Below are 120,302 nucleotides of genomic sequence, written 5' to 3' on the forward strand. Positions count from 1 at the left end.
TATTAGCTGGTGACGTTAAGGGAAGTAGCCCAAGTGTTGTATGGAGCAGTGAGGGATTAGCCATGTGTGTTGCATTAAACGTGGAAGGGATGAACTCAGACAGAAGCATTCAGGCAAAATGGCAATACTGGGGCTATTTCTCACCTAAAGAATGGGGAGCTCTTTCTTGTTGTAATTCCTTGGCCTCCAATAAAGCTGCAGAAAGACTGTTCGACTGTTCGCAGCAAGTCATCGAGTCATGCTGGCAACCAAAGAGTTCATCCTCTACTGGGGAGGGTTGTGTGTTTCAGTGGTGCAGGTTTCCTTCCTTTATGGGCACTTTGAAGCATGCACCTTTCCCTAGTCTGTCACTGCGCTTGACTATCTCCAGACAGCACAGCCTGTGTTGCATTCACAAACATCAGTGGTTACTATTGAGATGCTCAGAGTGCAATAGATGCCAGACACAACCTGAAGCACAGCACCTGCGTGAGCCAACACCTGCGCGCAGGCTCGGGCAGCCCTGTGTCTGCAGGCAGCTCGGGCACTGCGGAGAAGCTGTGAGACTCCAACGCTCCTCACCACCACGGCAGTGACTGCAGGCTGCCAACAGCACCGTGCTGAGCCTGCTCTGCCAGGCTGGCTCACCTCTGGGCAGACCCACAGGACAGCAGCCCCACGGCTGCGGGGCAGCAGGTGCTGCCAGGGCCTGGGCAGGCACTGAGAAAGCCCACGGCGTCTGGCAGAGCCTTTAGGGCGCTGTGGGCACACAGAGGGTCGGCTGAGGGGGCTGGCAGGGGTCGGGGTGCGTGAGGAGCCCACCACGGGGTGCTGGCAGGGCCCTCGGAGCTGCGAGGCACTGCAGCCATGCAGGGAGCCCTTCAAAGCAGCGGGAGTGCGGCGCTGCCGAGGAGGCGCGGCCGGAGGGGTGCCCCGAGGGCCGGCCGCAAACCCCAGCCCCGCCACCCCGCACTGCTCCGCTCCCGCCGCTGCCCGTAACCCGGCGGCGGAAGCGCCGGCCGGCTGCAGCCACCCAATGGGCTGGTGCTGCGCGGCGGCGGGGCCCGTCACTTCCTGGCCCTGCAGCCGGCGGCAGCGAGGCGAGAGCCGGGGGCGGCGGGGCCCGCAGCCTGCCCGGCGCTCGCCACCAACATGCCCTTTGACTTCAGGAGGTGAGTGCGGCGGGGCCAACCGCCCACCCCCGCCGCGGGGCCCGGCCCGGCCTCGCCTCTCCCGCCCCTCGGCGGGGCCGCCGCTCCCTGCCTGGCCTCCCCCAGCCCCGTCACCCCCGGCCGGGGTAGAGGCAGCGCGGGCGGCGGTGGGCCAGGCCCTTGGCCGGCTGCGGGCGAAGCGATACCCAGGGGAGGAGGGAAGGAGGGAGGGATGGGAGAAGTAGGTCTGGGCAGGGAAGGGATGTGGGAAGCTGGGAGGCTCTGCCCAGCGAGCGGCTGTTGCTCTGTAAGGTGTTGTGCAAAGCGAGGTGTGAAGAGTTTCGAGCTCCTCTGGGCAGGGCGGGTGGAGCAGCGGGGCCTGGGGGTGACCGCCGTGGGTGTTGCACAGGCCCTGGCCACGGGTGTCGGGGTGAAGGCGCTGGGCCCTTTCTCCTCCCGCCGGTCCCTGAGCTCCCACAGCAGGTTTAGGAGGTTGCTCCACACGGTGAGGCAAAGCCACCCACTGCAGCGCTGATGGTGGGAAACGTTGTCACCCCTGCCTTTGGTTTTGGCACTTTGAGTAGGTGTGAGCTGTGGAATTTGGCCTTGCTTTGGGGCTCCTGCATCCCGTGGGCCACAGCGGTCAATTTCACGTACCAAAGCAGAAGTGGAAAAGACCCCTTTGACTCACCTGGAGGTGAAATGGCAACTGTGGACTTGTTTTCTTTTTAAGCCAGTCCTGAACCAAAGACTTCTAACTTTACAAATTCATAGATGCCATGGGGAAGCTGCACGGATTAGTTTTCTCATGTAGGTTTTTTTAGAGCATTAACATTACAATAAAGAAGATACAAGTTCTTGGGAATTGGGAGATACAACTGTTGCTTGATGCTTCCCATGCAGGACCATCATGAACCATACATTTGCACCCCTTTGAGATGATGGGGGGAAATAGTGATAATGCAGGTTTTTAGCTCACCCAGTCAAAAGTCATGTATTGTATTTTTGCTGTAATTCTAAATCGGGCCTCTCATTTATACAGGCTAACAGGATCTTGTATGTGATCCATGGGGCACTATTGAACATGGAGGCAGTTGCTTCTGAATGAAAACTTGCTGAAGCTGGAAACAGCATCTGCTGGATCATGTGGGATCCAGGGCCCAGAGCCTCGTTTCTGCTTTTGTGTAAAATTTGATAGAAAATTTCTTCTCGGCTTTGGAGACATTCTGCACACCCCATTGCTGTCTGTTTTCAGACTTGTATAGTACATGAATAAGGGATCCTGGGTTGTGGCTGTCACTCTGTAATGGCAGATAAAGAAAATGTTATCTCAGATGTCCTTGAAAATGTGATTTTTTGCTGGGTCTCAGAATGTACATGTGGAAACACTGGCTCACCAAGAATAATCTTCTTAAGAGACAGCATTAGTGCTTCGCTTTGGAATGGAGCAAAGACATAAGGGTTGAGTTGCAGAGTTTGTGTTAATGAGTTACAAAAACATAGAGGCATCAGTTCAGATCTGCATTTTAAAGATTCACAGTTGCAAATAACTTCTTTGTCATTCAGATGGGAGGATTAGAAATAGACACTTCAAAGCAGCTCCTCGGATAATGTAAGCTTCCTGAAGTTCAGCTTTTCTACAGATGATTTTTGAAAAGACTGTCCTTGATAACAAGAAATTTGCATTTAAAGATACAGAGAAACTATTGTCACGTGCAAAAAACCACTTTCCTGTTTTAGAAACATGAACAGAGTTCAGGACCAAAATTTTTGCAAAGGTTAGGGGCTGTCTTTTAGTTGTGGTTTTCATTCATTGTGCAGTCAGTGGAACAAAATCCTCTGAAGTTGGAAAATGTTACTGTTGTAGGTAAAGTATGATGTATACACTTAAAAACATACAGTTAATTCCTGACGACTATAGAACACATAGTACAGTGCTATTGGAGAAATAAGTTTACCACCTGTAGTAAGTTTGTGAATGTTTTCCATCATGTCAAATGAAAGGTTTTTCTTTCAGAGACTTCAACTGGATGTTCTCTTCGATAGGTACGTTTTGGCACATTTGTCTTTACCACACACTTTAAAGTGGGCATTAATGTCTATAACTAGAGGGTGGGATTGTTAAGAAACTTTCAAAACTGCCCCTACATACCTTATAGAGTCCAAACTTCAGAGGTTCAGAGTGGAGAGGCGTTGTGTTCTTCTGGAAGCCACAGGTTTCACAGGGCTGTGTTGCTAGTGCATCTGAAGAAATCACTGTCCTTAACTGCTGTGCTAGAGCATTTGGGAAAGTAAGTTCTTTTCCTGTTGAATCCCTCACTTAGAGCTTTTATTTTTAGTATTTTAGAGTGGCAGGACATTGACATCTAACATCAGTTGTAAAGAGGTGGAACTCTGGGACTCAAGCTCTGTTTCCACACAGAATAGCTCTCAGAGGAACAGATTGCTACAGTCTCAAATGGAGAAGAAAGACACAAATGATAAGTAATGAAAACAGCTCATGATCAAAAGAGTCCCTGTTCTTCATAGAAACAGAATGGTTTGGGTTGGAAGGAACCTTAAAGATTATCTGTTTCCAACCTGCCTGCCATGGGCAGGGACACCTCCACTAGGCCAGGTTGCTTAAAGCCCATCCAGCCTGGCATTCTTGACCAACTTAAAGGAAGCATCTCTGTCTATGTGACTAAATCTCTTTCCTGTCTTCTAGACCTAGGGGTTCATATTTGGCCAGAGTGAAGAACCCAAAGTGATTGAACATATTTCTTGGAGGTTGTTTCCATAGGTCAGTCTGAGGCATACTGGTTTGTATCAGATATGGAATTAGCTCATTGCACTTTTTTGTACTATACCTTGGTTTGTTTTCTCGTCTGGAGGACTTCTGTTTTCTTGGCTTTTCAGTGGTTCCCTTTGTTAATATAAAATGCATTTAATTCATAAATAAAGTAATATTTTTTACAGTAGTTTCAGGTGAATAGTAATGATTCTGTCCTAAGTATTGTTATGATTGTAATAATACTTAGTACTTACCTAACGATTTTAATTTTTCGAAGCATTTCATGCGCACTAATCTCTTCAGTCCTGCTGTGATGTTGGTAAAGAACCAAGTTTTCAGCTTCCAGATTGGAGCCTTCAGTACAGGTCTGTTCAGTGCATGTCACGAGGCACCAGCCCTCCTACAGAACTACTAAATCAGTTTGTATTTCCGGAAGGCCTGGTTCTTTCTCATTTTTAAAAACCTACTTGGCTGCAAGAGAGAGACAGATTTTTCCATTGCCTCTCCCCCAGGTTTCTTAGAATGTGTGTCAGCAAAGCAGCTTCATGTTTATTGAATAGGTGGTTTTAAGTTATATCACTGGAGCTGAAAGGGTACTTCCCTCCGCAGCTTTTAAGACCCAGTATCACCTGCATTCTTGCAGCACCTGTGGATGGTTAAAATCATAACTAGATTAAAGTGTAAGCCTGGGTCATCTGAATGGTGATTGTGGGTCTGGAGGTTTCTTGCATGTTGTGTGATCCAGTTAGCAGGGGGGCTTAGCTTCAGCAGCAGGTGCCAGTGCTGGGCTTCAGACTGCTCTGCTGTTGAGAATTACAGAAATAAAAATGAAGTGAGTCCCATGCACTGGATGTGGACGTGGTCTAGAGTGTTATTTCTGCAACTTCTTTTGCATCTCTAGGCTTTTCTTGGCATCTGCCTGCTTGCACGAAAGAGGTACTGATGATAGGTTTGTAGCAGATACTGAAACTTCTGAACTATTTTGGTAGCATTAACTGATTAGACTGAGAAAAGCTAAAATAGGCTGCTCTGAAATCACGTTTTGTTCTAATTGTGGGCAGTTCTCAGTTGTGCCCTGGCCACATTTTTGTCATAGAGTGGCAAATATCTGTGAATCCTTATTTTTATTTTAACTGAGAAATTCAGAATTTATTTCCCATAATTAATCACTATGATGTTTTCCTCAGGGTTTTGGTTGGTTGGGTTTGGTTTTTTGTTGCTTTTTTTCCACAGCTTGGTAACCTGAATAAAATACCAATATATTACACCTGGATTTTGGAGGGAAAGGGAAAGGGGCCAAGCTTAGATGGGATTTAGGTACAAATGCTGGTTTAGAGTGGAAATTCTTTGTGGCAAAGGCTTATTCTATCTGCACAATACAACAGGGCCCTGTAGTCAGCTATTCCTTGGCACATCTGTGATAAATACTTATTTTAATGTGGATACTCTGATTCAAAACAACATTTTTGTTGTTTTGGGACATAAGCAGGTCTTTGCTTCAGTTCTGGTATGCCTTTTTTGAATCAAATTGTCTAGTCTTTACCAAAGCTGATATGCTTCCAACCTTAACTGCTTTTAGGAGAGGTAGTACGTTTGGCTGCAATTTAGACCCGAGAGTTGTGACAGCTAATAGTCAAACTGATGCTCAGTACACCTGACCTGGCACAGTTGTGAAACCAGTGATACAGACTACTTCAGCAACATCAGGGAGGTCTGTTTGTCTGTCTTTGATTCCTGACCAGATTAGTGAGGGCAAACCTGCAGATTGTAGGTGATTTGGAGGCTAAGGAGAAAAATTTTTCCAAACTAAGCAACCCCTTGGACAATTTATCATTCAGTTGGAGCTTAAGGAAAATAGCTTTATTGTATTGTATGGCTTAAGAGGAAACAAAGCTGTCTTTGGTAATCCTACCATTTTTCTTTTGACAGGTTCGTGAGGATTGTGACTTAAAATCTTTCTGTAACTCCTGAAATCTCACTTAAAACTTGTAAGGGATTTGTTTGGCCTGTGTTTGTACATCTGCCGATTGTTAACCAGAAATGGTGACTACGTGGTGTTTTGGCACTGCCTAATAAATATCAAATGTTAGTGGAAATGTACATATTTGCTCAGGAGTTTCTCATGGGATCGTGGTGCTCTGTACTCCATTCACCTGAGGCTGTCTCCCAGCTTGTTTAAGTAGCTGCATTAACCCACACTAGTTCATTTGGCAAAATTACTTGCTGAACTTACTTTAACAAATGAGCTTGCTGTACCTCTCTTACAGAAGGCACACGGTGGTGATAGCAGCAGATAGGAGTGTTCTTGGCTGAAGCAGTGTGGGATGCACAAGAGAGAAGAATAAACAGCTCGGGCCAGATGATACGGCTTCTGATTAGATGAGTTGTGCCTACTGGCTTGTGTGTAGCCATGGCACATCAGAAAAGGTTTGTGAGTCTCCTGTGCTAAGCTGGGCATGATTCTATGCTCTCTTCCACAGCCATAGATGTTGCCACTTGTAAAACAATTTTGTTCAAAATCTTCAATTCTGTATGTGATTGAGCTGGAAGCCATCACTTCCTAAGGTAATGTCTACATTCATAACTAGTGGCTGTAACACTGTTCTGTATTGGTTAGATAGTTGCTTCTCTATGCTTTGTAGGGACCTGCACTTCTGTAGCTACCTGAAGCAATAGCTGATCCCTTATGCCTGGTAACTCTGCGAGGTTATTTTCATCTTGAACTGTAGCCACGTCTGGCAAGCATATTCCACTTCACATTGTGCAATGTCGCTGGTAAACAAGCCTTCCAAGTGGTATTGCTGCCACCTTACGTAATTACCAAAGTTGATTTTGGTGCCAGGCAGTACCATGACTAACTTTGTTTCAACAATAGCCCTTTGAGGGTACCTGAGAAATTATTCTGCAGTCACAGCAGTCAGATGGGCGAGCAGAGTTGTACAGAGTCTACTGATGTTTATGCCACAGACATGTGATTATACATAGCGTGTATGTGTGTAAATATTTCTCCCTAAATCTCCCTAATCCCTTGTTTCTTTTAAGATAATATTGGAGTAGAAAAGTTTTCTTCAGTAAGTACAGAGGTATTAAGGTCTGTCTCTGTAGGAAAGTTTTGTATTGTTCTTTCTGAACTTTAACTGGCCTCCTTTGTTCTCCCATTGATGACACAGATGCTTGCTTCATGCCATCATAGTTCATTGCTGTGAAAATGACTGAATCACACTGTAAACAGAGTTGAAGCAATGCCACCAGCATGGACTGAGAAGCTATGGACATTGAGCTTGTATTTTGAAGTGTGCATGTGTATTTTTAAGGCTTGTAATTCAGATGGTGGAGGTGTTGAGAAAAGAACAGTCTTACAGTGAAATTAAAAATAGTGGAGTCATCTGTTTTTTTTGCCTTCTATCCAAATACAAGCCCTGAAGTGTCGTCTAGGTATTTCTGTATGGAGCCAGCTGTCCCAAAAATGGAAAACTTGTCCAAAAAATTAACCACAATCTTGCTACGACCTACAAAGTCTTTCTTATAGTGAAATGTTTGAGTATTTTAGTAGTAATCACGGCAGACATGCAAGTAAAGACTGCAGTTAGTCGAATAGTGCAATTTGCTGCATTTGAATTGTGCGTGTTTGGATGTTTATTTTTCTGTTTGTTTTTTTAAGGATGTTTCCAAATGAAATGTATTTCATTTAATCCACAGAAGCCAGAAAGAGTGGTATTTAATAGAACCTTCAAAATGCTATGGTAATATGGTCAGACATATATTGCTGCTGACAGAATTTCAGGCAGTCATGACTGCTTAGTAGTTATTTAACAGTCATATCCAAAGGCAGATCACTTGGCCTCCTAATTGCTGTCCATCTCTGTAGACAGCTGTGTGCTGTGATAAAGCAAGGTTGGAAAGCTTAGTAAAACACCAGTGGAGCCAATAATGTATATATGATGTTGTGTTTTCTGATAAAGGTGGAGTCTTGGAGCCCTTCTTGGGTTCCACATCACTCTAAATCAAATGTAACCCTACTGAACTGAAATCTGAATCTGGCTGCTGCATTATAGCACATTATATCTGGACTAAAACCCACCGGCAAATCTATCTCCAGCTACAAGTTGCAGGTGTATCTTGGGTGTGTATATCACATTTTTCTAGTGAACATCAATACGGATGTTTCATGGACGCTGAGTTAAAACCAGGAACCGTACTTGGAAGCCAGGTTATGCACGAGTTGTACTTGTAGGTAATAGTTATATGCAACTGAAAAATAGGAATGAGTTATAGAAGCACATACAGAAATTCTCATCTGCTTAGGCTGGAATTTAAATAGGAGAATCTGAGCTGGTCACTACAGGTTTATTGATATTCTTAAGTTAGATACTGAAAAAGTACAATACTGCTGGATGCTCTGGGAAAGGATATGGGGTTTTGCCCCTAAATCTTGTATGTTAAGAATGGCTTTTGTTGTATAGAAATTGCTTTGGAGAAAGCAAGACTTGCTGTTGTGTGTGTATACAGCCACAAATGCCACTGTCTACTTTCTCAAGTCATGGTTCTGCTGTCTTAACTCTTGTCAGCTTCAGGCAAGTAACAATCCTGTTCTGAGCCTCAGTTAGTGATTTGTTTCAAGGGGACTGTACTTTGCTCATTCTCTTCTGTGAGCAGTGGCTGAACAGTTTTCTCTTGGAGTGATTTTCTTGGCCTAGTCCAGCATAAGATGATGAGCCTTGCAGACATAGAATCATAGAATGGTTTGGGTTGGAAAGGACCTTAAGATCATCCAGTTCCAAACCCCCTGCCATGGGCAGGGACACCTCACACTAAACCATCTCACCCAAGGCTCTGTCCAACCTGGCCTTGAACACCGCCAGGGATGGAGCATTCACAACTTCCCCGGGCAGCCCATCCCAGTGCCTCACCACCCTTACAGTAAAGAACTTCCTCCTTATATCTAATCTATACTTCCCCTGTTTAAGTTTTAACTCGTTACCCCTTGTCCTATGGCTACAGTCGCTAATGAAGTATCCCTCCCCAGCATCCTTATAGGCCCCCTTCAGATACTGGAAGGCTGCTATGAGGTCTCCACATAGACAGGATTTTCTCTTACTGATCTGGAGAAATCTCTCTGTCAGGCAGTGGGGTATGGATAGCCTGTGTGCTTTTGAGGGAAGCCTTATGAAGATGGAGCTATTTTCTTCACACAACCCCATACTTTTTTTCCCCAGATATTATATTTGTTCATGCTCTTTTGTACAAATCTCTGATTTTTGTGCCGTCCTAGTGCAGCCAGGACTTAAACCTTTCAGAAAGCAGCTTCCCTGAAATTTACACAGTTCTGATGCTAAACTAATCTTGCCAGATCTTGTTTCAAGGTGTTCAGCAGTACCAGGCGGCAAGAGTCTTAATGTTTTGTGAGTCTTCACAGCTATGAGAAAGACTATGGTACAACTCTTTTTTTTCCATAGCTGTGTCCTGGTTATGCTCAGAGTTGAGTGTAGGTAATTTCTTGGAAATCACAGACCAACTTCTGTGTTTTGTTCAGCGTCTGCTAGAGATCAGGACTTCGTGGGGAGGGCTGAGGAGCTGGCCACTGAGGCCGGCAGCACTTGCAGTACTGGGAACCAGCAGCTGTGCACTGTGAGGTGGAGCTGGAGGAACATGGCAGGAGGCAGAGAAACCCTGCGCTGTCAGGTCTTGAACTGGAAAGGGAGAGATGTTCAGGACTGGAAGCTCACAGAGGATGGAATGGGTGAGGGATGGCGCTGGAGGAAGTGTCTGGGCAATGCAGTGGTGGAAGGTGTTGGGGAGCTACAAGAGCAAGAAGCGGGGGATGAAGGCTTCAGGACAGGAAGGATTACAGTATGCTTATGACTTTCAAGTATCTGAACTATTCACTTAGTTGGGGGATCAGCCATTTCATCCTCTTCCCCATTCTTTCTACCTCTATCTTCTCTTTCTGATTTCCAGAATAGAGTACTACCACTCAGCAGTAGTCACTCTTGCTTACAGTGGAGGGCTGGATACCTTTAAATACCAGTCCTCCTGTTTGAACATTTTTTCTTCATGACACTTTTCTCCTGTTTTGATGAAGCAGAGTGTAGTTTGCTCACTTAATTAAAAATACAGTTCTCTTCCATCCTTCATTTTGACACCTGCTTTACTACCTAAATGGAAATAAAATGCTTGCTGGCAAGACTCTGCCTTTGAGTATTTGAGATTATAAATACTCTCCTCCTCCTAATTATTTCTGAAATATGTTTGAGGCTAACATTTTGTTTTGAAAAGTACAGTGATGTACTGCTTCCTCTCTTCCATCCTTCAGTGCCACCTAAAATAGTTTGCATTTCTGGTGTATTTTCAGCATTAGCAATTGCTGTGTGTTCCTGGGTGATAGAGAGCAAGCTTCTTACTCACTGAAGGGATAAGAGCACAAAATTTAGAACATGGTTGACAAAAGGGTGTTATGCAGGACAGCACAGTGGTGCTGGGGAGGCTGGCAGAAGGGAGAAAACAGGAGAAATAGCTCCTTGGAAAGAAACCAATTTAAATGGGAGCAGAACTTGTTCATTTTTGTGCGCTCTTTCTGCAAGTGTTGTGGGGATTCATAGTCCTAGAAATAAAGGGTTTGTTGCTTATTGGGTGGGGGTTTTTCCCCCCTATACAAATCCTGTACCTGTAACTAGCAGAAGAGATGACATAATACTGCAGAGGCCGATGATTCCAATGTTCTCTCAGCCCCTTTCCCTAAATGTCCAGTTGCCCAAAGGCTGGATTATATAATTAATGACAGTCCTCCTGGCTAACCTTGTTTTCTTGTTCTCAGTACTCCTCCTTGTTTCAGAAACTTCCTCTGTTAGTTTCATTATGTTCTTGGAACTGGAATTAAGAGGGAGGAGCTGGCTGGCAAGGAAACCTATTCCTACATTTCACTCCTGGGCTTACAAGTGTGGAGAGTCAGCAGGTCACAAAAAAATACTATTTGGTGGATCATGCTTTGAAAAGTGGTGTGATGTTGTGAGTGAGGATTCGGTCATACAGAGCATGGAAATTGCAGTCTTCACCTGCTTGCAGTGCAGATAGTTTAAAATTGGATTAGCCCCTCCACCTCTTTGCCCAGTCCTCGTGTATGAGAGCTGGCTCAAAGTAGTTAAACAGTTTCCAATGGAGTTTTGAAGCCTTAAGAGTTTGTTCATTAGAGCTCAACTTCTGCAGTATGTGTGTTAATATCGTATTGTGTGTAAACGAGGACTAGCTGATTACTTAATGGTGTTTGCATATTATCTGCTGTTACGCAGGTGTTAATCTTATAAAATGTGTTAATAACTGCTTGGTATTTACAAGTATCGGCTTATTAGTCCTGCTTTGAATCTGTATTTGCATCTTGAACTCGCATTCAGGGTCAGGTCTGGTATTTGTGTATTCAATGTCTACTTTCTGTGTAAACTGAGGTTTAACAGGCTCACTTATTTTACATTTCACATGCTGCAAAGTTTGTGTCCCAGTTCACAAAACCATTCCTGATCAAGATTGTAAACATGCACTCTAGGCACAGCCCTGGTACTGAACCAAGACTTAGCTCTCACAGTGCGCATTCAGTTTGTTTTCATAAGCCCATCTTCCTGCAGCTTTCCTTGTACAGACCTTCAAAACAAGTTGGAACTTTGACCAGTAATGCCTCGTCTATTTCCAGAGTTTTTCATCTGTAGATTTCAACATGCTCATGAAAGGTGGGCACATGTTACCGGGTGCCACTCCGCAAAATGAAGCTGAAGAATAAAGATTTAATTGGAGCAGAAATTACACAGTGAGTCAGTGCTAGGAACTGAACACAATTCAGGTCTCTTGGCTCCCACTGCTGCATCCCATCGGCAGGATTGCAGCATGGCTGTTCAGAAGCTGTCTTGAGTTGCTCTCTGCACATTATGTTCTTATCTGCCAGCAGACAGGAAACATAGAAATGTCATTTAAACAAAGAATTAACAAAATTACGAAATGAAGCACTCGGAGTCAGTAGTTCATATTTTCTTTCCCTGCTGCTGACTTCCTGCCATTGTTTTCCCACTGTAAACTCGGGTGAGAGATTTCACCTACTTCGTTGGAAGAAGAGTTATCACTTTTTATCTGTACTGGATTGTGTAGGAGCTAAGTGTTCTTGCAGAGTTGTCGGAGCATTGTCTTTGGATGAGAAGAAAAGCAGCATGATCTAAAGAAAGGATTTAAGAATGAAATCTTGAACTAATATTTCTTCATAAAAATACAAGAATTAATGCTTTCTGTATATGTGTAGAGGAAGGCACTAGAATAAGGCACCTCTGCTTCCTTTGGACTGCTTTAGAGTGAATTTATTGCTGTATAGATGTTCTTCTTTCTTTGATAGATCTGTGGAAAATTCTGGATTCTTGTCCAGCACATGTACAGCAAGGACCATAAGAAGTTGAAAATGCACAGGGAGTTGGAAGTCACTACTTTTTTAGAATAAAGACAGGTTTTACTTAAAAAGACATGCTGATCTTGATGTTTCCTCAATTAAAAACAAAACAAAATCATCTAACATAGTTAGTTCTGACATAACTTCTACTCTGTAAATCTTGTGATTTCCTTTTAATGCTCTTTCCAGTATTTCACTTCATATTAGTGTTATGGAGTATGGACAGGCAGGTGGGGAGTGCCTTCCCAGTTACTGGCTGTTTCAGTGGATGCTGTTAGCCAGCTCTTCTGCTGAGTTGCTTCATGAAATCTCTAAAACATGTTGGTGAATACTGACCCTGCAGTACCTTCAGCTGTTGGGGAGGCAGACATTCTCTTACGTACTTTGTACTTAAGATTCTTAAGCTTCGCTTAGGTGATGCGCATCTCTGCTTCAGCAGTCAGAAGATGACAAAGATAAAAATGCTCCTTGACACAAAGTAGCATGCCTTTAGTGGGAAGGTTTCTCTAGAAATACCACTCTGTACCGATGGGTGTTTCTCTTTTGCCATTAGGCTTCAGCCTGAATGATCTTGCTCTGACAACAGTCTCTCCATAGCTTCCTTTTGATTCTGTGAATTCTCATAGAAGATACATGAATCCCAGAGGAGGGCCATGAAGATTGTCAGAGGGGTGGAGCACTTCTACAAAGACAAGCTAAGAGAGTTGGACTTCTTCAGCCTGGAGAAGAGAAGGCTTTAGGGAGAACTTAAAGCAGCTTCCAGTGCCTAAAGGGGCTGACAAGAAAGCTGGAGAGGGGCTTTTGACAAAGGCAGGTGGTGACAGGACAAGCGGGAATGGCTTTAAACTGAAAGAGGGTGGGTTTAGATGAGCTTTTAGGTAGAAGTTCTTCCCTGTGGGGGTGCTGAGGTGCTGGCACAGGCTGCCCAGAGAAGCTGTGGCTGCTCCATCCCTGGCAGTGTTCAAGGCCAGGCTGGACAGGGCTTGGAGCAACCTGCTCTAGTGGAAGGGGTCCCTGCCCATGACAGGGGCTTGGAGCTGGATGAGATTTAAGCTCCTTTCCAACCCAGACCATTCTATGATGTCCAGTGCTCTGTTTTGTTTTCCCTCCTTTCTGCCTCCGAGCTACACTGATTTTGGGGGGTAGAAGGAAGTTTCTGAGCAGACATGGTGATTAAATTCTGCTTTGTAACACCAGCTTCTTCTGAAGTTTTGCTTGAGGGAGAAAATGGAGTCTATTTGTGCACAGTCACCTTTGAATGTCAGTTGGACTTAATCCAATTTACATTTATCATGACAGTTTCTTCCTGCTTCCTATGCCCTCTGTGTAAATGATAAAGCATTTTATGCAAAGTGAATTGCTGTATTCTCAACTAAAAGTGGTATCTCTGCTAAGAGCCTTAATAGCAGCAGGTACCGAATGAGTCATAGTCCATAACCTCCTCTGCTGTCTCTAGGGATGCTTCTTCTAGAGGTGGTAGCAGCAGTGATACAAGGAAAGGAAGTTGTGTGGTAGCCCATACTGGTTGAAAACTCTTCAGAGCCAGTGTTCCAGCTCATTTCATGTGCACTTAAACCTGTTTCCTGAAGTGGGGTTGACGTTGCTCATTCTCCTCTCACCACTTCACCCCCACTTGGTTTCCTGAACTTCTAATGCACCTCTTCTGTCCTGAAAAGACAGACTTAAAAATAGATTCAGTTATACAAATCTTGTGGGCTGGCTGCGTGTCTCTGCATCAGGTCTGTAGCTCTTGTGTAGAACCAAATAATGGTGATTGAACCAACCATCTCTGGTCTCTGAGCCATCTGTCTGTAATATAGCAATATAATAGAAGTGTTCAAGGAGGCAGATGGGAAATGGCAAGAGGAAGAAGTGTGTTGAGTGACAAATCCTAAGGCTATGCCCATGTCTCCAGGGAAAATTAATCCTCAAAGTTAAGGATGTTTCGTCTCTTCCATGGCAGCTGAATAGACATTGTTAGTTGCATGGATTCACTGATATCTGCATGAAGTAATTAGAGAGTCTGGTGTAATTCAGAGGCATGTGGCCTAAAAATGAATTTATTTAGTATGTCTAAATGGCAGATGCTCTGAAAGAAGAGACACTAGATGTTTTCTAACCTGTTATCAGACAGAGCTTCCTCAAGATTACTTTTATCGAAGATGAAATGGTTGCTGGCACAGGCTTGATTGTCCAAAGTTGTGTTTGGCAGCTGCCTTGCTTTTTGTGTACCTTCCACAGTGCATGTAGTTTTCATCAAAAGTAGTCTGAGATTGTTGTTTCGAATGAAATAGGTTCCTAGAAATACACTGCGTAGCAGTTTTCCTATCCATCTGAAAAAGAAACCCAACTATAATTGAGTGCTTTATCTTCACAAAAAGCACCTTTTTTCTTTTTTTAATTGAAGAACAAGTTTCATAAAACTTAGTGTGTCTGCTCTGCCTACCTCTGTGTCATTACGTTCCTTGAAATAGCAAGTATACTGTGTAACGGTAGAAATTCTCTGTCACTTGTAACTGCATTTACTGGTGAGTACATAATGAATGGACTTCGTAAAGAACGGGCAAGTTCTTTGTTACGTTAGTCAGGAATCGGCGTGTATGTGGAGAAATACTGACATCATGCCTGCTTGTTTCTTGATATTTGAAGCCTGCAGCCATACTCTGATTCATTTTGGTTTGCAAGAAGGACTTGACACATGGGAAAAACCAGCAGCAATATTGCACCTGAATGTATCTCCACTTTGCAGGAGCTATGCTACTTGCTGCTAAGATGGGTAAGGGTATAACCAGCACATGAGCAGAAGCAGAAGTGGAAGCAGATTTTGAAAACTGCTTTAATCAGCTTGTTACTCCCCTGTGCAGTGGCAAGGAAACACTTCTTGCATGAAATAGTCCTTAAAAGGCCAGCCTAACCTTGTTTCACTTCATCGAATAGCCTGCAAATTCAGTGTTAGCTGGCATGCCAGGTTTGAGAGCTTGCTTTCTTGCTCTACAGAAGGGTCAGTGGTTTTAGTGCGATCATGTCTCTGAGAAGGTTCTGAAAAGACGGACTTACTCCTGCTTTCTGGTTTACACAGCTATCTTGGGAGTGAGTTAAGCTGTACTGCAGATACGTAGGTATTGTGTGAGGAAATCTCAACAGAAGTCTGAGTGGTACAGCCCGTATCAATGCCCTACAGCCTCCCACTTAAGTGCCAACTGCTACTGAACACAGGGTTTATTATTTCTTTGCTCCTTTGTAATGTGATTTAAACCTGAGCCCTTGACCAAGGGCTTTTGTTGATCCAGGAAGCCATCTCAGCTTTGGAAGATGTATTATTCTTCATTTCTTCTGGCAACCAATCTGTCCCTCTGTGTATGTGTCACAGAAGCCTTGCCTTTCTCTTTCTCAACCTGCAGCCCCTCTGTTTCTCAGAGCAGTCATGTTTCTTACTAAGAAGTAATCAGGGATGGAGTATTTGCATACCCTGAAAGCCTTTTGGGACTGTTTAGGCTGGGAGGATTCACCCACCAGTCAGCATTTTCTTGGATATCTCAGTTGTCCCCTGTATCTTGGAAACCCTGGGGACACCTCCCCCACATCTTTTTTCTTCTCTTTGAAATACATTATGCTATCTGACAGATTGTGATGGAGCTGTTGCTCCCAACTCATAATCAATGAACACTTGTCCAGTACTAGGTCTCCAGAATGCAGTGTGTTGGAATGCAAGCACTGGCTCCAAAGTACTTCTAATTTCTTATTGCCGTAACAACACCAACTTTATAATGTTTTCAATATCAACTTTTTGTGTCTGTACTTGATAATTCCCCATTTGTTTACTTTAAACAAATCTGCTGTAAAATTGTTAGTTGTTTGGTTAACTTAATAGTGAAGTTATGTTTCTGCTGTTAAACATGCTATTCTTGCATTCACCTCAAGCAAAGTTATTTGGTAATGAAGCAAATCAGCAGCACCAGGCCGGCTCTTTTTCAAAGAGATCTCAAAGCTACTCATGTGTAATAAACTTAAGGTTGTTGTTCCTTGACTTGTTATTGAGAGTGAGTAATGTCACCGGGAATTAGTGACCTCGACTTCAAATGTGGTGTCTGCTGAAAAATAGAGGGTACTTCTAAAAGCTGGTTAATCTGGGAGGTGGAGAATAAGCGTTGTTTCAACACCCACGTTCTTCTGTATGAATCACAGCCATGGACCCTTGCTGCTAAGACGAGATGACATGATGTATTTACGCCACCACTGACCTGCTAAAGGTGGAATGTCAGCCATATTATCGGGGTTTTTATTTTATTTTTAATCTTTGACATCTGAAATGTAATTTCTTGTAATGAATGGGTCCTCTGAATACCTTCCCCTTTCAGTATGTGCTGCAAAAGTACCTACGATAGAGCCACTGTGCTTCAAAAAGACTAATGTTTAAGTATTCAGTTGTTCTGAGGAGAAATGTAATCTGCCTGAAGAACAAAAATGTTCTTCCCCTGTCTGTGAGTATTAAAGCTAAATTTCTGAATCATCTGAGGAGCGGAAATGGATGAAAATTAATCTTTTCGCTGCTGATTTATGGTGCCTGAATTTTGTTCTGTGACCAGGTGCCACATGTGAATGTGTTGTACTTTTGCTTGGCCGCTTGATTAACTGGAGTCCAAAATATAGTCCAAGAGCTGCAAAACAATCTTTCTCTTGCCCCTTAGCTAAATCAGTAAAAATAGACCTTGCAGAAGGAAACATGAAAACATCCCACTGCTGCTTGCTCCAGAGTTGTGTTTCAGTGCTCCACAGACAGACCTAAAGCATCTGCTGTCTCTTTGCAGTGACTCCACACAGTGAGTCAGTAGTATAGGGAGGTTTATAAGCTGTGTTCTGAATATCTGCCTAGGTAACAAGGCCAGTGCATTGCTCCTCTGTTTATGCCAGGTAGGGGTGGGCATGCTTGAGGGTTGCAAAAATGCTGTAAACTGAAGAATTAGTGTTCTTCCTTTTCTGATGTGAGCTCCAGGTTTGAGAGTAACCCTTTGCTACAAGACATTCAGATTTAACCAACATCTGGTTGGTTCTACTTGTAATTATTGATATATTTTTATTGCCTCAAGTTCTTTGCTTCTTGCTCATGAAAAAGTTAACAGCATCTTACAGAAGTATTACTACAGTATTTTGCTAAAGCTCTTTTCAGTCTCCAGAGATGTCAGAGAGGATCTTTCTGTTTGGAGGGGCTGTAATCCTCAGTGAAATAATGTATTTCTTACTTCCTTTCCTGAAATGTTTCAGATCCAGGCTTGAAGCTGTTCAGGTGTATAAAGCACACCTTGGCAGTTAGCTCTGCCCATAGCAGCTCCTGCTGAGGGGATGAGCTCACCCCCATTCATAGGGCAGGCATTTGAAGTATCTACTCTAAAAAAAACCAGTGTTTGGGTAGTCATCATCTTCCTCCCTGTCCCTGGCTTGTACTGTCAATCTGACAGATTTGAAAGGGAAGTCAGGAATCACCCCAGGGCTGATGATGTCAGTTTGCTTCGTTCTATAGGGTTTGACCTACCATTGCTTCTGCATATCCTCCAGCCTTGGACATCATCATTTGTGGCTGTCCCACTCAGATGAGCGCCACTGCATCTGACTCGGGCTTGTTAAACACTTTGTTGCTTTCTGTGGCTCTAGGCAATCCTGAAAAGTGAAGGTGCAGAGCATATACTTCTGTCTGAAGAAAAAGACTTTGAATAGCCATAGCCCATTTTAGTCTAGATACAGCTTTTGAAGTCCTTCTAATGTTTACCGGCGCTTTAAATCTGCCATCCTTTTGTTTGGCTCCATCGAGGTGCACCCATCTGCAATGTTACCTCACCACCCACTTGTGCAACTGCAATAAGATGAGACCAAACATGTAATTTCAGTATTTCTGAGGGGACTGTTGCACACCCGTCCAACAGACAGAGTTCTGCCTCAGACTTGGCTTGATCATGTAAAGGTTTGTGAACTCTCTGTTTGAACCTATTTAGGAATGATGCTTGTGCTGCTCTTTTTTGCAATGCTTTACCAGTTTGTCGACATTCCAGTCTAGAAGGTGAGAAAGGATTTTAAGTCCTTTCAACATTGGACTGAGAAAAAGGTATTGTAGTATTCCCTGGTGTTAGTTATGAATGTTGGTTCCTGCAAAACTCTGGTATTGCCAAACTGCTTTCTTTTTTGTTTTGTTTGTAATCATGCTTTCCATTGAAAGAAAAAACAATAGATAGACTAGATGGGTCAGGAAATTCCTTTGTTATGCTGATGACAGCCTAGTTCTATCTTTAGCCTTGTATTCTGGTATTGAAAGGTCCAGCCTTCCCTTTGAGGATACGTATGACCTGGAGGAAGAACTTTCCTAGCAGAGAGTTTGTTTCCACTGTGCAGCTGTGTCAGTTAACTCAAAGATGTTACTTTGCCTTACAAGTCTTGTCCTTCTGAACAAAGGAAGAAAGTTGCCAAAAGCTATATATAAATAACATGCTAGCTCTCCTGTGGAAACTGTTCGTGTACATGCTTCGTAAGTGTAAAGTAATACATCCCAGTGTGAAAGCAGGGCAGACTGCTGCACAGCACTGCAGGTTAAGAGAGTTCATGTACCAGTTACTCCGAGGCAATGAATATGCTGTAAATCTACACCCTGGTTTCTCCTGGTCATTTAGGCTATGAGTACAAGACTATGGAAGTGGATATTCACCATGTAGTACAGTGTGTCTCGCTGCATTATGAGCTGGCTTGTGTAACCTTTCTGAACATCCAGTCTTCCTCCAGCATTTGTAATATCTTCCACTGCTTTGAATGTGCTAGTATCAGAAATTCGTAATGCAGCCTTTGCAGTGTACAGAGAACAAGGTTTCTCTCTGTTCCCAGGGTACAAATACTCTTCCAAGTGACCAGTGCCTTGGGAACCTGGAGGGTTATTGGAATTTTTACTGCAGGTGCTTGCAGGAACATTTGACCTGAGGGCAAGTAAAACCTGTTTTCCTTTACCATGCATGCGACTCCTTGGCCTCCTCCCTCATACATTACACATCTCTGTGGTGTCTTAATCCTCATTCTTTTCTCTTCCCAGGACGGTTTAAGTGATCCCCTGAAATTGCTTTGAGCTATGTGAGAGAGGCAAGAAGCCAGTGGCAAAAAGAGGCATGTTTGTCTTGTAGAGCTTTAAAAGTTGGTTAGGTTTTTAACCCTTAAGTCTGATAGGAGCTGTGGCATTCACAAATCTGTCATTTCTTGGGGCTTATGGTCTCCTGGTACAGTAACAAGTTCACAGATTTGTTTGAGAAGTTTGATGAGGCCTTCTTTGGGGTACCATCTTCTACTTATTGCTGGGATTTTTGTTTCTCTGGTGTCTCACAAACATACTTTTTTTTTTTTTTTCTCACAAACTTCATTGAATCCTGTTCATTTTGTATCTTCTTCTATCTCAGAGTTTAATTCAGAGTTAACAAGACAGCTCTCTTCTCTGGCCATGCCAGCGTATCCATAATTCTTGTCAAAGTTCAATGTCTTGCTGTCCCTTCAGGTATCCAGCTCTGCATTCATCCATAAGATTCCAACTAGGTTTTCCTCCTTCCTCCCTACCGTCCATAGAATCATAGAATCATAGAATAGTTACGGTCGGAAAGGACCTCAAGATCATCTAGTTCCAACCCCCCTGCCATGGGCAGGGACACTTCACACTAAACCATCTCACCCAAGGCTTCATCCAACCTGGCCTTGAACACCGCCAGGGATGGAGCACTCACAACCTCCCTGGGCAACCCATTCCAGTGTCTCACCACCCTGACAGGAAAGAATTCCCTCCTTATATCCAATCTAAACTTCCCCTGTTTAAGTTTTAACCCATTACCCCTTGTCCTGTCACTACAGTCCCTGACAAAGAGTCCCTCCCCAGCATCCCTATAGGCCCCCTTCAGGTACTGGAAGGCTGCTATTAGGTCCCCACGCAGCCTTCTCTTCTCCAGGCTGAACAGCCCCAACTTCCTCAGCCTATCTTCATACGGGAGGTGCTCCAGTCCCCTGATCATCCTCGTGGGCTCCTCTGGACTTGTTCCAGCAGTTCCATGTCCTTTTTATGTTGAGGACACCAGAACTGCACACAATGCTCCAGATGAGGTCTCACAAGAGCAGAGTAGAGGGGCAGGATGACCTCCTTTGACCTGCTGGTCACGCTCCTTTTGATGCAGCCCAGGATACGGTTGGCTTTCTGGGCTGCGAGCGCACACTGAAGCCGGCTCATGTTCATTTTCTCATCGACCAGCACCCCCAAGTCCTTCTCTGCAGGGCTGCTCTGAATCTCTTCTTTGCCCAATCTGTAGCTGTGCCTGGGATTGCTCCGACCCAGGTGTAGGACCTTGCACTTGTCGTGGTTGATCCAGTCTGCTTTCATTGCCTCTTTCATGTACGTTGTCCACTCTCAATTCTGTGCTATTCTGTAGTGTCTGTCCTTATCTAAAGATGTGTTAATTCTACAGAACAAAGCCATTAAAGCTTTATTCAGTTCTCCTGGCTTTTTCTGTACTCTTGTTGTATGTGCCTCTATGCTGTAAACTGATGGCTGCGACACTGGTTGGTGTTCTTTGCCTAGCAGGCTGTGTACTCTCACTGTGCTCGTACATTAAGTGATCCTTAAGGTCTGTTAAGGACCTCACATGACAGCTGTTCAGTGTGCTGTACTGTGCTTTCTTGAAGGTTTGAACTTATAGGTGTAGACCCAGCAGTTCACAGAACTCCAGGCAAATCAGATCCAGAGACTTGCTTAAAGCCCTTTTTAGATGTGTGTCATGGCAGTGGAAAAGAGAGGGAATGTAATGTTGTGGTAGAAGAGATGGGAAGCAGAGTAGCACAGAGATGGTGAACTGCTTTTTAAGCACTTAAAGCCAGGAAACAGATGTGGCTGGGAGCCATTGGTTGCTTTCTGCAGTGTCTTTGCCTAATCCTAGCTTACACCATGTAAAACTTGATTTGAGGGTTTGGTTGTCACTTATGTGATTAAGCTGGCAGTCTGAGAGGAGAGAACTCTGCCATGACATCAACTTTCCACTGAGTTACTAAAAAAGCTATTTTTTTTTTCAATCCTGTGATGGGTCATCATTTTAATACTAGTAAATATTTCTCATTGTAAGAACAAACTTCCTTTTATAGTATCCACATGCTGCTGTTTTTACTGAATCCAGCACAGAGCTATTTCCTATTTCTGATTGTTCACCTCACACTCAGCAGCCCTTGCGTGTTCACATGCTCACGCTCTGTCTCCCTCTTTTGCTTTCTCTCTTGGCTTTTTTAGCCTTGTTGATCTCTTATTGTGACTTTGGCAAGACAACACCAGCTTTCAGCGTTTAACAGGCTGTGAGCAGGAGCCATCAGCTACTTCTGGTAGTTCTGCCTGTGACACCATGATGTCAGCAGCTACTCTGGGTTGCTTTACCATCTGCTGCTGCTATTGCTTTGGTGTATGTGGAAGGAATGTAAACAGCACTTTCCAGATGTTCTCAGGGCAGCTGGAAAACCATAAATGGACTGTTTGGTTCAGGAATATTACTAATCTGTTTCGGAGATGGCAGTGAATAGAGTCATAAAAACTTATAGCTCCATGCGTAGCCTGTGCAGCATGCTTTGTCATGTGTACTGCAGTGGGTTGCTGGAACGGTTAAGTGATTGCATAGCTTGTTCAGGACTTGAGCTGGGCAGATGAGCTATCTTTATATCTGCTCTCCTTCCCTCTCTTATCCTTCCTTCCGCCAGCTTCAACTCCTGAATGAATCACAGTGACAATGTCCTCCAAATCTCATGCAGGGCAAATGCTGTTTTGTTCCCCCAGAGTGTCTCCAAGTTTCAAGTGATCTCAACAAATGAAGAGTGAAAAAAGAGGATCTAGTTTTTAAACTCTCAGTGTAATATTTGGTGTAGTAGGAAGAACTGCTGAATAAACATGGGGGTGTTTCATCTTGCTGCAGTATAGAATACAGATTTGGAAGCTGGTGTCTCTCATGTATCTCCAGAGCTGGAAAAAGCATCAAATCTCACCCACTTGTGGTATATCAAAAAAAAGTCTATTTTGGGGGAGAACCAGTCACTTCCTTCTTTAGGGTGTGTGTGTGTGTTTTTAATGCATTAATTAATTTTTATTGAGTGGTGGAAAAACTGATGTCAGAGCTGCATTGCGGCTGGAGGCGCACGAACACAAGGTTGTAGGAAATAATACAGCTAACATAAGGGCAGTGAAAGTTTAACCATGGAGGGTTTAAAATAGCAAAGCTGAGCCATATGGATATTAAAAGATATGACTGAATCAAAACAACGGTCTAATATTAAGCTGGATTTTGGTGGGGGAGTAGCAGACTTCTTGGGTTAATGTCTCTTGTGTATCTGGTGTCCAAGGGTAGGTTTCCTGTCTCAACACCCTGATCGCTGACTTTGGTATTGTCAGGTTTTGGCTATTGTGGGATGCAAACTACAAGGGGCAATACAGGTTATGTCTAACTTTCTTTTTGCCAGGCCTCTTCAGTCAGGAGTCTGCAGAGTATCCTTTTCCTTTTACGGCGGTCTATAAACTTGTCCAGCATGACTTCTTCCCTGGCACCTCTCACGGTTCAGATTGCACAGATCCATGACAGCAAAGCGGAGGGAGGTGGAGAGAAGTGCTTTGGAAATTGGAGCCAAAAAGGAGCACAGTTACATAATTGTACAAAAGAAAAAGGGTTTTTGTTTTGCTTTTCCTTGTCATATCCTCCTGCAAACTGAAAAAAATGTTGGAAACCTGGATGGAAAAAGTTCAGCATCATTCATCCCTGTGGGGACATGAAATGCATTGAAATGTTCCACCTGTTTTATGGCTGTTGCTTTTCCTCTTTCAGGTTTGACATCTACAGGAAGGTGCCAAAAGACCTTACACAGCCAACCTACACAGGGGCTATTAGTAAGTAATACTTCTTTTTGATGTCCTTGTATACCCCAGTCTAATATTAAAGATCATTTGGCTTCTCTGTCTCCGGGGGATTTTTTTTTAAAGGGATATTAAACACAGGAAAGCATATCCTTTGTTGCTGAGACAACTCGTTTTGCCCAGTCTGTCAGGTTGTACTAAACTCTGGAGTGCTTTGCTTGGATTTGGAATCTCAACAACAAAAAGTAGTTGTCATGAAAGGGAGGTCCTGAAAGCAAGCACTGAAATACCCACTCTGCTAGCTACTGCAGTAGGCAGAGAGCTTCTTGCTAGTGTCTTCCCATGAACAGAAACTGTGAGTCTGCAGCAAACACTGATCAGGTTGATGACTGTAGGGCTTTTTTACCCCTCCTGATAGGCATCCGCTCAGTTAGCGTGGAAAACAACTGGTAGCAGTTTCATTCACAATTAGTGTACCCAGGCGTTTGCTTGTTGAAGAGACTGGAGGAACCCAGCTACTGCAAATGAGGAATCCAGGTTCCGGATCAGTAAGGAGCAGGGTGGGTGGCAATATGCAGTGGCTGGCAGTGAAGATGATTTGGGAAACACATCTTTCTCTCACAGCGTACTCAGAAAATTCATCTGATGTTGTAGGTGGACTAATGAGCAGAGATCTTATTTTGTTGTTATTTGTCATGCTTCTAAAGAAGAAAATTTGCTTGGTCAAAAACCACTGACAGCAATCCACTCTCACTCCCATGTATCAATACGTAGACTTTGACTGATACAAATCTCTTGCCTTGGGCCCCTTTTCCTTCCTTCCTCCTCCTGAGGGAGGCTGTAGGCTGAGTAATGCAATTTCACACAATTATATGCAGTGAGCGCACTGTGCAGAGTGGTAAACATTGATCAGGTTGGTCCTGCCAGGCCTGTAATCAGATGCCTAATGCAGCTTCCTGTTCCATTGAACAGTGATTTCCTTTGATCGTGGAGCTGTGCTTCATTCATCCACTCCTGTAGATGGGTCAGTAGCCTTGTATGTCATTGCTGACGTGAGTGATGTCATATCCCTTGGTGAGAGCAGGCATCAGATTGAACTGACTCAGTACCAGTGAATCAATGGACACAAAGGAAAGCTCTTTGTGAGCTGAAGAAATATCTTGCTCCTTACTGTGAGAATGGTCAGAGACTGGAACAGGTTCACCAGGGTGTTGTGGAGTCTCCATCCTTGAAGATACTCAAAAACAACTAGATCTGGCCCTGAGCAGCCTGCTGTCACTGACCCTGCTTTGAGCAGGGGAGTTGGACGGGGTGATCTCAGAAGTCCCTGCCAGCCTCAACTATTCTGCGCTTATGTGAAGATAGCACATTACTCTAAATATTTACTTTCAGAGAGTCCTTGTCCTCTTTGTTCTGCAGACTGCTGAATTACTTGGATGTTGACTCCCTTTTAGGTTTGCTGAAACTGCAAACAAAGAGCTTGAATAAAACTGTTTGCTAATTTAGAGGTGTATGAGATTTCATGTTTTGAAAGAACACTTTGAACTTGTCGGTGATTCTGCCTTCTCTTCTGTTTTGGAAACTCTGGAGTTCCCACACTGTAACTGAGAGAATTTGTCTTGTTATGAATCACCTGCAAAAGAGTATGTTTTAGAAACAAAAAAACCATCAAAGGCCATCCAGTGTTAGGCTTTCTGATCTGCAGTAAACAGCTCAAGTGATAAGTCTGTTGTGGGAAGGCTTGAAGGCTGTGACTCTTACTTAAAATTAATAGCTGACTTATTTCTCTCTATTGTTATTTGCAGCTTCTCAGGCTTTGATATTCTTCTCTAACTGGTTCTCCTTCTTTTTGTCAGAGTGTTTTTAGACAGCCTGATACAAGCTTTTGAACCACACAGGCAGCCACAAGCTGTAGTGGCTTTGCATGTGAGGATCTTGTATGCAGCTTTCCTAATAGCCTTTCTGTCTGACCAAGCCTGTGACTTGTAATTTGAAAGCCAGTGATCTTGCATGTTGTAGGAGGCTATGAATGAGACCAGCCCATTGCCATGCCAGTTTGAAGCCTGGGAAGGTTACATGATTTAGTGATAAATGCTTTAGGGAAGCCAGCTTGTAATAACACTGGGGGCTTGAGGGTAGGGGAAGATTCTGCCTCTCAAAAACCTTTTAGTCTAGTAAACATGTGAATCAACTGTAGCTGCAACTCAATTTTGGCTTTCTTCAAGTCCTTCAAGTTTTACAGAGCAGATATAAAATAGCCCATAGTAGCCAAACATTAATTTAGGCTCTTCCCACATGATTTCTGCTGAAACGTCAGTATCACTTCTGGGGCTGAAGGCTTTCTGGAATAGGAGTGGATTTACTGCAGGATTCCTAGTTGCTTTTGGATTGTAAAAAGGCCTTTTCTTAATAAAAAAAAAAAAAGGTTTGAGGTTTATTAGGGAAGACGGCGTAGATCACATTACAGAAGAGATGGAAAATACCAGCTCTGCTTCCGACCACCGGGGCTCAAGTGGCCAATTCTTCTAGGAAAGAGGCAGCTCAGGGAGATGAAGTGTTAGGGTATTTTGGTGGAGAAGAGCAGGCAATCTCAAACACAAGCAAAGAAGAAGCCAACTGGGGGGTTGTTGGGGCTTTCTGTTATGAATGGTTTTGTAATTTCAGAAGTTGCAGTGAATGCACTATAGAAGGTATTTCAGATATGCGTAGCAACCCTTCCAGTTGGTCAAAATCTGTAGGAACGAAGGAGCCAAGAACAGTCCACTGCAGTTTACTGGGGTGCGGTTTGTATAGAACAACATATCCACTGCTGTGGGCTTCTCTGGAAAGAAGTGAAGAAGTTGCTCATTCCTTTTCCTCAATAAAAATCTCTTCTTTCAGGCAGCATTGCAAGTCCTGTGCCGTTCAGCCAGTCGTGCCATTGTTGTCCATTTTCCACCAGATGCTTGTGTTGTGTTTGCAGCCCTTCCCACCACTGTGTACTGTGTTTGTGATGCCAGCACACGGCCATTCTGACAGACCTGACCAATGTGGTGACAACTTGGCCATGTTTGGGTATGTAGGCAGAGCAGCAGCACATGCCCTGCCTGGCTGACAGTTGGCATCTGGCTGGACAGGAGCAGTCTGACTTCTTGAGAGAGGGGCCTGCAACTAGGGCAGCTGCTGTAGCAATCCTGCTATTCAACAGTCAGCGTGGATGCATAGTTTGCATGCACATGTTGTATGCACACATGGTAACGTTATCCAGAAATACTCTGTGCTGTTTAGAGGCTGGAGTTTTAAATACACATCAGGAAATATCAAAGTTATGATTCACATGGCATCTGTAACAAGACCCGTTCCTTGCACTTCATAGCAGTTTGCTCCATTGAATAATAAATACTAATAATTTTATGCCTTAATATAGACATAAATCCACATTCTCAGTCTGTATGATGTGTTAAACTGCGTTTCTTTCATTTTTTGTGGGGTGGGGAGGAAGAGTCAGGACTACATAGATGGGGTATGTATCAGAAGGGTTATGTATGAAAAGGTTAGGTTGTCGAAGCTAGTGTAGGAAAAAAAATTGGCGGTTTCCCATCTTTCTGGGATTACTGATTAGCCAACAGCAATGTGTTTCAGTGCGTCTAACACAAGCAACCTTTGATATATTGATTATGTTATCATATTAGAGTTTTAAGAGAACTGTCTTAGATGGTCCTTTGAGCTCTGTGGGAACATCACAGTGCTTTTGCAGTTAAGCTAAGTTTTATGCATGAATTGTTTTATTCTGTCTGATCCTAGCCTTTAATCTGCTTTTCCAAATATAATGCAGTTGTCAAATGTCGGTGGCAGGAACTGCACATTTGCATGGAAGCAAGTAAAGGCCTTCACTATGAAATAAGTAGCTGAAGCACTGCGTGCATAAATTCTTATGTTGGGAACATCGTATACGCCTGCAGCTCCATGCTAAGGAGTTATGCTCGTATTCTACAGCTGAAAAAATGCTGGCTCTAGAGACAGTTCAGTGCATAAGACTTTCACATGAGTCTCACACCAGAGATACCCCCCTGCCCTGAAAATGTGTGTGTACAAGAATACACGAGTGACCACACTACCTAGGTCAGTGCAGATGTCTGTGCAGCCCAGTGTCCCCTTGCCAGGAGTGGCCACCAGCCGATGCCTGAGAAAGAGCATGAGGACAGGTCAAACACTTCACCAGGCTTTGGGCAGTTGGCAGTTCTGAACTTCCTGAGCTGGGGATGGTTCTTTTGTGTTTAGTAGGCCTCAAGGGATTTATTCTTCAGGGCATGTATGATTCCCTCTTGAAATGTTACAGACTCTCAGAATTTAGTTGGGAGTTGTGTAAAGGAAAAACCTCCTCTTGTTTTCAACCTCCCCCTTCCCTCCTATTCCCATACTTGAAGAGGCAGTGAATGGTTGTTCCCCATTCATCTCCTTGGGGCTGCTCATGATTTTATATACCCATCTCATCTCCACCCTCAGTAATCTCCTTTTAAAGGCTGAAAGCTGACTATGAAGTTTAAAGACTGGCAAAGCATTGAGGAGCTTTGAAAGTCAATCCCTGTCGAGCTTTCCAGGGCATTCTTGCAGGATTTTTTTAGATGTAGGTTAGTGGAATTTTACTGGACTGTATTTGGCAAGTATTGTCACAAGCCTTCACTGCGAGAGCTGAATTGGAAAGTGAACTTGAGGGAGCAAATACATTGTATAATGGAAACAGAGAAGATAATGATATAAATGGCAGAGTTAAAAACTCAGAAGAAAGAAAGCTGCAGGAGAGAATTTACAGTTAGTAGTGCCAGGCTTGCATAGATGTGCTGGAGAGCAGAGAGGTGTAGCTGATGGAAAGCCTTTACAGGATGACAACAAGCAGAGAGGAATATGGGAAGCAATTAAAGAAGAAAAGGTTGTCTCTGTTGCAAACGCTCTCCCCTGCACACTGCCAAAGATCAGAGATCTTGTGTCTGTGCTTTTGGGTGATTAACAGTAAGAAACACTGGATAAACTAGTCTTGTGCCTAGGTTACTTTTTTTGCGCTCTTACATAGGTATAGATGTTCTCATAAGACTTTGCTGCTGTGCTTTAAGACCTTTCTCCTCCCCCATTCTGTGGTGCACTGTAGTGGTGGCTTAGCTGTGTTACAACAGTGTTGTTCTCTTGACAGCCAAGTTTCCACTTGGAACCACTTGTGTAACCATCTGAGGTTTCTCTTTAGAAATGAATATCCCCTCTTGCTTGCCATTTTCCTACTGGTCTTTGTGCATTTTCTTTCTTTCTTCATCCTAGCTAATGGATTTTTTTGACATCTCTTTTAATCCCTTGCACTTTTCACAGGGTCAGTAAATTAATCTACTGTTGAAATTACTGTGATGAGGAAGGGGAAGCAACGCATTTCTCTTTCCTCAAAACTATACACTGACTAATCTGAAGAGTGAGGCACAAGGCATTAGGTCGCTCCAGTCTGTCTCGGTATTTGCCTTAAGTACCTCCTCTTTCCTTCCCTTACCTCTCACATTCCCTACCAAAGGAGTTTGTACAGACGTTAATTGTGTGATAAAATTGCTCCCTAGCCAGTTGTTGCTTGAGCTTCCTAGAGAAATGGATGTTCAGAATGCATAGGTCATGTGGAATAAAGTTGAGGAACAGCGTTTTTCTTGCGTATTTCTCAATCCTAATTAGTGGCTATAGTAAAGTGGTCATTTCCAAAGAGTGCTTGGTCATTGCAACTCTGCTGGGATTGAGGAGTGAGCCAGATAGTACCTTGTCACAGCCCTGGCATAGCATGCCATTTCCTGGTTTACTCTTTCATATACTGATTCATGGTGAACTTGGTAATTTTATTTATAACAGATACACAATGCAGGCCTGTCTCCTTGAGCTGGCACATCCCTGACTGGATGACTTCAGTCATCCCTGCTCAAGAGGATTTACAGCCGTGCCTCCTTCCAGCCCCTTCTGAGTGGGCCAGTGAGCTTGTCACTGCTGTGTGAATGTCCCTGTAAAATGTTCTGAATAGTTTCCTGGTGAAGAGTAACCAGGAATATAACAGTTACTTTGGGTTCTAGGTTGGCATTCTTAGGAAAGACATGGGACTTCTTGTCCAGGTACATTGCAGTTCCTTCACTGGGAATTTTCCTTCTTTGAAGAGTCAATATATCAGCAAATTGAAAAATGGATCACACGTTAGCTAGAGTAGTCCATTATAACCATGTCTCTGCTGTGCCAGCTCTGTCTAGTGGATACTGCAGGCTGAGATGACTTACACGCAGACTTAGAACTTGACAAAGAAGCACAGTGTCTCCTAATTCACAAACCACTGTATGCTTTTGAAGGAAGGAGATGTTGATTCTTTTTCCTTTAAGGAGGTTTTAGTAGTAATAACATTACATTTGGAGTAGGGGCTCCAAAGAGGTTGTTCTGTCAAGGAGGAGGGAATGCTAGCAGACCAACATTGTGTGCTGGTGATGGAGGATGCAGGAGCCATGTGTTGGGGTGGCATATCCATGGGGGGAATAATACACCTGTGTGAAAACAGTTTTTGTCTGTGATAGAGATATGAGACTAACGTTTTCCTTGCTTTGCCTCTTTTCCAGTCTCTGTCTGCTGCTGTCTCTTTATACTCTTTCTCTTCCTGTCTGAGCTCACCGGATTCATAGCCACTGAAATGTAAGTAAAAGTCATGTTTTCCTTTGTTTGAGTGTATATGCATATATGATTCTTTACAGTTTTACTCAGATACTTGGAAAAATGCCTGTAATTACACTAGGTCAGTTAGTTATCTAATGGGATTTAAATTCCTTTTGGTCAAGCCTGAATTTTCATTCATTCATTCAAGTTTTTAATTTACTAAGGTATGCTAGGAAAATTTGGTTCTGAAATACTTCTGATGGAGAAAACTGCTTGATCCCTTACCAGCTGCATGCTGGATTTCTCTGCTGAGCACAATAGATATTTTTCATGTGACCACAGATTACATCAAATTCTTCTGATCCTTTTCAGTTCTCTGGTGATCAGGTGTAAGGCAGCGTGAATGCTAAGATGATCAGTGCCGCTCCGTTGTAGTTTCCCTCTTCTTTCTTAGGCTGTTGATGTCTTGTTCTCATCTGAGATTCAGTTCCTCTCTCCTCCTGAATAGGCACTCTACTCTGTACTTGTTTGATTCAAAGTGATTCTCAAAAATTAGTGTGATTTTCATTGGTGTTACCATATGTTTAAATGTGTGGTGCCTACTGGCTGAATTCATGTGGTCTGGCCTCTGAGACAATATAGGCCCATTGCAGATATGGTGGGATCTCTGATGTTTTCTTTTCCCCTTGCTTCCCTGGGGATAAAATGGGCATCACATTCTGCCTGTCTTTACTGGATATTTTTGGAGAGGCTTTTGGAAAAATTAATTGTATAAAATATGATTTATTATTAATGTTGATAGTACCTTTATTTGATTTCAGAGCTGAATCTCTCATACATGCAGATAGCTTAATTCACATGTGATTTTACCATATTCCTTTTCCCTGTTGAGCCTTACCTGGAAACTTAGTTAACAGGTTTTGTGCCTGAAGACAGGTTGTTCCAGGTAACCTCTTTGGGACCTTTCTTTGAGCGAAATGGAAATAATTTCCACTTTAAAAAAGTGCTCACAGAACAAGTATTTTAGTTAATCACATTTCTTTTCTCCAGTTCTCGTACTTCTTTTGCCTTGAAGTAAACTTTTCTTAGTAACTATTAACAGAGGTACCTTTGGTACCACAGGTACCAGAGTTCTAGGAAGCATTCTCCATCATCCTGCTGATGTGGCAGTGAGCTCACTAGACTGTGATGCACAGTTCCTGGATAGTTGGGAAGGGTGGAACTTCTGTCAGACTTACGTGATGGTCCAGATAGCAACAGATGTCACTGCTGAGCAAAAAGCTCTGAAACACGTTGGGTTCACATGCTGTATGTAGATTGACCATGCTTTACGTGGCTTCTGATAACTACAGGTGGCTTTTGCATTGTTTTTGTGCAGCTCAGACTTGGGTCAAGAATATTATTTCAAGAATAACTTTAACTTTGAGTAATGTTTAACCTTAAGACAGTAGCGTAATCCAGCTTTAGCTAATTTTTACACCCATTGCACGTTTACTTCAGAGATGGTATCTTAGGTTTCTTACTCACCCACTGTTTCTTTGATTTAGTTCCATGCATCTGCTTGTAAAATGCTAGGGTCACCTTATCAACCCACTTCTCTCAGGAGCTGAGTTGTCTTGGTTGTCTTGTTTTAAAAAATAGAGTAAAGCTACACAGATGACTTCAAGTAAAAGAGTACTTTTTCTTGCTCTCATCCAGGATCTCATTCTCTCATCTGGTTTTCTTTTTAATTAATGCTTTACCAGAGGAATTAGTAATATTTACCTAATTAGTTGACTGCACATGCCTTTATGTAGTGGTAGTTTCCTCACTAGAGATTTCTTTTCGAGCAGCAAAAACTGTATGATTCTCTGAGGCCTCTTCATGGTCTTTTCTTAACAAGATGATGCATTTTCCGCAAGGATGTTAGAGCTGCTATAAGTTCCTGCATGCTCAGCTGACAGGTTTCTCATTAAAACATCAGAGAGATGGTAACCGCTTTTCCCAGCAGGAACTGAGCTTGTAAGCAATAAAGCAGTAAAATTTTAGAGAGGATGTCATGGGAGACACTGAGACAAATGAATGCAGGAAACTGATTAGTCATGGACCATCCAACACAATAGCTTGCAGAATATGAAAACCTTGTTCTAATGAATTATAGGTCGTCAAAATCTCTCCTGCTGGAAACAGGTCACCCACAGAATTTGTGAAGTGGCTCCCCCAGTAACAGCGGAAATAGTTCAGAAAGTCACATAAGACAATGCTTGCTTCCCGGTTCGGCAACTTCTCAAGTAGAAGTAAACTTTTCTTTTTCCATTTCTTACTCATTGCTTTCTCTTCTGGGAAGCACAGTACCTTAAAGGTGTTCAAAGATGTTGGGAACTTCTTGTATTTCCCCCTCAAGTGTGTCTAACTGGCAGTGCATTGCGAGGTAGTTTAGTCTCATCGGTCGGAATAAGGGTGCAGAAGTGTGGAGCTGTATGTGGTCGGGAACAGTATGAGAACTTTGTGCCACCATTTAAACTGGGTGGTAGCAAATAACAGGGGACATACTATCTCACAAAGGTAAAGCCTTGTTTGCCCATGAATCAAATACTCTTGAAGATACGGAATATTCCTTACATGCACACTTTTCAATTCCCATGAACTTTTATTGCACGCTTAGAGTTTCTTTTGTATTAAAAGTCTTCTACAACAGATACCTCTCCCACCTTGAAGTTTCCTAGGGTCAGCCAGGATTTGAATGATTTAATGGAGTGTGCACATGTAAGAGGAGAGCTTTCCTTCTTTGCCAGTGCCAGTTGTACTATGAGACTGCAGCAGTTTTTTCTCCTCTTTTGCCTTATTTCCCTTAAAGCAGTCATGCGCTTGACAAAGCTGGATTGCGTGGGAATAGCTGTGCATTTTTGATGGCAAGGTGAAATCGAGAGCAGTTGGCCTGGTGCCTTACATCAGAGACGTACGAGGTTTGCTGATGTGGACTCATGCTTACCTCATAGCCCTATTATGCTGAGTAATTGTGCGTGATGTGTGTGTATCGACAGCCTGCTTCAGGGCAAGTCAGCAGCAACCTCAACAGCAGTGGTACCCACAGGATTAACTGCCTAACTCTCACCAGTGGGAGGTTTCTTTGGTATCTGCATCTGAAGTGAAACGGTGGTGTGGTGGTTTGAACTCTTGTTGCAACATGAGAAAATAAAGTCTGCTCCACACCATGCTAACCCTAATACTTGCTGTTGGACTTTCTTCTACATTCATATGACTGTAGCAACTTAAATTCCTGGTATTACTAGAAATCTCGGTTTGGTCACTCTTGCCCAACTTCAAAGCTGTTTTTCCTTGACCAGCCCATTGTCTTAGCATTTATAGTTGCAACTGCTAAAGGCTTGTCTGGGTGGCAGAAAGCCAAGAAATTACACCCTCATCTCGAGGATAACAGTCGTAACACTAAACCCAAACAGATTACCTATGTGGGGAAGACAGTGAGCATCACAGCAGCTATGTCATGACTCGTGTGGGCATTTCTAATGAGCACTAAGATTGCGTCTGTGTGAGGGAGTTTATTTCATTTAGGAAGTCGAACTAAGACACTGCGCATTAGAGCAGACATGGGAAGCTCATGTGGCTCTGTAAATGCACATCCTATTTTGCTGCTGACTAGCTTCCTGTGTAGACAAGCCCTGAGCAGGGTAGAAAACTTCTAGTTTCTCATCTTATGTATGTATTGCATGACCCTAACAGGCAGTTCTCTGAGCAGCCATGAAGGAAATCAAAGGTTGGTTCTTAGGTGGGGCTACATCCTTTTCAGTACAATGAAGAGCTGGTGAGGGAAGAAGTTCTTTCTTTCTTTGCTCTGCTGCAACCCATTGTTGCCATTAAGGGGATGATGAGTTGAACTCTGGAAACAAAGGGTCTTGATTATTTTTTCCCACATCTCTGTCCAGACTGAGAGTGAAGGCTTAGTCTGGAACAAGAGCCTAGATTAATCTCCTCTATTCTGTAAAAGACAAATAAAGAAAAGGAGGTCTGTGCTCCAAATCTGAACCCTTGCAAAAATGGCAGTATCAAACACAGTTGTCGCACTGAGCAAATGACTTGAGTGGCTGAAGAATTTACGCTAAAGTGTTAAATGTGTCTGGTATTTCCTGGGCAGGATAGGTAGTAGGTTAAGAGTTGAGAGCAGATTAAGGACTAGAAATTGCTGGGCATACCTCAGCAGCCTTCCTCAATCATTGTGCTGTTATGTTGCAAATCAAGAATGAAGAAATGGCCTATCTCTTTTTCTAATTAACTCAGATCAGTGCTAGAAGTTAATAGCTGGCAAGATGATAATCTTGCTGTTTTATCACTGTAATTAGGTCATGAATTATGTTCTGTAGGATCAATAAGAGTTTTCCAAGTATTCCATCATTAAGGAGGAAAGATGTAATTAACTAATCTAATCTGTTGTGCATTGGCAGCCAGGGGAAGGGGTAGGAGGGTATAAATGTGATAGTCGTGGTATGAATGTAGCTCCTCAACAGTAATTAATCTACCACAGCACATTGTAGAAAGCAACAGACTGTTCCTGGCAATGTTTTCTCTTTCTTTCTTTCTTTACTTATTTTAATGTAGTAACAGGCAAGGAACAGTCTGAAGTGACATGTTTGCCATTTGGAAGGCTGTGCCCCCTGCAAGGCAGTTAATTACTTTAGCAGAGTATCTGTAATAAAAATACTGCCTTTGCATAAAAGCATCAGTCATGAGCAATGTCCAGATCATTCATTCATTTAAGGTGGCTGGATCGCTCACTGGGGATACCTGTTTGCTTTCATCTCTATGAAAAACACCTTGGTCAGTGTATAGGCATCACACAGCCCAGCTCCTATGCTGAAGCCAAATCATGTGCAGCACAACTTGACTGTTCATGCAGGCTGCCAGGTACCCCTAATATAAGAGAAAGCAAAACACCAGGAGCTTCTGCGACCAGCATTGCTTGTTTGCACTGGATTCATTTGCATGCCTGAGACTGATCCTGCAGTGAAACAGAATTGTTATCATACCTACCTGCAAAGGCTTTTTTGGTCTTTTGCTCTCCAAGGTACATGGAAAGTGTTTTGTGGCTGTTGGCCCATGAAAATTTCACCTAACAACCTGCATAATCAAGCTGTGTCAGCAGCAGAGTGTGATCCTGGTGCAACAAGAGTTTCTTCTGCTGGAAATAATAACCGTGGAGCAGAAGGGGGGAACACAATACTACAACTCATGTTTTCTGACACCAAACTGGAGGTACAACTCCAACTCCACTGGTTCATCCAGTGGAGGCAGATGAAATGCTGGAGCAAACTAGACCAGCATAGGGAATACAGCCTAATAGTCAGAGGGGAACGGGAGCTGTAATCCTGCTCTTGCTATGGACTGACCTTGAGACACACACTTTTCTGTAGAAGGATGTAATACTTAGCTGCCTACTTCTCAGGGGTGCTAAGAAGCTTAATTAATGTTTGCGTAGTAACATGGAGCTTACCTAATAAACGGTGATATACGTTTGTGAAGTGTTGTTATGCCGTTTGGCCTCATGTACTTGTGTGGGTTAGCAGGAAGCGGAAGGTCGTATCATGATGTCATTTGCAATTTCTGACTCAAATCTACATTGACGTCTTTCGAACTCTTCTTCTCTTCCTGCCTCCTGAAGAACTGTGATTCCTTCCTTTGTAGGACAGTGTGTTTGCTGTGCTTCCCCGCTGAGCCAAGACCTAATCTGGGACAAAGACCTCAATGAAGAACTGATTGAGATTCAGGTCATAGAAGGAAGATTACAAATGGCAGAGCAATAGACACATACACAATTTATTACACAGTAGAGAATTGCTGACCTGCTTGTTGTTTCTTCCCACAAACTGATAAGAAGATGGATTGTTTGTCATGTGTTGGATCTTCTCTGATCCGGCTCACTGAGAAGGTGGTAGTGCTAAAATCTCAGCTTTGGATAGTTGTGTTTCTGGAAGGTGGGTGATGAGAGCCGAAATGGAAAATGGAGCAGGGGCAGCTCACCTGAGAAGGTATTTTGAGAAGCTTTGGGCTCCCTGAAGAAAGAACAGTTCTTTTCCCTTGTAGTCTTAGGATCATGGAGACCAGAGAGTGTCTCCTGGGAGTTGGAGGACAAAGTGAAATGCAGCTTGCTGGAGTAAGTGGCTGTATTTTCTGTATGGCTGATGACTGGGGAGGAGGCTGACTGGTTCTTTGCTGTGAAAGAGGGAGAAGAAAAGCAGGATAAAGCTTGAAGCAGAGAATAGGACAAGGAGGACAGAGGACAAGGAAGATGTATTTAGAGAGCACCCAGGCAGCGTGTGAAGCTCTGAAAGGTCGTTGCAGAGTGTCTGCTCTTATATTCAGAGGGCCGCAGGCTCTTCAGCTGTTGAAGTGCTGAAGTGTCTAATGTCAGGGGCAGGGGCTGCCGGGTGGGAATATTACTGGGGAAGTTTTGTTTCTGGGGAAACAAAGCTGTTGTGTACTCAATTGGAGTCCTAAAGCATGGGGAATAGGTCTGACTTTCTTTGGATAAAATCTTACAGGAATGATGAGCCCTCTTGCGCTGTTTCCCCCTTTCATTCTTTCTTGCATGCCATTTGCATGATCTGCAATCTCAGCCAAAGAGTCCCTCCAACTTTTTCTGTGTAATGCTGCAAGTTTGTAAGCAAATGGGATAAGCAACTGTGAAGCCCAGCAGCACTGCTCAGGAATGTGAAGTATTTCAAAGTGGCTCTTTCTAGAAGTGAAGCAGATTCTTTCTCTGTGGATCACAGTTCCTGCTGCATGAAGAAACTTTCCTCCCTTTCTTGAAACAGTGGTGGGAGCCCCAGCAGGCAGAGGTCGACTTCTTACCCTCACTGTACTTTCACAGCTCTGCCCCTCACCCCTGCTTTATTGTGCCGCTTTTATTCGAGTAGTCCTTAACAGTAACCAGTAAAATGCCAACTCCTACATGCTTAGGCCCTTGGAGGAGGTACCTGACATCTTTGGTTCACAATACAACCCTGTACGCTGCCTCTCTTAAACACCCATAGAAGCAGCTGCGTTTACAGTGTCCTTCTGCCTGACCTCAGGTTTTATTTCCTTTGTGACCATCCCAGTTCACTCTTAAGCACTGTTACTCCTGCGACACTTCATGTTCCAGGAGGGACAGCTATAAGTTAGAGCCAACTTTGTTTCTTCTGCTGGAGATGTTATCCCTTCAGGAAGAGTTCCTACAGGTGGTAAATAGTGCTTTTTCCCAACATCCCAGGATTGTGTGAATAAATAGGAGGAAGATTGTGTACAATTTGGCTTCTTGGCCCTGGGCAGGACGGTAACAAGGGATGTGTGAGTGCCAGTTCTCTGCCAGCTCCATCCAGACTGAGGTGGCAGTGGATCAGGAGGAGATCCTGGAAGGATTAGCCTTGGCCCTGGGAGTCTGCTTTACCTGTGAGGTTTCCAGAATGTATTTTGGGAGTAAAATTTCCAGCTGGTTGAAAATTATGACATTTCTTCTGAGGTTTGTTTGCCCCAGCAAGTGCAGTCTGTGGTGTGTTATCATTGTGCTTTTGGTTCCCCATACTGAAAGGAAACCTCAGTAGCAGAGCTGGTGAGCACTTTGGAGCCCCTGATAAGAAACCTGGGTGGGTTTGTTAGCTTGGACTCTCTGCAAGAGCTGGTGGTGCCAGGAGGAGGCAGTGGCTGGAGCTGGGAGGGAGAAGCAGGGTTCAGCAGGCAGGGTGCTCCATGAAAGGCAGCACTGCAGGTCCAAGGGAGGGAAGGAAGGACAGACTGTCATGAGCTGTCAGATGTCCAAGGAGCGATAGGGTTGTGAAATTGGGAACACGAATAGGAGAAGGGCAGGGGGCTACTAGGTAAAGAGGAGGAGGAGGAAGAGGAAGGAGCCATGAGCCTTGCCCAAGGGACAGGTTAGGAACCGTTGGTCCAGTGACTGGAGTGCAGGACAGGAAACCGGTTTCCTTTATCTTCCACTAATGGGCTGTGTGACGTGGACAGACTGGCCTATTTCTCTTTGCCTCAGTGATCCAGTCTGCAAGCGAGTGACCTCACTGCTTGCCTTCCTGTGTGAGGGCTGCCATAGGCTCCCTTCAGTGCTCAGTTCATCCTTTGACTTCTACCAGCAACCACTTCTCACTCGCTTATCGCTGAACAGCGTATGTGCCTTTGCTTACAGACCATGCCTGACTGCAGGTTTTCTGACAGGTTCCAAGTTGGGAATGAGCAAATACAAATATTGACCTTCCTAGAGCTTCCCTCCAAATAGCTGGGATGTTCAACTGCTGAACCTGCCGTGTTTCTGTGCCAGCCCTGGCATGAATGCTCCTTTCTGGCAGTAATGTGGAGTTGCCCTCAGCACTGGCTGGGCATGGCCCACATCTCAGACAGCAGAGAGCTGGGGTGAAGCCAGGTGCTGTTATGAAACAGGTTGGCTGGAAGCTGGGATCTTGATGGGAGGACTTGGGGAGCACAGGAAGGTGCACTGGTTTGGGGGATTAATGCCTATCCTGGCTGGAGCTACTCCTCACAACCCTATTTGGATATATGACTTAATCCCGATTGCTACCCAATCTGCCAGTAATAAACACGTAGAGGATTTAATGCATTCCACCCAAGAGAAGACGGCTCAGCCAAGAAGCTTCTAACTAGGTCACTGATGAGCAATCTTTCCCCTCCCTCTGTGTCATTTTTATTAATCACTTGAAAAATACGTTGAGTAATGATTGCAAGCAACTTGTCAAGCCAATTAAAAACAGAGAAAGGTAGGGCTGTGAAGCTGAAGACAAATGCTGTGCTGGTTTTAAATGAGTGTCTGTAAACCCTACTGACCTGTGAGTAATTACCTCCAAAAGAATTGGCAGCTGTGTGTTTCTCAGTGTGAAGGTTTGTTTCTTCTCAATTCACAGGGCAAACAGTTCATTATGGTCCAGAGATGGATCACCAGAGCAAAATCACTTTGAATCTGTCTTGTAGCTGCCTTTAGTCAGGTTTGTCTAATAGCATGTCTAATAGACTCTTTGGCAAGGGCTTGTCAAAGGCTTTCATGCACTTTGAGCATTAAATAAGTATAATACAGAGTACTTACAGGTACTTTATTTCATGTAGCTTGCATGAACATAAATTCCCATAGCTTTGTAGTGTGTCTGATTGGAAGATAAAGTATCAAATCTTCATATTTGATGAGGCTGAACAGTGTTGGGCTTTGAGGGAGAAAGAGCTGCTGGGTAATATTGCCATCTTCTTGGTTCAGAGCGGCGAGTTCCCCTGCAGTGGATTCTCTAGGGCTGTTCAAGGAATTCGGCTGTGCTTGCGTTGGGCTTTTTTTGTTTACTTTTTACATGTCAGATGGATTGAATGTGCCAACAATAAATATTTGTATTCCTTTTACTCTGTATCTGTATTCTGTCTTCCGTGAAGAATGTGCCAGCACTGCGGGTGCCATGAAACAACATTACTCTTTGAGAGGCTTGAATAGTGTGTTAGATCCTGCTGTCCAGGATGTTTCTTCCCATCTGTTCCTGGCTCTGATCTTCTTCTCAATTTTAGTTGTTGCTTTTGGTTACCAGTCGTAGATTGAAATGAGATATTAAGGAGAGAGATTTAAGCCATACTGCCTTCTCTTGCCACTGGGTTGTCAACTGGGTGGCAATAACAAAAGGCAGTTAGTTACACAAAGAAGCTTTCCTGTGGGATAGCTGAGAGGGGCCTTTCTCTAAAACTGTGTATGAAACAAAACAAAAAGCATGTGCTTCCTTGCCTCCTAAAAGGAGTAACAGCGCAGGTATGTGGAGGGCTCGCACGCTAGCCTGCCACTACTTCAACATCAGCTTCTCGTTTTGTATCACCTTTGGAAACTCAGGCTAGAGAAGGGGGCAAGAAGCACAAATCGTCTTGTTTAAAGCTTCCTGCACTTGCCAAGCCAGAAGTAAAACTAAGCAGTGGTTGCCTCCATGCAGTTGTGCAGGGCTTTTCCTGCTCTCTGTCTGGTGACTTGCAGCCATTACATAGTGAAACCCCCTCTTCAAGTACCCTTTTTTTCCCTTCCCATGCAAGTTGTTGGTTGTTTTTTTTTTCCCCGTGAAAAGTAGCTCCATGCCTGAACCCACCCATGTTTTCTGTCCTCCAGAGTTAATGAGCTCTATGTGGATGACCCAGACAAAGACAGTGGAGGTAAAATAGAAGTGAATCTAAACATCAGTTTGCCAAACCTGCATTGTGAATGTGAGTACCCCTTTTCACTTATTGGTTTTTCTTTGTATTTTAAACAGCACTTTAAACAGACCCAGCCTGGTACAGTAGCCCTTCTCCTGTAACAGGGTGGATGGAGATCAAGTAGCTGCAGCCTTTTCCAATATCCCATCACTTTCTGTTCCAAGCCAGGACACCTGTTTCCTTGGACCCTGTGCTCGCTTTGCAGCCTGTGTTAGTGGCTGACCTCCCTTGCTGGCTTCTTTCTAAAGATCATTTCCTTTTTTCATAGTGACCTTTTGGTGTCTGGGAGCAAGAAACCTCCCAGGTTTCATTTGTGACTCTGAATACTCCAGCTTGGCTTTTCACAAATCACCTGCCTTGTCTACCTGAAGTTTTTCCATCTGTGTAATTGAGATTGCAGTCAGCTGGCAGGACATGGTATTTGTGTCAAATCGGCAGTCTGAAAAGTATGGTTACAAAGCTCTTTCTGAAGAGCTGGTATGATTATTAGCATTTGACAAATGACATTACTAGCGCAGTTTAGTCAGATGTCTGGAAAAACTATGTGGATTTTTTTCCCAGTGAAAGCAGTGCATGCTTTTCCTGTGCACCCTTCCTGTTACTTCTTTTGTTTTGATTTTTTTATTGTCTCTTCCCACCCATGCAGTAGTTGGACTAGACATCCAAGATGAAATGGGAAGGCACGAAGTGGGTCATATTGACAACTCAATGAAGATACCTCTCAATAACGGAGATGGCTGCAGGTTTGAGGGCCATTTCAGCATCAACAAGGTGAGTAGGAATGACAGCTGAGTGTATGCTGGCTAAGGATATGCTAGCAAGATCCATTTGTAAAATGCTCATGAAAATCTCTGTGCCAATGTCTCTGCTGCAGAGCTGATGTTCATGTCCCTAATCACTGGTAAGGTTATGTCTCTCAATGCTGCAGAACAAGGTGGGAAGAGGAGGCTGCATATAGAAGGAGGCTGACCTATGGAAATGTGTTAGATCCGGCTTTTACTTTGTTCTCCAAACCTGTTAATTGAGATAGCATTGTTTAACACAAGAGAGCAGCTCTATGTTGTAGCCTGTGTTGTCTCTTTCAGTGCAGCAGCCTCATGTTTACGGGATGTATGAACTCCCTACAAATGCCAAATGGCTTTTGTGTTTATTCCTTACGACTTGTGCACCTCCAAAATCTGACTCACTGTGCAGAGGTCTTTGGCAATGGCTCTAAGTGCTCTTTTATTCCAAGAGCCACAGAATGACAGGAATGTTCCTTACTAGAGGGTGCCAACATAACAGAAGCAGCTCCATGCTGAGATGTTTGGAATACATGCATGCGGCCTCTGCGCATGCTTTGTTGGGGTGCTCCACTTCTGTCTCAAAGAATGAAAATGCAGGCCTGGAGGAGGCTCCTCTCTGGGATGGGTGTGTTCAGGATTGAATAATCTTGCTATGTAATGCTGGAGATGACTAGCTGGGGTGGGAGAGGCAGTGGTGGGGCCCGCTGATGTCCTAAGAAGGGCACACCCTTTATTCACGCCACTTCATGTACCACAGGCTACAAAATCCTACTTCCTTCTTTTCCTCCCGGGTCATGTTAAATCGCATCTAAAAATAACAAGCAGAAGCTCCTACTGATTCTGTGGCATGGAAAGGATTAGGGACTTAAAAAGAGGACGTTTCTTTCCTCGGCTCTAAGCCACCAAGATTACTGGCAGCTGATAGTCCACAAAACTGGGAAAGGGCTTCTTGAAAGGTAGTTCTTGTTCTATTAATTCCCAAAGCATAGAGCTGGAATACTTAGGGTTTTGTCTGCTACATGTGGTGTGTTCTGCTCACCAAAGCAACTCAAAAGGGGGCTGCTGTATGAGGCAGTGAGAAGCTCCTTTCACTGCTTAATCTGTGATAGGCCACTAATTGTGTTGTCTCCTGTAGTGGTTGGGACTGCTGTCAGAGAGGAACTGGCCCAGGACTTCAGCCTCTGAAAGCCTCAACCTCTCATGTATGACCTGCAGTCCTTGTCAGAAATTGTATAAGCTTCTGTATGAGCTGGTATCTGGAGTGGGATGTGGCCAGGCTTTGAAACATGACCGGGGATTGCTCTTGGGTGTTGTTCTCAAACCTAAAGAGGGAGAAGATGGTAACACTGTGGTGGTTGTGTGTACTGCTTACTGCAGAGTCTGCCACCCTGTTTACCGAGCTTGTGTATGACACAACTTGTGTCCACACCTGAAAGTGTTCCCAGGAGAACACTGCTGTTCCTCAAGTCATTTAAATTAGCTTTCCTGAAAGCACATGGAACCGGCATGTGGCCTCCCATGGCCCTGCTGGTGAGGTGTCCCCGCAGAGAGCACAATGGATACCAGTTGTATAACTGTCCTCCCACTCTTGTCTTAGGCCATGTCAAATTGCTTCTCAGTGTTGCTTGATTTCCCAACCTCTTCTTGATAGGAAAAAATTCTTGCACCTTCCGTAACAGTGACCGAGCTGAATCTGCTGAAACACTTCACAGAGGCTAGTGACCTGAAAAGTGTGTGCATCCTAGAGTGATCCCATCAGAATGACACCAGGGCTCATTTTCTGTCTTGGAACTGAGTCCTTAGGTGAAATCTGTGGTTTTTTTGAAACTTCGTATTTCCCTCCATTAAAAAAATTAAAACCAGAACATTCTGTGCTTGGAAGGGCTATTGCCAGGGTTAGAAGCTGAAGATCTGGCTTAGTTTGTATGGAAAACCCTATTGGTTTTAGTGGGGTTTTTCTCTCTTATATAAAACTCATTCTTAATGTACAGTCTTCTCAAATGTAAGGTTGCTCATGACCAGTACTACAGTAGGAATAGATCCACAGCTTGCTTGGGTTGTGTTGCAGCAGTGGGCCCATTTACAAATGCTAGATGTGGGAGTAAAACATTAAGCAACTGTTTGTTCCCTGTCAGAGAAATGAATTTTATTTTAATAGGGATGAAAGACATAGCCTTAAGTGTTAGGAATCCCTAAAGCTGGCAGTGATCCACTCATCACCTCCTAGTCAGCAGCAGTGTGAGGGTGCCAGACTCTTGGGCTGTGGGGTGTAACCGATCTCCACTGTGTATGCAGTATGGTGGTGGTGGTGAAGTGCAGGAAGGTAATTCAGAGCCTTTCTCTGACATGCCAGAGGTTGTCCACTGCTAAGTAGATATATCCTGCCAGTCTGGATGCATCCCGGCATTTCTGCTTCATATCACAGAGTCTAGCAATGCCTTGAGGGATAAAATGTGAAATCCTGTCTTCCTTGTCTTGACTAATTTTAGGTCCCTGGTAACTTTCACGTGTCAACGCACAGTGCCACTGCACAGCCTCAGAATCCTGACATGACTCATGTCATCCATAAACTCTCATTTGGGGACAAGTTACAGGTGAGTTCTCTTCCCTGAAAATTCCCTGGCTCTAGGGGAATGAATGCAATGAGAGTGACTTTAATATTAGACAGTTTGATTTTATGGAAGGGCCATGTACAATGTGGAGAGGACATGAGATAGGACTGCCTGGGCAAGTAAGCCCATCCCTTGCATGCATAAAACATCCACTCAGTCCAGAAGAGTTTGCAAACTGTTACATGGCACTTCAGGAGGGAGCAGTGTTCAGTCACAGAATAACTGCCGGTTTTATCTGAAACTGAAAGTGCTTTTGGAAAACTGTGTCATAATCTTCCTGAAAGGAGTAGAAATGAGGATTCTTGTCTTTGCAAAATGCTATGCAGTACTGTTTTCAGTATTAATACAGTAATCAAATCTTGACTGCCTTTCAGAGGTGCAGTGAATGTACTAAGGGAAGATGTGTGCTTGCTACTGTCTTTACCATGGCACTAGTCAAATACCTTTTAATTCACTTCACTGTACTTGTATAGCAGACACCTATTAGTCAAATTGGTTCTGTGAAACACAAGTTAGACTTAGAACTGCCAGTTCCCTGCCGGGAAGAAGGTGGATGTGTGCACTTGCCCAGTGGATGGAGTTTCACCAGGTGTTGCAAGTTATGTAATAATTCCTGATTTCTCAATGAGAACAGATTACAGCACTTCTCTAGCCTACTTCCAAGGAGTTAGCATCATAGGTGGGAGTTATATATGTGCACACCCAGTTTGCGACTCACCCTAAACACTGCTTACCCACAGTCTCTCTGTAATCTTTCCTCAGCACAGACGTCTCATTAGTCTGCTTCTTGTACACCCACTTCCAAAACCCTTTTTCATGCTAACAAGTCTAAGCGTTGCTTTGTAGTCTTCTGATTCTGCTCCCGGCTTCTTTTAGGAAATATCTTGTGTGGGAACGCTGGAATATTAGCATATAAATAAGCTTGGCTTAATGTCTGTAAAGCACACTGAGATTATGAAGAATATTAGGTAAGTGCTAATAGGGAGTTCTGCAGTTTGCGTGGGAAATCAGCACTCTAAGGTAGCGTTCCCACTGTTTTATCATGGAGTCTTTGAGTAAGTGCGAATCAGCATGAATGAGATGAGAAGTCTTGGACAGTTGGGGGCAAAGGAGTGAACGTCTTCAGTTCTGGGGGTGAGAAACCTGTCTAGCAAACATGCAGTTGGCTTCTGATTTGGACAAGTTTTGATTAGTATTTTCAAGTTCAAAATAGCTACTCATCATCTCCATACACAAGGAATGGAGCATATAGGTGCTGCTGATCCTGTAGGCAAACATGAGTTCAGCAGCACAAATTAAAAGAAGGATATGTTCACTAAACAGGTGCTACCAAGTCTCAGCAGAGAGCCAGTGAGTATGGAGAGCTTTAAATCTATCTAGATACACCTTTGAATATCTCCACCTGCTTTGATGTAATATATGCTCCTATTTCTTAAAGAGGGTGGGGAGCTTCTCATTCGCTTGTGTCATGTGCTGGGAGTTAGTTCTTTGTAGGTTGTTACTAACCAGTAACATGCCAGTATGATCCACTAAGGTACACACTGTGTTCTCTAGAAAAACCAGTGTGAAACAGAGATTCATATCTCATCTGGCATGGAATGAGCTTCAATTCTTCAACATTAATTCATGCGCAGAGTGGCAGACTTTTTGTACGTTTTCCCTCATGTAGGTGAGACCATCATTCAAACCAGTGAAGTAGTTCTTGCATGTCAGGTAACCCAGTAAAGAGATAAGGAAAGTAGGAGGTTATATGTTTTTAATGATAGAATTCTCTTGAGCGCTAGATTGTGGTGTTGAATAATCCTAGCTCTAACCTTGTGAGAGGTCTTGTCTCCCCTTGATAGTTGCAAGGCTGTAAGTTATTTTAGCCTGCTGTTGGTCTGTGCCTGAGTTATATATCCAGTTGCATGTCATCACATGCGTTTGTAGAGGTTAAAGTCTAAGGTGTTCAAGGCCCTAGAAAGGATCTTTTTGAGGTCCACATTGCAGAAGAATACAAGTGTTGGCACTGTTAAACCATTCTCTGGCCTCCTGTGCCACTACTTCAAGCACTAGATTTGGCCCTGCTAGTGCAGGACAAGTCCTGAGAATGTCTGGCTAAACAGGCTTGCTTAAGCTGTCTGTTGCAAAGCAATTTTGTTACTGTGGCCAAAAGCTTACTCCTTGTTGAAGCCCTTCCAGGTACTTAACAAGGTACAAACAAGCATGTTCCCCCAAGGAGCACACCTGTGCACTTTGTAGAGCAGAGATTAATTACGGACAGCAAGTATTGTAATGGGAGTCCAGAATGTTCCACAAGGAAAATCATGGTAAAACCTCAGACTGGGAATTACAAATGCCATCCGTGTTGCAAAGGCAAGAGAGGCAGAGGCACCAAAGGACCTGCTTTTACAGAAAACAGGCAGTTGTGGAGATGCCTGGTGGCTTTGTCTCTGTAACTCGCAGCTTTGCAAACTCCCTGTGTAGAGAGAAGCAGAGCAGCCAACTTACATATATAAATAGAAGTGTAGATGCTGGGGAGGCCAAGACAAAACAAAAGTCCAAATATACTGGTACATCCCAGGATAGATACAGTTGGTCGCTGAGTATCCACTCAATATTTACTGTTAGGGTGTTTGAAGCAGACCTTAAAGTCTCTGGCCCAGATACGCTATAAGAGGCTTATTTCTCAGCTGTAGCCCAGTCCAGGGGCCCTTCTTTCTTTGTATGCTTTTAAAATTAGTAAAGAATGTGTACAGTCTGCATGTGTAGTCTGGAGATGGTTACTCTTGTGTAGAGTATTTGAAACGCCAGCACATTGAAAGGTGCTGCAGAAGGTTCAGCTGCGGCTTTTGCTCTGTGCTTGTTACCAGCACCTTGCTGGTGATCTTCGTCCCTATAGAATTTTCTTTCTCAGGAGAGAAACAGGTTCAGTCGTAGCTTCCTCCAAATCATCATCCACTCTGAAGCATTCAGAATAGGGAAACAGCCGTTAGGATGAGATGAATACATCCACATGCTATCAGTTGTTGAGAAGGTCTTGGAAGGAGATTGCATTGCCCTGTTAGTGAGATAAAACTTTGTCATGCTCATGACCGAATACTTCTCCCAAGCTCTTCTTCCCAGTTGTCTGGCTTAAGATCAGGAATTTCTAGGTTGTGGAATTATTTCTTCTTTCTGCATAGCTTACTGTACATAATGTGAATGACACAACCTCTGATCTAGAGCTGTTCCTGTGGGGTTTCCCTATAGCGAGTTCACAAGCTGATTATGCTGGTAGTGGACATCAGACTCCCAGATCATAGTGTGTGGAAGGCACGGGATGGAAATCCTGTTATTCTGGGCAAACAGATACTCGCATGCCTGGGACCAGCTGCAGGAAAAGCTGAATGGATGGCAGTGTTGGCATGAGTCCTTCCCATCTCTATGGGCGTAGTGTGTGTGGTGGGAAAGCTGGGCTTATGCGTTAAAGTTGTACAAGCCCAACTGCTCTGACACGGGCTACCTTTACAGGAGACTCTTGAGTTTTAACCTGCATATGACTCCCATTTATTTCCCTTTAAGCCTGATAAATTAATTTCACAGTTAACTGTGTAAAGCTCTTGGGAAATATCTCACTATGAAATTTCACAACTGGCCTCTTCCAACTGCAATTCCTTTAGCTTTGGAGTGGTTTTGGAATTTCATCTTGTAAGACATTGTGAAATCAACTTTTTAACTTGGAACCAACCTCTGTGGTGATGGTCACTGAAAGATATTTCAGGTCATCTTTTACTGGGTTGAGGCTTTGTTTTCGGGAAGGTTGAATCAGGCTGATCTCCTTGTTACAGGGTAGCATAGGGAAGCAAAGATCAAGAGTACCAAGTCAGAGCATAATTTTTTCAGATGCCTTTTTGCTTTCCAGGTCCATAACGTTCATGGAGCATTCAATGCCTTGGAGGGAGCAGACAAACTCAGCTCAAATCGTATGTATTTTTGGTGATTACAGGTCTTAGCCACTCTTTGCAGGAGGGAAAACAGGGCCATTTGTGCAACCCTGGTGTATCCAGAAGTCTTTAATTTGCCTCTTTAACCGAAATGATCCAGACATTGCTGACTGTCATTTCTCCAGTAATGTAGAGAAGGCTTAGCCCAAAAAGTCCTATGCAGCCCTTCTGCAACCTGGACATCGTCTCCAGCTCTGCTATGACTGACTCAGAACTGCTGAGGGCTTTACCCATATCCTGCTGCTATAGCTTCCCTTTCCTCCTGACACCACCACCATAACTTTTCCTTGTTCTTGTGTTGCAAGTTAGATCTTACCTTGAGTTCTACTTTGTGGCTGGAAGGTTAGACATTTCCATTGCCTTTCTTTATGACCAGCAACACGAAAAGCAATTTCTAGAGCATGCTACCATTCAGCGCAGTTTTATTGCTTCTGGTGTTCAGGCTCCCACAAGGATATCAGTCCTGTCCACTTTTTGGAACAAAATTTCTATGGCTGTTCCTGATGCTAAACAACTCTGTTGTAGTTTGGGTTTATTTGGGTTTTGTTTGTTTCTTTTTTTCTCCAGGAGCCAAATGTCATTGTGTTACACTTGGCTAAAGGATCCTGCCCAGAAATCAGTGAGAGTTCTGTTTTAGAACTGTTTCAGCAGACATGAAAAATAGTGCAAGCCACTTAAATCATGGGGAAAATCAGCTGTAGTAAAAAGAAGAGCAGGAAAGAAAGATGGGGACATAAGAAATGGGACTACACACGTTGTGGTGCCTCAGCTTTTTCTGTCAAAAGAAGCTGAGTGAGCTGCAGTTCTAACCTTAGCTGGTTCTTGATTTAACCAGGACAGCTTTTAGTGGTGCTGGTAATACTTACCATTTGTAGTTCCAAGCAGTTAGGAAGGTTTAAGTGACCCAAACTCATCTCCATGGTTTGTGCTACTGCAGAAGTCTTGGAGTGGTGAGCAGGTTCTGGTGTCATCCAGCTACCTTACAAAGTTTTGTACAAAGTACGTAAAAGTAGTATGCGAAGTTGTCATTTGGTCTCAGAACCTGAGATGAGGAGGAAGGACGTACCTTTTCTGTGACTTACTTGTTGATTTTGCTCATTTACTTTGAAATGTTGTGTGTGATTCCTTTCTCTGAATTCTAATGTATATTTTCGTCTCCTTTCCTTCCCTGACCACAGCTCTTGCGTCTCATGATTATATATTGAAGATAGTCCCGACGGTGTACGAAGACATGAGCGGCAAGCAGCGATACTCTTACCAATATACTGTAGCAAATAAGGTAAAGAAGCAGGTAGTTCTCAGAGAAGCTCCTTATTGCGGCCCAGTGGGTGCATGGAGGATCTTCAGTCATCATTCCTCCTCCCTCTTGCTCCTCTGTTCTGCAGCCGGGTACATTTGTTTGTAGGTGAGGAGTAGCCTCTGCTGGGAGAAGGAGGAACTGAAGCTCTTCAAGCTTTGTCTTGCTCCTGGTGCCGCATTTAACAGGGTTGGATTGTGAGGGCTTGTCAAAGCAAGTGGTGGCATTGTTTTAATCCTAGAGAAATGCAGTCTTACTCCTGACTTTCTCATATGTCAGTTTAACTGATGGACGTTTCTATAAATTATGTGGAAGGTTTGTACATGCTGCAGGAACTCTTGTGATCTGTGTCAAGATTCATCTGGGTGGAAACTGCACTGGAACTGAACACACAAAGCAGCGCTTACAAGTGGTTCTGTTAATAAAACTGTTAATTGTGGTGCACATAAGTCAGCAGAGTCATCAGGTTTTTATAGATGTTGATTCCAGATATTAAGCTGTTGAACCTGCACAGTGCCCACTTTTAGTGGGTTATAATAGTTCTTATAACTTTATAATTCTTAATTTACATTAAATGTGGAGATATTTTTATTTTAATAATACAATGTACTGAACTTTTAAAAAGAGCCCGTGTTTACTTTTTAATGAAAAAAGTGTATTTCAGTTTAGCCCCTGACTGGCAAATAGTTTTAAATGAAAGTCCAGAATGGGTTTATAATACCTGATTACTGCTAGTTTGCAGTAACTGGGAATCAAGCATGCACTCTCATTGACTATTTGTTAGATTAACGTTCCTGTCTAGTGACTTTTGGGCTTGTACAGTGTGTCCCAATGATTTGGATGTCTCCCTGTATTCAGATTGCAATGTATTTGTTCTGCTTAATGTCACAACTGTTGTTCTGATAAGACTCTTGCGACGCAAGTTCTGATAGTAATTCGGAAAACAGACAGCAGGAGCTTTTGACACTTCCATGAGCACGGTTGCAAATGGGGGCATTTGGCCAAGACTGACTCATTAGGGCAGGATTGCTGGTGGGGAAAAGGGGAGAGGAAGGAAAAAATGAGGTCAGTTCTGTCAGAACTGAAGGGCAGAAAAACAGTGCTGCATCTGCATTTTCTTCTCATTAAAAACAAGAATTCTCTTATCAGTGCTTTAGCCCTTGTCTCCCACCCTGATCTGTGGGAAAGAGAAATTGGAAGCTATTGGAATAGTCTGGCATAGATTGACTAGTATGAAGAGATTGATATAGTCTTAAGCGTGGACTGTCTGTCTCCTCTCCCCTTTTCCATCCTAGACCCTTGTTTCCTCACTTCCCCAGATAGCCACTGTCCCAAGATATGCTGCAGAGCTTCTGCAGTAACAGCCCTGAAAACATCATGACTAGGGACTTCAGTCACGTTCTGCTTCTCTTGTTATCCATTGAGAAAAACTAGAGGGAAATTTGGGAATTGTGAGATTAATGACGGAGAGAGATGCCGTTTCGCTAGTTCCCTTTGAGCTCACAGAGCATAAAATTATCCTTTTTTTTCTATCATGCTTATGGGTGTCCTATTGCTTGTCCTTTCTTCATCTTTCTGAAGTATTTGAAGTCACCCTTGCCTCTGTATGAAGGAGAATTAAAACAGAAGAGGTGATTAGAGTTGGCAGGCATGTCATAGGGCTAAAGAAGAGAAGAGCAGCTGGGTAAAGAGGCAGTGTATATCATGCCAGTGCTGATGGCTCTCACTGGTTGACAAGTCCCCATCCTGCTTTGCTTTGATTTTTCTTCAGTCTGTCAAGATAAATGTCCTGTTCCTTGAAAGCTGATATCTATTTCCACTGAGAGCACAGGCAAAATATTAGCTCGAAAAGATGTGACTTGTGATGCTATGTTGGTGTTAGTATCCGTTCTACATTGGCAGTATGCAGTATATCCTGTTGAGATGTTGTCCTCTGTCTGATTGATTGCTGTTACTGAAGAAATGGATTAAAAGAGAACATCACTGGCAATTTGAAGATGTCTCTTCCACACCAGCTTGGAATATTTTTTGAACCTTTGCCAATATTTTTGTGTATACAGTTTCATTTTGGCTTTCAGCACGGTTTAAACATGGCACTGTGTGATTTATACTGAGTGGGCAAAGCGTTCACATTGTTGGTCCCGAGGCAAAAGGTTCCTTTCAGACAGGAGCTGCTGCTTGCTATTTTGTGCATGGACAAGAAGGGATTTTCAGGTTCTTGCAAACTAAATTCTGTTTTTGGATGAATATCCCAGATTTACATACTGACAGTATAAAACTTCACTTGCAACCGCTTAGAGACTGCTTGTATTTAAATAGAACAGATCTAAGCTAGAGAAATCAATGACAGCCTTTATGTTTACTTCTGTAACTTTGAATAAAGGTGAGAGTAAGCACCATCACTCTCCGTTCGCAGCTATATCATTAACAGACTATAAAGACCTTATTTTCCTATTTCATAAGGGTGGGGGCAGTCATAGGAATTAACTGTTTGCTTCTTTCAGTCTGATCATTAATACTGAAGAGTGAAGTAAAGGCCAGATCCACAGAAGCAGTTTTATTGCAGACACTCCAAGAGGAATGAGATTGCTCACGTTTTCTGCTATTTTCTCCCCACTTTCTTTTCTAGGAGTACGTAGCCTACAGTCACACTGGCCGCATTATCCCAGCTATCTGGTTTCGTTATGATTTGAGCCCCATCACAGTGAAATACACAGAGAGACGACAGCCTTTGTACAGGTTTATCACATCGGTAAGTTACTCTAAACCTCCAATTCTCCTGTCTCCTGCCTGCCTTTCATTTCTCTTCCGAGTCTTTGTTGTCCAGAAGAATCAAGTTTCTACTTCAGAGCATTGTGACATAATTGAAATAAAGCAGTACATCACCCAATTGTACTGAAGTGTAAGTGAAGTAACTGGTAAGCCCTGTGCTCTGACAACTTAATTTGATAGCTAGGCACAAGAAGAAAGAAAATTATCCTATTCCAGAAGTGCCAGACTCTGTCTAGGCAGGATAGTTACTATTGCAGCGTGTCAGAAACTTGGAAGCAAAGCTAATATGATATGCAGTAAAGCATCCTGCAATAAGCTGTCTCTCTCAAGATCTAGCTTGAAGAGAATGCAGAGCAGTTGCTTTAATCAGTGCTGCTGCTTGGCTTAATATGGGTGTGCTGGTTCCAGGTGTTTACTCCTGGGTAGAAGAGGAGAAGAGCCGCATTATCGAATTCCAAAGGTGTTTTCCTGATCTGTCCAGCTAACATCCTGCAGTACTGATCTCAGCATCTATAACAAAGCTGTACTGTCCAAACTGCTACTTAGGCAAAGAGCTATTTAAGGCTCTTCCAGAACTTTCAAAAATGTGTCCTCATGGAGGTGGCTTGAAATTTAAGCAGCAGCCAGTGAGGTGGAATGTGCAGTAGATGATAAATTGGCTGGAATGAAGACCTTGGATTTTGGTTTTTAAACTGTTTGAATATTTTAATTGGAAGTAACATAAACAGTTGTGGCTGTGTTGCCCTTAAAGATTTTGATTTTTGCAGCTTCTGATAAACAGCAAGTTCACTTCACTTTAGAAACACATGTGATCTCTAGGATACACAAATACCAAGGGAAAGGGACTTGAAGCAAATCTAAATGTCACGGTTTAAGACCTTCTCTTCTTAGCATGTCTGTTTGGTTTCAAAACATAATCCTAAAAAAGGTCAAACATCAGCGTTTTATGACTTGGCATCTCGTACTGCTTCTACTGCTTTCCCTTCTACTGCTTTCATAAGCTTCTTACGCATTTTGTTGGGGGTGAGGGTTTGGAGGTGTTTCTAACAGGAAACTGTTTGGGAAGGATTGATAGATGTTATTATTAATGGTCATGTCTGTTGCTAGCATTGATTTACTGCTGATAAGCCATTGTGTGCATATAAATGGCATCTTTGTTGAATTCGATACTGTGCTTCAGCGTTTACGTAAGGAGCCCACAGGGGAGTCACTGCTTGCCACCATGACCTTTCGGATTTGAGATGGCCCCAAGTAGACTTTTGTCACATCCTGTCTGAGAAGTTAGCCAGGGACATGCTGGGTGCTAAACCGCTTAAGGAGAGTTTTACAGTTGATTTTGTCTGCTTTGTTTGGTCTTTTAAATGGTTATAGTCTCAGCAGCTCACTTGGGGACATTCCAATGGAACATCTTTCCAATGGAGATGTGTGGATGACACTGATAGCTGCAGTAGCTGTTATGCAGCACATTAGACAAGTGTGCCAGACCGTTGTCAGATGTGGCTGACTTAGAGGCAAATCCTTGTTACAGATGCTACATCATGACTATCGGCCTGGGACTATCTGGCCCTGGTACAGATGCTCCTGCTCTCGTTTAGACTAGGGATGTTTTACAGTAGGGCAGCCTTGGCTGTGTATGTGCTACACTTTAAAGCTATACAGTGCTTAAGGTGGCATTGAGAATGATGGTGGAGGGGAGCAGTGCTGTAGAGGATCAAAATACCTTTTGTCTTAGGTTTCCTTGCCCTGTTTTGATGACGTGATCTGTTCCATTGTCCTTTCCACTGCTTTTGCTCTTTCCTGTATCTCCAGCATGGCCTTTTGCATCACAGTTACTCTGGAGACCAGTTAGTAATGATCAGTACTGGGCTGAGGTCCAGGCAGATTGCACTGGGGCATCTGGAGTCATTGCCAAATGGGGCTGGCTATGGAAAGCATCAGCTTTTGTCTGAGCAGCAGCTGCTTTGTTTAAAAACCACAAGAGTGGCTCTGAGGTGGGGGGGCATCACCAGCAACTCCTTTTGGTGAGCAGATTGTTTATTGGGGCACCCGTGAGGCTTTCAGTACACTTAAATGTGCCCTGGTGGTAGGGGAAGATCCTGTTTGAAAGAGACTTTCAGGGGGAAACAGCATCAGTGTTGGAGGGAAGGATACACTGTGGAGGGATAATCCCATGTGGAGAGATCAGATGAGAGCCAGGTGTTGGCTTTTCAGCAGAGAGCCAAAGGAGTCTCATTCTGCTGCTGGGAAGGTTGTCTGATGGTCTTTGTTAGTAACAAATTTGCCCCCAGAAAACTTCAGCACCACTAAGAGCAGAATTATAGCACCACAGCAGTGTTCCCAGGCCATCTGTGTTCCCAACAGACTCATTTGAACTCAGGCCTGCTCCTTGGGGTTTTGTGCTGTGAAGACGTACCCTAATTTTCTGTACCATGTGAGAGGTGGTTCCCATACAGGACGAAAGGCATTTAGCACAGATTATACTTTACATGTCACACTTCAAAAAAATCAGTACTAAGTAAGGTTTTGTATTGCCTGTGGGTCAGTGCTGCCACTGTGCTGTAACTTTGCCATGGATCCTGGGGTTAACCACAGGCACTTGGTATAGTGTTAAACACAGTAGTTTTTGCCTGTGGAACTGTACTGCTTAAAATCAAGGTATCTCCCCAGAAAGAGAAGCCATTCATGGCCTCGTGGTTGAGGTTATGGAGCAAGGGGAAAAGTTTCACTACTGAAAATTTATGAGTTCTGTAAGTGGCCAAGCTGAAAGAAGGTTTTATCATGAGGTCAGTGCAGGGCTGGGAGGGGAGGGTGGGCAGAAAATAAGCCAAAGTTCTGCTAAAGCATTCAAAAAGAAGAAAGAAGAGAATTTTTTTCCTGATCTGAGAGGACTCTTCATCAACCATTCCCCAGTGGTTGCAGGGACAGTTACTTCAGCCCTGGGACCTGTTACTGATGGGTATCATAGACTCACTCCTGTGAGGTTTTTAAAACCAAGGCAGTGTTATTGCACAAGATGAGCTGCAGGTCAGCCAGAAATCTCTGGGTGGGCTTCTTCAGCTTCCCTTGCTAGGAGCTACCTAGGGATTCTACTGGTCCCCTCTGTCCTTAAAAGTAATGTTCAGATTTTAAGACATCCCAGAGGTCCACAGTCATGTGTTTGACATCCACCTTTCTGTTGTCTTGCTTGCAGCCTTGCCTTCTACATACCCAATAATGTTTTGCTTCAGCTGCATCCCATCCATCCACTATCCTATAATCATACTCTGTTCAAAACCCTCAAGTGTATCCTGCACTGCATGGCCTCTCACTGCTGTAATTATTACACTTCTGGATTTCTTTTCCTTTCTCCTTTAATGGCCAGGCCTGAGTCAAACAGTAACCTCATGAAGCCAAACGCAGATTATTCCCAGCATAAAACTCCATTAAATATAAATCAGTGCATGATGCCGAACTTCCTTCCACACTGCTAAAGAGCAACGCTCCATATGTATTAGACCTGTGATAAGGAAACAAGGTGGTGCAGCTTCTGTGCTGACCTAGAGACCAACGCTGGTGCTGCTTTATTTTCTGTTTCAATAAAACAAGAGGGCTGTGTGCGTGCTGGGAGGCAGGCTCCAAGTGAGTGCCAGGTGTGTGTGACTCATAAACACTCAGCAGTACTGAGCTGTGCAGAGGAATATATGTTATTTTTCTATTCCCCACCCCCCTGCTGCACTGAAATCACATTTTCCTACCATATGATGCAAAATCTTAGTGTTGGATGGTTTTTCTGTTGTTTGCGGTGTAACATCTCCCGTCAGCTGAGCTGCTGTGGACTGAAATAACCCAACTCCATTGCGGTCATTCTCCCAGAAAAGTCACCCTGCATCATGCTCTGAGGGGCAGCAGGGAGGGGGGCACAGCGGGCAGGAGATGGACTCTTCCCCTAAAAGTACTGACTCCGCCTTCAGCTGGTGCTCTGGGTTTTGAAGCCTTTATCTGCTGGAATGCCAACTGTCCAGCAAGAGCCATGTTTTCTGCCGCTCCTCATTTCACTGAGCTCACTAAACACATACACGCTGGTTATAAATACACATGTAAATGAGTGCTCTATTTCTTGCTGCTTGTGCTCACTGTTAATTGTTTGTTCTGTTGCCACTGCTAACTCCCTCAGAGCTGAAAGAGCTGAACACTGCCTCTGTGTTACTCCTTGGTTTGTAACTTTGACCATGGGATGTAGTGCTCTGTGGGACGAGATATGGCGTGGTAGGTCTAGCATGGCACTGGGTGCCCTCAATGTCAGCTGTTTTGCGTTTCCCTGATAGTCTGCTATGGTGGCTTACTGATTTGGGATTCCTTTCTCTCTCTTGGCTTCTAGCTCACAGCAAAATCCCCCTTTTCCTAGGCAGGCCCTTGTCAGGAGATAAGCTCTGTATATCATGTCCCCTTCTCACTGACGTCTCTTATTCCAGAGGCACCTAATCCTACGCAATGTGAAAGGCCAAATTAAAAGAGCACTACAGTTATGAAGTAAAAAATGTGGGAGTTAGGAAATGCCAGGTCCTGTTTAATTATAACTTGGCTGTTAATCATTATTGAGTTACATTATGTGTATCATACTTTCCATGTGAGCCCTGCCTTGTGCCCTGCACAGGGTGGGATGACACCCTTTGAGGAAAGTTTCTTCCCATCCTACAGTATTTTGACTGCTGCCTTATTACTAGCAGGTGGTTTCTATGTAAGTCTTATGTTTCTATATAAGTCATGTTTCCAAATGGACTTTGAGATAGCTATTGTCATGGTATTGAACCCTTTAAATGTTTTCTCCTTCACAGTTTCCCTGGGAGGCAAGTTTGGCAATGCCCCCATTTCACAGATAAGGGAATCGAAGGAGTGTGTTGCAAAGTCCGTAACTGCTGGCCTCTGAGTTAAGGTGCTGCAAGCCAAAGTACTTTGGTTTGACATGTCAGAATACTTTTGTGTTTTTGTATCACTTGAGAACCTGAAGTAGGCTGTTACGCTGATCAGGAGTTTATATCTTTCCTTAACGCTGTTCCTGAAAATGATTACGTGTTTTACTGCTATTTAAATAATTCAACCCAACACATCTTGCATGGAAAACTTCAGCCCTCAAAGAGTTAAGTTGGCCGTGCTTTTGTAAGCAGCCCTTGTAATGGAAAGTGTTAGACAGCCTTAGCTGGAGGTGTCACTGGTAGCTAGGTTTCTCTGTTAGTCACTGTCCTTCACATGCTATTTAAGTATCTTTTGCCTGTTTGCAAATGCTGTATCTTGTGAAACAGGGAAAAGACTGTAAGGCCATGGTATTTGTAATAGAAAACAGTAATAGGAAGATATGAGCAACACGGAGCTTCTAGAAACTTTGTTAGGTGGAGTTTAGTGCAGAAAGGAACAGCACTCATGCTGTATGCTCCTAGGGGCTGGGATTTAGGGTTGGCTCTGGCTATGATGAGTTCAGATTAGCACTAAGTTATTCCACTGTAGGGAATGGTTTCCTGAATAATTGTCATGTAATTATGTCCCCAGTACTGTTACATGGTTCTTACCGTGCTTCCAGAAAATACCCTAACAGTAGGCAATCCTTTCCCCCAGTTTCAAGCTGTGTAAAAGTTTGCCTCCTCATTGACAAACCTGTTCCCTCTCTGTACGTTTCAGATATGTGCCATCATTGGAGGAACATTTACTGTAGCTGGGATCCTCGACTCCTGCATTTTCACAGCATCAGAGGCCTGGAAGAAGATCCAGCTGGGGAAAATGCAGTAGCAGTGAAACTCTGCTTTAAACCACGACACCTAGCCTCCAAGGATAGGAGCAAAGATCGAGAAATCTGCCACTACCTGTTTTTGTCTTTATTTTCTATTTGATTGAATCAGTAAGTTTTTCTCTGATCAGACTGTTCAGTGAAGACCTCTTCAACAAATCAAAGAAATGTCCATGCATTTCAGAGCTCTGAGAGTGAAAAATCAATGGAATCAGGGCATGGATTTCAGTTGTCTCCCCCCAGAAAGAGGTTGAAATGCCATATATGAAATACACTGTCAGATCTAAGTAAGGATGACAGTCTGTTCTCTGGGAGGTTCCTATGGCAGTGTACAAACTAGGTAGTAGATTGAAAAGAGTTGAGCTGTCTTGTGGCACTTTTTGGAATTCTGTTGGATTTGCATGATTAGACAATCGACTTTTGAATAAGGCAGAAATTATACATTAGGAAGAAATTCCACCTGTGGTGCCAAAAAGGTGATGATGTATCTGTTGGTGAGGAATGGAAAATGTTAGTCCCTGTAGCAAACTTTAGAGACAGAGAGCAGAAATAACATCAAGAAACGTTTTGTGCTTTTATTGAAAGCTCTTTTGTTCAGATATGACCTTTTTAATGAAATGAGCAAACAAGAAGAGGAAGCCTTCCCCCAGCTACTTTTTCCTGGGTAATCTGTGATCCAGGCAGTGGAGGGCTTTTCTTTTACTCTGAATGTAAAAGTGGTTTCATTTCTTCCCAGAAACTGAATATCCAGTCTTGTGTTTACAGGTGGCATGAAGTAAAAAAACCAAACTGAGCAACACAGTTTTATGTGGCCTTTGCTTTGAAAGGGAATAGTTGTCTTTATAACATTAGCTTTTATTCTTCCGTACGTTTTTTAAACACAGACCACCCAACACTCTGGATTCTGCACTTCTGCTTTATTATTATTGCCGTTGTTATTTTGGGAAAGGGTTGTATATTGTTTGTGTTCAGAAAAACGGTGCAGTCTTCCGGGTGGATAAGCACAGCTTACTGTCTTGCTTCATGTGTGCATATTGAATACACCTGTCAAACACAGAAGTCTGTCTTTTGAAGGGTTTATGGTGCCTCCCTCTACCTTTAAAATCCAGTCAGGCATCTTTTCTGAGCCCTAGACTGACACTGTTCACCCACAGGTACACCAGTAGCAGGGCAGGCATTCCCACAAGCTGGCCCCTGCTAGTAGTTGTTTTGTTTTATTCCTTAAAATGGTACCTGAGCTTCCATGCCCATTCATTCAGGCCTTGTCTTCTGGGGCCTCCAATAAATGGAGGGAAGGCTACTGCCAGGTATGGCTTGCATGTAATGGTAGACACGAGTTCACTAAAATTAGACCAATATCCACCAGTGCATTTTCCATAGCCTCCTAAATGTTCCTTGAGTAGTAACAGTCTCCGCATGCTTTGTAAATGTCTGAGCTGAGGATACCTAAATTTTAAGTGTTGCAGGATGGATAAAAACCATAAAGTAAAAATATTCTACTCAATCAATGCTGTAAATTCTAAGATGGGTGCAGGATTTCTCTTGGATAGTATCTACTGCCCGCTGCCCTTTACTGGAGGCAGAAGCAGGCAAACATTATACTGTAATAATAAGAATCTTTGAATATTCAGTGTTAATGATAGAGTCTAATGCATTTCAAAAGTATTCCTAATACGTGTCTGTTGGAATTGTCTCTTTGCTTTGGAAGTAGGGACGGTAGCCAGTTTATCCACACGCCAAAAAGAAGAAGCCAACCACAGTCCCCTGCTGTCCTCTGCCCTGTAGTGACTTTGGACAAATTACAGCATTGGAATTTTTCCCTGTTCTTATTATGGACTGATTGCTATTGCTTTAGGTGTAAACTGGATTGTGTAACTTCCTGTACCTGTTAATGTATGGATAGATTTTATACATTTTTTTCCATTTACAAAAATCAACTTGAAAATGAGATGCTTGTCTTCATTTCGGTGTGTGCGTCCATGTGCTCACGAGTGGTACCCACTGGATGGAAGCAGCTGCCCAGTGAGAGCTGGGTTTTCCATTGCAGTTGCCTCTCTTGCTGGCTGAAGGATTTCGTCTAATCCACTGTGACCAGCTGAAGCTCACAGCAAAAATGTCCTGGTTTTTCCTCCTGAATTTGTTGGGTCTTTGCTCACAGCTTGTGAACCCAGTGGATTACAGGGATGTAACTATCCGTATCTTAGCAGTGCACCCTTTTTCTGAGCTGTGCAGGAGAACACCTTTGTAGTGCAATGGATTGTACTGTTAGTTTTCTAAAATGTCTTCCCTGGTGTAATGTCTTCGACACAAACAAGCAAAGCTTGTTGCAAATCCCTTGTGTCCCCTGGCATGTTATTTCTGCCCTTCTCTCCATCCTCGGTCTGCATTAAAACACTGCCTTCTGTGCAGTCCAAGCCACTTCTCTAAACCAGACCAGTGAAATTGTTTGGCTTTTTTTGGAAATGACAGATGCACACTTCAGTGTGCCTGCTCTCTCTGCCAAAATGTCCACTGCAATAACATAATAAATCACTTCTTTTTTTGCTAGATGTGGAAACAAAATTGTACTCAAGTGCTGGCAAAACGCTGATGAAGAAACAGTCCATACCCTTCTTCTTCTGTAAGCCAGGTCTAAGCCTTTGAGTATTGCCAAGTTAATGCTACCTTCTGGGTCTGCTCTAAGTTGTGGCAAGCTTGTCCTTCAGACGTGGCTGGCTTGGGTCATGTAATGATGCTACATCATGTGTTTACAGAAGAATCTGCTCTTCAAATGTGAAAGTGAGGTGGTTTCTGTTGTGGCAGTCCTGCCACATGCATGCATGGCTCACTAGACTTCACTTGTGTTTTCAAACACTTTCTAGAGACAAAATGAACTTAGTTATGCTTTTAAATGTCATTGCAAACAAAGATAATGTCAAGCCATAGTGGAAGAAAAACCATCAACTGGAGGTGTTTATCCATATTCCTGTCTTTGCTCTTCTAAGTCAGTATTTTGACGGAAGTATTTATGGTTTTCCAGGAAAGGCATCCCTGTAGGAAATAAAATATTTAGAACTTCCAGTTTAAATTATTCTTTCTAAAGGTACACTCCATCATGTGGTGAGAACCTGTGGCATAGGATGCTTTGTAGTGGTGGAGTTAAAATGTTTCACTGTAGGGAAAGCTGTGCTTGGGTATATTCTAGGCAGTATGTGGACTGCTGAAGATTATTTTTGAAGAAAAAATACAGAAATGGGTAAGAAAAAAATCAGCAGATATTTGTGTTTCATCTGTTTTATCAAATACTTACCAACCACTGCTCTGTAAAGATCTGCAGCACAAATTGTAATGTCTGTAGTTAGTTTCAGTATGTTTCTCATTTAAAGTTATTTTTTATTTGTGTGATACACCAGCTGTTCGGGATGAGAATGGCTGTGATGAGTATCTGTTTTAGAACAGGGGTCTGACGTTTCAGATGAAATATGTCAATGAGGTGTTTCTTAGTAGTCCTTGGAAGAAAGGAAGAGGAGGGCAGGGGAGGGAGGACATAGCCCTGTAGTATGTTATGGCAATGTTTAAAGCACAAGTCTTTTGCATTTTTACAGTGGAGATTGTTGAGGAGTTTTGGCATTTCTCTTCTAATTTGCAACCTTATGTTAATAAAATATTAGCCTATTTAGTTCTATAATTAAAAATAAAACTCGTGTTCTGATGGGCTTCTTGTTGCACTACTATTGCAAAATCAATCTAAAAGGGCTTTTTTTGTTGTTTTTAATTATCGTTTCAGCAAACTAAGCCTTATCACACAATGAAATCACTGTAAGCCAGGTCACTGTGTAGAAAGTTAACATGAGGCTCTTTTGTAATCAGCACTGAGTCATGTCTGGACATTCAGTGCTCCGTTTTGAACAGTACCAACTGTCCCAACCTCCCTTATTTAATGAGAGGTGAGTGGACTGTGCTTGGAACTTGCTGGGTTTGGCTTTAGTCACTGGGCCACTTGGTATATAAAATAACCTGGGTTTTGTTACCCCCCCCCCCCCCCTTTTAATTTCTTATTAGCCTTGCTTCACTAAGTGTTGAAATAAGCGTCTGAGGCAATTGTTGAAGATTAAACAGTAAAGGGTTACAACACAGTGAATTTGGGCACTATGTATCTGTGCCATATTCAGAAACCACATCTTCTTAAGCTCCGATATTGCTTATTACATTAGTGTCTGCCACACAACATCTTTGGGAAGGAAGAGATCCTACCCCCTTCGAAATGGACCTCAAGAACATGTTGGAACTGGATGTCCAGCAGGGCCAGGGTAGTGCTGAAGGTTCCTGCCTCTGTCTATAGAATGAGTCAAGGCACTGGGACAGGCGTTTGTCCAGCTCTCACCCTGCTGCAGCTCAACACCATGGAAACTCTTCCATATAAACCCAAAACCCAGCCCAGTGTCGACTGCTGCCGACCCCCCTGCTTGGTTCATACCGACCACCACCCCCTCCCCCGGGAACGATTTTCCTTCAGAATAAATTCAACCGTGTCCTGGCAAGATTTAGCAGCGCCGAATCTACCGGGCCGGCGGCGGGAGGAGGCTGGATGGAGGCTTCCGTCTTCCTCCGCGCCCGGGGAGGGATGGATCGCCCCGGCTCCAGGCACGGTGGCAGGAAGGATGCAGCAGCGGGACTGCTGCAGCTGTGACCTCCGGCCACCAGGGGGAGCCGGCGGCCGCAGCTGGGCGCGCTGGTCTCGCGAGACCCCTGCGAGTGCTCTCGGCGGCGGAAGCGGGCGCACTTCCTCTTTCCGGGTGACTGTGGCGGCGGCGGCAGCGGGGTAAGGGCGGCCCGGTGCGGCCTGTGGGCATCCGCCGCCATCCTGCGCGGGGCGGCCCAGCGCTGTGCCCCGCTGGCCGGGCGCGGAGGGCGCTGCCCGGGGGGAACGGGAAGGGCCGCGGGCCGGGGGTTTTGGGGGGGCGCGGCCCGGCTTGGCGCTGCTGGCTGCCTGGAGAGGGCAGCGGGGGCGGCCCGGGCTCGCCGGCCCTGAGGCGGATCTGCCCTGAGGGTGCGAGCGTGTCCCGGGCGGAGAGCGGCGGGTAAGCCGGTGCAGGATCCCGGCCCCGGAGCGTGGCTGCAGGGCTGCCCCGAGCTGCCTCCGGCGGTGCCCCGTGGGGCTCGGACTCTGGAGAGAGCTCCCGCTGCCCTGGCCTGCTCTCTGGCAACGGGTTATTTGGTTAATACAGCTCAGGCGGAAAGTGTGGTCTTCAGCTTGCGGAGTGCCCTGGCTTGATGCACAGCCCAGACCAGCCTGCACAGGAGGTGGAGTTACGCAAAAGTGTCGCTTAATGGATATGCGTTTGTCAGTCAGGATGAGTTACACCATGCCAGTCTTGTAGTGCGGTTGTTAAGATTTGGAGAAAGCCAAAAGCATTCTGCATTTCGTGATCTGTTGTGTACACCTGTCTGGTGGTGTGCTTTTATAGGAGATCCCTGAGCAGTACGAGTTCCCTCTTTCTCAGAGTCCAAAATACACAATTAACACTTGTCAGTCAGATGTCCTGCCTTCTGAGAACAGCGAGCTTTGAAATAGGAAGAACGGTCTGATGTGCACGTGTGTAGCCCATCTGTCAATCACAGGGTCATTGTTGCGCAAGGAATATATTTAAACCTTACTTGAAGCCCACTCTGTAAGGTGTATTAATTGGGAGTACGACTTAAAACAGTTAAGAAAGTTAAAATTGCTTTTTGTATGTGCTAGCATAGTTTGTGTGGGTAGGTGATAGAGCAGTGCATATAAGTTGTCAAACTATTGGTTTTCTTTCTGCAGCCAAAATGAAGTTCAATCCGTTTGTGACCTCAGACCGCAGCAAGAACCGCAAACGTCACTTCAATGCCCCTTCTCACATTCGGAGAAAAATAATGTCCTCCCCTCTCTCCAAGGAGCTGCGGCAGAAATACAACGTCCGCTCTATGCCCATTCGGAAGGATGATGAAGTCCAGGTACGTGCACTGTTTGTCTTTGAGCTGTACCAGCACACGTGAACTTCTGGCTGGTTTAGTTTTATATATAGCCTGTGTGAAAGGGAAGGGCTGGGCAAATTCACGTTGTTGCTGGAGCTGTGCCACAAGTTTGCATCATAGACTTGGGCTGTTGAGGTCACATCAGTGACAAGAAACATACAAGGAGCACATTATATTTTCCATTTTAGTAATTGCTGAAATTGTCCAGTAATTGATGTTTCTGTGGCACGTGTATACAAAGAGCAGGGTTGGGGTTTCAACCTGTGCAGTTTCGGGTTTTTGCTGGGATAAGTAGATGTAGTAATTGTGTAAGGGATGCTTCCTGTGTTGTGCTCAGGTTGTGCGGGGACACTACAAAGGACAGCAGATTGGCAAGGTGGTCCAGGTGTACAGGAAGAAATACGTCATCTACATTGAACGCGTTCAGCGGGAGAAGGCAAACGGCACAACTGTCCATGTGGGGATCCATCCCAGCAAGGTACAGTGCATGACAAGGGATATGAAATGCATGAGGAGACCTTGCTGGAAAAGGAAGATGCTGCTGCTGGCAGGAGTTGAACCTTGTCATGGCACGTTAAGTAATGGATGGAGATACTCCAGCACTGGGGGATAATAAACAAGGAAAATGGTGTCATGATAGTAGAGAAGTGAATTGAAACCAAGAACACCTTGATGTTTCTAGGTCTCATTAGGTGGAGATGCCGCTACAGACTTTAGAGTCTTGCTGAATACTTTGAAGAGCTTGGTATTTTTAAAGCACAAAATGCGTCATTTAGAACAATCCTTCATCTTTACTACATGGCAGTTAAGGAGGTGTTAGAATGTTTGGATAGATGCTCAGAATCGTGATATGTTCTTGTGTGCTATTTTGAACAAAGTTCTGAATCTGGTTTTAGCCTGAAGCCGTTTAACATGTTTATAGAGTTCATGAAAACAGGCAAAGCCTGTTTGGATCATAACAGGGAGACATTTCAGATTAAACAGAACAAGTAGCCAAAACCTGGTTTGAAGCAGATGAAATTAGTCTGCTTCAGCCTTGCCTTGTGGGGACACGTACTGAAGTGTCGGTGGAAGAAATCCAGTTGTAACAGGTTTTCTGATCTAAATGGTTGGTATGTTCAGCAGAGGGAGAGCAGGGTCATTACAAAACAACATAATGGCTTGTGTGCAGTAATAACATTTGATGGACAAGGTGACATTGCAGTGGAGCCAGTATGCACGTTGCTTGTGTGATAAATAGCAGTGAAGGACTTCTGTGCTGGTCCTTTATTTCTTTGAAGTTGTCTCTAATTGGTAATCAGATTTTAAAGATTCTGGTTATTAATGTAGAAGGAACAGAAGTGGGGTGGATGAACAGTTTTTACCTCTCTTAGGTAAAGAGGTAGGAATTCGTACCAATTATGAGATACCTACATGCACAATGGAATTGAGGAGGAATGTGCAGGCCTGCTGCAGTCTATATGGTTTTTCTGGGATTTGGTTGTCAGTTAGATTTTAAGGTACTCCTTTCAGTAATATTTGAGGGGGCACAGGAAACACTGAAGACCAAAAATTAGGCTTTGTTAGAAACTGAGGCTGTGGTAACAAATGGTCTGTGCAGTTTATCTTTGATGTGTCCTTGCTAGTTGTACTTGACAGTTGCCTGGCCACCTCATATCTGTGTCTTTACATGAGTCACTGTGGTGCATTGGCTTCTGCTGTGGCCTGTAGTTCAGGCAGATGCATTGGCTGTTCAGCCAGTACGGCAGTGAGATGCTAACAGCCAGCAACAGCAGCATGGCTTTCCAGTGTTCCAAAATTTAGGTAATACTATTTAAAACATGGAAGAATTAAAATAGTGGTCCATGACTTGCTTTTGTGGTGGTGGGATCCACTGTACTGCATTTCAGGTGGATGCTTGAGCAGCATAATGGAAATGAGAGTTACTTCAAAGTAATTATTTTATTGTGCAGTTAATGGACATCTGGCTGCTCTTCAGTTTGTGTGTTTGGCTGTGCATCAAAAGCAACTGTCCACAAACCCAGATCCCTGAGTGTACCTGGGACAGTTGTGATATACACGCTTGTGAGGTGGGCAGATGCCAACTTTATGAAGTTTAACCATGACAAGTGCAAGGTCCTACACCTGGATCAGAGCAATCCCAGGCACAGCTACAGGTTGGGCACAGAAGAGATTCAGAGCAGCCCTGTGGAGAAGGACTTGGGGGTGTTGGTCGATGAGAAACTTAACATGAGCTGGCAGTGTGCACTCACAGCCCAGAAAGCCAACCGTATCCTGGGCTGCATCAAAAGGAGCATGACCAGCAGGTCGAAGGAGGTGCTCCTGCCCCTCTACTCTGCTCTCATGAGACCTCACGTGGAATATTGTGTACAGTTCTGGTGTCCTCAACATAAAAAGGACATGGAACTGTTGGAGCAAGTCCAGAGGAGGGCCATGAGCATGATCAGGGGACTGGAGCACCTCCCGTATGAAGACAGGTGGAGAAAGTTGGGGTTGTTCAGACTGGAGAAGAGAAGGCTGCGTGGAGACCTCATAGCAGCCTTCCAATACCTGAAGGGGGCCTGTGAGGATGCTGGGGAGGGATTCTTCATTAGGGACTGTAGTAATAGGACAAGGGGTAACGGATTAAAACTTAAACAGGGGAAGTTTAGATTGGATATAAGGAAGAAGTTATTTACTCTAAGAACTCTACAACTTTGGTTGCCCAAGGAAGCTGTGAATGCTCCATTGCTGGTGGTGCTCAAGGCCAGGTTGGACAAAGCCTTGGGCGACATGGTTTAGTGTGAGTTTAGTGCCCCATGGCAGGGGCGTTGGAACTAGATGATCTTAAGATCCTTTCAAACCATAACTGCTCTATGATTCTATGACATACGGAGGCAATTCAGTACCTCAGTCCTACCTGAATCAAATGAGATGGTCTGTGGAAATAGCACTTGTGTGCCAGGGCTGACCTTCTGGGACCATGCTGTATTACCACAGCTCTGTCAGGTTGCTCGGCTTCAACACTGAAGTGACACTGAATTCTCTGTCCTTTCTCTAGGTGGTGATCACCAGGCTAAAACTGGACAAAGATCGCAAAAAGATCTTGGAGCGTAAAGCAAAATCCCGCCAGGTTGGCAAGGAGAAGGGCAAATACAAGGAAGAAACGATCGAAAAGATGCAAGAATAGATTATTTCCTATTGAAACCATTAAAGAACTGCTAAAATTTAAATCTATCGTTGTGTCTTCTTTAGAAAATCTTTATATAGTATGTCTGGTTTGCGTTTAAATGTTCATTCTCATGTTTTGATGTTGGCTACGTAAAAAGTACTTCCACTAAATCAAGAACCTTTTAAGATAAAAACTCTTTTTCCGTAAGGAATGTTTCAACGAGTGTTAGAGTAGTGCAGTCCTGAAACGTGCATTTAATGACCATTGTGCTTCTGTCTCTTCCACTGATCTTTAACACTTAGATGGGTTCATGGTTTTAAATGAATGTGTTCGTTGCACCATTTAAAGTAAGCTATTTCTTTCCATGAATCTCCTGTAATCCTCTTAAATTATGTGGGGTTTTTCAACTGTCTTATGAACTTGACATTAGAGATGACATTTTAGAGGTTCACCAGGCACACTGGGGCCAGACATAGCGCTGAATTTGCTGAATGATGTCTTGGGCTCTTGGATTAATGGTGGAGTTTAAGGACAGGACTTTACCTCACCAGTGCTGTGCAGCACAGCTGCCTGGTTTGACAAGGGTAGGAGTGAAGGCAGGCTCAATCCTGCTGATAACACTATTTTGGATGCACTTTTCTGTAAGAGGAAATTAGGTTTTTAGTACTTCATACACATAATTGAGAGCTGCCACAGCGTGGTGAAAACTGCTCTGCAATTAAGTGAATTTACTGGCTTAGTGAACAGCCCTCTTAATTGCTGGTACAGAGGGAAAGCAAGCCAGCTTCTCCTGAATCATGCCACTTTGAAAACAGGGATGCTGAGGATTGAGGAAAATCAGAATTCCAGGTTGGAAGAGACCTTAAGGATCATGTGGTTCTTACGCAAAGCCTAGACTAGGTGTCCCAGCACCCTGTCCAGCTGAGTCATAAGAGTGTCCAGTGGTGAGGAATCCACCACTTCTCTGGGGAGGTTATTTCAATGGCTGATTGTGAAAAAGTTTCCTCTTCTGTTCAGCCGGCATCTCCCCAGGAGTAACTTGTGCCATTAGCCCTCACCTTTTCCATGTGACTGTATAAAAAGGGAGTCTCAGTCCTCTTTGTAGCCACCTTTTAAATACTGGAAGATGGTGATGAGGTCTCCCCTGAGCTGCCTTTTCTCAGGGTTGAACTAGCCCAGCTTTCAGCCTTTCCTCACACACATCCCAGTCCTTGGATCATCTTTAGGGCCTTTCTCTGGGTCCCTTCCAGCCTGCCCACTTCTTGTACAATGGGGACCAAACCTGAGCACAGTATTCCAGGTGTGGCCTGACCAGCACTGAGTGGGACAATGACATCTTCACCTCTGCTGGTGATGCCCTTGACGTTGGCTTACTTTGCCGCAGCAGCCCTGTTCACTCGCACTGAGCTTGCTGTGCCCCAGGACCACACGTGCACTTCTGAAGCCGTTTACAGGCAGTAACCCGAAGGCTGCTTGAGCCTTTTAGCGTCACTACTTTGACGCTTGTTCAGCGCTTTTACGTACCCCGCAGCCCATCCGAGCGCACACGCCGCTGAATGAGCTTTCTGTTCACCTGCGCCAGCGAGCTCAGCACGGCCCTCGGCTCCGCTGCTCCTCCCGGGCCCTGCCCGCGGCACCGCGCGCTCCGCCCGGGGGCTGCTCCCTCTTCCCAGTCGCAGATGAGCCCGAAGCCAGCGCCTGCCCCGGAGGAGCTGAGCTCCGCCCTCGCCCGGACAGCGAGGCCTCCGCTCGGGGCCGGGTCGCTCCGCCCTCCGCGGCCCGCTCCCTCAGCGCCGCCGCGCCGCCAGGTGCGGCGCCGCCCGCCGGGCTCCGGTGACGTAGCGGGCGCTGATTGGCGCAGGCGGCGGGGCGGGGCGCTGCGGCCGGCCGAGAGGAAGGGGTGGGGAGGCGCTGCGCCTGGGCGCACCGGGCCGCTTCCCTCTGCCGCTGCCCCGGCCATGGCGTACGGTGGCCTCACGGTGCCCATCATCGTCATGAGCGTTTTCTGGGGGGTGGTCGGAGGCGTCCTGCCGTGGCTCATACCCAAGGGGCCCAACCGAGGGTGAGTGACTGGGGGGAGCCCGGGGTCGCGCTGCGGGGCTCAGCGATCCCCTGCCCGCCTCTTCCCCTCGGGTCTGCTGAGCGGCCCGTGTGTGAGGAGGCCCCCGGGCGGGGGCGAGCCCGCTGCCCGAGGCGGCGGCCTGGCGGAGGCAAGCCGTGCCCTTGCGGGCCTGCCGGGCAGCGGCGGCCCTGCGGCTTCGGCTCGCCCGAGTTCCCGTTTCCCTCGCCGCCGAGGCCCGCCGGCCGCCCCGGAGCCCCGCAGCGCCGTGTCTGCCGGCCGCGGAGCCGCCGCCTCCTGCCGCAGTGTTCCTGCGGGCTCCCCGTCGCTGGCGCAGCGCGGAGGGCGGGCGGGCCCAGGCGCCTGTGCCGGGCGGGCTCCAGCCCGCGGGGGAGGCCGGAGCCAGGAGCGGTGTCTCCGTGCCTTGGTAATCCGTTACGGTGTTCAGTTTTCCCCTCGAGCCCTGTAAACATCCGCGTACGCGGCGTCCTGTGGTGAGGCCGTCTGATGTGAGGTTGATGTTTGAGCAGTGACTTCCTTCTCGTTTCCTTACTTGACCTTCCCTAACTTACTGCACCGTCCAGTTTCACACTGGATGAGGGTGAAAAAAAAATTGCTGTAGTAGATCTCCTTTGTGTGTTTTAGTGTATGTTGGTGGCCTGAGGACAAAAGCGGGGGCATCTAAGCAGGTGTTTTCCCTGCAGTGGTCGTAGCTGCTCAGAGTAAAAGTAGACAAGTTTTTGTCTTTCTCTTTTCCCTAGGAGATAATGACTTCTTAATCTCTCTTCCTCTCTCTGACATCCCCTCTACTCCACAGGTACCAACTGTCTTTTCTCTTAGTTGTTTGTCTAAACTCAGAGGAATTTTCCTCAAGTTCTGTTTAGCTCTGGTGTTTGCTGCCTCCATGTCAAACCTGGAAGGTGTTTTGTGCCTGAAAACTTGCCTGTCCTCAGAAATACCTTGGAAACACGTCTTCCAGGCATGTCCTTAAAGTATGCGGGTCACCAACGGATGTTCTGTAGTTATGCCAAAATGTGATTGTTTAACAAATACGATAAAAGCACTGCTACGTTCTATAGCATGTAGCAAAACGACAGCAAAGAAAACCCCAAAACATTTTAGCCAAAGCCTATTTCTGAATACAGTTGTTCTTTTTCTAACAAAAGAAGTTAATGCAGACTTTAGGTGACCTAGGAATTCACATTGCACAGGTTAAGGCTCCCAAACAGTGACTCTGGGACCCCCTGGAAAGGATGGGTTCCTGAAGCTTAATCCAAGGCTGTGTTAGCTTTGCTATGTTCATTTTAAAGTGGAAAAGGTGGGTGTGTATGGATAGATGAGAAATATTAAATGTTACCCGTGTCACAAAAGAGTTAGAAGGAACTAACCTGGCATGAGGTTTTGTTCCTTGGTTTGGGGGTGGAAATACATAGAGTGAAACCCCTTTTTATAATCGGAAAAAGCCCAAATAAACAAAATTCCTCTACTTTGTTACTAAGTTCCATTAGTTGCATAGATCAGTTGCTGCTAGGAAATGTCATTTTGTTTCCTCACATTTCAAAGTCATATGTGTGTACAATGTCATTTTACCATTTTCAGTTTCAAGAGCTGCTTGGTTCTTGCTTCTTTTCAGCTTAATAATGGTTTCTGATACAGTTTCAGCAAGAAAGGAAAATCTTGTAGTTCAGATTTTTTGTATTCTGTTTGCAAACCCCTCACTCGTGATGTAAAATTTAAAATACTTATTTTTATACTGAAATTTTCTGTAAGGAGAATTTTGCAGTTTTGTAAGGAGAACATGTTTCTTGCTTACTGTTAGCATTACAACATCCAGCTTCAATAGTTTATTAAGTTGCTGGTGGAATTGACTATGAAATTGAGTGAGGACACTGCGTGTATGAGACTTTGCTCCTCTTTGGGGTGATTTTTGTTAAATACAGCTGTATACTTCTGTTTGTCAGAGCTGTGTCAGCTCTTCTGCAGAGCCTTAGCTGTGCCTCTGCAAATTATTCAGCTGGAAGAAGTTGGAACACTTGTGTTGAGTCACCTTCCACATGATCAAAGTTGAAGTTGTTCTTGTCTGCTGGGGTTTCTTTTCCAGTGTATCTTGTGGTCAGTCATAACATGACACCTAATCAGATGTTTCTCTCCTTCCTTTTTGCAGTGTTATCAACACAATGCTGGTGACATGTGCTGTTTGCTGCTACCTATTGTAAGTATAAATAATGTCTTGCCTCTTAACCAAGGCACAGTTCTGATGCAACCAGAAGTTCCTTTTTTATATCCTCAAAACATTTAGGAAGCAGCTTTTCTAATGTGTCACAGCTGTAGACACAATGGTATTCTTTGACAGGTCTTAGAATACTTAGTTCTAAAAACCTTCAGCATGCTGAAGAAAACATTTTCCTGAAGGAAGATACTGAATGAAAACAAGCCTGAATTCCTTTTGTTGTCCTCTGACACATAACTGTTGAATTGCATTCTGTGTTGACCTGATGTTGTGCCTTTCCAGTTCACTGGCTTGTTCACTCACAGGTGTAATGGCAGTTTGTCAGTTCCACAAGTTTTCTGATTCGCAGTAGAGTGACGACTTTATGCCTTTTTTGTTTTGTATAAGTTACACTTATTTATGAGGTGATATTAATTTAAACCTACTGATGAGTTTTGCTTTACTTAGTTTGGTTGAATATATTCTGAAAATCTGGCAGGGCAGTGGGTGGAAAAACTTATATGTGTGGTTTTCATATATGACAATTTTTGTGACAGACTTGTGTGCTTTGCTTTATTAAAACCTTTTCTGTTTAAATACATGGTATATTTTCATGCTGCCTCTTTTCTGTAAGAGAATTAGTAAAAATAACAAAAAGTCTGGTTAGATCTTTAAGGCTAACTTGTAATAAAATCATTATTCAGAGTTCCTTTTGAACCTGAGTGGCATTTGTACTTTCCTGAAGTATTTAGGTGTTATTTATGCTATTCTAAGGAGCTTAACATGAATATTTAGAGAAATGCATCTCTAATCTCAAGAGTCATTCTTAGGAACTGGCAGTCAAAAGCTGTATTATCAGTGTTGGTATGTTCCAGAAGAGGCCTGTTTGGCTCCATGTTGGGTTAGCTTGTGCCACAGGCTTATGCAGGTTTGATTTAGATTAACAATGTGATATTCAGATTTTATACAGTTTAGGCCTATTTTGTTTTTGTTTTACTCTGAGTATTTGACACACAAAGTCTTAAATCATTTTACTGGATGATTTAGAAGTACAGCAATTAGGTTCTGTATTTTGTACCTACACAGTTCTTTTAATTCAAAAAACTACTATTGAGCAGATGTAGAAGCTTGAAGAGATTTGTTGTACCAGCAGCTTGAATTTAGGATTGGAATTTGAGAATCTCAGGGCTATGAAGGCCTCCTTGACTGCATATAAAGTTCAGTGGTCTGGAGTTTGTTTTGGTTAAAGTTCTCACTTAAGTTCTCCCTACTTTGCATTTCAACAAAAATAAGGCTCTACTCTTCTAAAATCCTCAAAGCTCGGGGATGAAGAAGGATAGTTTCCTTGAAGTCAAGGCCACGTGGCATCTGCAGAATCTGGATTATGATGTGAAATGTATTTGTTGTAGAATTTCTTGACTGAATGCTGTGAACTCTTCAAATGTGCAGTGGTATTTCACTTCTAAGTTTAATGACTTTTTTGTACTGAAACAAACCTATGATAAATCTACTGTCATTGACATTAATTATAATCCATTCTTGCAAGTCCAGTGAGGGGTTTCTTTTGTAATCTTGTGAGCTCTGATTCGTTTTCTGTATTCACTTTGGCTTTTGCCAGTTAGAACTCGAAAAAGGGAAGCAACACAGTGTTCTAAACCATCAGTAGTTACACCGAACCACATAAATTACCTATATAGTATCTGTTTGCTAGAAAAAGCAGGTTTTTCTTCTTGTGTTCCAAGATATAATTTGCCTCATTGCAGAGTTTTTATTTCCTCCCCTGAATTCTGTATAAAATCACAGAACAGCCCTGGTTGGAAAGCACTCAAAAGATCATCTGGTCTAACCTTTCCTTCCTCTGCTTTATTCAAGTGTTTGTCAGTTTGTTCTTCCCATATTCTTTTCCTCCTTCAGGGGAAGCATTGAAAAATTTTCAGACCTTAATTCATGTGACTAAAGAGAGATCAATTTTTCATACTAGTTTTGAAGGAAGCCTGAAACAATTGCTTCTGAGGATTTTTTGTTAGATACATTAGGGTTAAAATAACTTGTGTTGTCCTAGATCTGGTCAGCTTTATTTGTGCATCCTTAGTAGGTGGCTGGTGCTGTTATCTACCTCTTTTGTAGAGTTGTTCAGAACTCTGCTAGACCTGCTTTCAGTACTCTGAGTTACCTTTCCAGTTGAAAATAAAGAAAAAGCATTTCATGTCTTCATTAAACACCGCTTGTCTGACAAATTGATTTGCATCAAACTGAATTTGTGTTAACTGAATTTGAAATCAAGCATATTTCATTTTAAAGCTCTTTCTTCTGTGTTCAGATTTAGCAGTGATCATTCTGAATAACCATATTGATCACATGGTGTTAATTTGGTTGTCCTATGGAAAAATTTGCATGGGTAAGTGTGCTGTTTGTGTACAAATATTGTACCCAGCAGCCTTTTGAAGGAGAATACATGAGCCTCAGGAACCTGGTAAAATGTAAGGTAAAGGATAAGGAGTTACTGTTGCAGAAATTGCAGGTTCCTCCATGTTTTAAGATATTGTCAAAATCTCAATCTGTCTTGATGTTTCCAAAGCAGTTCCTGAAACGGAACCATGATGTCCTAACAGAGTACAGGGTGCTTGAAAAATAGTATTTACTGATGATTCTGAAAGGATTAAAGTACAGTTGCCCAAAATGACATTTAAACAGAGATAGCAGGACCTTAATTTCTAATATGCAGCATAGACAGATGGCAGTTATGGTAGAAAGACCTTTTAAACAATCTTCCTGGTAGAACATAAGGGACTTTAATTTCCTTGTCTAAGCTGGGTAATTAACACTAAGTGTTGTAAGTGGTATCTGGTAGAATTTAAGGACCTGTGGGTGGCTCAAATGCTGTATTTGATTTTAGCAGCTCTAGAGCATTACACGTTCGATGCAGAGGCTTGCTTTGTTTCGCTTCGAATGTTGTGTTTTGTTTTGCATTGTCATGATAGAATGACAATATAATGCAGCATCACTTAAGCAAAAGCTTTTTTTCATTACTGTCCTTGAATACAAGGCAGTTGTAGAGTTCAGTGCATAACTACTGTTTTGAATTTTTAGGACCTAGCAGAGCAGGAAGGAGGAATATACTCTTGACCTGGAATTTTACTGTGGCTCAGAGCTTGGATATCCAGCATGGTCCCAAAAAATAGCTTTTCAAAACTGCACAGTGATTGCCTAAAGCATGGCTATACGCCTGGGACGCATCAATGTTTTCAATGTGCTTCCAGCTCATTTAGTTGACAGCCATGCCGGGGCTGAACTTAGGGAGCAGAGAGGTGAGATTTTGTACATAGAGTTCCTTCATTCCATGCAGTGAGAGAATAATGTGCTTTAGCTGGCTTTTAGTGTTCCTACCCTCCTCCCACTTCTGTTAGTTCAGGATGCTAAAGGCAGATGGTACAGTGCTCTGGCACCCTTCTGTCTGTCTTTTGTATCTGAAAATTAACCCCCTTGCAAAATAAATGCCATGATATTTTTAAGAGCTAGTTTGCTTTTCCCTTAAGTAAATGTAACATCATGATTAAGGTGCTTTCAAAAGACATTGCTGTCATCACTTTGGATAGCAAAGTAGAAACATGCCAATAACCTTTAGGTTGACTGCTCCTGGTGGTGTCTTGCTGATGATTTAATTGCTCTGTAGAGACTGCTGTGTACTTCAAGGCTTGCAGGACTGATAAGAGGGCTGCAGGCTCACCACATCATTGTAGCAAGTCCTACTCCCTGCAAAACGGAAAGCAGCATTGGAAATAAATATTTGTAAATTGTAAGAGGATTGGGGTGTTTTCTTTAAGTCTTTTGCCCCTGGCTGCCCTGGGCATTTTACAGCCAACCTGCACTTCATCTGCTGGTCAAGCATCAAGGTTTGTGTGGAATTTTCCATGACTGCCTAAGCACCCTGATACATTTGTGGCAGCTCTCGTTACAAAGCTGCTCTGCTTTTTCTCCTCCTTACAAAGCATTCTAGAAATAGCAGACAGATGAGCCTGTGTGTTCGCTAAATGTGTTTATATAGTTAGTATTTAGCATAGATTTAAATCCATGGAAGCATCCATTGCTTTTTCTGAATCCTGTAATATTTACAAAGCAAATATATATTTTAACAGTGGAATATTTATTTCTGTTTAGTTTTCCTGGATATTTTCCACAGACTACATTCCTCTTATTCTCTGTTCTGGCTATGGCTTCTGCAGTATTAGTTTGCAAACTGCTCTGATGACAAGGCTGCTGTTGCTGATGATTTGGCAGTGTTGTCATATTGGTTTTCTTGTTGTGGATTTGTTTGTGTGTTCCTGTAGCATTGCACCCTTTTGCATCGGTTCCGTGTTTCTTGACCTCTGTGCCAGGTTTAAATTCACATTTGTTCAATCTCTGAAAAATATACTCCGTCTGCAAGGGTAGATTGTCATACACTGTGAATGTAAGAGCAAATGAGAGAGAATGTTTATGAAATCTTTCTGTTTAAAGAGTGCTTCAAAGGCACTGAGAAAAGGGCTGTCTCTCTTATGTTTCTGTATTCTGAGCCCACAGATATCTGAGTTTTAGATGTCTCAAAACACTTGTCAAAAAAAAAAAATGGATGAGAGAGATGCTGTCAGGTGGTTTTGTGTTGTTTTAAATTGAACAGGCCAATCCGTTTCAGTTGCAAAATGGTTTGGTACCACCTCTTCATTGCTGGTACCTGGCCTTTATGTTTGAGCTCGGGTGAAATTTTGATTTGATACTAGACCTTCCTGAAAATAGTCTTTCTATCTCTGTTAGTACTTGTGCTTTGGACAAGCTTTTCCATTATTGTAAGCTTTGTGATTTGGCTGATGTCTCTTTTGGGTTGGGGGGGTTGTCTTGCAGTTGGCTGATTGCGATTCTGGCTCAACTCAACCCTCTCTTTGGGCCGCAGTTAAGCAATGAAACAATCTGGTACCTTAAATACCACTGGCCTTAAGGATGTCTGTCCTATGCTGAAATCTGTTGACTAGGTGAGTATGATCAGATTTATTAATATTTTTGGTACATTAAAGCTTCAGGAGAAATGGAGCAGTAGTTGTAGGCAGTGTGTTCAGAATTGCTAGCTGTTTTGCAGGAGAAATCTACCTTTATATAGGCTGCAACAAAACATCTTTTGGATATTAATCTTGAATGGATACCATGAAAACTTGGTCTGAATTCTTGTCCAGTTATTTTTCTCTGCTATCATGTCATATGGTGGTGTGTTCAGCAAGCAGGGGTTTGTAAGAAGAACAGAATGTTTCTTCTACCAATAAAAAGAAAATCAGGCTGGGGTGTCTTTTACTAGCTGGCGTAAGTGGATTTCCTGAACTTTAACTATTGTTAAACCTCTCTTTAAGCTTACGACCATTTCACCAAGACCTGGCCTGATTTCCAAGGCAGTGTAAAGCTGCCTTCATTCATCTGGCAAATCAGAGTGAGAACTGTAGTTAGAATGGTTCTTCTCTCCTGTCAAAGTACAGCACTAACACTGAGCTTACAGATGAATGTTGCTTTGGGTTTTGGGTTTTGTTTGGTTTTTAATAATAGCCTGTGTGTAACATTAATCATAGACAAGCCTGGTTGTTGCTCTCTAGGTAGCGCTATTGGAATGCTGCTGTTGCAGTTCCTGGGCATGCTTTCTGACTTGATCTGCAGTAAATACAAAGTCTTGTACTACAAGTACCATGATGACTTTGGGTTTCTTTGGAACAGAAGCATTTGGAGTTGAAGGTTCAAATGAAGGATAACTGTGGAAACAAGTACCCATGATTTTAGTTCTTATGCTGGTGACTGAATAACTTATATGTGCTTAGTTTTTTACCTGTTTGGGGTAGGGTTTTTTTGTCTTTTTATGTTTAACTGCCTACCCCTTTGCTGTTGCTGGTTCTGTTTACAGAAGTCCAATAGTAGCAGACAGATGACAGTTGATGTTACAGCTCAGTTAAATGCTGTCTGTAAAGCATCCTGAACATTTACCCTGAAGCAAAGCTCCACTGCTGCAAAGCAGGCTTCATCTAAATTGTGGTGTTGTCAAACTGGCATGTGTATGTGTCTGTATCTTCTTCTAAGCAGCAAGCAGAAGCTAAAGGTAGACTCAGCCCTGCTTCGAGGCCTGTAATTAGCCAAGTCAGACAAGCTGAATTTCCTGGGTACATTTTCACTGCTCGTGTGTTAACGTATAATGAGCTAGCTAAAACAGAGACCAGTGTATTCTAGTAATGGACATACAGATCTCTCAATCCTATAGGATAATTCAGTTGCCTGGGATCTGAAGTGATCTGTGTGTTACAAGCAGCAAGGAGAAACTGGAGATGAGATACAACTCTTGGACTCTAGCTGCCTGATGAAAGAATCAGGCTTTCCCTCTCCCTTTCAGTGAAGAATTTTCCAGAGAGCTGAAGGTAGATATATACCGAGGAAGAGAGGGAGCTAATGTGGGATGGCCAGTAAGTTTGTGTGAGGAGCTGTCATTTTTTAACTTATTAGTGGAGAATTTAAGGCCTATATAGCACACACTGTTGTGTTCTGTGAGGCAGATTGGTTTAACCTTCGATCTGTCTCATTTCATTGCCTTAATTTTGGAATAAAATGAAAGTTCTCATCATCTTGAAACAGAATGATTTTAAAAAATAAAAGTCCATAATAGTCTTCAAATAGCCTAGTTAAATGTTATGTTTTCTTGCTAGAAATGTGCTGTTTCAGGACATACCATTCTCTATGATCTTGTTTGAATTACTCTTGTGTTGAGAGAGCTGAGCAGCAAGGAGGTGGCTGTCTTGATCAGACTGCAGTGTCCTGTCTTGTGCTGTTGTGTACCTCTGCACTCAGAACCTCCAGTTGAGTTTGTCACTGGATGGGAGCTGTGAATTAGACTCCATCTGACACTGCATGGAATCCTATAAATATAGCTACTGTTTCATGTTTGGTCAATTATTTTTGGCTTTTAAGAAGTGTTTTTCCAGCACATATTTTACTTGACCAACAGAACGGGCTGAAAATGCACACAGAAAGCATTCTAGTGAGGAGCTTCTACAGACATTGGCTAGATCGAGCCGTGCCAGATTACGGAGGATCGGCCTTTCTTTTAGGTCAGTATCCCTCCAAGTGATGATGTATCAGATGACTTGTCTGCATAATCAAGTTAATGGCTTAAATGGCTGTACATAAGAACATGCAGACTTCTGTAGCTGTGGTTATGTGGGCTGTAGCCTCTTCTAAGCAGTGTGACCCAATGCCACCTTTTCTCTGCAAATTTGTAGGTCTGTGTTCTCAGACCAGGAACTTTCTTCATGCTATTAAGTACAGGAAGTATGATCCAGATGACTGGATGCTGCTACAGCACTGAAAACTTTCTAGGAAATAGTTGTTCTGCAGCTTGTAATGTAACTGTAACTACTTGCAGTACCTTAACAAATGAAACTGCTAAGAAAGCAAGAAAGTAGGTATTATTCTAGAAGGTCCATACAGGTGAATTATCTACAGTTCTTCACTATTTCTCAGTGCATTTGTGGAATGGAAGTTGTCGTGGCTAGCAACCAGGTCTTCAATTGGTCAATTGTTTCCATGGAAAGCAATAATTGAAGTTGTCTCTTGCTTTGCAGGTAAAGAAGAGATTTTTTCCAGATGAAACACTCCACTGCCCAAAGATGCCCTTAACATAGTCGGTTGGATACCAAGCCTACATATTAATGCCTTAACCTTTCTATTGTGCTTCAAATGGCTTGTTCAAAGCCCTGTATTTTTTCCTACTATACCTTTAACAGTGTGCCTAATGGAGTTTATACTACTCTTTGGTGCTGTAAATTTTTGTCTCTTAACTTCACATGTGATGAAAATTTCTAAAGTTTTTATGGGTAATAGCTTTCCTACTCATTTTTCTCACTCTACGGGAAGACTGTATATATGTTACAAGCCTTAGGCTGTCTGTTGCTGGCTGTTCACCCCTGTTCTGTTTGACTGCAATTGGTAAAATGTCTGCAATAAACTGTATGAGGAGAAGACGAACAGTGGTGCCACATGTTGATGGCATTTCTTATTTTAAATGAGTTGTATTCTTGGGGAAATTTAGCCTTAAGTTTCTCATGCCTGGAAATAAAACTAATCTCTGCTTTATACATAAAGTTCTTGTGCCATGTTTAACTGTTATGATGTGCATTTTACTGGGTTTAATCAGACAATAGTTAGCCAAAGTTAAGCTGAGGAAACTTTGGATGATATGGATAAACTGTAATGAATTCATGTCGTGTGATGAGATGAGGATGGTTTTGCTGTCTGTATCAAGACCTCTCAGGTAGTTCTAAAATAGGACTAAATCAGCAATTTAAACTTGCTGGAGGGTCTGCAGGTAGAATTGAATGCTTACTTAGCTCAAGCCTCTTCTCCATGTACTTCACATTGTCCGATACTGGGGGGTACTCAGTAGCAGAGATAACGTGACTAGTTTGGATGAAGCGTGAATAGTAATTTTGATAGGAGACTGATTTACTCCCTGGCCTTTTTGTAGGATCCATATAGCAACAAGCAGTTTGAATTCAACAGCAGACATAGTTGTTTAATACTTGGTTGACACTTGCACATGGAATTGCAGGCCTGATAAAGCACATGGCAATGGAGGCCAGAGATGAAAGATTGCTGAGGCTCCTTGATGCTGGCTGAGTCTGTGGGGCTGGGACTGAATCTAGCAAGTTGTGTGCTAAGGAATCACTTCACAGTATGTAAATACTGCTGCATCACAGGAGTCTTCATGTGTACTTCTTGCCTCCTTATGTCATGGCCAGATAAACTGCAGTTATTCCTTACTGTGTTCTGTTCTTACGTACGAGATGGAATGGAATAGTTCCTTTCTTTTTTTCTTTTCGGATAGCACCGTTGTGTTGTTCAGTGGGTAAGACTTGTTACTGTACAGGAAATGCCAGCATCCTGACAGAATGCTGTAACTTGCAGTGGTTGAAAACTGGACAGCGTGAATTGCAGAAGAAGTACAGACATGTCCGTTATGATACAAATCAGCAAAGCGACTGCTGGGCCTGGAATAGTGGGATTTTCCTCAAGTTTTACCTACTACTGAGAGCTGTACTTTAACATGTGAGAAGTTGCTCTATAGTCTGGCAAATAATTCCAAAGAAAGTTGGAAACCAAATGATCTTATAAAAGCTTAGGTGGTGGTTGGTTGGTCTTTCTGAAGTATGTGGAGGATAATATACATTGACCTCATAGGAGGAGGAAGAAATGCTTCAAGACATTATTGACAATTTTGGGTATGTAACAGTTTTTAAATATATATTGATCTGCCGGACTTTTACTCTGAAGTGAGACACCAGAAAAGCAGCTGTGCTGTGACATACAGCCCTATTGGTGTTACCACTTTTTGTAACAACCTTTCTGTTTCAGGTTTTAAGGGATCACTTGTAGAAGATACAGAAGTAAAACAGATGATGTGGTGCCTGTCACTGTGGGTGAATTTAATGTAAAGAGCTATTCAAAGCTTGAGCTAACAAGCCATAGTTCAGTCTTTAGGTGTTTTCCAGCTAAAGACGCTTTCCTCTATCCAGCTGGTTAATATTTTCTCTGGGGCAGATACCAGATAGTAGCATGATTTAAGAAGTTGAAAAGATGTGTTGTTTGTTGTCCTGAATGTTGTGTGACCTACAGCATGCATGGTGATTACGGAATGGTCTGCGCTGTGTCTGCCAGGAATTAACACTGCTTTCAGGTAACTTCTGGTTGGTTTTTTTTTTTTTTTGCATGACTGCAGGAAATCAGAGCTGGCACACTGGTGTTTAACAAACACTGCAGGTATCCAAGCTGGTAACAGTTTCCTCTTGTTCCTGCAACAACGGAACACAAAGTGTTAAGGTACATGTGAAGGAAGTTTGCTGGTGCTTGACATTGATCAGGGCAGACCTGGCTTTCTATCTATCTCATCTGTGTGTCGATACTTTGGGGGAAGGAAGATTGAAGAAACTGACTCCATCAAGTCATGAAGACTTGAACTCCTAAATATCGGCAGCAGGTAGAGCAAGTGTTCAGGTTGGAGACATTTCAAATACTTTTGACACATTAATATTGTTTCAGAACCTCAAATGTCTGTGGTTGTGGCCCTCCTGGGCTGTTGCTCTGAAGTGTGTGTGGAAGTTTGTTTCATCTGCTGTAAATTTTGGAAGTGTTTTGCTTGTGCAAGGGCTTTAAGTTAGCTGTCAGAGCTGGGATGCTGCTGCTTCCAGAGCCACATGTTACCAACGGTGAGGCAAAACAAATGGTGGTTTTTATTTTGTCTTGCCAGCCATGGTGGGGTTTGGGGACAGAAGAACGAAATCGTGTAACTACAGGAGTTAAATGCTCTTTACAGCTGGTACGACGGGCACGGCTGGGGCGCTGGGGGCCGGGCCCCTGTCCCTGTGCGGATATGGGGCTGTATGGCAGCAGCGGGCAGGGACAGGACAAAGCTGCGGCCACACGAGAGACACAGACCCGGCCGCACGGACCCTTCCTTAAATCCCCCCCTCGCGCCTCCCCGCGTCACGTGACGAGGGGGTGGCTCCCCCCCCCCCCCGTCCTCCCCCGTCGTGGCGGCGGGTGGCGATTGGCTGTGTCGGCCTCCTCCCGCCCCGCCCTCCCTCCCCACGTGAGGGGGGCGAGTCACGCGATTTCCGGGAACCCGTCAGGAAGGGACATAAACAAAACAAACCCGCAGCCGCATGGGGGGTCCGGGCCCGAGCGCGCGGGGCCGCGCCCCCTGCTGAGCCCCGGCCGCGCCGTGAGTGCGGGACAAGGTGGGGGGGCCGCGGGCTGGCGGGGCGGGGGTGCTGCGGGGCCGGCCCGTGCCCCGCCGGGCGGGGGGAGGCGGGCGGGGGGCGTCCCGGCGGGGGGGGGGGGGGGGTGGCGGTGTTAGCGTGTGCGCGCCGGGCAGGGGGCCGCGGGGAGGGCCGTGTCAGCCCGGCTGCGGGGCGCCCGGGGGCAGGCGGCGGGGACGGTGCCCGGGTCCGCCGGCTCGGCTGCGCTGGGGGGTGTGGCAGCTGGTGCTGCGGGAGAGCGGCGGTGCGCGGGGGGCGGCCGGGGGGACAGCGCTGGTGTGGCTTAAGGGCGCGGCGAGGGGCTGCGGGGGGACGCGGGTTCAGCAGGGAGCTGTCGGTGTCCCTTGCAGTCTCCGTCTGTAAGGAGCGGCCCGTGCCTGCCCAAGGAAAGTGACTCTCGCAACCAGCGCCAGGGAAACGAGAGCGCTGGGGAGACCGGTCGCGCTGGCTGTGCGGGTGGAGGGGCGGCTCGGCAGCCCGGGCACACGGTGCCGGGTGCAGAAGGGCTCGGCTGTTCCGCGCTCTGTTGCTTGTCAGGCTCGGAGTCCCCCCCTTCGCTTCCGACCTGTTCGAGTACTCGGGGGGTGGCCGGCGGGTACGGGGGGCTCCCTGCCTGAGGCGCGTTGGTGTCCAGCGGGGCGGCCCCGGTCCGTGGGGAGGAGGCGGAGAGGGGTCCCGGGCGGGTGCGAGCGGCGGGGCAGGGCGGCGGGCAGGACCCTGCCGGCTCCGACACTACTTCTGTGTAACTGCCTGGGACGGGGGGTGCGGAGCTTCCCCTGCGGGCGGCAGCCCCGGCCGCTTGAGAGGGGGCTTCCCCAGGCACCGGGGTCCGCTCGGGGGGAGGCCGCGGGGGCTGCCTCCGGCGGCGCAGGGGAGCCCTGCGCTCCCTTCTCGCCGAGCGGGGAGGCCGGGGCGGGCTCGCAGTGCCCCGCAGGCGCTCGGCGGAGGGGGTCCCGCGGCCGGCCCGGCCCGGCGCGGCGGAAGGGGGTTTGTTTACATGTCGCCTCACCCTAGCTTGAAAGGGCCGCTGGGCGGGTGAGCGGCGGGGGCGGCGGCCAATGGGAGCGCGCGTGGCTGGGGAGCGAGCCACTGAGCGGGCGGGGAGGGCGGGGCGGCGCGGCGGTGGCCGGGCTAGGCTGCGCTCCGCGGTGGCTGGCGGGGCGGCCATGTTGGCTGGGAGGTGTGTTAGTGGGTCAGGGGCGGGGGCCGCCCCCCGGTACCTGCCCGCCGGTGCAGCGCGGGGCTCAGGGCGGCGCCGCTGCCCGAGGAGGGTGCCCGCGGTGCCGCCCCCGCGGAGCGCTTTGCCTCGGGGGGTGCTCTTGTTTCTGAGGGTCGCGCCCGTGGGCTCTGCGGAGCGGCCGGTCCCGGCCGGCAGCCGGTGCGCTGTGCGGGGCGAGTACGGCCGCGCGCGGGTGGGCCCATTCCCCGTCTTTGAGGGGAGGCTCCTGCCGTGAGGCGGTTCCCGCAAACTTTACGTGTAAAACACCGGCAACTTCCCCGGGCCGTCTCCGGTGTCTCCCCACACGGGTCCTGGACACCTCTCCGGGTCTGGATGAAGTTCAGGCATGGCTTGAATCAGGGCGGCGTGCCCAAAGCCCCTCATGTCACCAAGGAGCCAAGCTTGAGCTTTATTTCCCCTCCATCCAGAAGGCCCACGGCTTGGGCGTTATTTCGTATAATGATGCATATGGCTTTGCCGGCATGCTCTAATCTCATCCCTGTAACGTGCAGCGTGGCCAGCGCAGCCCACAGCGCTTCTCAGGGCATCATCTGGTGTCACTGATCAGATATCAAAGATAATTTAATGACCAGAAGTCACGGTGTCACGCTCCAGTATAAACACATGCGATTTTCCAAGCCTCTACACAACAGTTTCAATCATCGGCTATGCCAGCTGAAATGTTACCTTGTTTAAAGAAAGCGTGGTCTTTGTGTTGTTGCTGTTCAAGGGTAGCTTGTTGAAATTGCGCCACATGTAACCTGCAAAACAGCGATTCTGGCATCTTTCAAACACTTCAAAGTATTTTAAATACATTGATAAAAAGGCTCTTTTCCTAAGGTCGCTTAACCAAGTGCTTTTAAGCAGACTTGTGGGGAGGGTTAATTATTGTTATCACACATATGTTTGCATAGTAAGGATAATAAAGAGCAGATACGGCTGCTTTAGAAACTTGGTTGATTTTTATTGTTGGCAACTTAAATGACAAGTCAGATTTTCTATAGCAGATATATTGGGTGGTTGCTTTAGCAGGCAAGGCTTTTTGTAGAGATATCAGTGTTCAGTGATAGTACTTTTTAGAGGCATGAATAATAACTCAGGGGCCCCCATACAGTGCTTTGTAGCTGGTAGTTTACCTGAGCAAAGAAAGAATTGCTCTGTGTTTGATGGGAGTATTAACTGATGAGAGGAACCTTCAGCAGAGGCAGTAAGTCATTGAGCATCCTTGTCATGTTGGGTTTTATTTTTTAACTAATGAGAGTGGCAAAGAGCTTTCTGAAGGCCAAAGGTTTGAAGTCCCTTCCGCATTAGCAGGAATTAATTGGGAATAAATAGAAGCTTCTGGCTGACTAGTAGACTGATAGCATGGTATAAATAAGGGAACTGGTTTAGATTTCCATGACTTGCGTGTCCATGCCGTGTGGTTTGTGAAGCCTAATTAAAATGTGGTTTAAAATAGAAGTTTGATGAAGGTATTTGGCACTGCATAAGAAGTGCTTGGAAGTCAGCACTGGCTTGAAAGACACGCCAAAAAATTTATGAAAATTGTGGATTTTAAGGTTTAGACTTTGATCATTTCCCTGCTTATAGCATTATATTAAAAACACCAAAACCCTTCTGTTTTTGAAATCTGCTGGGGTTTAGGTTTTCTAAAGGTTTTGTGGGTTTTTTTTGGGGGGGGGTGTTTGATTTTGCTTTTTGGACTATTTTGACTGATGCATTTTTCTGATGTGTTGCTGGCTTTGAAACATGCTGTGCTGATAACCCGGGATGTAGAGTAGCCTAGATTGTACCATTCCCTTCATCGTAAGAGATTTTTTTTCCCCTGCGAACTATAGAATTATTTCTTACCCTGAAAGAATTTGCACTGTCAGAAAAAATACAGAAACAACCTTCCTGTAGGAATGTAGAATATTGCTGGAGATTGTCAGCTAAATGGCTGTCTGGTTTTGCTTTTGTTTTCTGTTTGCTTTGGCCGCATTCTGTTTCAGGGTAAATCTCTGGCTCAAGAAAATTCTGAATCTTAGTCTTGCTGCTAATTCTCTTGTGCAAACAGCTCTCTTAACTTCACAGTGGTACTTTAATAAAAACTTGTATTTAACGGTAAAGAGTTTTTTTAAGTGATTTGAAGTGTGTTAATATAGTTCTAACAAGTTTTAACATGTTGCACATCCCGCTCTTGGCACTAGAACATTGAGAAAATCTCAGTCTTTGTTCCAGAATGTACAGAAAAGCTATTGCTTCTAATAGGAGTACATTATGCTCTGTCCCTGGCAGTGTTCAAGGCCAGGTTGGACAGAGCCTTGGGCGACATGGTCTAGTATGAGGCGTCCCTGCCCATGATAGGTGGGTTGGAACTAGATGATCTTGCAGTCCTTTCCAGCCCAAACTGTTCTATGGTTCTATTGTTATTTCTGGGCATAATTGTTATAAAACACATAGATGCAATATGTTGTTTGTTGGGTTAGAAAGGATCACTTCTGTTCTTCAGCATCTTGCATGTTGATCAGTTATTGGCACATGCCTATCTGCTTATGCAGTTGTGTTGAAGTGGAATAACCCTCCGAAGCTGGGCAGCTGGCGTTGACATGTAGGGGTATTAACTCAAACAGAGAATGTAGTGCTGTAATTCATCAGCTCCATTACCAGAGACCAGAGCTTCTGTTTAGTGGTATCACTTCAAGATCTTGAAGTCTGTCTGCTGTGGGCAAGTAGGATTAGAAAAATAATACTGGGCAGGAAGGGAAGGTCAGCAGAGGAAAAGGGACAAAGACGGTCAAGTAGCAGTTTCCCTCTCCTGAAGGGAAGAGGCGTAGAAGAAGTGAAACAGTTTTTGTATCTTTAGTTCTTCTAACTGGCAATGCTCCATCAAACTTAAGGTCTGAGTGTCTTAAACAGATTGTTGTTTGCACTCCGGGACAGTGGAAGCAAAGGGCGTCATGTCTTGGATGCTTATGCTGGTATTTTAATACAAATACATCACTGAGAAGGTAGAGGGACTTGGCTGCTTTGGATGAGCAGGTGAATGAGGCTGTGGTGGGTGGAAGCAGAAGACGACCTTTTATAAGAGTGTCTTTGCTCATCTGCTAGGAAGAAAGAAACCCAACTTAGTGCCATTGTAGTGGGGGAGAAAAGTGAACGATTTTTTGTAAGTCTGGCTAATAATTGAAGAATCATGTAAAAAGAAGGGGAAAAAAACCCAACACCAAACAAAAAACATTGCGCTCAGAAACCAAACTAAGAAAAGTATGTTCTATGCTTGATGACTGCGCTGAGCAGACAGTGTTCTGTAATAGGAGACAAATTGGCACAAACTGTGGAAGGGAAAAAAGTTTTAAGAGAAGTGTAGGAGAACTTCTTGCATCTTTATCTGTACTTTGTAAAATGTCCAGATACAGCAAACACTGCCTAGCACATAATAGTTCTTTTAAAGTACCTGGCATAGTGCGTTCTCTGAATTTCAAAGTTCGGTGTATTTAATGTTTTACCCTGAGCTTGTAGGTTTAGCATTGACAGGCTCTCGTGACTTGCAGGTTATTTATCTGCATCAAAAATGTAACTTGGACAAACTGTGCTGCATAATGCAGTCACCATCGTGAAAAGTGTAATTGTTCATGTAGTGTATTTAGAACAGGCATTTAGCTGCTGTGATAATAAGCACTGTACCATCAGCAAAACAGTGTAGCCACGCTCTGTGTGCCTTTCAAATCCAACAAAATGCACATCTGAATTGAGACCGAAATAGCAACTTTAGTTATAACTACAGTACAAGTGATTCATGCAGGTGACTGAGGAAGACTTTGAGGGTTGTCAAGCTGAAAGATTGGATTTCTCTTAGGGGGGCTTCTAATGCATTGTGGCAGAAGCAGGTTTTACTGGTTTGGGATGGTGGCACAGGAACTGCCATGTGTCTCCTGAATGATGCATGGTTTGGGTTTAGGTACTACTCTCTGCCAGTTTGAACGTACTGCTGCATCAATGATGTCATGTAATAGCCCACCGTTAGATTGTTTGAAGTTCAGTCTCCTTGGGTGTCTTGGGAGCACTATTAAACTATTCTAAATGTGCATTTTTTCAAAAAGTAAATATAAATGCAGAGGGGTGCTTTTTTATTAGGATTTGTCATTAGATTAATGAATTATTAACTCTATAGGACAGGTTTTGGTTACTTACTGATGAGGATTTTAACCAGTGTGTGTACACATGCCTCCATCAGTACCCCAGAGTCTTAAATGTTAGAACCACAGCAGTTCCTGAGATGTCTTGCCTTCCTCATGCCCAGTGAAGGAGCAAGCCTTCTCCTGGGAGCACAGCTCTGCACTGCTGTCACTCAAGAATCTGCAAACACAGAAGCAAACCGAGGGACTGGCTCCTTAATCACCTTAATCTGATTTCACTGCAGGCTGCTGCCAAAAGGCGGGTGGCACCCTGCCCAGTGCCTGCGGCTGCGTATTCCAGCTACTGTTCTTGTGAAGTAACTACAGGATTTCACCTCTGTGTCTCCTCATTTGGGAAGGGCTGATGTAAGGCATCAATGAAAATTGTCCTGAAGTAGAAATTTCTGCTGTATTTATCTTCAGTAATTCTCATTCTTCTGTTCTTGAGGTCTGCCACAGATCTTTCAGTTCGTTCAAATCTGTATTCATTATAGATAACAACTGTACTTATGCTATTCTAACTCAGTCTTGAGCTGAGAGTGCCAATAATGATAAATTCTCTAGAAATGGGACTTGAACTGCAGTATACAAAGTTATTTTCCTTCACAGCAAGTTCAGATTTTACATCTGTGCTTCCATATGTCATTGATTTCTACCACACATCTTTATTTACCATTGCATGAAAAAATACTGGTAGCTAAGTGTGAACACTGGGAGGCTTTTAATGAAGAACTTGATGATCCTGGGGAATTAAGAAAGCAGTTGGAAGTAGGTCTGCTTTGCAGGGAGCATGAAGCATGCCTAGATTGTGCAGCTTCCCGAGTCTTTCTTTTTATGGACTTAATGGGTTTCCTCCATCCATAGAGCTACGAAGAAAGATCTTATGTTGTAAAATACTTGAATAGATCCTAATGAGATTCAAAACACATTTAAATATTAATATTATAAAATGTCAAGAATGAAATCTAAAGGGAATTATGGGAACAATTAGATTAGCTGATACACTGTTTTGACCTGGGAGGACATACACTGTCATTCTTAGATGGTGCTGTAAGTTTATAGCTGAAAGGTCACTCCAGTCTTTAAGACATTAGAAGTATTTTGAACATTTAATGTCTGTTTCGAGGGTTTGTAAATGATCCGAAAGCTCCCTTGTCCTGACACTTAGAAGTGCCAGTCGGTTGTTGGTGAAATCAGTGTCAGTACAGTAAGTTTCACCACCACGCCTCTCCTAGCTGTGTATGAAACGCAGTGGAGTGGCTTCAGGTTTGTGTTTAGCAAAAACATAGTAAAAGGTAATCAGTAAAGGAGAAGCAAACATCTCCTTTCTTGCCCCTTTATAGCATGCAGTGGCAGAACTTCCACAGCCTCCTGTCACAGATGGTGGTGGTGGTGTTCTGGTGTTGACGTCAAAGTATTAATCTGATATTCTGTTGAAAAAGGCATCAATCTCTGTCACTGTACATGGAAAGAGAGTAAGATACTATAAGGGTGTTGACTGGTATTAAACATTATCTCTTTCTTGCCTCTTTCTTTGCGTATGAGGACATCATTTATTTGTGTCAAAGAACAGGCCCTTTCTCCTAGATCAGGCCATGTTGAAAAGTAAGTCATTCATGCCACATTTAACAGCAGAGGAAGGACTAGTTCTGCTGTATTGTGGCTTTTGCTGGGTGAAAGGGGATGCGAATTGTTGAAGCACATTGCGCTGGGACAGAGACATAACTTTAAATGTCACTTCAAGATAAGTGAATAGCGCTCCCTGGAAGTCTTAGAGTGGAAAGAAAATGTTCTCAGAAGGAACTGGCTCTTACTCGACACAGGGCCCTACAAGGAGTGGTTTGCTTTGGCAGTGGTAGCATGGTTTTACTGACAACTTGCATATAACTGCACTTGTAACTGTGGTTCTTTACATTTTGCTTTGGTAAGTAAAGTCTTTTTTGCATAATGTCTGTTTTTACCACAGTCTGATGGTATATATGCTGAGGCGTTGCTATTCAGCCTATATTTAACGAAATAGCTGAGATACTATCTGAAAGTAGGAATAATCACGGGGATGCTGTCATGTGCTGGTGGGAGGAGGGTTCTGAGCGTAGCTTTACTGTAGGAGAACACTTTTACTTTACTATTTGTTTTTCAAAGCAAGAGAATAAGTAGCCTGAGCAGACTGCACAAAGTCTGACTTAGGAGCAATGCTGAGTGAAGAGTTCTGCTCAAAGAAGGAAATCTATTTTAACTGATGTCGCGGTTTAACCCCAACGGGCCAGTGTGCAGCACCCTAGGCACTTGCTCACTTCCCCCACAGAGGGATGGCAAAGAGCATCAGAAGGGCAAAAGTCAGAAAACTTGTGGGTTGAGATAAAGACACTTTAATAGGTAAAGCAAAAGCCACACACACAAGCAAAGCAAACCAAGGAATTCAGTCACCATTTCCTATCCGAGGCGGGTGTTCAGCCACCTCAAGGAAAGCAGGACTCCATCACATGTAATGGTGACGTGCAAAGACAAACGCCGTCACTCCCAACATTTTCCCTTCCTTCTTCTTCCACCAGATTTTTGTGTTGAGCATGATGCCATGTGTCATGGAATATCCACTGGATCAGCTGGGGTCCCTTCAGTTACTGCACACCCCCCAGCCTGCTCGCTGGAGGTGTAAGATCAGAAAAGGCCTTGGCTCTCTGTAAGTGCTGCTCAGCAGTAACTAGAAGATCCTTGTGTTATCAACACTGTTTCCAGCACAAATCCAAACCATAGCCCCTTACTAGCTACTATGAAGAAAATTAACTCTACCCCAGACAAAACCAGCACAACTGATAATGCTGAAGAATTGTACACGTGTGATGGTTCAGGGGTTTGATTATGTTCCTCTAATGCTGCTTTCATGTTAAAGAGACTTTATGTAAGAGTAGGGTTCATGCAGGCAGGCAAGAGAGTAAGCAAGCAGCAGCCTTGAAGACAATGTAGTTACATTAGATACTAAGGTTTGATACCATGGATGTTTCTTTTATTACTGCTTTCAGTATAACATTGTTCTTTTTTACTTCCTATTACTCATGGGTCTTCTGTTATACTTCAGTGTAGATACAGTTACTGATGTTTGTGCTAAGGCGCTTGCTTTTCTACAGTTCAGTTTTTCCTTAATGTTGCTACAAATGCAAGATACAAAACTTGGAAGAGTCTTTAGATATTCGTCTGAAGTGGCAGCAGGTCTGTAGAAACTACTGAACTGGTAAAATCACTGATAGGTAAATTAGACCAATTTCAGCATGCACCTTACTTGAAAGCAATTGAGAAGAATTGTGAATAGATCATTATTAGGCAACTCTGAATTTGACACAATTTTCACTTTGTTCTGTTGAGGAGGTCTGTCTCTCCCCTTCCTCTGCTGCTGGCCGGGGAGCACGCTTGCTGTAATCCTCTGCCACTAGATGTTGCTATGTGTGTGATTGATAGAATCTTATCTGATGCTGGAAGGATTCATCTCTTAAGAAGAGGAGGAGATATCGCCGAAACAGTGTTAGTGCCTGCTCTGAAATTATTCTGAAATTGTGAGACGTTTGCCTGAGACATTTTTAGCATTTATTGGCTCTGTTCTATTAGTCATAAAGATTGTTTCTCTCCTGAACACCCAGCAGTGTGCTAGTCATTATTTCCAATTAGGCAGGCTTTTCTTTTCATGTGTCTATAGAGCTCCTGGTCTCTGCACAGAGGAAAAAAGGCAACAAAATGTAACTCAGCCAAAAAGGGTTTTGCAGGAACTCTGTTCTGTAGCATCTGTGGCTTTTCATTCGATGAAAGGTGGCAAGAGAAGAAAATTGCTACACATTCCAGCATGAGGAATAACCGCTTTTCAGGGGAAATTTTTGTCTTTACTTCACTTTGGCTGTTTTTAAGCAGTACCTTTTTGGTGAAGGCTTACTTACCTCCTTGGGGGTTTGCTGTGTTTATTCTACACAGAAGTCTACAAATAAAAGAGCTCCATCAGGGTGAACTGAAGTTACCCTAAGGAAAAATTTCATTGCATGGATTGTGTAAACTCACTGAGACTGAAGTAAAGCTGGAAAGGAATCTACAAGTGAATAAACCAAGAAGTTTGGAATTGGATTTGGGGAATCTGGGCTTGGAAATGCCTCAGGTAAGTCAGTTATGGTTTTACTTGCTTCTGGACATAATTTTGCTTCCTTATTTACAGGAAAAAAAAAAGGGAGGGGGAAATAAAGTTTAAGAGCAAATTTGGCTGGCATTAGAAGGCAGAATTTAGAAGAGATTAAATGGTGTATACTTTTCAGGATCCCATTAGTGTCTATGCTTGGAAGCTGTGTTCTTGGTGCTGTATTTGTTCACACAGCAAGATTGAGCAAAGTTGTTGTCTTGATGAGGGTGGATGCCTGGAGAGCAGCCTTTTATTACCACAGTGATTCACACATCAGCACACCGAATGACTTTCAGCAGAACAGTGTTTCTCCCTTCCCAACCCTCAGGGCGAGTGTGTCTAGAAGAGAAAGAGGTCTGGAATTCAATGTAGCAGAAAGCCTTGCTGCCCATTCCCTGCATGCCCAGTCATCCTGTATAATGTTTGTTTGCAAAGTTCCACTTTGCTCTCAAGAAGTATAACACTCTTGATTGAGTTGAAATAAATCTTACTTTTTTTACAACCTCAGGTGGAAATGTTATGAGTTCCAATGGTTCTACAGTCAACACTGTTTTAGTACAAGTTTGTACTAGGGTGAAGGCCCTGCAAGTGTGTAGTGCGTATTGATACTCACCCATCTTGCCAGTACTCACTCTCCTCTTCTACAAATGCTAACAGACCCCTAAACTTGGCAAATAAATGAGAATTTCAAACCCACGAAAAAGAATGAATGAGCAATGGTCTTGCAGCTATATGATGAATACAAATGTGTCCTTTGATTAAAGAGCTGTGTGTTGTTAGCTGTTCTTAAAGCATTCTCTCGCTCTGAGAAATGACATGCTTATCTGGAAGGTAGAAACCTTCCAGTTGCAAGTATAGCACAAGGTCAGAGTCTGGAATGAAATGGCAATGCTGTCTGTGTTTTGTTGAAGAAAATATTACGGCTTTTTATATCATGCTTCAAATGTCAGTATCAATTCTGTTGTAGCCCAGTGTGAGTGGAATGGACCCTCCTTTTGGGGATGCCTTTCGGAGCCATGTGTTTTCAGAGCAGACTCTGATGAGCACAGATCTCTTGGCAAGCAGTTCAGATCCAGACTTCATGTATGAACTGGTAGGTCATCTTTCTGTGTGTCTATGTAACTTCCTCTCCTTGATTAATACCTTGAGTTTGTGTAGTAATAAAGGGGTATTTGTTCAAGAATGCTAGAAGATTATTCATTACTGCTGGCTGCTGATGAGGGGAGAGCCTAACTGCTTGTCCCACTAATGTCATGCTTCCTCAATAAGTGTTTGTTAAAGCTGGCCATCAGGAGAGGCTTGATAAGTCTCAAATAGAGCTGTGTTGACCTTAGTCATGGTGCTTGAGACTCTTCCTTACAATATTTTCTGCAAGAGCAGTTATATGCTACTTCACCCAAGCTGTGAATGTAGGGGAAGGAGAATAAAAATTTACTGATGAGATACTTATACTAGCAACCTTTTTCTTTTGTTTCTTCCCTATATCAGTAGCTCATGGTTGTTAATTGACCATGTTAGAATGAGCTTTTCCAGTGACTGGTAAACTTCAGCCTATTTTGTTAAGCACACCGCAGAGATTGACCTAGGTTAATAGAGACTAAACAGCTTGCCTGTGATGCTTTTCATGGATATTTGTACTAGTCTAGTTCCTGATGGCCAGAGGAATTTGCAATAGCAGAAAAAGAAGCCAGAAGCATTTGACTTGTATCTTTAGCAATCTCTTCAGAAGGATCTGCTGTTGAAGCATTGAAGCTAGACTTCCCTCTGACCCTCAAAAGAATCTTTTAGTAGCTTTTTAAAACTGAAGTTGAGATATCTTCATATGTTACCACTGCCTTGCACTTCACTGGAATTCAACTGTACTAGATTAAGTAGAGGACAGAGATGATTGATGTGGTTTTTTTTCTTTGTAATAATGTTTAACTTGTCTTGTTATGCACAGGACAGAGAAATGGACTATCAGCAAAGCTCCAGAGACAACTTACTTTCAATGGAGGACTGCAAAGACCTAGAGAACTTGGAGTCTTTTACAGACATCCTGGACAAAGAAGCTGCTCTCACCTCAAAATGGGAGCAGTGGGACACCTACTGTGAAGACTTAACGAAGTACACTAAATTAACCAGCTGTGACATCTGGGGAACAAAAGAGGTGGATTACCTGGGCCTTGATGACTTTTCAAGCCCTTACCAAGATGAAGAGGTGATAAGCAAAACACCAACACTGGCTCAGCTCAACAGTGAGGACTCCCAACCTGTTTCTGATTCACTCTATTACCCTGATTTGCTCTTTAGTGTAAAACAAAACCCTTTAAATCCTTTGTTACCTGGCAAAAAAATTGCAACCAGGGCAGCAGCCCCAGTCTGTTCCTCCAAGAACGTTCAGGCTGAGGCACCTTTGTCGGACTGTGTGCAGAAGGCAAGCAAACCTGCAACTCAGCCTGCTTCCAGTACACAAATCATGGTGAAGACCAATGTGTACAATAATGAAAAGGTGAACATTCATGTTGAATGTAAAGACTATGTCAAAAAGGCAAAAGTAAAGATCAATCCTTTACCACAGAGCAGACCAGTGCTGAGCCAGACACATACTGATGCAGCGAAGGAAAACACCTGCTATTGTGGTGCTGTAGCAAAGAGACAAGAAAGAAAAGGAATGGAGTCCCCGCACAGTCACAGTACAACTCCTATTTTGCCTTTTAAAGAGACTCAAGAACTGCTCCTCAGTCCACCCCAGGAAACCCCAGGGCTCATTGTTGGGGAGAGCAGTCTTTCTGCCAGCACATCGGTATCAGATTCTTCACAGAAGAAAGAAGAGCACAACTATTCTCTTTTTGTAACAGACAGTTTGGGTGAACAGTCAGCCAAAGGAGACCCTGAGGAAGATGAGGATGATGAGGACGATATTGAAGATGAGGACCATGATGAAGGATTCGGCAGTGAGCACGAGCTCTCTGAAAATGATGATGAGGAAGAAGATTATGAGGATGATAAAGATGATGACATCAGTGATACTTTCTCAGAACCAGGTACCAGCAGTGTCAGGTTTTGTTAACACAGAGGTTAATGGATTTGTCTGCCAAGTGGGAAAGAATGCCTTTGAATGCTTTGTTGTTACAGATGAGCAACACTGACCTTAAATTAGGAACTTCCATCCCAGATTTTCTAAGTGTTTGCAAAATACAGTTAGCAAAAACTAGACAAGGTCTCTATATTGCCCTGTTTCAAGAAAAACTGTGTAAGCTGTGGTCATGCACAAAAATAATAGCAGAGAATACAGGAAATCTGGGTTGTAGCCTAAGGTTGTAGGGCAACTCCCTGCAGTTTTTATCTTCTTTTTTTTTTTTTGTGGCTTAATGATGGGATGTGTGGAGCTTTCTAGTGCTTGCTGCTTTGAACTTATCCAGACTTGTGTCTGTTGATAGCTGGTATGAAACCATAGCCTGAGTGAAATAATTTCATCATTACTTAAGTCCTACTGCAGGTATAGTTTTCCGCAGAATCCAAAGAATACCTACTACTGAAACTAATTGAACCATTTCTTGGTGGTTTTCAGCAGTAACACTTAGTGGGTCTTCAAAGGATACTGAAATCCTCTCTTCTGCATGTAGAAATGGAGCCTTAACAACAGAAATAAGAACTAACCTTCACCTAGAAGGTAACAAAGCGGTAATGTTGTGTGAAAAGAAAATATAAAGGGAAAGGGACAGGACTGTAACCAAGTATTAGTTTCATTGTTAAAAGTGTTATAAATGCTTTGTTTCGGAGCATAAGAATTAGGGTATTCAGACATTTGGCAATATGTAACTTCAGGGGGGAAAACAGCTGAAATTTTGCCTTTTTAAAAACAGCAGCTTCCCTAAAGCTTGTCACTGTTTGTCATAATGAACTCTCAGATTAAATTATTTTCTAAGTAGATTTCCTGAGTTGGTATTAAACTTATTAAGCATTATACCCTTTATGTTATTTTTACATGTACATTACACATTTTTGTTAGCATTTTAAAACCTCTTCCTCCCGTCTTCTGAGTTCAACTCCCTCTACTTTTTGGGGCTTTGAATAGCTATTAGAGCTCTGTAATGATTGCTGTGCTGCACAGTGCTTTGCAGCCCACGGAGGCACGTTGCACAGGAAGCCTGGTAACCCTGAGAAAGAGATGTCATATTAAAAGGCTGGATTTCAGTTGGTGGAATTACGTTAACTGTTTGTCGCTTGTTCAGATTTTACTGCTAAGCTCTCTTTCTAAACACATCTACATCATGCAGTAACAGAGGAACTTGGCTTATACCAGATTGCTAGGACTTGAAATGAAGCTATTCACCTAGAGTAAGGTGATACTAAAAGTTTCACCCTATGTTTTGATTCTGTCAGAAGGTAATGTCTTCAGCTGTTTTAATTATGTCACTCTTGTATTTTGTGTTGTTTTTTTACCTTTAGAGTAAAGGTAAACACTGTGGATAAAGTTTCTAAAAATAGGCATGGCACAGGAAGATTTAACCTTCCATAGTGCTGAAACCAAAATCAGTTGATAGATTTAGACATAATTCACTGAAAGGACAAAAACTCTTAGTTACTGCTGCCTCTCTGATGTATTTTATGCACAGTTGGCTTTTGATAATTCTTCTTCAAATATGTTTTTGGAGTCCATGAAATGCATTCTTAAAGTATTGGTGTTGTCTGAGGAGACAGTGAACTTCAGGAACTTGGAGAAATAGCCACAACATGACTGGCTGTCAGGCAAGTTTGGGCAATAGACTTTTTTAGTATCATGATGATACAAATTTAGCAATTTTGGTCACCTGCAAGGGTAATTTATTATGTGAATTATCAGCCCAGGCCTTTTCTAACAGTTGAACTTTTCTTTCTATTACTGGTATATTTTACCTACCTCATTTAATAGAACTATTTGTAAATGACTGCTTCTCCCCTCAAGAAGTCAAAAGATTGCAGAAATGGGAGATGCAGCAGCTGATTCAGTTTTCAGTAGCACAGAAGAAATAGCCAAAAGGGCAAAGTGTGTGTAGAGACATGGAGATTGTTTAAAGAAGCTGTGTTGCATCTATTTTGAGCACCTGGACCATCAGCTGGAGGAAAAAGTAGTTTGACAGAAGTTGGTATGACTAAGTGCTAAAGAGAAAGGTTTTTCTGGTTTAGTTTTGGTGGGGCTATTTCTGCTTTTAATGTGGTAAAATGCAGAAGTCATGTCTGTCCTGTTCTCTGTTTTACTTAATTTAACCCTTGTGAATTTAAACGTAAAACCATAGTAAGGGATGTGAACAAAGACTTTTAGGAGGGAATAATGAAGGGCTTGAAAGGTACATACAAGAACTAGATTGTTCTATGTAACTTTAAAATTATAGCAGGTCGATGTTAGAGTTGCAAAGCAGGACGCATTAAGTCAATGTAATTTAACTTGCTAACTTAATTATAGTTTAAATAAGCAAACAGGAAGTCTTGATTTTAACCTTGTACATTTGTACACATCAGCTCTTCAAGAGATTTGTTTTCATCGGCTGGCTTAATTCTGTGTTATGAAGGTGGGCTAAATTTATACACATCTATATAAATGAGTTACATAGCTTGACATGTTTTTTCAAGTGGAAAGTAACTGGGGGTTTCAAGAGTATTTTGATACTTATGTCAAACAGCATTTGAGTAAAATGGAAACACAGTAGAAATATTTATAGTATTTGAAACTATATTGAATGTCGTAATCATTTCGGCTATACAAGAAAAAATGTTTCATAAACCATGTTTCATTGTTTGATTTGCCTTTAAAATACTGCCTTTTTACTAAACTAGAGAATCAAAATAAGGGAGTTGATGAAATTATTAGAAACAGAACCTTAGAGCTGGTTTCATCCTTCTGGGCACCTAACTTTTAATCATGCCTTTGGTTATGAGGTGAGAGTTGGACCAAAGCAAGAAAGTTTGTTTTTTCAAGTGCAAACATACTAATTGAATGGTCTGTTTTAAAAAGAAGAAAGTCGTCTTTGTGCTACCGTTAAAGGATGAAGGCAGGGGTCAAGGCTTGTTACGCTTACAGTCCCTTCAGTGGTTGGCTTTTCTTTAACCTTTTCTTTAAGCTTCATCAGTGTATGTGATTTTTTTTTAACATAAACTATTATATAGGATTTTAGCACAGAAGGTCATGCAATGGTTTGAAGTTTCTTAACCTTAATATACATTGTCTTTATTTTCTGAAACTCACACTGGATTTTAAAAGCTGTGGTTTGTGTTTACATAATTATGGTATAATATTTATGCAGTGTGGATAGTGGCATTACAGTGTCCATGCGCTTCATGACCAAGTGCATCATATCACATGCGTCATAATATACCTCTAAAGTTTTGTGTATCTTTACTGTGGATCATTTCATCCCACTTAAAGAGGCGAGGAAGAGATTGAACAGCTCGTGTCCAGATACCTTCAATTTAGATGGTCTTTTCTTAAGGGCTTTAGGTCATTGTCCTGATAACACAGCCCCGTTCCTCTAGTCTAAAAGAGATGGTGATGTGATTTATTTCTCAAAAGTATTCAAACTCAAGGAAGAGCAGGAGTTGGACTCGATAAGCCTAATGGGTCCCTTCCAACTGAGAATATTCTATGATTGAATAATTTTGCTTTCTTTATTAGTCTTTTGCTAATTCATCTTTACTATCTGCTTCTCTTCCATACTTTTTGGTTAGAGATTAGTTAAAATGGAAGAACACTTTCCAACAGCTGTTGTCTGTACTCTGCAGTGGTGGGATTGTGGGAGAACAGCAACAGAGCTTAAGGGGTCAGAGAACATAAAGGGGCTTTCAATGCATAAATAATTTGTCTCTTTTCAACTAATGAAGCAACAGCACTGGCTCAATGTCTGTCTCTGGATTTAAGGCAAATACCCGATAGTAGTTGATGATGAAAACCAAGTCTATTAGATAATGTAAAACAGGCCTTGTATGTGGTTTTGCTTTTAACTTGAATACTCAGTCCACAGTTAAAGGGCTAGAAACAGTTTTGTCAACTTTATATAAACGATGCAATGCATCCTTTTAGGGTATGAAAATGATTCTGTGGAGGATTTAAAAGAAATGACGGCAATATCCTCCCGGAAAAGAGGCAAGCGAAGATATTTCTGGGAGTACAGTGAGCAACTAACACCATCGCAGCAAGAAAGAATGCTGAGGCCATCCGAGTGGAATCGAGATACACTGCCAAGTAACATGTATCAGAAGAATGGTCTCCATCATGGTAAGAATACAGTCCTAGTTACAAGTGAATGTCTTTTGTTCTGACACCTTCAGTAGCCCAACTCCCATACTTGCAATTGCTGAGAAGTTGTATTTTGGCCATGAAAATAAATCATTAAAACACTGGAAGTCTGTTGCTTGATTAGCAGAGCTCTCCACAGTGTCCAAGGAAGGCACACTGAACATACAGTAGTAACTTTCAGTGTGGTTTCTTCACAGGAAGGTCAATGAATTGAAAATTGTAACTTCCAAGGGCTTTCAGTGGAAACCCCAAAAGTTGGAAATTTTCTCAGTGCAATACTGTAAACACATTGGATGGGTCGCTTGACTGGGATTTGTTCCTCATAGCTGTTAGTTTAAGTCTTGCTTGAGTTAGAAGTACGCTGGAAGTGATCTGAAATGCAAAATTCACATTAACCGCAGTATGACCCAAAGGACAAGCAATAAGGCATGACTGTCTCTTTTTGCTCCTCCCTACTTGTTTCTCCCACCTATGTGAATGCAGCACAGTGAAGCAGTTACTCTTCTGTGAATAAACTATTTCTTTAAAATATCCCCTTAGAAACTTGAACCAATTGGTCTAATAACTGTGTTTTATTCCCGTAACTTTTTGATTAGCAATTTGCTAACCACAGACATGACTAATATCACCCAGAACAAACCACTCTTAGGAGTAATGTTTGCTTTTTTGTCACAGGACCTCTTTGGTAGGCTGCTCCGTTTGATTTTGGCTTTGAAGGAGAAAATGAAAGCAGCTTCCCTGGTTGTAATGTTAACATTCCCTTACAGTTGTAAATTACTGTCTTTAACGTGGCAGTTTACCTTCTGTTCAACCAAAGGATTTTTTTGTTGCTGTTACTTGTAGATCTATTCAGGGAATAAAACTTGGGGTTTTTTTAAGGTCTACATAGTTTTTATATTCTTATTTATCTTTTAGTGAAATATCAGTACCTAAAGTCGTATTACTACTCCTTCTTCTGAAGGCTTATATCTCTACTTGTTATTAAATAACAAATAGCCAGACATGCCTTGAGGACTCAGTCCCACCAGATACTTGGAGGAGCAAGTGACCTTTAAGTCAGGTGCATATGCAAGAGATTTTTAGGATCAATCGCTAGAAAAAGACACACAGGTGTGGCAGAGAATCTTAAGAAGTAAAGATTTGGTTTTGAATACTTGTATTTCCGTAGGAAAACCAGGCCTTAAATAGATTCAGATACACACAGAAGGGGTTAACCTTTGTGTGGATCATTTAAGCTCAGTATCACTGAAGATCATTTCAATACCAGGCCTCAACACTATTTCTTAGTACAGAACTTTAGCAATAAGATTATTGAGGCATTTCACCAACTTGAGTCTGAAAGAGGATATATTGGCTGAACATGTAAGTTAGCAAGTAACAGTTGGGGCAAAACAACTGCATTTGAACTTGTGACATACGTTCTTCAGCACAGTTGTGTGTGAATACTGTCTGTGACATCCAGTAGCTTGGCCAGCAATATTTTATCTGATCTGGATACAATATGAATTGTACAAAGCAATTTGTCTGGAAATGTTCTTTCTATTGTGAAAGGCCATAGGGATCACATGATTCCAGTCCATTCTCATGCAATGAACAAAGGAACTTCAGCTGCTCCCAAAAAACTACATATTTAAGAATGTTTTTCCACAAGTTTGTGTATGTATTGTGTCACTTCCCAACTCAATTTCCTGCATATTTAAAACAGGAAAATATGCAGCAAAGAAGTCACGGAGGACTGATGTAGAAGACCTGACTCCCAACCCCAGAAAGCTTCTACAGATTGGTAATGAACTGAGGAAACTGAATAAGGTGATCAGTGACCTGACGCCAGTCAGTGAACTTCCCTTAACTGCCAGACCAAGGTCAAGAAAAGAAAAGAACAAGCTGGCTTCCAGGTATGTATTAGATAATGCTACACAGATGAGTAAAATTTGATTACTGCAGCTGTACAATTAAGATCTAACTAATTTTTGGCTCAAGAGATCCTGCTTCATCGTGGCAGTTCCTGCAATGGGATAATTACCAAGTTACGAAAAAGCAGGGAGACTAGCACTTTGGAGTTGTAATTTGCCTGTTTCCTAAATAATGATGTGTTTCCACTGGAAGCTGGCTTGCTTAGCTGCAGGGCAAATGATTGATACAGTGATAAAATCCACTAGTGTGAAGTGTAAGCAAATACAGGTAGCAGAGTGCTTTCAGTGAAGTTCAGTGAGTAGACAGATGATTTTGTACCTCACAGCTCTAGGAGTGTTGGTTGATAAGTTCGTGTGGCAAACAGATGCTCTTAGTGCTCTGGAATTTTTGTTAGTGTTCTAATTCTTCCCCTCTTCTTACTATAGGGCTTGTAGACTAAAAAAGAAAGCCCAGTATGAAGCCAATAAAGTAAAACTCTGGGGTCTCAACACGGAATATGGTAAATACAACTCTTCACATCTTAATTTTTCTTTTGTTCAGACAAGTCTGTGTTTTGCCATCATGTAACTTTGGTCATACCTGGCAGTTTATAGAGAAAACAGGGTTGGTACAAACCAAACAGTTTTGTTAGTACAAAACCACTCACTCCATAAAGTGTATGTAGATTGGGTTACCTGCAGTGTTGAGCTACTTTACAGATGTAAATTATGTAAATGTATATGTGTAAAATCATAGAATTATATAAATCTATGTGAAAATATGTTTACAGATGTAAATTATTGCATCTTAGTTTTACAGTAAGTGTGATGTGACACCTTTGGCACTTTCAGATAGCAGTGTGTGGACAACTGTGGATCTCTTTTGCTCCAGGAGGGATGTGCTGTAAATCTAATCCAGGTTTTCTTCTTTGCAGATAATTTACTGTTTGTGATCAACTCCATTAAACAAGAAATAGTTAACCGGGTGCAGGTACCTAAAGATGATAGAGGAGTCAACATGGAACAAAAATTGAATATACTTATTAAAGACACTCTTGGTAAGCTGTAAACTTAATGTTATTTGCATGTATGTGAAGAGACAAATAATCTATGATACTTTAGATTGCAATTTATGGAATAGAGAAGAAAAAACAGCTTACTGATTTCAGTTATTTATGCCTTTTGTTGGTTACTAACCAAAGCGTTCATTGGCTTTGTATTACATATAGGAATGCATGAGTACATGCTGTGAGTAGCAACCTTACAGCACATTTTCTCACCCTTTCTTAGGACTACCTGTAGCTGGACAGACATCAGAATTTGTGAATCAAGTTTTAGAGAAGACTGCAGAAGGAGACCCCACCGGTGGCCTTGTAGGGCTACGAATACCAATGTCAAAAGTTTAAAGACACGACTTCAGCCGTTCTCATCGGTCAGATTCTACCTGTGTTGTCAAATACTTCGTTGTAAATTGCATTCTGGTCTGCATGTCAGTTTAGCATTACGTACACACTTACAATTAGGTTCCATTGGTTTTAAATAACAAAGTAGTAAACCAAATCAAAGCATGATATAAAATGCTTAATAGCATTTTTGGACCATAAACCAGGTAGTTTCAAAGCTGCTTTAAACTTAAATACAGAGATGAGGATTCTTTTGAAAATTAAGTTCTTTAGGACCAGAATATATCACTTTTGATTTAGAAGCAAAAACATGGGGTTGCTAGTAAAAAATGTTAGCATATGCCAGATATTCTGACAGGTTTATGCTCCAAGTGAAATGAGAGGAAGCGTTTTTCTGGTAAAGCTGTCAATTTAGGGAGGTTTTTGTCCCTTTTTTTGTTTTTCTTGTTTTTTTTTTTTTAATAATTGGATTTTCATTTGTTCTTCTTACAAACCAGTAAGCTTTCTTTGCAACCATTAACTTGTACATAGCGCACATGGCAATAAAGCTAGTGTGCCATAGAAGACTTTAATTTTCTGAGCTTAATAGAGTATTTAAATGTCTGTGCAAGCAAGAGAAAAAAAGTATATTCTTTGTGCCTTGTATTTTGGGGGGAGAGCTATCAGTATAAGCTGGTAAAGTTTTGTATGAAGAAAACCCTGAGGGGAAAAACCAAGATGTATAGATGGTAAGATTATAGGTTTTAATGTATTTGTTCCAGCTCTTACAATTTTTTGAATGTATATAGGAATATGTTGAAAATGTAGATATATGCCACAGAGTCTATGTATTGTATAAAAGATGGCTCTAGAAAACTCAATTTCGGTACTTTGGCCGGAAGAAAACAAATACTTGCACATTAATGCGATTGTTTATTTTTGTACCAAAGACAAATGCAACTGATATGGCGAACTGCCAGTCTAAGTAAAGTTTTGCACAGCTTATATGATACTGTACTGAATGTAAAAACACATGAAAAAAAAGAAAAAAAATTAAAGGTCAGGGTTAGGGATCTTACTGAACTGTGAATTTTTTTGTTTGGGTCCAATTATCTACAGAAGGAGCATTCATACATAACGATATTATTTTGCTGTTCTTGTAGTTCGCTTCCATGGTAGATAAGTTGGTGGCCATCTCGGAGTCTTTAAATCTTTTTTCTCTGCACTTACTGTAGGAGATTTTAATATATTTGGATTTTAGTAAGCTATTGGTAAAATAGTTTTCAACTTTGAGAATTTAAAAAGAAAAAGATTATTTAGCTTGTTGTAGTATACTTCCACCAAACAACCAAAATAAAATTATTTTTATTGTAACATGTATATATGTAAAGAGAAAAAAAAGAGCTACAAATATCTAATTCCTTAGTTGCCACTTTTCCAGTTGATGTATTATTATGCATGTGATGTTTCCAAGGATCAACACAGGCTTCAAACAAAACAAAACAAAAAGAAATTTATAGACTTTTATATTTTTGTACAGGTATTTCGAAACTAGCTTCTTCAGACTTATATGTGACTTATTCTTGTTGATTCAGTAGTTTCTATGATTGAGGAATATTAACACACAGTTCTTATTTGCTCTTCTGCTAATAAGACTTGGCTTTGTAGTCAGTGTTAACGTACAGATTAAAAGCTTTAGCCTTTGATGAGAAAGTCCTTTATCTCAAGGCAAGATCATTCTCTGGTTTCATGGACCCCCTTCCTTTTCCTCCCTGTTCTTTCTCTCCCTATTTAAAGATGACAAAACACTGTTTACTGAAAATAGAAATACCAAATACTTTCAAATGTAGCTGCTGAAAAGAAAAATGCAAAAGTCCATGAAGGCTTTTTCCCCGCTCCCTTTGGGGAATTTCTCCACTTCATTTCTAGTTTGTCTGAGTTTGTTTTGTACTGTGATTCCTTTTGTTTATAAGTAGATTATTTTTATATCCAAGCTTGTACTATAAAAACAAAGTCTGGATCGGTAATAGCGCAGTAAGAGTGGCCGATGAAGGTGGCACTCCTGCCACATACTTGTGAGCATGCACACAGCTTACTTTATGTCTAAATATTTTGGAAGACTCAAAAGGGAGGAGGAGGCCAAAATACCACTACTGAGCTGTACAGAAAGTCTTTCGTACAAGAGACTAAACAAATACCCAGGGCAATTTAGGCAAAACTTTGTAAATCCACTTAAGACTTGCAAAATCTGAGTGGAATGTGGGTGGTTTTGTTTCAGGTGTTTTTGTTGTTGTTGTTGTTGTTGTCGTCGTTGTTGTCAAGGTGAGGTGAGAGTTGGCTGCTGCTTTACACAGTGGGTCAGATGTATTCCTATTGTAATTATTGCTGATGTTGCAGTTATTCCGGAGATACATACGGCCCATAAAACCCCGACAAAGAATGTCTCTTGTGAAGTTAAGGCCATGTCTGTACCAAGATTTGAATACTGTTGTTCCTTTCTGATGAATGCTGTTGCCACGCTGCTCAGATACGAGAGCTGCTTACACTATATCCAAACCGTGTAGGCAAGGCAGCATTTCTAAATGAGAGTAGTTTTGCAATCAGGTAAAAACTTCTGTGACAAATTCAACTGACAAGGTATTAAAAAGCCCCTTTTTTACAGCTCAGAAGTACTGGGCAAATACAACTTTATAGCTTTTTATTTTTTGTCTGAAAACCAGAATATGATTTTGGTCTAGCATTTCAAAGTAGTCTTTGAATCTTTAGTGAATTCCATACCTTTGCATTTCGTGTTTTCTATGTATTATTTTAAGTTAAAAGCTTTTAAATAGTTGAGCTTTTTAATGTTGACACTTTATTTTGTAACTATTTATATGTATGTATATCTTAGAAAAGCACTTTGTTTAAAAAAAAATACAAAAAAAAAAGGAGAAAAAAGAAAAAAAAGAAAACTGCGTTTTATATGATTCCTGCCACTTGCTGCTAACTCTGGGCTGGTCAGAATGCTGCAGCGATACTTGATATAAATAAAACCTGGCAGTAAAATGTAGAGTAAAGATAAGACCTTTTGCTGGTTTAACTTTATCATAAAGGTGACATAGGCAAGCTGTGCAGCTTTACATTTTAACCAGGGGACTCTGTGGCATTTAAACCGTCTAGAAATGGTTGTACTTTAATGCCAGTAACAATCTGCTTCCTCTAGTGTCATTAAAATATATACATTTAGTGTATACTTATCACAAACAAAAATCTTATAAGGGTATAAAAACCAACAAATGTACATGTTCTGTTTTTTGGCAATTGTGGCATGCATTTTTGGATGATCTTTAGAGAAGACCATTTTCTAAAGATTTTCAGTGTTCATACATGGTATGTGGATCTTAATGAAGTCCTGGATTTTTTTGTTTGTTTTTGAGTGTAGGCATTGTGAGTATTCACTTTTAATCCTATATCCAAAAGCAATTATATATTTTTGATTTAATACAAACAAGAGCTCTTCCTTTTTCTGATACACTGGATTCTCTAGAATTTGTTTCCATATTAAAAGCATGCTCTCATAACTGCTCCTGTCGAGATCTCGTCGATCTGAACTTAGGTGCCACACTTTGAATTGATGGACTGCTTGTTCTACTGTACCATGTATGATTCTTGTCCTTTCTTACTTCCTTCATAACAGATGATGATGTGGCTTTATATTGTGCCTTACTTGTACATCTAGAACTAAATGTTTTTCATTCCCTCTGAACTCCTCAAACCTAACCCTTCTGAAATTGAATCAGAACTCGTAAAAGCATCCTGAAGAAAGTCTGGATAGATCTGATTTCAGTTTCTCTCAGTAGTAGTCCTTTTGTATTTCTGTGGAAGACCAGTTTTTGAACGGCCTTGCAAAATGTGGGGGTGCTTGTGAAGGGTGTTTTTTAGCCCGAAACCCTTTTTGCTAACGCTTCCTTTTATGGTTTATTGAACACATATAGTGATACCTGATGAGTACTTTTTTTGGATGAGAGAGACTTACTACTAAAGCTATGTTTACGTGTGGATGGGCTGGATTTTCTTACCATACCAGTTGAAATCATTGTGATTTGATGAAGTTGCATTGCTGTAAAGCTGATGTGAGAGTCAGGCTCTGCTGTGTTGAGTTCTTAATCTTTATAGATAGATGTTTTTTCCATACTGAAAGGGCCAGGAAAAAGTGTTTTTAAAAAGAAACAAACAAAAAACTTAAAATGGGAAAAGGGTCTTTTGACTCATCGAGAAGCAACCAGATACTTCTGAAATACAGTGGTGTCAGTTTTGATTTTATTTTAGAAAGTCGTCCCCCCCCATTTATCTGATATTTGCCTTCATTAATAAGACATGTAGCTTATTCACAGAATAGACTGGATGTGCTTTTCTTCTCAATAAATCATTTAAACATAGCTATTTTTTTAAAGCTCTAAAAGACTTTATCAGGAGAATTTCAAAGGGTTGTATACAAGTTGCCTTCAGCAGAAATAGTAGATGCAATTCTGTTCCTCAAACGTGCTTGCAAGTCTTCCTGAACTTCTGTTGAGGCATAACCCAATTATGTACCGTGAATGTTAGGATCTGGTTTTGGCCTTGCGACCTGAATTTCAAGAATGCATCTAATCATGATTTTCTTTTCTTTCTGAGTCGGAGGCTTCAGTTGGAATCATATAGTTAAGTGTGCTGCTAGATGTGGTCTTGGCTTATTGACACAGCCTTGCACACAGCTGAGGTTTATTTTGCTTACCCCAGGGATTGTGTGAAGTACATTTCGAACAGTTACTGCTTCAGTGACTGATTCTTCATGTAACTGTATTAAGGGCATTAGTATGTTGAGAAAACACCACTCTTTAATATCTCCCAATATAAATTGGGATTCTTCAGTGTCATTAATGAAAGATGGCACTTTTAGGTTGTATCTTCTTTGCAGCATACAAAAATGTCTCTATCCTTCTACAATTTACGTTTCACAGTATGCCATGTTTTTTCCCCCAATGCTTCTAGCATGATAAGAAGGTGTGTGTGCACACTGAATTATAATCCTCAGCCTCTTAGACATTCATGAACTTCCACAAGAGCAAATACTGACTATGCATTTATTGTCTTTCTAATGAGCTGTGGAGCTAAAAGTGGAGCCAGAGCTATTTTAAGCCACGCTTTCTTCTTTTTCCCATTAAAAAAGAAAAGCAAACCACCTCCAAGCTTTTTAGAGCACATCAGTCATGTTCAGACTTCTTAAGAATATTTTGCAGTTGGGTGTAAATCAAATTTGGGTGAGTTAACTAGCTACTGTAAGGAAATCTGGATTGGATTTGTTACTGGCAAAAGCACGCGCTGCCCTACCAAAATCTTCTGATTAAGAAGCAAAACCTAGTAGCAGCACTTAATTTTTACTAATCTTTCTTATAATGATGCATATTCATACATTCTGATTGGAATCATCGATCCTTGCAGAACATCATGTCTAAGTCAAATTTGTTGCTCAGTATTTGTGGTTGGGTGAACTCTTAAGGCTGATGGCACGTGCAGGTGTAGGTGGTTGACAGGTAAAAAGATAAAAGCATTTGAAAACAAAACATGGCATCCTATTCTGCCTATGCTTGGGGTCATGATTGTAATGCTGTCCTTGGTATTCTATAATCAACTTCCAACTGGAGCTCAGAAACACTTACTGAAAGTCTTGTCTCTGTTAGCAAATAAATTTACCTTGTTAAAAGCATGATCTGTTAAAGAGTTGCAATGTTTAATGTTGGTTAATAGTTGTGCAGTTATTTTTTTTCGAAGAGGCACAATTAAACTCTTGACTTTGTTTACTCTGTCACCCCCCATCCCTAGCACTTCTATTCAGATACAGATTCATCAATGTATGCAACATCCTTTGTAATTTAAAATAAAAATTGTGGAGGAAATGCCATCTCGAATCATTGTGTGAAGTGACAGCGGGCGGCCGTCGGGTAAACGCCCTCGGCCCTCTGGTATTGTCAGCTTTCCTTGGGGGGGAGCCGAGCACGGGAAGGAAAGATGTGTTCCCCCTGTCAGCGACCCTGCCAAGAGCTGCCAGTCAAGGGCCAGCCTGGAGGGACCATCGGGAGAGCCGGGGCTGCAGCCCAGCAGCTCCTTTGGTTGGTCTCCATCTCCAACTCCAGCTTGCGTTGTCCAAACCTGGTGTGTCACAGAGCAGGGCCTGAGGGCAGGTCGGGAGCACAGCACCAGGCGGGGAGATAGGGAAAAGGCAAGGGGGCTGTCGCGTTGCGTTGTCGTCCCGCTCCTCCTCTCCGGGACACAAGCGGCACCTCGCGTTGTTCCCCCAGCATGGACACCGGCCGCCCGCTGGTACCGAGGGTCAGAGACCTGCCCATCCACCCGGGAACCCGGGCGGTCTGTTGGGTGCAGAACCGTGCCGCCACGCTGCGACCACTGCTTCTCCCAGTGCCACGGGCAGTGCTGCTTTGGGGCCTTCCTTTGGCTCGTAAGGGCAGAGGGACGCACCTTAGCCCCCATCTGCTAACGCAGCCACGCTTTCACCACAGCGCCTGCATTTACCGTTTCCCTACCCGGTAACGACAGAACCGGCAGCACCGGCAGCGCTGCCCGCTACCCGCGGGCGGCCCGCAGCCAAGCCCCCGCCACGGCCGTGCCGGGCGGCGCCCGCAGGGGGCGCCGCGGGCCGGGCGGCAGCGCCGCGGCCTCCCTCTCTGCTCCCAAGATGGCGGCGGCCGCCTGCGTGCCGGTGCGGGTCTGCCACCAGGAGATCGTCAGGTTCGACCTGGAGATCAAGGCGGCCGTGCAGGTACCGCCGTGCAGGCACCGCCCCGCGGCGGGTCCCCGCTGCCAGGGCTGCGGGGCGGCCGCCGCCTTGTGCGGGAAGTCTCGGCCGGGTCGGGTGATGCCCGCCGCAAGGCCGCGCTGACCGGGCCGTTGTCTTCCAGGACATCCGGGACTGCCCGGGGCCGCTCAGCGCGCTCACGGAGCTCAATGCCGCCGTGAAGGAGAAGTTCCGCCACCTCCGTGGCCGCATTCAGGTGAGGCTCCCGGCCGAGGCCGCTGCGCTGGCTGGCCTGCCCCGTGCGGCCTGCCCTGGGGCGGCTGGTGCGGGGCGGCAGTCCCGGCTGCGGCTTGTTTATTGTATGGATCCGCTGTTAACGCGCTCCCTGTTCGGGGTGGGCTGTGCGGGTTGCAGGCGGCGGCAGTTGTTGATCGGGCTGTTGTGTTTCTGCTTCCACCGAAGGAGCTCGAGCAGATGGCGAAGGAGCAGGATAAGGAGTCAGAGAAACAAGCCTTGCTGCGGGAAGTGGAAAACCATAAGAAACAAATGCTCAGGTGGGTCGGGCAGCTGGTCCCCTGAAACCCGAGATAATCTGCCTTCTGTACAGCAGCTTTCGGATCCTGTTTGCAAATGCAGTTGCTGACACGATGCTGTTTTGCCCCGGACCAAGAAAGGATCAGGGATGGAAAGAGTAGGACTCACTTTTCTTTTCCTCTCTCTTGTTGACTCCCTAACTGTGGTCTGTCCCTTTGAACAGGAGAGAATGTAAGTAGGTGGCTTGAGAGTCTGTCACCTGCCAGCTGGCATAGTTTGCTTTACTTGCTCCATAAACAATACACCTAGGAGCAGAAATGACCTGATGGATAATGTTACTCTGTGGTGTAACATAAAGTCAGTGTGCATATCTGGGTGCTCAGTTACAGCAGCAATTGCTTTCTGAAAATTGTTTTCGCTTGCAAAGTGATACCATCGTGTTATAACATTGTGCTCTTGTGATTTCAGCAATCAGGCGGCTTGGAGAAAGGCTAATCTAGCATGCAAAATTGCCATTGACAACTCTGAGAAAGATCAACTGCTGCAGGGAAGAGACTCCTTAAGACAAAGGTATTGGACCATACCACTGCACAATCTGAGGTTTAAACAGTGTGTGCTGTATTAACTGGTTTTAAATAGAAGCGACATAACAGTTTTAAGTTAGCTAATTATATCTGGAACATAGCTTTTATTTATGAGTACATTTACCTTTGATGGAGATTAAACTGTTAAGGATTTTAATAACTTCAGGTTTTCTTGGCATTGTCATGTCTAAGTGGAAGAGGGCATAAATTAACCTTCAGAGTTATTCTTACTATCTTTTATGTTAATTCTAATCAGGATTATAAACAAGTAATGGATCATTATACAAGCTATTCTCACATGCAAAACTGGATGTAATCATATATCATTTTTGTATTGAAAACAACAAATGGGATACCCAGGAAAATAAAGTTTGCATCAGTGCTTCCATACCAGCTCATGAAGGTGCGCAGTCATGGATGACTAAGGGGTGCAGTATGGGCTCCCATGAGATTCTGAGCCACTAGCCATTGTTTTGGCTTGTGGCCTTAATATTTTGTAATTTGTTTTGATTATTTAGTGAAGATAATCTGAATTTATTACTCTGTAAAAACTAGTTGTGTCTTTTGTATGCTGGCAGAGATGTGTGGTGCCAAGCTCTGTTCTAGACTCTGTGGCAGCAGCATTTTTCCTGCAGTACCTGGAGACATAATTTTATCCCTTCCTGCTTTACTTTTTCCCTTCCTCAGGAAGACTACAAAGGAAAGTCTGGCAGAGAGTGCAAGTAACATCACAGAGAGTCTGATGGGCATTAGCAGGATGATGTCACAGCAAGTCCAGCAGAGTGAGGAGACTGTGCAAACCCTCGGTATGGATGTTATTCCGGTATTTGGGTGTGGTTTGGATCATGGAAGCACCTTTCACCAGTCCTGTTAGAATGGGTAGGGGCAAACTGACATGGTGTGGAGTATAGTGGAAACCTGCTTTGCTGTAGAAGAATGTACTAAGATGATAATTAAAGGATCATCCAGCAGAACTCCTCTAACAGTTGGATATAAATGGGACACAATAGTGTACATTGTGTGGAGCTGTTTGGGATTTCTGTTTCGTGATTATGAAAAGGGGGCAAGATGAGGATCTTTTGTTTTAGTGTCAAGTTAAAGCAATTGTAAAAGCACTGTGAGCTCACACAGTGCTGAGAGAGTGTTCGGTGTTTCTCAGTGCTACTGTCCTGGCATGCATTTGGTAACAGCAGAGAAAATAAAAGCATAGATACAAGTCCATACACAGAGGAAACTTGGTATGGCTGGAAGCCTGTTTTCACCCAGTCTCCAGCTGGGATGACTAAGAGACAAGGAGATCAAGTGACTTGAACCCAAGGTCACTTGCTCTGTCAGCAGTGCATCAGGGACTGTGAAACCCAGATTTCACTCAGTTCTTTGGCTTAGACTTCCAGGACCATAAATCAAGTGACCTGTCAGAACTGGTGATTCATGAAGCATTTGGATGTTGGATCTGTGTTGCCTGGGCCTCTTACTAGCTCTGCTTTTGGGCAGAAGAGGGAACAGTTTAAAGATGAGGATAAATAACACAACTTTTTCCCTCCTTGTTTTCTGGTGCCGTCTGAGGATGGCAGCTGGGCACTGGTTGTTCCTGCAAAAGTAGCATGTTTCTTCTCCCATTAAAACGACAGTTTGGCAGTCACTTTTTCACCCTGTTTCTGACTGAACAGCACTTGGAGTTCATCAAGGGAAAAACTGCCAAAGGTCATTTACAAACCCCAGCTGTAAATTGTGAATCAGTAGTTAGAATTCCCTTTTCTTCTTATCAAGTCCTTTGCTAGCACACAGTGAATACACGTGGCTGTGAAGTGGGGAAGCTCTGTTTTGTCATTAATGATGAGAAACAAGTTTTCTATTTTCACTTGGATCAGAATGCTTTTTTAAGATGTAACGGTTTGAAGAACCTTACGGATGTAGTTCTGCTGTGCTTGTTTTTGTGAACCAGGCAACATGCTTGGAGTTTGACCTTTCTTTGATCAATCAGTTCAGCACAGAGTGACGTACCAGCATTTACAGCTGTACACGTTCTGTATGTATGCAGTGTATGGGATGCATTCCATAGTTGAAGAAAAAGGGAACTCCTGGGCTTTTGCTGTCATTTAATAATTTGAAAGGAGAAAGGCTGAAGAGTTTGGGGTATTTGTTTCCTCACGAGGAAAGAGAGGTTGAAAGGGGCCAGTGTTCCATCTTGCTGTTTTGGCATATTCTCAAATTCTGCCTTTAGTTGAGACCAGTCATCACTTTTACTCTAGTTAATTTCTTATTAGGGGAAAAAAAGAAAAAAGAAGTTTGTCAAAAGTTATTATTAAAAACTGTTTGAATTGAGCTGAGCAGTTAAGGGTTTTTGACTGCTGATGCTGCTTTCTCACTGTCATCAAGCCCATCTGAATCACACTGATTTACTGCTCTGGCAAGGGGGGAACAGTTTGAGTTGTGCAATTACTATACTCAGATACTGACCTGTCCCATTGCTGCTAGAATGCATGCTGACAGTGATGGTGATTTCTCTATTAAATTGGTGTCTCTGGCACCATTCTTACCTCACTTGTTTCCAGTGAGCTCTCAGGTAGCACTGATTTTTTTCCCATTAAATATGTGAACTGGATTTTGTCTGGGAAGCTAAGACTTGAAAAATTCAGGAACAGAACGCAGAGCCTTTAAGCCATTCAGTACTCTGGTTTTGCTTTGCATTTTTCCTTAGCACATCAGGACTACTGAGGTGTGAAAGCTTCTGTAAGACCAGAGTCTGCATTTGTCTTACCCATAAGTCAGTCTGACCCAGAAGGAGCTCACAGGTGCTATCTGTATTACCAAATACTGCATCCTTATATCATTTGTGAGGTATTTTTGAAATGTAACCAGCTGATATTTTCTTTTTTTTTTTCTCCTCAATTTCAGCCAATTCTTCACGAACCATCCTGGAAGCAAATGAAGAATTTAAGTCCATGTCTGGGACAATTCAGCTGGGGCGGAAGCTAATCACCAAATACAATCGCAGGGAGCTGACAGACAAGCTGCTCATCTTCCTCGCCCTCGCCTTATTCCTGGCCACGGTGCTCTATATTTTGAAAAAAAGACTCTTTCCATTTTTGTAAAATTCCAAAGAGAAACTGAATTGTAAAAAAGATCACAAAGAGATAACACAACAGTAAGGCTTTTGAATTTAAACCAAAAAGGGATATTGCAGTAGCTGAAAGAGCGTTAGAGCAGGCATGACTCTCTGTCCTCATGGAGCATGTGCCCTGCCTAAGAAGAGCTTAAATGAACACGAATCAGGAAGAAGCAGGTGGATCAAGGTGTGGAAAGAAGAAACACCAGTTTGCCTGTTAGTCTGAGGAACCAGATGAACACTTGAGGAGCTAGGCACTCAAAGGTGCCAGTCTTAACTTTCAGCCTCTCTTCATTTTGCCTTGAACTTAGCCTTGGTCCTTGGCTTTGACTCAAAGCTACTTTGACATCTGTGTGTAAGATGCTGAGAGTAAGAGGAAGGATGGAAGAGAGAAACTGGCATACATTCCATTAATAAACTATTTATTGTATCCATGTAAACTGACTTTGTTTAAAACCAAAGTCTAATGGACTGAAAGAGCCTGAATAATTCCTAGTATAAAAATTCTGCTTAATACTTAACAGCAATGGTTGATTATGTTTCCTGGGAGTGTGGCAGACGCAGTGTGGTTCTGTTCCTCTGGCCTTGGGAGGGCTCTGCATGAAGCAAAAATGGGAGCTGTACTTGTGACTATTAATTCATGCAACATATTTGAGAATTACATTGCCCATCTGCTGAAATCCAAAGCCTTTTTTCTCCTTTTCTTCCTAAAATTCTACCTAATACTCTGTATTTGCAAAATACTGCCAAGTTGTGCAGTGTTTTTATTGCTAATACGGTTGATTTCTCAGTAAAATCTTCTACAATGATTGTCTTCCCTCTCTCTTAGGCTTTAGTAATGGCAACTGATTTAATATCATAAATACCAAGCTGCCATACTCCCTGTAGTGCCTTGAAGTACCAAAACCTGCACGGCAGTGTTCTTAAAACTGATGCTGTCATCTTCTCTGGAAATTGTTTAAGTATTTCTCAGAGCTGACTGGTAAAGTTGACATTGTGTTTAGGAAATTCTCACAGAATGCTTAAATACTGCCTTAACTTAGTAGTTAGAAATAAACTTTTTTAAAAGGCAGGGCTATAGGTACCCTAAGAAATACATCATCAAGCAAATGCAGTATCGGAGTTTGTGACAGTTGAGACTAGGTTACCCCTGTAGTTCTCAATAGAGTGTTCAGAGAAGTCAATTACTTTGTCGCTGTAATAATACTAATTTGCTAGATCTTGTCAGTAATCATGATTTACCCTTTTGCTGGCAGCTGCTGCAACCTTGGTTAAATACCGATGTGGTGGTATGTTGTAGTAATCTGAACAGGACCACGGGGCAGTTGAAGTGGTGATTGTGTGGCTATGTGCACCAACAAGAGAAGCTGGAATTTGTAATAGAGTTTGGAATTGACGTCTTTGCATGGAGAGTTGATACCTGAGCGTCTTCTTGGGGCAGTAACACGGGGTCTGGAAACCTCTGCATTAGGGTTGGTGCATCCCACAGAGGGCACCACTGCATGGGATTCAGAAGCCTTTTCTTGCCCTGGAAGTCATGTAACATGCAGACAGAATGGATGTGGCTTTTTCTGATCATTTTGTTCATTGTAGTTCAGTGCAGCCTTCCTACAGCCTTGTGTGGGATACAGAATTATATACAGATTGAAATAAACTGACAGTGTGCAGATTATCTTTTGAATAAGGGAGGAATTAGCTCAAAAAACATACATTGCACAAAGTCAGCACATGTGCTTTCTGATAATGGTAAAAGCCTTGCTTTGGAGGAAGTCTGATGAGCAAACTGCTAACCAAGGAGAGCATCATGTAGTCTGCAAGTTTGGGCTACAGTGGAGCAAGTTTCATTCAGCTCAGTGATACGGACTGTTGCATTTCACACGTATCATGTCTAGCATCAGGCTCCTGCCCTTGCTGGAGCCTGCTTGTCCCTGTGCCCCTCTGCACAGATGGGTACAAACATACAGAGGGTGATAAAAGTGTGTCCACCTGTCCCCCGGTCTTGGGAAATACGGTTTAAACACAATATTAAAGACATGAAGGTCATTGAGATCATAAATATGTTTCAAATGAATTGCTGCGCAGCAGTTCCGATTTTCCATATCAGCAGTGCAGTGCTGTTTTATGCAACTCCAGAGGCACCAGTAAGGTTCCCTTTTCAGGAATTTTCCCCCCATTGCAGGTGGTTGGAACTAGATGATCTTAAGGTCCTTTGCAACCATAACCATTCTATAATTCTAAGACTACTTACTGCTCCTAGGTCAGATACAGTGGCACAGCTTTAGCTTTTTCAGCCAGCTCGAAAACAGTCTCGTGTGCGAAACACAGTCTCTGCAGGTGGTCAGGCACTGGCTGCCTCAGTGTTTCCTCCCTCGTGTGGATGCAATGTAAAAATAGGTTGTTGCTAATCTCCGAGATACCGGGACGCTCAGCAGCAATGCAGCGCGACTGTCTGCAGGAAGTTACACTGGGTTTATCTCTGCAACGTGCTCCCCTCAGATCAACCTTAAAAAAGCAGCAGCATTCTCACAGCACTCAGAATTCCAGTAAAGTTTGTTTCAAAGGGATGATATTTTTGGGTGGGGATTGTAATGTGGGAAAATCAAAGGTCTGTGGCTGCATGTCTCGGGTTTTACTCTGTTCTCCTCTTGTTACTGAAATCATAGCTTTCAGACCTCGACCTGCTGGAACACTCCAAGGGCAAACAAATAACTTCTGAGGACCTTCCTTATGGCCTTTGCTTTGTGTTGCATCCGGATTTCATTAAACAAATAATCTAGTCCTTTTGCAAACACCTGCTCTGTCTAAACTGTCAATTTACAGTCCTTAGAGACAGGGGAAATAAGTGAAAAAAGATCAAGGACAACTGGACAATTTGGGAGAGGGGAAGAGTTGAAATAATCCCTGGGTTGATCTGCAGCCCTTGGTACTTGACCCATTTCCTTCCATCAGCAGCCACAGAGTATCCAGGCTCCTGATGGGCCACAGAATGAAAAGAAATAATTGGCAGAGACAAGAAGATAAATGTTATTTCCTCTTTGCGGTGGGAGGGGTGATTTGGTGAATCCCTAATGTGTGGGGCCAAGCACCCCAAGTGGTATCCCAGCAGACACCCTGGCCTGATGGTTGGGTGCTGGAGCAGAGCCAGAGCTGGTGGTAGGTGCCTTTGGTTCCTCCCAAAGCACAGTGGGATGCCTCAATCAGCCCATATAGCTCAAGGCTTCAGGTGGTTGGGTTGGTGTGCTCACATGGTGTTTCTGCAGGCTGCAGCACGGTGTCTGGCTTGCTCCTCACCTGCAGACCTTGTTCCTGGCTTCAAGGTAGGTCTCTAGATTTGATTATTTGCACAAGTGAGTGGGAGCAGTACCATGGGAAGAGGAGGTGCTTGTGTCTGTTTTTTGTTGTCTGATATTTGCAGTGTTTGTCCAGGGAAAGTTAGGTTTGTGCAGTTCTTCTGTGCCCACGGGGGACTTTGCATCATCGTCTGCCTTGGGGCAGCACACTGATCTCTGTGGCCAACCCTGATGTTGAAGATAGGGCTTGAATCACCCAGGCTGGTGTGTTTTAAGGTCTTGCTTTTGCTGTATGCCTGAGGTTGTGTTGTGAGGTGTAAAAACTGGCATCACACTTGTTTATGTGGATGGGGGTAATGTTTTTTTAGGTATTTCACTCTTCAGCTTTGCTCTGACAACTGCTTTAGACCCATCAGGGATGGTGATAGAAAGATGGCCTCTGCTCTCTGTGCTTTTGGACTTGGGCATGACTTGGTGCTAAGAGTTGGAGTCCTCCTGAGAACAGGAGCTCCATGACTGCAGAATGTGTCTGGGGAGCTTCAGAGGAAGAAAGAGGGCTCTGCAGAAGTGTTAAGGGCTGCGCAGAAGGGTTTATGCACAAGCAAAAGCAAACGGGTACTAGACATGGTCGCTGCAAGCTGATGGTGGGATTCACTGTAACAGCACGGTTGTAGTGAAAATTGGTTTTCTTCAAAGAGTAATGCTCCTTCGAAATGAGGAGCAAGGAGCACTGTGAGTTTAAAAATGGCCTGAAATCTCGCTGTGGAGCTCAGGGTCTGAGACAAGCAGCTGGGAGCAATCAACAGCTGTGGGTTAATGAACTCCTGCTCATCAGCTGGGTGGTGGTGAATTGTCCTCCAGCAAAGGGGGCTGAGGCCATTTAAAGGGCTATGGGTGTTTTGCTGTGCAGCTGGAACCACTTTGGGCTGAGGATGGGGCAGTTCTGATGCCTCAGCACATTCAGAGGTTTAGAACTTGCTGGTTTGTGAGAGTCTGTGTCAGCTCCTGCCTATGGAGTCCAACCACTGAGGTCAGTTTGCTGTTTCTGAACACCTATGGAAAGGGGAAAATGATGGGAAGTTGACCCCAGTGTGTCAGGAGACAAATAACGTTGGATGTTTAGCTGTGTTGCCAGTGTGTGGTTAGCATGCTGTGGATGTGGAAGTGATCCTGGTCTCCATTCCAGTATGGCTACGGTGGAAAGATCAAGGAGCAGGCACCTGCTGGGTATCCATGTTGCCGTAGCTGGTGTCATGGGTGTCTCCCCAGTACATCCCTGAAGCGTGAAGGTCAATTCCTAAGCATCTGGTTACATGTATGTTTTCAAGGAAAGCTGCCTTTTATGTTTGTAGTGAAACTTGGATCTGAGGGAAAGGGTTGGAAATGGTTCTAATGTGTGACTGTGCCGTAAAGACTGATTAGACTTATAATTATGTTGTTATCAATTATAGTGTCAGCAAATACAGGAATAATGCAGGATAACTGTGGGAAAACAAATGAGTGCAATATTATTGATTTTATTATCTTAATTATTCCCCCCCTCCCCCCCATTTCCAAGAATTGAGGGGAAATCGAGTCTGTATTTGAGGTCCTGCTTTGGAAATGCTTTCCGCATAACTGGCCTTACCGAAATGGAAGGGTGAATTCATAGCTTGGACGCTTCTAAAAATGTCTCTGCCAAATGTGCATGGCTGCTATCACATGCCAAGTGGTCCAGAGCAAGTCAGGCTGGAATCTTTGGGGGCTGAGAATATCCAGGGGGCATGTGCATACTTGTCTGCAAATATGTGGGGCTCTTCTTTGGAAGGGGGGACAGAAATCAGCTTACCGTGGCTTCACCTCCCTGTTTGTAATGGTGTGATTCCACCAGAAGAGAAACCTTAAGCGAGTGGTTTAGCAAGATATGTGGTGTCTTTGTGAATGCTTATTGATGCAAAGTGCACCAAGCCCTTCATGTGATTGGTGTCTGAGTGCTTGCTCTGTTTCTGTCCCTTAAAGGTGAGATAAGTGCTCTCCAAACAGGCAGCAGGCGCTGTGTACCCCAACCAAGAGGGCTCAGTGCTGCCAGAGCAGGTCGGCAGCTGCAGTATGGGTCAGTCCTGATGCTCTGCAGCATAAATGCCAAGTGTTCCCCAATTAATTTTCTCTAATTGCTAGGAGATTGCAGTCCTTTCTCTAAGGGAAGCTGGTGAGAAGGAACTTTGCTTCCCAACTCAGCCCTTTCAATAGGGCTGGGAGCTTTCTCTGCTGCTGTTCAGTTTCCCTGGTTATCCATGTTTCTCAGTCACAAGCCAGTTGAGGTTGGCAGGAGCCTCTGGAGGTCTGAAGGTTTAAGCTCTCTCAGGCTTATTTGTACTTTTAGGTCTTGTGCTTTTACATTAGTCAAGAAATTATTTTGACCTAAAAGAGGTGGGAAGAGCTTGTACTTGTGCTTTAAATGTTAGTACAACGTTTGGTTCCCTCTTCTAACGCAGCAGTTGATATCACTGAATATTTCTGAATCTTCAGGTACACTTACTAGGGAATAATGGTATCAGTTGATGGTGATGTAATCTTTCCAAGATTTGATGGCTGCCAGATTTGTCATGTCTATAAAGGAATAAGAAGGTTAATAGAACCTAAAATGTTCACAGGCGAAGTCAGACTTCTCGCCTTTCTCTGCTGTGTATTGCATTGCTCAGAGCTTGGTAGGAAAATAACTAAAATGCCAATGCTTTCTAGAAACAAATCTCACATCACATCATTTAAATTCATATTATGCTTCTTGCACAACTAGCTCCTGCGGGACTTGGAGCACTATTATCTTTCCAGTTGCCCAGTGTACTGTGAATGTCCATGCTCACAATGAATATTCACTAAATAAACACTTCCCAAGCAGCTGGTCAAGCAGGGATAACCCATTCCTGAAAACTGATGCTCTGGTTGCAGGTTGTGCTGGGATCTTTGTCTGGTGGGTTAATTGCAAGTGTGAGCCACCAGTTATTACTCCACCTGCTATCTCTGCATCTGTGCCGTTGCACTGTCGGGTTTTCAGGTGTATAAAAGGCATCGGGGGCTCTTGCATGATCCTGCCGCTATCTAAAGCTGTTTGGGGACTGGCTTAATGCAGGCGTCTGTCCCTGCAGATGACTGTGGGCTTGTTCAGGCTGTGGCTGTTACACTGAATAATAAATAATAATAAACTAAACTTTATTGTCTCGTATAATGGTACAAACAGGATCTGGGCTGCTCTAGCAACAGGGCAAATGATGAGCTTAGGCTTTAGTTTGCTCACAGGAACAAGTGATGGAAGAGTCTGTGACAGTTAGTTTGGGTCATGTGCTGAGAGAGATGCTCTGGATGTGGCTGTGCACTGTAGATGTGTCTTGAAGATGTGATCCTCTTCCATAGAAAAAGAGAGCAACAGTCTGAGGAAGGAACTGGGACTCTTTATTGACTTAACTGCATTTAGGGCCTGGCCCTTCATGTGGATCAGTGGAGGTCTCCAAGTTAGCGGATACACAGCGTGCGTGGTTAATGCTGAAGTCCTCTGCTGTCTGCAATTATTCACACTTCTGCAAAGTCTCGGAAGAGGATACGTGGCTTCTGTGTGTCTCCATGTAGGTGTGCTTGGTGAAGGGCAGCAAAGCCAGCACTGCTTTTCCCTCCTCTGTGCTATGGGCTGGGGCTGCCAGTCCACCCATGTGAGCAACTGCAGGATAAACTCCCAGCTCCTGGCACCGTGTGATCATGGAAAGCATCAAATTCTGCTTGAGCAAATATATGGTCTTCGCAGTAGCAAACAGACAGGTTTAATGTGAACCCTTTGGAATGTGTCATTAAAAGTCAGCTTTTTATTTTCCTCTGGTTTGGGGTTTGCTTTTAATGCCACAATTTTAAGCCTATCACGTAAGTGTTGAGTGCCTAAATTGGAACCTTGGAGCGTTTGCAAGTACCGGTTTCTCTTGCCTAGCTACATCCTCACCTAATGGCTATTCCCACTTACTCTATGAGCAGGAAGGGCCCAGCCTTGACTTCCTGGGCTTGTGTGGTGTTGAGGTTCCAGCATGGACTTTGGGTACTACTGTAAAGCAAAAGCTGCAGTAATCATGGCTGTGTGTCTACCCCAAAGTGATGTCTCGGGTACTAAAATGCTGGGTAAATTGCAGCCAAGCAAAACCATTGGGAATAATTTGGTGGGAACTGAGAAGCGAATCTGGTGAGGGTTTTCTCGCTGGGGTGCTGTGACATCCTGCCATACCTTAGACCACCGCAGCCTCCCCTTTCCACTTGGGCTTCCTTTTATTTTTAACCTCACAATGTGAGGCTGATCAGATGCTATCGCTCCTGACCTTTGTCTCTGCTGCAACATCAGAGCTGACTCGCGTATCCCACTTATCTCCTGCTTTTAGAGGCTGCCAGGCAGGGTCGTGGGCTGTGCTGCAGCGCTGCCGAGCGCTTTGCCCCGCGGTTGGTGTCGGTGGCTGCATGAAAGGAAAATGGCACTCGGCTGCTCTGAGCCTGGCCTGGTGATA

The 120,302-nt window shown here is 43.5% G+C and overlaps 5 protein-coding genes and 1 long non-coding RNA gene across 9 annotated transcripts; all 6 read left to right on the forward strand.

Annotated features, from left to right (window-relative positions):
- Nucleotides 1-990: 990 nt before the first annotated feature.
- Nucleotides 991-59,174, forward strand: ERGIC1 (endoplasmic reticulum-golgi intermediate compartment 1). Of its 2 annotated transcripts, XM_065690855.1 has the most exons (11): nucleotides 1,066-1,151; nucleotides 6,171-6,330; nucleotides 23,176-23,237; nucleotides 29,801-29,873; nucleotides 39,952-40,046; nucleotides 40,684-40,808; nucleotides 43,312-43,416; nucleotides 47,318-47,378; nucleotides 48,578-48,678; nucleotides 51,326-51,448; nucleotides 57,121-59,174. In XM_065690855.1, exons 2-11 carry the CDS (start codon nucleotides 6,314-6,316, stop codon nucleotides 57,226-57,228), a joined length of 870 nt encoding a protein of 289 aa, XP_065546927.1. In that variant the 5' UTR covers nucleotides 1,066-1,151; nucleotides 6,171-6,313; the 3' UTR covers nucleotides 57,229-59,174. The 2 variants fall into 2 exon arrangements, with proteins under 2 accessions (XP_065546928.1, XP_065546927.1); XM_065690856.1 differs by lacking the exon at nucleotides 6,171-6,330 and having other exon boundaries at nucleotides 991-1,151.
- Nucleotides 6,337-7,521, forward strand: LOC136020129 (uncharacterized). Its single transcript, XR_010615201.1, has 2 exons — nucleotides 6,337-6,468; nucleotides 7,074-7,521. It is a non-coding gene; the product is annotated as an uncharacterized LOC136020129 (long non-coding RNA).
- Nucleotides 59,175-61,920: 2,746 nt separating the features above from the next.
- Nucleotides 61,921-66,423, forward strand: RPL26L1 (ribosomal protein L26 like 1). Its single transcript, XM_065690857.1, has 4 exons — nucleotides 61,921-62,027; nucleotides 63,018-63,190; nucleotides 63,549-63,689; nucleotides 66,252-66,423. The coding sequence occupies exons 2-4, from the start codon at nucleotides 63,023-63,025 to the stop codon at nucleotides 66,378-66,380; spliced, it is 438 nt and encodes a 145-aa protein (XP_065546929.1). The 5' UTR covers nucleotides 61,921-62,027; nucleotides 63,018-63,022; the 3' UTR covers nucleotides 66,381-66,423.
- Nucleotides 66,424-68,234: 1,811 nt separating this feature from the next.
- On the forward strand, nucleotides 68,235-78,768 carry ATP6V0E1 (ATPase H+ transporting V0 subunit e1). The gene is made up of 4 exons (XM_065690549.1): nucleotides 68,235-68,424; nucleotides 70,586-70,633; nucleotides 75,509-75,636; nucleotides 78,250-78,768. Exons 1-3 carry the CDS (start codon nucleotides 68,321-68,323, stop codon nucleotides 75,600-75,602), a joined length of 246 nt encoding a protein of 81 aa, XP_065546621.1. The 5' UTR covers nucleotides 68,235-68,320; the 3' UTR covers nucleotides 75,603-75,636; nucleotides 78,250-78,768.
- A 2,543-nt stretch (nucleotides 78,769-81,311) lies between these two features.
- CREBRF (CREB3 regulatory factor) lies at nucleotides 81,312-107,419 on the forward strand. Of its 3 annotated transcripts, XM_065690309.1 has the most exons (10): nucleotides 81,312-81,404; nucleotides 90,775-90,952; nucleotides 91,938-92,063; nucleotides 92,913-93,996; nucleotides 94,524-94,625; nucleotides 98,010-98,204; nucleotides 99,931-100,120; nucleotides 100,565-100,638; nucleotides 101,053-101,175; nucleotides 101,408-107,419. In XM_065690309.1, the coding sequence occupies exons 2-10, from the start codon at nucleotides 90,944-90,946 to the stop codon at nucleotides 101,521-101,523; spliced, it is 2,019 nt and encodes a 672-aa protein (XP_065546381.1). In that variant the 5' UTR covers nucleotides 81,312-81,404; nucleotides 90,775-90,943; the 3' UTR covers nucleotides 101,524-107,419. The 3 variants fall into 3 exon arrangements, with proteins under 3 accessions (XP_065546381.1, XP_065546382.1, XP_065546383.1); XM_065690310.1 differs by lacking the exon at nucleotides 94,524-94,625; XM_065690311.1 differs by lacking the exons at nucleotides 100,565-100,638; nucleotides 101,408-107,419 and having other exon boundaries at nucleotides 101,053-101,130.
- Nucleotides 107,420-108,180: 761 nt separating this feature from the next.
- Nucleotides 108,181-113,307, forward strand: BNIP1 (BCL2 interacting protein 1). Its single transcript, XM_065690312.1, has 6 exons — nucleotides 108,181-108,295; nucleotides 108,435-108,527; nucleotides 108,734-108,825; nucleotides 109,274-109,375; nucleotides 110,077-110,195; nucleotides 112,288-113,307. Exons 1-6 carry the CDS (start codon nucleotides 108,212-108,214, stop codon nucleotides 112,482-112,484), a joined length of 687 nt encoding a protein of 228 aa, XP_065546384.1. The 5' UTR covers nucleotides 108,181-108,211; the 3' UTR covers nucleotides 112,485-113,307.
- Nucleotides 113,308-120,302: the final 6,995 nt, after the last annotated feature.

Source organism: Lathamus discolor, chromosome 10 (assembly GCF_037157495.1).
Source record: "Lathamus discolor isolate bLatDis1 chromosome 10, bLatDis1.hap1, whole genome shotgun sequence".
Taxonomy (NCBI): Eukaryota; Metazoa; Chordata; class Aves; order Psittaciformes; family Psittacidae; genus Lathamus; species Lathamus discolor.

What these genes read in the sequence shown, in the direction of transcription:
- BNIP1 (XM_065690312.1), top strand. Translation starts at nt 108,212, where the DNA reads ATGGCGGCGGCCGCCTGCGTGCCGGTGCGGGTCTGCCACCAGGAGATC. An exon ending in AGATCAAGGCGGCCGTGCAG is followed by an intron (nt 108,296 to 108,434) that starts GTACCGCCGTGC and finishes GTTGTCTTCCAG; the next exon opens with GACATCCGGGACTGCCCGGG. An exon ending in ACCTCCGTGGCCGCATTCAG is followed by an intron (nt 108,528 to 108,733) that starts GTGAGGCTCCCG and finishes CTTCCACCGAAG; the next exon opens with GAGCTCGAGCAGATGGCGAA.
- ERGIC1 (XM_065690856.1), top strand. Translation starts at nt 1,132, where the DNA reads ATGCCCTTTGACTTCAGGAG. An exon ending in AATATACTGTAGCAAATAAG is followed by an intron (nt 48,679 to 51,325) that starts GTAAAGAAGCAG and finishes TTTCTTTTCTAG; the next exon opens with GAGTACGTAGCCTACAGTCA. An exon ending in TGTACAGGTTTATCACATCG is followed by an intron (nt 51,449 to 57,120) that starts GTAAGTTACTCT and finishes TGTACGTTTCAG; the next exon opens with ATATGTGCCATCATTGGAGG.
- ATP6V0E1 (XM_065690549.1), top strand. Translation starts at nt 68,321, where the DNA reads ATGGCGTACGGTGGCCTCACGGTGCCCATCATCGTCATGAGCGTTTTC. An exon ending in CCCAAGGGGCCCAACCGAGG is followed by an intron (nt 68,425 to 70,585) that starts GTGAGTGACTGG and finishes TCCTTTTTGCAG; the next exon opens with TGTTATCAACACAATGCTGG. An exon ending in GCTGTTTGCTGCTACCTATT is followed by an intron (nt 70,634 to 75,508) that starts GTAAGTATAAAT and finishes GTTGTCTTGCAG; the next exon opens with TTGGCTGATTGCGATTCTGG.
- CREBRF (XM_065690309.1), top strand. An exon ending in GGGTCTCAACACGGAATATG is followed by an intron (nt 100,639 to 101,052) that starts GTAAATACAACT and finishes TCTTCTTTGCAG; the next exon opens with ATAATTTACTGTTTGTGATC. An exon ending in ACTTATTAAAGACACTCTTG is followed by an intron (nt 101,176 to 101,407) that starts GTAAGCTGTAAA and finishes ACCCTTTCTTAG; the next exon opens with GACTACCTGTAGCTGGACAG.
- RPL26L1 (XM_065690857.1), top strand. Translation starts at nt 63,023, where the DNA reads ATGAAGTTCAATCCGTTTGTGACCTCAGACCGCAGCAAGAACCGCAAA. An exon ending in GGAAGGATGATGAAGTCCAG is followed by an intron (nt 63,191 to 63,548) that starts GTACGTGCACTG and finishes TGTTGTGCTCAG; the next exon opens with GTTGTGCGGGGACACTACAA. An exon ending in TGGGGATCCATCCCAGCAAG is followed by an intron (nt 63,690 to 66,251) that starts GTACAGTGCATG and finishes TCCTTTCTCTAG; the next exon opens with GTGGTGATCACCAGGCTAAA.